At 34.5% G+C, this 144,179-nt stretch overlaps 4 protein-coding genes across 4 annotated transcripts in view; 3 read left to right on the top strand and 1 right to left on the bottom strand.

Annotated features, from left to right (window-relative positions):
• Positions 1–11,873, bottom strand: part of LOC127862023 (uncharacterized) — a 339,308-nt gene extending 327,435 nt beyond the window's left edge. Inside the window, exon 1 of the mRNA XM_052400951.1 lies at positions 11,840–11,873. The gene's annotated coding sequence lies outside the window, so the exon portion shown is untranslated. The remainder of the gene's footprint in view (positions 1–11,839) is intronic.
• The window catches only part of LOC127862058 (PAT complex subunit Asterix-like), a 33,484-nt gene extending 5,070 nt beyond the window's left edge, over positions 1–28,414 (top strand). The window contains exons 2-5 of the mRNA XM_052401008.1: positions 1,875–1,946; positions 14,132–14,231; positions 25,833–25,930; positions 27,159–28,414. Coding sequence (XP_052256968.1) covers positions 1,897–1,946; positions 14,132–14,231; positions 25,833–25,930; positions 27,159–27,228 — 318 coding nt within the window. The 5' untranslated portion in view covers positions 1,875–1,896 and the 3' untranslated portion in view covers positions 27,229–28,414. The remainder of the gene's footprint in view (positions 1–1,874; positions 1,947–14,131; positions 14,232–25,832; positions 25,931–27,158) is intronic.
• A 7,404-nt stretch (positions 28,415–35,818) lies between these two features.
• On the top strand, positions 35,819–57,727 carry LOC127861789 (hemicentin-1-like). The gene is made up of 4 exons (XM_052400469.1): positions 35,819–36,231; positions 51,116–51,388; positions 55,153–55,286; positions 57,512–57,727. Exons 1-4 carry the CDS (start codon positions 36,141–36,143, stop codon positions 57,725–57,727), a joined length of 714 nt encoding a protein of 237 aa, XP_052256429.1. The 5' UTR covers positions 35,819–36,140.
• Positions 57,728–67,773: 10,046 nt separating this feature from the next.
• LOC127862029 (muscle, skeletal receptor tyrosine protein kinase-like) lies at positions 67,774–98,629 on the top strand. Its single transcript, XM_052400961.1, has 5 exons — positions 67,774–67,944; positions 82,483–82,764; positions 87,776–87,942; positions 95,830–96,078; positions 97,099–98,629. The coding sequence occupies exons 1-5, from the start codon at positions 67,862–67,864 to the stop codon at positions 98,277–98,279; spliced, it is 1,962 nt and encodes a 653-aa protein (XP_052256921.1). The 5' UTR covers positions 67,774–67,861; the 3' UTR covers positions 98,280–98,629.
• The last annotated feature ends 45,550 nt before the right edge of the window (positions 98,630–144,179 follow it).

The raw sequence follows: 144,179 nt of genomic DNA, 5'->3' as shown, positions 1-144,179 counted from the left end.
ATCAATAGCAGCGTGCTATACCCTGCTCCTTTTTACATGACTTGATGGTATTTAGTCCCCAATTCTACATGGCTAAGGGAAAATTAATGTGCAGATTTGACAAATAAGTCTGAACTGGGATCCAATAGGCAGACTTTCATATTACTTGTATTTAATTTAAATCATGATCTGAATTGCTCTTTGGCAAATCTTTGTTGGGCACAGTATTCAACTGAATTTTGTTCACATTGTAGTGTTTATATTTTCTATATTTATCAGAAAACATCTTTCTTCAAAAATTTAACATGATTGCTTGGTTAATTTAGAAACAAGATCAATGCATCATAACATAAAATGAAAAAATGTGTAATAGTAAAATGGCAGCAAAAAAACACTAGATTATCTGCCTTAAATCTGAGACGATATGTTGATGTATTGGAATTTCTCATAAATAATGTGTTCCATAGTTGTATAATTGTATAGTCGCATGCATGAGTGGTGTCAATGTCACAATACCAATTAAAGCCTATAATTTACTAAAACAATTTGAAGTTTGATGTGTGTTTTTTTCAAGATCTGTTATATATAATTATATATTCATGTATATATATATTGTTGAAAAGTTAACTGCAATAAGTTTACTGTATTTAAGTGACAAATAGTTTTACTGATTTGGTTGGATGCATATATGCAGATATATCATGGTTTGTGCAGAGGACAGTAGCAAAAACAAGAGCTGTCTCCGTAGGATGACATACGCACCCGATAAACGCTTTAATAGAAGTTATGAGCATTTTTCAAAACCTAAACGCCGACCCTAAGTTCAAGGTCAAAGGGGTCAAAATTTGTGTGTGTATGGGAAGGCCTTGTCCATATACACATGCATACCAAATATGAATGTTACATCTGAAGCGACATAGAAGTTATGAGCATTTTTTCGAAACCTAAATGCAAAGTGTGACGGATAGACAGACGGACAGTGCGATCACTATATGCCCTCCTTTGGGGGCATAAAAATGTGTTTCATATTGTTTTGGTAAATTAGTAATGTAGTTAAAAGAACAGAATCATCAATTATAAAGTTATTGATTATAAAGTGTTGCTGGCATATTTGATGCATTCATCTAGCTATAAGAAGGTCCCTGTTTTATCCCCACTGGCACCGAGTGAGGGTTCTCAAAATCTTTAAACAATATGAATAACTACATATAGGGTCGAGAGCCTTGTTGATATGGGGGCTAAAGTTGCTACACACCTGATATCAAAGCGACCCAGGTTAAAGGCCGAGGCCAAATAAATAAACCAGAGGCCGCATGAGCCTGCTATACTCTGAACAAGTATTGTTTCTTCTCAGAAAACTGGCTTAAGTGTCTTACTAAGCTTTAGACTTTGAGTTTCAGTGCAATCAATCTAAAATAAATTGGTCAAAGTAAATAATAATTTGTAAAAAATAAACATTCTGCACAAATTCAATTATTTACTTTACCTGTGTGCATGAATCATTTCAGTCTTGATGGTTAGTGAACTATGTCAAAAGCACCATAGCTATGAAACACTTTTTTTTTTTAATTGTGCAATGTTCCACAGAAATGATGCTGATGATTATTCTACACGAAGTCACGATGATGAATTCAATTATTAGATATATTTCTAAATTCCATTTCCACCAACAATTCGGTTATTCCACTACCAGTTCACATGCTTCATACACAGTTGAAAATAACACTATTTCACTCAACAACCGTGACACATGTACTCAATTTTTCGTAATTAAAATTGTCTTCTACTGTTATTGTTGTTGTTGTACTTTTGAAAGTAGTTCGAAAGATGGCGACCATTAACCCAGAGATTGATTTATGAAATAAATCGTCTGCTGATCCAGAGTGATCGTGTAAGCCTCAAACGACGAATCTAAAAATGTCAAACGCAGCCACAAACGACGTAAAAAGACCGAACAAAATACACAGGTATTTATTCTACTTTTCTTATGTGCTTTTGAGCAATGCGTATGTGATTTAAAACTTAATATTTCGTATTATGTCAATTCTGAAACTAACTTATCTACATGTGTTCGGATAGAACCCTTCGGATAAAACAAACATGTTTGCCATTTCAGGCCTTTTTCTGCCTATCTCTCGGGTCCGATAGTCGGAACCATTCCCAATGCCAAATTATGAAATATGCATACTTTTTCCCAATTCACAAAAAAAAAAATCCCAATTTATTTTTTTTTTTTAAAGAAGTGTCTTAAGACTTATATTTATTAGACTCTTATATCTCAATGTTATATTTTTAAACAACCTACAAAATTATATATGCTATAGTCTGGTTGAGTCGTGGGTAATTTTCATAAAGTTGTTACATCACAAATATTTTATTAATATATGACCATGAATCATTATGACAATAATAATTAACCTTTCTTCTTTAAGATTTGTTGCTTTTTTCCAAATGTTTATCGTCTTTTATCATCAAAATAATCGACTGTGTTGATGGTGTCAAACTACCATCATGAAAATAAGCTTCCGGTTGATTCGTGGGTTCTGATTGGCTGCCAGAATTTCAAGATTTGCATACTATAAATAGCCTTTAAACTGACCTTGCAGGACAGGTTAATTTCTTGTGAAAAAATGTCAACATACGATGTAGCATGGTAAATACTTCTAAATAAACTATTTTGTGTTCCTTTGAAACGCTATATGAACAATACATAAATGAGGAAATATTTCATACCGACCTATCAAGTTATGATGAATTACACTATTTACTTGTTTTTGACGAATTTTTGATCGAAAAAAAATGGTGACCGTGTCAAAACATTTTTCCGTAACGAACTGCATCATGTGCGAACATTCTATCGCGAGATTTCAGGCGATTTTCTATACCCACGAATCAAACAGAACCCACGACTCAACCAGTAACAACCATAACCATAATTTTTATGATTTTTATCCAAAATGGCTGGAAAACCCCTGCCCAAATAATGCTTTTGTCGATGAAAATTCTTCCCAATTTGGAAGATTTCGCAACTCGAAAAATCCCAATTCATTTGATGTTTGACACTTAACTAGATCTAAATCACCTATTTAAACTCATTTTTCTTCTTTTTCGCACACAACATTTACCATTAACCGTTAGTGTGGTTTTTTTTAAACAGCATTTCTACCTGCTATATCTATCCGTATTATGTATAAACTGTGCACTGTTTTGGCATTGTAAGAAGAACATTCTATTATGTAAAGTTTGAATACAACATTCATTCTAGAATGGACTGATTCAGCTTCATTTGCTTGATTTTTACCTTGCAAATGTCAGTGGTCATAAAAACAACGATTAAAGGGGCCTTTTCACAGATTTTGGCATTTTTTTAACTTATTCATTAAATGCTTTATATCCATAAATGTAAACATTGGATCGTAAAAGCTCCAGTAAAAAATCAAGAATAAAATTTAAAAAAGGAAAAGAACATTGCCCGGACCAGGTTTCGAACCAGTGACCCCTGGAGTCCTGCCAGAGTCCTGAAGTAAAAACGCTTTAGCCTACTGAGCTATTCCGCCGAGTACATACACTTGAGGTATATTATACCTTATATAAGCAATCTTTGTAGTTTCACAAAATTTAACGACTAAAACAGAACTCTCCAAATTATTCAATCGTTTCGCGTTGCAACGCTTTATAATTTTTAGGTTTTAAAATCGTCAAAAGATGCATATAATGGCTATATTAGACCATGGTAAATGTTCAGTATTACTGTTTCCTCACAAATATCATAACTAAAACGAAAATTTGCGAATCTGAAACAACTTTTTTCAATTTTGTCAATTTACCAAAGCGTGAAAAGATCCCTTTAAAGCCAAAAATTAAAGAGTTATCAATTAAAAATAGATGGACTTTACACATGCACCGCATGGGCAAACCCCCTTTGGTCATGCACCGTATGGGCAAACCCCCTTTGCTCATGCACCGTATGGGCAAACCCCCTTTGCTCATAAGCATACGGTGCATGAGCAAAGGGGTTTTGCCCATGCGGTGTATGAGCAAAGGGAGTTTGCCCATACGGTGCTGAAACAGTCCATTCTAGAATAAATGTCTTATTCCAACTTTACATAATAGACTGTTGAAGGTACTTTGATAAAAGTACATACTGCGTCGCATGCTCGAGAAGTGGTTGTCAAAGCCTTCAAAATCAATAAAATCATGGAGCTTTCGGGGGGCTTCGCCCCCCTCTGCCCCCTAGTAGGGATTTACCCTGCACCTACCAGGACCCCCAGCAAATTTTTCAATATCCCGCCCCCCCCCCCAACCAGAATTCCTGGATCCGCCCCTGTAGGATGCAGGTCCAGTCATAGTATTTGCGTTTGATTGCACCTATTTAGTTTGAAGTGAACCACCCCTATATATTTATGTTTTTATGTCCCCCACTATCGTAGTGGGGGACATATTGTTTTTGCCCTGTCTGTTGGTCCGTTGGTCTGTTGGTCTGTCTGTCTGTTTGCGCCAACTTTAACATTTTGCAATATTTTTTACTATATTGAAGATAGCAACTTCATATTTGGCATGCATGTGTATCTCATGAAGCTGCACATTTTGAGTAGTGAAAGGTCAAGGTCATCCTTCAAGGTCAGAGGTCAAATATATGTGGCCAAAATCGCTCATTTTATGAATACTTTTGCAATATTGAAGAAAGCAACTTGATATTTGGCATGCATGTGTATCTCATGGAGCTGCACATTTTGAGTGGTGAAAGGTCAAGGTCAAGGTCATCCTTCAAGGTCAGAGGTCAAATATATGTGGCCCAAATTGCTTATTTTATAAATTCTTTTGCAATATTGAAGATAGCAACTTGATATTTGGCATGCATGTGCATCTCATGGAGCTGCACATTTTGAGTGGTGAAAGGTCAAAGTCAAGGTCATCCTTCAAGGTCAGAGGTCAAATATATGTGGCCCAAATCACTTATTTTATGAATACTTTTGCAATATTGAAGATAGCAACTTGATATTTGGCATGCATGTGTATCTCATGGAGCTGCACATTTTGAGTGGTGAAAGGTCAAGGTCATCCTTCACAAGGTCAAGGTCATCCTACAAGGTCAAACATCATATAGGGGGACATTGTGTTTCACAAACACATCTTGTTTAACAGTAAGATTCACATTTTGCTGATAAAAGGTGTGATAAACTTCCATTTGACACTCAATGCATATCGGGTTGACATTATGAACAGATTGTCGATCGAATTCATCGGTTAAAATCATGAGAAAAGCAGTTGTTTTTCTCGATTCTTTAAATTGCGATTCGAAGTTTAGATCTCACAAACTGACAATAATTGAAGAGAAATGACCGTAAAGCGACACCGACCATAGGCATAGCTTGCTGCATTTTGTAAAACAGCATTTGATTGGTTAATCGTGTCGGCATACGTCCAATCATGTGGCGCAGTTGAAATTAGTCAACACATCTAACAAGAAATATCTTTAAACTAGAAATGGTGCGGCAGAGGCCGACACGTATCCCCACGCCGCATGTTTGACCCAGGGGTGCCCCATGGTTGGTAATGGGTCCATGCATAGTTGAGATTGATCGTATTGTCATAAGAGAAGTTCAGTATCAATTATAAGTGAATCGGTGTAGACATGAAGAAATAATAGTAAAAGGCAATTTTGGGTGGGTGTGGCCTATGTGGGCGGGGCGCCCCAGGGTTGGTAATGGCGCCATGCATAGTTGAGATTAACTGTATTGTCATAAAAGAGGTTCAGTATCAATTTGAAGTGAATCCGTGTAGAAATGAAGATATTATAGTAAAAGGCAATTTTGGGTGGGCGTGGCCTATGTGGGCGGGGCGCCCCAGGGTTGGTAATGGGGCCATGCATAGATGAGATTAACTGTATTGTCATAAGAGAGGTTCAGTATCAATTTGAAGTAAATCGGTGCAGAAATGAAGAAATTATAGTAAAAGGCAATTTTGGGTGGGCGTGGCCTATGTGGGTGTGGCCTATTATGGGAGGGGCGCCCCAGGGTTGGTAATGGGGCCATACATAGTTGAGATTGACCGTATTGTCATAAGAGAAGTTCAGTATCAATTAGAAGTGAATCGGTGTAGAAATGAAGAAATTATAGTAAAAGACAATTTTGGGTGGGTGTGGCCTATTATGGGTCAAGCGCCCCAGGGTTGGTAATGGGGTCTTACATAGTTGAGATTGACTGTATTGTCATAAAAGAGGTTCAGTATCAATTTGAAGTGAATCGGTGTAGAAATGAAGATATTATAGTAAAAGGCAATTTTGGGTGGACGTGGCCTATGTGGGCGGGGCGCCCTAGGGTTGGTAATGGGGCCATGCATAGATGAGATAAACTGTATTGTCATAAGAGAGGTTCAGTATCAATTTGAAGTGAATCGGTGCAGAAATGAAGAAATTATAGCAAAATGCAATTTTGGGTGGGCGTGGCCTATTTGGGTGTGGCCTTTTATGGGCGGGGCGCCCCAGGGTTGGTAATGGGGCCATACATAGTTGAGATTGATATATTGTCATAAGAGAAGTTCAGTATCAATTAGAAGTGAAAAGGTGTAGAAATGAAGAAATTATAGTAACAGACAATTTTGGGTGGTTGTGACCTATTATGGACGGGGCGCCCCAGGGTTGGTAATGGGGCCATACATAGTTGAGATTGACTGTATTGTCATAAGAGATGTTCAGTATCAATTTGAAGTAAATCGGTGTAGAAATGAAGAAATTATAGTAAAAGGCAAATTTGGGTGGGCGTGGCCTATGTGGGCTGGGCGCCCCAGGGTTGGTAATGGCGCCATGCATAGTTGAGATTGACCGTATTGTCATAAAAGAGGTTCAGTATCAATTTGATGTGAATCGGTGTAGAAATGAAGAAATTATAGTAAAAGGCAATTTTGGGTGGGCGTGGCCTATGTGGGCGGGGCGCCCCACGGTTGGTAATGGGGCCATGCATAGTTGAGATTAACTGTATTGTCATAAGAGAGGTTCAGTATCAATTTGAAGTGAATCGGTGTAGAATTGAAGAAATTATAGTAAATGGCAATTTTGGGTGGGAGTGGCCTATGTGGGCGGGACGCCCCAGGGTTAGTAATGGGGCCATGCATAGCTGAGATTGACCGTATTGTCATAAGAGAGGTTCAGTATCAATTTGAAGTGAATCGGTGTAGAAATGAAGAAATTATAGTAAAAGGCCATGTTGGGTGGGCGTGGCCTATGTGGGCGGGATGCCCTAGGGTTGGTAATGGGGCCATGCATAGCTGAGATTGACCGTATTGTCATAAGAGAGGTTCAGTATCAATTTTAAGTGAATCAGTGTAGAAATGAAGAAATTATAGTAAAAGGCAATTTTGGATGGGCGTGGCCTAGGCTATGTGGCCGGGGCGCGTCAGGGTTGGTAATGGGGCCATGCATAGTTGAGATTGACCTTAGTGTCATAAGAGAGGCTCAGTATCAATTTGAAGTAAATCGATGCAGAAATGAAGAAGTTAATGTAAAATAACATAAAAAAATGAGTGAAAATCTCTGACCCGGCCCCGCCCCAACCCCCATAACTTTTGACCCAGGGGTCAGATCAAAATTCCGTCACTGTCACCGTCGCACATATGCTCATAGCTACCATGTATGTAAGTTTCAAGGCTCTAGTGCTAATATTGTAGGAGGAGCAGGTGGCCAGGACAGACAGACAGATGCACATCAATACAATATCCCCACATTTTCTCCGAAAAACGTGGGGATAAAAAGATATACTGCGTTGATAGTTCAATGAATGAGATCAAGGATAGCGAATGTCTTTTTCTGTGCAGTTCTTAGCTGCATCACACGCAGTACTAGTGTTTTATCCAGGCCGTTTTAGCGTGGCGCGGCGCCACGCCGCTTTTTTGAAGCGCCTCGCTGCCCCTTTCAAAGCAAATCAGCGCCACGCTGCCCTTTTCAAAGGCCGCCGCCCTGTTTTCCGGCGCGCGACCTTATTGATAACATCTTAATTGCCTCTTAACCAAGCTTCTAAGCCGACTTTTATCAGCGAAGATTCGCGCGGTTGTGAATACGTCATGCGTGAATAACCATGTGTCAATATCAATCGATAATTTCAGTGGCTTTGTAACACCAATCAGTCCGGATACAATCGTGCACAGTTACATAGGAGACTTGATGAAAACCTCGATGTTATTCACGTGGAAATTGTGCATTTCATGCATAATTCAGTTATATCAAAACATTTATTTTTACGCGTAATTAAATTTAAAAAAAACACCAGTTGTATCTGTAAAATATTGATTTGATTTCAATTTAATGCAAAACAGTTTTAAGTTAATAAAAATTAATTTAAAACAGGGCTTGCACTAAGCGGCGTACGGCCGTATATTACGCCCGATAATTGTTTCCATACGCCGATTACAAAACCTCATGACGTCCATTGTACTTCCTGAAAATTGGCCATACGCTGAAAATAGCAACCCGTGACATATTAAAGCTGTCGATTAAAATAACGCTCCGCCTCCTATCCAATACAATTGGCGCAGTCTAATATTAAAGCTGTCGATTAAAATAACGCTCCGCCTCCTATCCAATACAATTGGCGCAGGCTCACAGTAGATGTGTGTTGATGAATTGTAGCAGACGACAATCTTAACACGTTTGCTGTTCACGGTTAGGCAGACCGCGCTTAATTGGAGCACGTGCTTGTTTATTGTCACGATGTTTTGATTACAATAACGTGTGAATGTCGGCAAAGAAGTTGATACCCCGTCTTGGACCCTGTTTGGCCAAAAGTTGTTAATTGTTGTAACAGTAGTAGGCCTGCACCATTGGTTCAATTAAGAACATTATGACCCGTTTGTAACTTGTCAAAATATGTTAATTGGCAAACACAGATATGCATTTTACAAAAATATTGAACTTGTACCACTTATCATTCGTGTTTAGAATGTCGCAACGTACGCTTTCCGATTTTGGCATTCCACTTTCGACGAAACGTAAATTAGAAATTGATGCAAATTGCTTTGTAAGCAAAACAAGTTTATATTGGAGACCAATTAACGTGTGTTGAATTAATTGACAATGAACAAAAGACAGTACGGCGCCGTTTCTAGTTACACTTTTTTGCGAAATAAATGTTCTCGATACAACACGTGGTCATGAAAACAATGACATTACGCAGAACTTTCTGACTATTCAACAAAGTGTTAGTGTTTGTGAATCTCCATTTAAGATGCATATAAAGGACTTGCAATGTGTGTAACGTTTTAAATATAAATAATGGTTTACGAGGGTAACTCATTTAACAGTATTCTAAGACATCTTTGAAAAGCTATAGTTTGTATAAGATATATATCCTATGGTGTTTAATCTTGTTTTTTGTTACTACATGAAAATATAAAACACATAATAAAATATACATTCTGGATTTTGTTGGTTTAATTATTCAACAATTAATCTCAAAACTATACATACAATGTTTGTGTGTAACAAAGCTTGTTATTAAGTCACTATACAGATATATGTGTGCCCTTTTTATGGATGTCGCGCGCTAAAGTGCCCTTTTTTGAAATTTTGCACCACGCCCTTTTTCCTTCCTGTATAAAACACTAAGTACGGGATGTTACGCGGAGTTTTGGCAGCTTATTTTACATTATTACATATTGCTGGTCATAAACCTATAGAAACAAAACAGAAAACCAGAAGAAGAATGGAAGTGAAATTAAAACATATGAGTCAACCCGCCACACGCGAAGTATCCGTATTTATAGGCGCGTTCTTCGAACAAACCTGTTCTAGTGGTTTGTCGGGCATTGCCATGTGATTCGATTATTAACAGTATCGAGAATCATCGCGCCCATGCTTAATACATTAGTCAATATGGTGGAATAATTATTGTTAAATTAATCAAAAATAATATTTATCATTGTATTGTTGAAAACACATTAAGAATCTTTTATTGACATACCATAATTATATTGCTGAATATCTTCATTTAACATATTTCTGGTTTAAAGAAAATTCCAGGTCACCTAGTTCACGGATAGCTTCTTTTTTATATAACGATTATTTTACTGGCCGCAAACTCCGGTGATGACCTGTATGTAAACTCGATACCTCGCGGGTTGAAATGCAATCCATTAAAGTGAGGCCTCGCTTCCACTGCTCTTTATATACTTTTACATGTTTACATGTTGACAGGAATATGGAAGTAAGTACTAAATATGAGAACATAGCCTTTAAGTATAAATGCTTTTGTGCTGGTAATTCTATGAAAATAAAAGGTGCACGCACAAACTGTATTGATGTCGAGAATTGAGTGTAAAACTGTTCAATCTCTTTTCATTAGAGATAAAATTGTTTCATGCAGTAGAACAGTGTTACAAAGACGCGGATATGTTTCCAATGTTCTGGTGGTATGTCAAACCAGCCAATGGAATAAATGAAGTGTATTCATTCATACCTAGCCGTGGGAAATTTTATTTGAATTTTATTGGAGACTTACAAAGGTGAAAAGCTGGCTAAATACATCCGCGCCGAAAAATGGCTGAATCAAAGAAGAAGAAAATTAATGATTTGGATTTGCACAACAGTTTATTTATTGTTCCCCTTTTGTTCAGATGCTCTCTTATACATACCGCATGATAATTCAGCCGCAGACCCAAAACTACAAAAGCGTCGGGCCTCTTGGAATAATTGTGCATTCTCAACCGATATATGATGTTTCAGTGATAAACGAAATAAAACATGAAAAATATCATGCAGTGTTTATACTTGTTTCGAGAGTTTGTTTTGTTGAACAAAGTGTTTGTTTCAAGTTGTGTTTTTGCATCGATTTTTGCAAGGCACTCCTGGGAGGAGGCGTTTTTTTCATCGTGCACAAATTCAGTTAATTGTTTTGTTCTGAGCTAGATGCATATCGCCCCCTTGGTGCAAAAAGGTACCATGTGACATTTAAATTAGAAGGCATATAGTACCTTTTTGCTCCAATTGGGTGCTATTGTTTCCATTATTCTGATGGAAAACCAACAAGCTTTGTAGTTTTGACTCCTTATTGTTACAGTTGATCCCCTAATGCAAAGTTGTAGGGGACATTTGGACTCCCTATTTTTCATCCAAGGGAAAACCCTGAATTGGAGACAAAAGAGAAAAAAACTTTCAAATGCACATATTTACCACTTCTGGCTTCAAGTAAAACTTTGTTTACACAATAATTAGTTTGAGATTTGGTTTTATTTCTTGAAATTGAAGCTGCGATGAAAACACTTCTTTTAGAGAAAGAGGCTGGGGAGTCTGACCAAGAAGATGACAGCTTTTACTAACATGTACAGTATACTTAAAATGTGAAAATTTTTAAATGTGCTCTTCTTTTGTAGACCTCATATTTACTTTTTATGCTCTGAAAATAGCAATATTTTGTCCCTCAAAACGTCTAGAATTCATTTTTGGTCGCCCAATCGGGGCGATGCCCTGGACCCATAAGGGAGCATAGGCGACTCCCTTGACCCCCGGTCTAATTGGTGACTATTCCAAAATAATCCCTTGTTGAAAATCATAATGACAGCCCTGTGCATAGCATGTTTTATGCTTTACAGAGGCTTAAACATACATACTGCTGCCTTGATATGAAGATATATCAATTAAAATGCCAGTTTTTTTTTATCTGCTTTTGGGGAAAGGGCCTGGCCTTTTTTTAGGGGAAAAACATCGCGCGAAAAGCCAGATTTTTGGGGGAAAAAGGAAAGTCTAAAATAATCAATTAAACATATTTTACTGTTTTTAAAGCAAATTCAAGGCAACAGATAATTTAGTTGTGCAATATTTTTTCTATTTCCTGCAATGGATGAGGTTAACTTATATATTTATTTAACTTACCTATGTCACACTTTTCTTGATTCTACAGTCCCTTTTGTCACACTGGATTGCCTGACTGCGTCCATTTAAAATTATATAACAGGAATAATGCATATATAGATAGACAGTAGACATAGCTCAAAAAACTATAAATAGGGTTCTACGCTTTTTGTGTGGAGAACACTCCTGTTTATACTGATATGCTGTACATGTACTTTTAAAATTAACAAGTTTCAAAGTGTAGATTTTTCACATGTTAGGCCACAACTTTTATATTTCTTGGTTTACAAAACTGCCGACCTTAATTTTTGGAAAATGTGGAAAATGATGAAATCGGAAAATCGTTTTTTTTATATATATTTTATTCCCGACCGCACTGATAAAAAACGAGCGAAACGAGAAAAAAAACGATCCGGTTTGAATACGGTTTAAAAAAATCAAGTAAGTACAATCAACGACTGGTTCACATTAATTGCAGAGATCGGGATATTTTTCAATGTGACAGCTTATGTACCTGTCCTTTTATGGGCACTTCTCAAAACTTATTTCAGGTAAAATTTACAGACAATAGGAAAATCAGCGTTAGTAAAATTTCGACCCCATCAAATTTATTTCCGAGTTTGTGACGCAACTATATTGTTTAACATGTTAATTTTATCAAACATACCTGATATTATGTTAGATAAAGAAGTACTACCTTGCAATTTGATAATTGGTATAAATAATCCAATAAACACTACCATTATTTACGATATATGTGTTTAGGAATTTTGTAAACACGTAATTTGTGTAAGAGTAGCAGGCTTTTTCCGCCCTATGCCACGGGTCCGAAATTCGGCCCCATTCCCAATGCAAATCTGGTTGTTTTTTTCCCAATTGAAAAAAAAAATCCCAATTAAAAAAAAAAAAAAACAATTTTTATTTTATATTTTTTTTTACCCTTAAAATATATAAGTTGACCTGATCCGGTGTAGAAAATAGAAAGTATTGCATAATTAAATTATCTGTTGCCTTGAATTTGTTTTAAAAACTGTAAAATATGTTAATGATTATTTAAGACTTTCCTTATTTTCCTCAAAATCCGCCGCTTCGCGCGATTTTTTTCACCTCAAAAAAGGCCAAGCCTTTTCCCCAAATTCAGATACAAAAACCTGCACTTATCACACATGCTCATAATATTTTGTAAAATTTTAATAAGAAGTTATCCAAATAGTCCTTATTTACCAGTTAACGGCTTCTTTGAAATATAAGAAACACTATTTACATGCGATAATTTTTCCCAAATGAGCCAATTTTGCGATTATTTTCTTTCCCAAAATGGGGGTTTTCACGACGCGAAATTCCCAAAATTCCAATGTGGCGTTTTCCCAAAATGGAGCGGAAAAAGCCCGAGTAGTTTTTCTTATATAAGATTTATGCAACGGGCATCGCATTGTATACTGGTGCGCATCGAATTACGGAAATGAACCTAAGTTTTTGTTTTAATGGGAGAGGAACGCATGTCATGTAATGGTGTGATTAAAATTGCCTGATGTTACAAATAGTGCTTTTAGGACTCATTTTATTTAAAGATATAGATGTGTTTCTTTGCATAATTTGATATGTTGTCTCTGTGTTAAGGTTATAAAAGGTATGTTGTTTTTGTCCTGATGTTATTAGTATTAACTTTTTTTCCAATGTTTTTTTTTTCTTTTTTTTTTCGACCGCCCGATGGATCATTTTCCAAAATAAAATTGTAAACCAATAAATAAAAAAGTCGTGGCCTTATAATACATGTATACGAATATATTTCGTGGTATTTTGATTTCTATAAATTTGCCAAATGTATGCATTCCTATATTTTTTGTTATACAATTTTGATAATAGTCCTTAATTATTAACCACACGTTACAACGGAATTCATGTAAGCTTTGCTCAATTTATTCATATTGTTAAAGTTGTTAGCAATACATCTAGACTAATATATTAATTATTAAACACAGCGAATACATGGTCAGCCTTTTTCACCAATTTGCTTAATCCCACAGCAAACTCTTTCTACACTCAATATCGATCATGTGAAAAAGGGACTGTTTGTCTGAACACCATTATTATCTGACTCTAACATTCTCAAAGTGGTAAGAAAACTTGCGAGTTTGGTATAATGCACTATACACGCCCCCCCCCTCCCGCTGCCCACACAAAAATATGCAGACAAAGTAACAAATTCTGTCTCTGAAGTCAGAAGACCTTCCATACTGGAAAGAGTAACAATAAATGAAATGTTTACATTACCATCTTATAATGTTAGTTTCTACAACCTGTATTTAACAGATATAAGCCCAAAGATTCCAGTGCACCCGGTGATGATCCCACTCCAGACTACATGAACCTTCTAGGGATGATCTTCAGCATGTGCGGGCTCATGATGAAGGTATGAAGCCAGGGGAAGCAGCCATAATACTGCTAGTAAAAGTTGTAAATTGATGTAGACTCCTTTAAAAGAATTTGTAACACAGCAACAAATTTATCTCATTTATATTTTAACATTTAAATTTCCTGTAGTTAGCTCACCTTCTGAGATTATTTTTTTCTTTAATTTTGTATTTTTGTATTTGAACTCCACCTTCACATAATAGTTAAGTTCATTTGAATCTCAAGTGAGGACAATTTGCCATCTTGTTTCACATTTGGTATCAATTAATCTGTAGTTTGTATCATTCATATACATTGTTATTTGAGAACTCAAACAATGTAAACTTATCTGTGATAAGGCACATGGGACAAATTTAAGACTTCTGAAATAGTGGTTTCCCACTATATTACTGAAATAATAACCATTTGGGAATACCAACAATCATCTATATAAAGCTTTTTGTAAAAATTCAATTATCTTGGTTAGTAAATTTATCAATTTTAAATAAATTCAAATACAATCTTTTTAGGAATTGTATTATTATAAAAGACGAAGGATTTGTCAATTTGTCAATTTGTGAAAATTGATAAACTAGCATTTCCAATAGACAAAGTAACAGGTTTAACTTGCTGCCTTGTATCGGTCAACATGAAATCATTCCATTTGTATTGGGTGTACACCCAGCATATATAAAGAAGAAACTGCCAGTCATATGTAAGGTGGTCCGAAGAGTACTGGTTATCTTATGAATCAACTATGCTTCCAGTCTCACCATTAGTCCACCAAATATTTCATTTTAAGTTTCTTCGTTTGAAATATGACTGTGAAATTAGTATAGACATCAAACATTTTGAACTCGTCTATTATTAAAATATTACATGTACAGATTAGCATTTGTAATTTAGCGGAGTATTAGTAGAAAAGACTTCTGTATAGATATATCTAATTCTTTATTTTCAACAGAACTATATGCTGGTAGTAAGGTATTTGTGTATTTGAATGCAATGGACAAATATTCCCTTAATATTAAAGGTGCTTTATTAAAAACCTTGAAGATTTATATATTTTCCGCTCAAGTCTCTGATCTCTAAAATTACAGTGATTTCTAAGTGAACATCAATGCTTTCCTTGCATACCTCGAGAAAAGAATAACATTGCAAGAATCTTTAAGTAAACAGTTAAACTTCCACTAAATCAAAATGATTTTTATTACGAGGTCGCTGTGGCGTAGTGGATATGGTGTCTGCCTAGCGATTGGGACGTTAGGGGTTCGATCCCCACTGTTGGAGCGTTGTTTAGATCTCCCCCATAGACACCAAGGAAAAGGACTCGAGAGCATTTCATATAAGCCTTAGACCTGTTATGCAATGGAGCTTAAATAAATAGGCTTAATTTTTTTTTTTAATCCTTATGATTGTTTATAGCGATTATACCATTGCAAATCTCCATTATATAATATATTGTAATCTTTTACATATTCTACAGTCAAGATTTGCATTTTTTGCAATCCAGATTTTTAAACATTAATTCTGTATACAAATTTCATGTGACGGAATATTATGTCCATGGAGATACAATAATTCAATGTTGATTTTTATTTTAACCCTTTCCCACTCAGAAGCAAAGTGAAAATGGCTATGTGCAAACGGTATAAAACCAGAACAGCCTGCGAGTAACTCACAGTTTGTTCAGGTTTTATGCTGTTTGCTGCTCATCAGAATCTGAGGGTTGAAATTGAAGCCTTTAAAACTTGAATCTATTAAGAAAGGTCTTTAATTAAATTTAACTTTCTAAGAGACTACAAATGCGTAAAAATACGTATCTAAGTGGTAAATGGTTAACAGGTACAGCTACTCAGATACATATAATTATGTCTACTACATGATGTTGTAAATTACTAAAGATAAAGTTGTTATCATCACTGTATTAATTGCTAGTGGTTCATATGGGTAATATTGGGTTCCTATTTCTTCACTTAAATTAACAATAGCGTGGTATTTCTGGTCATCATCTAAAATTAGAACTTGAATTGAAGTTCAATATTGTTTGCAAAATCCATAATTTATAATTGATTTATTTCAAATTTTATATAAATTTATATAATTTGTAAAACAACAGTATTTTACAATGGTAAAATTTTTTGAAAATATTAAAAAAAACTCTTAAAATGGATGAATAAACTAATGCCTACAAGTACAGCTTACTATAGGGTAGGATCAGAAATGCAGCCTTGCCGTTTGTAAATCATGTTACATTAGCATATATAACACTGAACTTGACGTTGTTATGTAAGGTGGTCCGAAGAGAACTGGTTATCTTATGAATCAACTATGCTTCCAGTCTCACCATTAGTCCACCAAAGATTTCCTTTGAAGTTTCTTCGTTTGAAATATGACTGTGAAATTAGTACAGACATAAAGCATTTTGTACTCGTCATGCAATTATTCCAATGTAATATGTGCAGAGTAGCATTTGTAATTTTGTAGAGTAATTAGTAGAAAAGACTTCTGTATATATATCTTTATTTTCCACAAAACTATATACCGGTAGTAAGGTATTTTAATGCAATTGACAAAAAAATCTTTTAGTATAAAAGGTACTTAAATAAAAACCTTAAAGATTTATATATTTTCTGCTGTAGTCTCTGATCTTTAAAAATATCCATACATGCCATAATTTTTAGACCAATTCCGGGACATTGAGTTAAATTGTCCGGGACTTTTGCCGATTTTCCGGGACATGTATAAAATGTAGCGATATTTATAGACATATGCAATTTTGGTACGTTTTTTTTGTTTCAAATCGTTAATTGCAAAAGTTCGAAAGCCTATCCGAAATACACTTGATCTATTAACGTCAAATTAAACATTACTACTTCCGTTACTAGATACAAGCCACGTGTTTTCAGTGTAAGCGTTCTAAACATAGATGGTGACGTCACTGCGTTATTGTTATTAAGACTGGTGTGTCTCATTTATAACATTTATATAATAAAAAATACAACAATACAGTACCGTTAGATCGTCAACTCAAATCAATTCACAATACATACAACCAATCACAAACTTTGTCGGTTAAACGTGCGAACATAAACTGCTTTTAATTTTTTACTCAGCGATGTTGGACTTCAGATGTGTGAACAACTATCCTTTGCCCTTACGCAGCGGGAAATAATGACGTAGTAGATTAAAATCAAATAACAACCACATTAAACAATGCCGCCTTTTCGGTTTGACCGCAAACGTGAGACAATCGATATGATAACAGAACCCCTGTTAATTGATCGATTTTGACACGTAGCGTAGTCTGCCTATTCGGGTAGGCATTGTCATGGAGACGCTGCAGATATACACAGATTCGAGGTGCTGTTAAGCCTAAGATAAGGTACATGTATATATGGATTTTGTAAATTCTGGGACATTTGACAGATTTCCGGGACAGCAGGACAAGTTCTTCATTTCCGGGACTGTCCCGGACAATCCGGGACGTATGGCATGTATGAAAATATCAGAGATATTAGATTCAGAGATATCAGAATTATTGCCCCTTTTATACTTAGAATATGCATATTATTGATAAATCTATGTTAAAGTTTGCGTACTACCCCAAATTATATTTTCTATATCCTTTGACATGTTTCTTTTATATTTTGCATACTTGTTTACCAACATGACCCCAGCTTATAAACAAGAGCATACATTTTGACATACTTATGGCCCCTTTTACACTTATATAATTGAACATTTTGCTTAAAGTGCCATAACTTCTTTATTTTTGATCACATTTTATTATTACTTTCACAAAACAACACTTACCTGAATACCACAATGGATTCCAACCAAACAATACCCCATGCCCCTACCCAGAATCCCTTCCCCCCCCCCCAACCTCCCCCCCCAATTTTTTTTTAAACATCATCTAATCAATTACCACATCCTACATTATACCCCCCCTCTCACCCCCTCCCCCCCCGATACCCCCCCCCCCCCCCCCTCAAATTTTTATTTTTTATTACATCATCTAATAAATGACCTCACCCCACATTATACCCCCCCTCTCCCTCATGTAATAAATTAGCACACCCCACATTATACCCCGCTCTCAACCCCCCCCCCTACCCCCAACAATTTTTTTTTCCTTTTCTGATTTTTTAACATCATCTCATAAAATCACATCCCACATTATAACCCCCTCTCAACCCCCCCCCCCCAAATATTTTTTTAAACATCATCTAATAAATAACCACACCCCACATTATACTCCCCTCTCACCCCCCCCCCCCCCCCCCCCTCATCCCCCGAACCTCCCCCCCCCCCACATTTTTAGCTCATCTATTTTTTGAAAAAAAGTTATGAGCTATTGTCATCACCTTGGCGTCGGCGTCTGCGTTGGCATCCGGTTAAGTTTTGCGTTTAGGTCCACTTTTCTCAGAAAGTATCATTGCTATTGCATTCAAACTTGGTACACTTACTAACTATCATGAGAGGACTGGGCAGGCAAAGTTAGATAACTCTGGCGTTCATTTTGACAGAATTATGTGCCCTTTTTATACTTAGAAAATTGAAAATTTTGGTTAAGTTTTGCGTTTAGGTCCACTTTTCTCAGAAAGTATCAATGCTGTTGCATTCAAACTTGGTACACTTACTTTCTATCATGAGGGGACTGGGCAGGCAAAGTTAGATAACTCTGGCGTGCATTTTGACAAAATTATGTGCCCTTTTTATACTTAGAAAATTGAAAATTTTGGATAAGTTTTAGGTCCATTTTATTCCTTAAGTATCAAAGCTATTTCTTTCATACTTGCAACACTTACTAACTATCATAAGGGGACTGTGCAGGCAAAGTAATGTAACTCTGACTGGCATTTTGACAGAATTATGTGCCCTTTTTATACTTGGAAAATTGAACATTTGTTAAAGATTTGTGTTTAGGTCCACTTTATTCCTACAGTATCAAAGCTATTGCTTTCATACTTGCGACACTTATTAACTATCATAAGGGGACTGTGCAGGCAAAGTTATGTAACTCTGACTGGCATTTGGACGGAATTATGGGCCCTTTATACTTTGAGAATTTGGTTAAGTTTTGTGTTTTGGTCCACTTTACCCCTAAAGTATCAAAGATATTGCTTTCATACTTTGAACACTCGCAAACTATCATAAGGGTACAGTAAAAGGACAAGTTGCATAACTCTGGTTGTCATTTTTACGGAATTATGGCCCTTTTTTTACTTAGTAACTTTGAATATATGGTTAAATTTTGTGTTTCGATCCACTTTACTTCTGAAGTATCAAGGCTATTGCTTTCAAACTTCAAATACTTTCATGCTATCATGAGGTTACTGTACCTGGCAAGTTAAATTTTACCTTGACCTCTGAATGACCTTGACTCTCGAGGTCAAATTATTAAATTTTGCTAAAATTGCCATAACTTCTTTATTTATGATTAGATTTGATTGATACTTTGACAAAACTACTCTTACCTGACATACCACAATAGACTCCACCCAAACCATCCCCCATGCCCTTTCCCCTCCCCCCCCCCCCCCCCCCCCCCCGAATTCTCCCCCCCCCCCCTCGAATCCCCCCGCCTATTTTTTTTTTCATCTCACAAATGACCACCACACCCTCACACTATACCCCCCCCCCACCCCACCCCCCCAATTTTTTTTTTGAACAGTTAAAAAACCCAAATATTTTTTTTATTATTTTATGTTTGAAATACCGTCCAACCATCGCACCCAAGAATCCCCCCCCCCTCCCCCCACCCGAATCCCCCCCCCCCCCTAATTTTTTTTTTTTTTTTTTTTTTTAAGATCATCTCACAAATGACCACCACACCCTCACACTATACCCCCCCACCCCCCTCCCACCCCCAATTTTATTTTTTATTTTTTTTGAAACGGTTAAAAACACAAATATTTATTTTTATTATTTTATATTTGAAATACCGTCCAACCATCGTACCCCCCCCCCCCCTCCCCCGAATTATATATATTTTTTTCGCACTTTTGGAAAATAATGTAATATGTCCACACCCCCACACTATACACCCCTCTTCACTCCACCCCTCCCTCCTTTGTGATTGAAAATGAGAGTCCCTTCACCTTTAAAAAGAAAATAAATGAGCGGTCTGCACCCGCAAGGCGGTGCTCTTGTTTTTTTTATACATCATCTAATAAATTAGCACACCCCACATTATACCCCCCTCTCCTTCATGTAATAAATTAGCACACCCCACATTATACCCCCCTCTCAACCCCCCCTACCACCCCAACAATTTTATTTTTTCCTTGTCTGATTTTTAGCTCGACTATTATATATGAAATATATATAGTGGAGCTATCCTTCTCATCCCGGTGTCGGCGTAAGCGTTAGAGTAAGCGTAAGCGTGCAAATGTTAAAGTTTTGTACTACCCCAATTGTTTTCATTGCCCCTTGACATATTGCTTTCATATTTTGCATACTTGTTTACCAACATGACCCCAACCTATAAACAAGAGCAGACCACTCTATCAAGCATTTTGTCATAATTATGGCCCCTTTTCCACTTAGAATATGCAGCAAATTTTAAAGTTTGCATACTACCCCAAATATTGTCAATGTCCCTTGACATATTGCTTTCATATTTTGCATACTTGTTTACCATCATGACCCCAACCTAAAAACAAGAGCATACAACTGTATCAAGCATTTTGACAGAATAATTGCCCCTTTTATACTTAGAATATGCATATTATTGATAAATCTATGTTAAAGTTTGCGTAATACCCCAAATACTTCCTGTATCCTTTGACATATTGTTTTTATATTTTGCATACTTGTTTACCAACATGACCCCAACCAATAAACAAGAGCAGACCACTGAATCAAGCATTTTGACATATTTATGGCCCCTTTTACACTTAGATACTTGAACATTTTGCTTAAATTGCCATAACGTCTTTATTTATGATCACATTTTATTATTACTGTCACAAAACAACACTTACCTGAATACCACAATGGATTCCACCACAACAATACCCCAAGCCCCTACCCTGAATTCCTTGCCCCCCCCCCCAGCCCCCCCCCCCTGATTTTTTTTTTTTTTAACATCTAATAAAATACCCCACCCACATTATACCCCCCCTCTCACCCCCCCCCCTCCAACCTCCCCCCCCCCCCCCAATTTTTTTTTTGTTAACATCATCTAATAAATTACCCCACCCCACATTATACCCCCCTCTCCTCCTCCCACCCAACCCCCCAATTTTTTATTTTTATTTTGTTTATTGCTGTTTTTTGAAAGATCGTCTAATAAATGACCACACCCCACATTATACCTCGTCTCAACCCCCCCCCCCCCCAATTTTTTTTTTTCCTTTTATTATTTTTGAAAGATCGTCTAATAAATTATTGAATCTGATCAATTTCCCCATGATGGCTTACGTTATACTGTTAAGCACTCGACAGCTCTTGTTTAGCTCTCCTGAGCATAACATGCCAGGCTTTTTCCGCTCCATTTTGGGAAAACGCCACACTGGAATTTTGGGAATTTCGCGTCGTGAAAACCCCCATTTTGGGAAAAAAATTAATCGCAAAATTGGCTCAATTGGGAAAAATTATCGCATGTAAATTATTTAAAACAGTGTTTCTTATATTTCAAAGAAGCCGTTAACTGGTAAATAACGACTATTTTGATAACTTATTATTAAAATTTTACAAAATATTATGAACATGTGTGATTAGTGCAGGTTTTTTAATCTGAATTTGGGGAAAAGGCTTGGCCTTTTTTAGGTGAAAAAAATCGCGGGAAGCGCCGGATTTTGAGGAAAAAAAGTTAAGTCTTAAATAATCATTAACATATTTTACAGTTCTTAAAACAAATTCAAGGCAACAGATAATTTAATTATGCAATACTTTCTATTTTCCACACCAGATCAGGTCAACTTATATATTTAAAGGGTAAAAAAAAAAAAAAAAAAAAAAAAAAAATTTTTTTTTTTTTTTTTTTGAATTGGGAATTTTTTTTTTGAATTGGGAAAAAAACAACCAGATTTGCATTGGGAATGGGGCCGAATTTCGGACCCGTGGCATAGGGCGGAAAAAGCCTGCATGCTCATGGTGAGCTCATGTATTTTACTTTTGTCAATGGTTTATCCTGAGTAGTGCGTCATCAACATTTACTTTGTCAATACTATCAATAGAAGTCACATTTATTGTCCAAACTTCATGTAACTTGTTTAGAACATGTTAATCTTATTTGAATCTAGGTGGAGTTCGAAAATGGTTTTAGTCGGTTTAAAACATAATTGCCACAAATTGGGGCAGTTTTTCTTGTTTTACTAAATTTTTTAATTATGAACAAGCAAGAAATCATGTTGTTAAACAATCATTAGAGAAAATATTCTTAAAAGATTTAATAAAATAATTTTTTAGAATACTATGATAATTGTCCAAATAAGTACTAGGCTGCCATGAAGTAATGCAGTTTTTCATGTATAACATGATGAAAAATAGTAGGCTTTCATTTTATGATTATCAAAATGGTTGACCCACTAAAAGCTTTCTTCTTTGCTTAATGTTCAATGTTGGGCATGGCATTTGTTTCAATAATCCCACTACCCTTATAACATCTGTGTCATAATGGGTTAATAAAAGCTTGGTCAGAAGTCAAATTTATTTCACAAACATTACAAAAAGAAGATCAATAAATGTTCTTTGGTTTCTCAGGTAAGCGCACAGGGGCCTCAAGTCCCATTGTTTTAAATGTTGAAAGTAAAAACTAATATGTTCCAATACTCTCTCAGACCTTATCAAGTCTGTGTCATACAGAGTAAAATACTTTTAGAAGAAGAGGCGAACTTTTCTACCGGTATGTGCCCCGGGTGTGAGCAACTGGGCTGACTAAAACTTCAATGTTTATTCACCAAAATTAAAATGATTTAATTGACTAAGTTTGATAATTCTAGTTAGGCATTTGTTTAAAAAGGTGGCATTTGTATACTTAAATGGTGTACAGATAAGCAATATCATCAGGTTTAACATTTTCAAACCAGCATGCTGATCTCCAACAGCTGTTGTTTATAAGCAGGGTATTTAATATCCATGGTTTGATAGCTGATTTTTTGTTGTTTATCAATTTACTTAAACACCCATGCAGTATGCTTTGAAAACCTGTTTAGGTGAACAATTTATTTTATTTACTTATCATAATTGTTTAAATGTTTAATTGAAATATCTTATGGTTAAGTTACTTAGGACAGACTGATGCATTACAAAAATCAAAGTACTGACAGTACTGGTGTAACAATGCCTTTGAAGAGGACTGATATAAAAGCATCTATTTAAGTTTATCTACATCACCACAATTTTGTATGTGGGTAAAAATTGGGTACGAAAAAAGATTAGGTTAGGGAAAAAAAATTGGATAGGAAAAAAAATTGGGTCGAAAAAAAAATTGGGTACGAGCAAAAATTTGGGTACGAAAAAAAAATGCGTACAAAAAAAATTGGGTATGAAAAATGTAGGGTACGAAAAATAAATTAGGGGTACGGGGAAGTAGTACCCTCGGGGAACTTGATCCATTCAGTGAAACTGGGAGGCGGGTTACATTCTCGATCAAATATAACAAGAAATATCTTTAAAAAGATATATTCGACGTGTATATTCTGTACCACTGATGTTAAAAAAACGTTCCGTTACATTAAAACGTTTGTGGGTTATAACATTACGTTTCAGCATATAAATTCAAAACTGGACATGCTCATTAATTACAAAATGCTCTTTAATTGTACATGTATATCATACCAAACTTTATATTTCGTTGTTTCCTTTCCTAAGTTAATGATGCTATACATGTGTATGTAAGACGTGATTTCACATGCCCATGTGCATGAACATATAATTTTTCTCTTTTGATTTAATATTGTTTTTTTCTCTAATTCAATAAGCTTAGGCATGTTTGTTCGTTAAGTATGGCAATGATTTCATGATGATTCCCGAAAGTAGGTATGAGCACACAGTCGTAAGAGCACTTGAATACGTGAGTTCGCCCATGAACACATGGTAAGATTAACTAAATCTCCGCGATATGACCTATATGTGTTTAATACAGCAAACAATATCCAACAAACGAATGAATTATCAAACAAAGTATGTGCACTGATGTGGCTCTGTAATTTCTGTTTGAAAAGTTTTTTAAATATGCAAAATGAGAAAGCAAGCATAAGAGCGAGTTTCACTGATGTCATACAGCTATTATGCTGTTTATATATCATAGTCGCTACAACGTTTACAAATGGCAGGTTCGAAATAATTCGTTTTCTTTACACTCATGATCGTGTTGAAAGTTAATTATACACGTTTTAATTCGCAATTTATTTACTGAATCATGACAAATGTCAAATACAATACAGAAAATGCATAGTTGTTTCATTGATCTATAAACATATAATGGATTGAATATAACTGATTTAAAATTAACGTTTTCAAACTATTATTAAATCTTTTTCCCAGAATATGCTGTCCTGTTTATAGCTGATCTTCCTATACCTTTATCAATGATAATAAGCGAGGTATGCAGATTAGAAAAATCAAGCTATCTCAATCGACTGGCTCGGTCTTTTACATAGGTCGCCATTGTGAAGAATTTTTATGTCCCCCACTATAGTAGTGGGGGACATATTGTTTTTGCCCTGTCTGTTTGTTGGTCTGTTGGTTGGTTTGCGCCAACTTTAACATTTTGCAATAACTTTTGCTATATTGAAGATAGCAACTTGATATTTGGCATGCATGTGTATCTCATGAAGCTGCACATTTTGAGTGGTGAAAGGTCAAGGTCATCCTTCAAGGTCAGAGGTCAAATATATGTAGCCAAAATCGCTCATTTTATGACTACTTTTTCAATATTGAAGATAGCAACTTGATATTTGGCATGCATGTGTATCTCATGGAGCTGCACATTTTGAGTGGTGAAAGGTCAAGGTCAAGGTCATCCTTAAAGGTCAGAGGTCAAATATATGTGGCCCAAATCGCTTATTTTATGAAAACTTTTGCAATATTGAAGATAGCAACTTGATATTTGGCATGCATGTGTATCTCATGGAGCTGCACATTTTAAGTGGTGAAAGGTCAAGGTCATCCTTCAAGGTCAGAGGTCAAATATATGTGGCCCAAATCGCTTATTTTATGAATACTTTTGCAATATTGAAGATAGCAACTTGATATTTGGCATGGATGTGTATCTCATGGAGCTGCACATTTTTAGTGGTGAAAGGTCAAGGTCAAGGTCATTCTTCAAGGTCAAATATATGGGTCAAAATTGCTCATGGAATGTCACTTCTGCAATATTGAAGCTAGCAATTTTATATTTGAAATGCGTGTGTATCTCAAGGAGCTGCACATTTTGAGTGGTGAAGGGTCAAGGTCAAGGTCATCCTTCAAGGTCAAACGTCATATAGGGGGACATTGTGTTTCACAAACACATCTTGTTTCATGGTATGATAACTTAGACGAGCTGCTTCGCAGCATTGTCAAAAATAAGAATAGGGTTTTACTGTCAAGAATGAATGTGATTTACGAGCAAGTACAAGTACACGATAACATGCATCGTGATGTATTTTTCATTGATTTTCAGCTGAAGTGGTGTGCATGGTGCGCTGTTTACTGTTCATTCATCAGCTTTGCCAATTCCAGGGCATCAGAGGACACCAAACAAACACTAAGTAGCTTTATGTGAGTCTGGGGTTATCTCCCTTTTAGGGATTCACTAGAGTTGTCTCCTTTTTTGGAAAAATTTCAATGTATCATCCTATGTGGCTCATATAGTTATGTTTAATTGTTTCAAGAACTTGACTTTGTTTGTATCTCCATTAAAAGATAAATTTTGCAATTATGGTTAAATTATTTTACGGGGGTGCACAGAAATATTCAATAACAAATTGACCTTTACATGTATACATTTTTATGCCCCCAGTAGGGTGGCATATAGCAGTCAACCTGTCGGCCTGTCTGTCCGTCACAGATGAAGTGTAAAGTTTATTGGGGTCCATTGATTTTTGCGTAGTTATGGGTCTTGTACTAAACAATTTTCTCTTAAAAAAGCTGCTGTGCGGCTTCAAAGCGCAGTAAAGGGCACTGTGTTTCACAAACACAGGTCTTGTTTGTTTTGGAATACACAATAGTTTATTTGAACAATAGCTTCATTGAAAATTAAATTACATATAATTCTTTTGTTATAATAGTATGGATGTGTACCAACATTGTGTGCAACAAAATATGTATTAGTCTTATACTCTTTGATTGAACAAAAAATGTTTGCTTTCCATTTTTAATCCACCTATGCTTCATGTAAGATTAAAAATAGATACATGCAAGTTAACTTTTTTATGATCAAATATTCTTAAGCTGTCTATATTAGCTGTCTATATTAGCTGTCTATATTAGCTGTCTATATTAGCTGTGGGATTCTGAGTGAGTCTCCTGGTGTAGAGGAAATTAAGAGTCACCTTGTGACATAATGTATCAAAGCTTTAACCCTTTGCATGCTGGGATATTTGTCGTCTGCTAGATTGGTGTCTGCTAAATTTCTAAAATAATAATTTGATTCACTTTTTTCAAAGACCTATATCAGAATAGCAAACAGTTTGGATCCTGATCAGACGCCACGTTTTGTGGCGTCTGATCTGGAGCCAAACTGTTTGCAAAGGCCTTTAAAATTCAGCTCCAGCGCTTAAAGGGTTTAAAAGGTTAATCACTGCCAACAGAAATACATTGCTTGGTGAAATTTTCCATTTACCAATGTTGGTATTTTAAGGCTGTTATATAAGCTGTGGGGAAATAATAGCATTACGAATGTACCTCGATACTTATTTTAGTCCATTTTGATTTTTGTTGCAAATATCAGCTGTTATGAAGTGATTTGAGTCCCCTCTTAAACAAATTTGATGTTTTATTTTTTCAGGCTGTCCATATCAGCAGTGGTGATGTCCTATCTACAGAACCCACAACCAATGACCCCTCCATGGCAGTGACGAAACATTTTCCTATCCATCTCTAGTCTATACACCAGTCAGCAAGCAAACGTACAACCATCAATTCATTCCATCGTGGTCACATGACTTAGTTATGTTAAATTTTAAGTGTAAATTCAAAGAAAGAACAATTATTTTCTCTGATGTTTTATTTGCACTTTTCATCTTATATTTCAAGCTTTTATACACATTGTTTACCTTTATTTGAAAAAAAAAATCAGATTTTTAGAAATACTTGCGCACTGCAAAATTTGATCGCCTGGGTGTGTGCTGGCTAATTTCCATCAGTGCATAAACAATTACTTAATTAAAAAAAAATCAAACAGGTTCTCATTCTGCATGACATGCTGTAGAACAATTAATGAAACTAATCTAGTTTCTTTTTAAAAATATGTTTCCAAAACCATGGAAATCCAACATCAAGAAGTTACACACATCTCATATGGGTCAATATTTTAGCATGTGTTTGTAAATATTCTCAGTTATTGGGCCGTGTACCACAGCATTAGTGGGCAACATCATCCTGCTTATAAACATTTATTTTTATTTTTTGGGTGTGATTTACCACTGTCCAGCAATTTATTGTGTAAGAACTAAAATTGACCCTTTAGTTATCAATTTTATCGTGCAATTCTTAATTTAACAAGTATGAATATGTATATGCAAAACTGAAATGATATTTTTCTTTATATGGTGTATTAACATTTTAACACATATTAGTTTTTGGCCTTATGAAATATTTTGATTAAAAGTAATGAAAAGTAATGTGTATTTCTCAACAATTTTTTTCAATATGTTATGATGTTTTAGAAAATCTTGCACATATTATTTTTTGGCCTTATGAAATATTTTGATTTAAAGTAAAGTGTATTTCTCAACAATTTCTTCAATAAGTTATGATGTTTTAGTAAATCTTGTTAAGATTGAAAGTTTACTTTGGTAGGTATTTTTAACCCTGATAGAATAACCCTTTGGTTTTATAGAAGAAACCTAATACACATGTAGATTATTGTAGAATATTATAATGGAAAAGTAGAAAACATGTTATCAAATCACTCTTTGCAATAAAAGACTAAGTTGACACTTTTTATGTTAACACGTTTTATGTATATTAGAAAAACATTTATGTCAATGAAATTATTGTAATTACATGTATTATAATCAAGAAATAAATATTTTGAATTAATGTTTTGTTCTGAAAATGTTGTAATACCGTCTGTTAATATTTGGTATGTATATAAGAGGCTACATGCTTAACCATTTTTTAACTTGTTTAATGACTTGTATCTTCATAGAGACTGAGCTATGCAAACTAATTTCTCTAATAAACTGGTTGTTGAATTTACCCAAAGTTCACTGCTGAATAAACTTAAGGTAGAGGATCCTAAAGAAAGGAATTTTAGCAGCAACCAATTTGGTGGAAGTATGGCCCTTTTGTCATTATTAGCGAGGCTGTTTTTCGGAGAAAACCCGAGCTTTTGTCATAGCCAGCTCGTCATGTCGTCTCGTCCGCCGGCGTCGTGCTAAAACCTTAACATTGGCTCTAAAATCAAAGTGCTTCCACCAACAACTTTGAAACTTAATATGTAGATGCACCTTGATGAGTTCTACATGACACACCCAGTTTTGGGTCACTAGGTCAAAGGTCAAGGTCACTGTGACCTCTAAAAAATCAAAAAAATCTGACAAGCTTTCGCAGCAGAGCGTGGCACCTGTTATGCCGTGCCTTTGTTTTAGCAGACCTTAGCATAATGTGCTTATGGTAAGCATCTTTCGTCCATTGTGCATATCAATGAAACGTTGTGAACACTTTATATGCCACATTTGTAGACCTTCATGAAACTTGGTCGAAACATTTGTCACATCGAAATCTTGGCCCTGTTTGAATCAGGGTCACATGGAGTCAAAAACTGGGTCACTTAGTCAAATTAAAGAAAAAAGTTGTGATCATCTAACAGTCAGGGTGAGAGACAGTATTCCTATATTGGCTTAATGAAACTTTGTGAACACTGTTAGAGTTTCTTTTGTAGACCAATCACCATACAACTTGCTCAAAGTTTGTTTTCATACCAGTAATTGACAGAAGTCAGAAGAAGGAAATCTTGGCCCCCAGGTGTTGGTGCAAATTTTCTTATGGCTATATTGAAAGCGGATACACTAGAAATGGCATTTCCTGCCAAATCATCATGTAACCTGCTCCAAAGATTTATTATCCCTCGCCATAGGCGGAGGGATATTGTTTTGGCGTTGTGTGTCCATCCGGCCGGCCGGCCGGCACTTTTGTGTCCAGAGCCATATCTTGGAAGTGCTTTGGCGGTTTTCATTGAAACAGTATATTAATTGTCAAGCATCTATTTCTACTGTCTTAGCACACTCGTAGCATATACTCGGTTGTAAATGATGTAACTCAGTACCTACATGGCACATTTAAATGTATGGCATCGTTAAAAAACTTAAAATCATTTATTTGCAAGAAATAAGAATAGTACCACAATAAGTGGTTGAACCTTTCATGAAAAAAATTAGATTTTTTGTTTGTCAAAAGTCATGTTAACAAACAACTGAGTGATAAATTGTGTATTTGTAATTGATTTTTTTATTTATTCTGAACATAACCCCAATAGTTACATTGTTTATTACCTATTCAAAATAATAATTGACATGATAGGTCTCAGTAAAAGGTTGTAAAACAATCGTCAATTTTGAATAAATGCAGTAACCTACCCTAGCATCATTTGTAGCGCTTATTTTGCATATGGTGATGTCACTTGCTGTGAAACATATTACCAACACTTACGTCTGTGCTGACTCCACACACATTTGAATTGTCAATGCCCTTTTTCGGCGTAGCTGTATTAAGCCAGCTTTTCGCCTTACCTGACCTTTGTAAGCGCCAATAAAATTCAAATAAAATTTCCCGCGGCTAGGTACGAATGAATACACTTCATTTATTTTATTGGCTGATTTGAGTATACCACCAGAACATTGGAAACATATCCGCGTCTTTGTAACACTGTTTTACTGCATGAAACAATTTTATCTCTAATGAAAAGGCTCAATAGATAGAACAGTTTTACAATCAATTTTCGACATAAATACAGTTTGTGCGTTCACCTTTTATTTTCAGAGAATTACCAGCGCAAAAGCGTTTATACTAAAGCTATATTCTCATATTTAGTACTTACTTGCATTGCATTTCAACCCGCGAGGTTTCGGGTCAATTCGCGGCCAGTGTGTGAAAGTCAGAGTTTATATACAGTTCATCACCGGAGTTCGCAGAAGGGGTTGCGATCTTTTCATTGAAGGAAAAAATTGGAATCTATGCTATTTTTGTCTGATGGAGTAAATAGTTCGTTTAGTCGCTTTGTCGGGCACAGCTGTTGCCTTAGTCGTGTACAGTTGGCGCAAACAAGCCGTCGTTTCAGCAGCAGAATTGTTACCTAACTTTAATGCATTGCATTCCAATCCGCAAGGTATCAAGGTCAGTTTGCGGTCAGTTGCAGAAATCTTTATATAAACGCCGTCTCGTAAACTTTGTGCACTTGAAGTCTGTTTTGATCAGAAAGATACTAAATAAACATATTCGGCGATATTATTGTGGTATGTCAATCATCGATTTTTAATATGTTTTTAACATTTGCATGATAAGGACCAATTTTGATAAAATTAATTAGAAATATTTATCCATTTAGACCAGTTTATTAAGCATTAGCACAATAATTCACTATACTATAATTATGCAATTAAATAAGATTCGAGTATTGCCGGCTGACCTATAAGCACTCGTTTATTTTCATGTTTCTTGTGCTTTTCTATTCTGTAAATATAGATATCTGAGTAATAATATCACATAAAGCAAAATAAGCCACGAAATCTGGCGCAACACCCCGTAATTGATTTGCTTGTGATGTAGCTAAGAACTGCGCAGAAAAAAAGGCATCCGCTACTTTTTATCTCATAGAGATAACTTTTGATCGTTTATAAACATCGACCACAATCAACGCCGTATATCTTTTTTAAAGATATTTCTTGTTACTTGTAGAAAATAATCGTTGTTACATTTTAGTCTCGACAAGCACTTGGATGTTGTATTAATGTAAAAATTACGCTTTTATTTTACATGACTTATATTTTCAGTATAAAGTATGATGCTTTCAATCGTTTGCTAAGGTGTTCCAAAAGAACATGTCATCATTATCTTGATTCGACAGTACATAATATATTGACATTAAAGCAAGAATATTAGATTTTGTCAAATATTCATGAATTTATATAAAATGTGCAAAAAAAACTTCAATATAATTTCAATATAGATAAAAATAAAAATAAAGAAGAACATGTGTCGAAAAATGCGAAATAAGCCAGATATTTAATTCTGAAATCGAAAATGTCTGTACAGTCGAATTCGCCAGCATGTATATCATGCATGCACGATGTGAATCTAAATTTAGTTTAACGGATCATTTTAATTTCCTGCAACGATATCTATTCATACGACACACGAACACTATCTCCGTACCTAATAAAAAGACGAATGCTTCGGTTATTGTAGGAAAATATGTACGAAATATCTTCGTCACAATCTGCTCGGTGCGCTAATCTGTCTTTGCTGTATTTTATGAAATTCGTCTTCAATGTATAATTTTTCTTGCCTGTTTTGTGTGATTGTAACTTATCTTTATCCCCTACCGGTTTCACCGGAGGGTTCTTATGGTTTGCGCTCTGTGTGTCCGTCAGTCCGTCATTCTGTGAGTATGTCACACTTTTCTGGATCCTGCGATAACTTTAAAAGTTCTTCATATTTTTTCATGAAACTTGAAACATGGATAGATGGCAATAAGGACATTATGCACGTCATTTCATTTTGTTCCTATGTGAAAAATTCTGGTTGCTATGGCAACAAATATTTATTTTTTTAATTTCGGACAATGGTGGAGCCGGTAGGGGACATATATATAAATTGCTTGGAAGTAGTCTTGTTTTCAATATATTACAATTTAACACATATAAAAATCGTATAATCTCGTAGTTTTTTTTTCCAGATAATCACTCAAACATGTGTTATTCGATTGACTGAAATCTGAAATCAGAAGCAGTGCATTTTCTATAACATTCCGCTTAACTAGCTAGCCTCCCCTCATGTATTGTGCTCGTTATTGCGGCGCTTTACTTTATTCCAGAAGATACAAAGCACTTGTGTACACTTGTAATAATTATCAAAACAAACAATGTTAACAAGTATTTACGCTCAGTTATCTTCCAATACAAAACATGGACCTGACCAATGCGCACGGGAAACGTCCGAACAACGACAGAAACGTTCCAGACACAGGACTAATGAAGCGCTTGTGGTCATAATCGCTTATTCTGTTTGATAAACATTGCTTCCGTGCATTGTTAATGACCTCTTGTGTTGGTATTAACGGGGTAATTAAGCGGTATCAGTAAATCTAGTTATCATTAGTGAGATAATCCAAGCTGTTAATTTACATCTGGCGTGTAGCATCCTCGCTTTAAACAGGTTATGCTAATGTAAAGATGCAAAGAAACAAACGACCTTCTCTTGTTTTCAACAGTATAAGAAACCTTAAATTACCGTCGACATCACTCCATTTTCTTCGAGTGGACAAATTATTTTCCGCCAAACACATAAAAAGAAAACGATAATGTGTATAAACGTTATATTTAAAATATACGTTTTATTTAATTCTTACTATTATACCACAGCGTGTGTGTGTGTGTGTGTGTAAATATTATATCGCCGTTCTATCGCAGAAATAAAAGCTTCAGATGAACGTTAGTGTTTGCTTCCAAAGCCGTGGTTGCACCGCCCTTACGTCGAGCTTGCGTCGATATTTATTTTCATCAAAAAACGTGCGACGGACGTACGTTGATTGTGCGTCTTTTTCTCGATCGCAAGGTCGCCCCACCCGACGTAACGGAAATTATCGCGAGCGCTTATTAAGAAATGAAGTTATCAACATCGATATATTATTAAGTAGCAAGCGGTAAAATGTAATTATTGAAATTTTAACTTATTAGCCAGCCATCAAACCATATGAAACGTATGTCTTTAACAAGTGTTAAGAACAAACAATGTAAATAAGTATGTGCATGACGTTTGTGTTTTATGGATTAGCATCTCTTGTTGAATTAGGAAACCGAACTAGCCAACTCACCAAACCGATATCCTTGGTTCCAACCTTATTGGGTAACACCAATATTGCATTTCCCTTAGACTAATACCAATTGTGAATCTTGAAGGACTGTGTCTGCGGGTCTGTATTTATTGCCATTTGTTTTCTTTGCTCTGAGTATTTCAAAGTTCAAAATCATGTCTCCGCGCCGCATACCCACGCCCTCCCATCTCCCCTTATCCTCATTCCCTTACACCAGCGTCTCACGTGTCGGTCCTACATTTCACGGATCATGACGCCACAGACTTGATGACTTTGGCAGTCTTCGTCTGCAGGACTAATCGGTCTACCAGACGCTTGATTTCATGGTCCGAGACCGCGACGGTGCAGGTTTCATTCTTAAAAAGCCGCAACATGTTTCCCCGTGTTTCTCGTGTTATAAAGTTGTTAATACATTTTTCGTTTGAGAATTACAAGTCGGATGGTACCTACACAGTTTTTACTTTGAACCATTTCCCGATACATTAGGATTCTATGTTCCGGGTATTGCTATTAAAAGGTTTCTGATTTCACTCAACGGGCGGATCCGTTTCTGATGTTTAAAAAGTGGCGCTCATACTCGGGCTCAACACTAACCTACTAACCCGTCTGATGTGTTCTAAGTACCGGTAGAGGCTTCGGGTCCGGCATTGCTGACGCAGGCTTGTCTGACTCTTGTATATGGCATTATCTATCGTAAACCGAACTAACAAGTCTTAACCCTCGGATCATATCTTCCACTGTCGGCGTTCAGTAACTTTATCTTGTGTTTTTCTCCGTTATATGCCGAGTACATCTACGATTAATTCTTCAGCGGACAATGGTCATATTCAATAAAATGCGCTAGACACCCAACCGAAAAAAAACATAGTTTTCGTCCCTCAAGTCTAAGAGGCTGCATTACACGAACATACATGATACCGCTTTATACGGATGTTTTATTTCCCAGACTTCGACACTGTTATAACCATGTACTAATATAAAATGTTGTTTTTGGCAAAGTGTGTGCGCGTGTGCGCGCATTTAAGAGTTTATTTCCAGGTCCCGCTGCGTCCTCACAACTGTATTTATGGCCAGACTTTTCTCAATGACCTTTAAGGGGAAATTTTATTTTTAAGCCAAAGTTATTAAAAAATGCTCCGGCTATCAGGGTATTTGTCAAATGTATACTTTTGAAAAAAACCGGAGCGCGGTGGCCCATGAGAATCTTACGTGCAATGGAAAGACGGATTCCTGACGAAAACCATTATGATTGCTGTTTGTACCACATCGTGCAAAATTTTGCATCGATTCCAATCCGTTTGTAAGAAGGCAACACCATACCGGTATATTATGACAAATGGTCCAAAGTAGATCGCTCTATAACATCTTATATCTGAAATCAATCGTTTGACTCATGGATGCTGATGACTTCGTGTTCTTCATCGAGAATTTCTCTGATTTGAAATGTTTCTGTCAGAAGAATTTCTGCGAAACGTTTCCTCGAGGAAAACGTGTCGTGAACGATGTATTCTGTCACTCATGCAGATACCAAACATGTTGGTATAAAGGAACTCATGTGGAAATTTCAGGAACATCAAAATGGGAGATGCTTGTTGACGGAGAACACGTGTTTGATAAGTGGAGATAATCTGTTAATGAACCGATCAATTCACCCGATAATCGGAGAAATCAACCTTAGATCAATGTATATAGAGAGCATGATCATTAACAGGGCATAGCCAGTAACCGGACTTGACATTGTCGGTCGGAACCAGATGCCGAACACGCTTAAAGTAGAATAACCACAACAATATATACTGCAGTGATTATATATACCAATATATTTTTTTCAAGCTTGTTTGTTTTTATACTATATATGTCGCGATGACGGGACTTTATATCGAGCGAAACAAACGTTTAAAATTAACAGTGGAACAATTGACCAGTGGATTGGTGATACCAAACTTTGTATGAAACGCTCGGTTGAGAGAAAGAAAAGCCCGTGGTCTGAATATATCTTGCGACGCCCGTGAGTGTGGTATCCGCCCTGTCAATCAGTGACCGTAACTCAATAGCCCCCGAATTTCCGCGTGCGCGGTTCAGACCTTATAACAAATAATCAGCGTTAATTTGTAGTTAATGAGATTCTCTTGAGGGTAACTGCTTGCAGATCAAATACCAAACCACCGGTAGCCGGGAAATATTTATCATTTCGTCGATGTCAGTGTCAGAATTAATCAAATCGGTGGATTCTATTTTCTCCTTATTTGCTGTGTATATTTACACACGTGGTTTTGCCTATTTTTAGCCTGCAGGTGTACAGCGACATCTGATTGGCTATAGGTGACCCACTGTCATCGCGATCTGTTGGGACATGTGCCTTTATTATGCGCAAAAGGACACGAAAGTTGACAGCTTCGCGCAGAGACGAAGTATTTCATGCAGAACGGGTTTACCCTCTACATAGTGAAAAGTTGTAAAAGTTTACAAATCGGAAAATATATTACATTTGGATTTAAATATGTGTTTATGAGTATCATTACTTAGAATAACTTTTCGAATAAATTTTGTTGTTGTGTGTCTTATTTTATTTATTTCTGGTGTGTCACTTGAAAAACAGAAGTGTTGAAAATATGCGTTTGGATTTACCTACACTATCGGACACGGAGTTATGTGTATGATTTGTGTATTGCTGCTTGTCAATTAGTGGGTTCGCTTTTGTGGATTCGTAAAAATGACAATTTCAAGATACAAATGTCAAAGAAAATAGATGTGTCTCATAGAATGACCCATCTGGTTGAAGCGGGGTTTCTACTGGTAGTGTTCCTGTCGACTTTTAATGCAGGTATGCTATTTTTACCGCTCGCATGTGAGTCGAATGACCTGTCACCTACGCGTGTTGTCGCCGCGTTTGATGTGCTTTGATGTGTCGCTGTTGTAATTAAGGCGTTGAAACGTAGCTATTTTAGCATTTAAACCATGACATTGTGTTCCGTAGTGTTACCAAATGAAAATAAAATGGAAAATGGTATAAACAATAGTTGAAATTCAATATTACTTATAATCGCAGGTAACTTTAAAAAAAAGAAATGATGTCTTTTAATGATTGTCACAATAAATGATCACAATAGCTATTAGACACATATAACACCACATTTATATTTGAATAAAGGTCATTTGTATTTAGTCAGAAAATTCATATTTATTGACTTAACAAAATTGTTGTATAAATTACAAAATATTTGTTTTATAACATATACTTTTATTTTATATACAAACATGTGTTTTAGTTTTAAAAAATGTCACTCTTTGGCTGTTAAACAGATGATATACCTCCTTTGGTTTTCTGCTGCATATTAAGCAGTCTCAACTTGAAGGCTTTTCAACATATGTACAGGGCTTTCCTTAGACCTCAAATCTCAAGAGTCAATGACTCTTAGGACCAAATTTTCAAGAGTCAAAATAAAATTTGTATGAGTCATAATTTTAACGCAGGCGAGTCAATGATCTTTTGTACTTTAAGCAAATTACTGAGTTATAATATATTAAAAGCTACAAATTAACAAATATCTAAACATTTATTTCTTATATTCCAGTCAATAAAAGAGATGATGTAAACATACATTGTGACCAACATTGTGAGCATAGTGAAATCAATACGAAAAAAACACTCGCACTTGTAGTGACATAATATATATCAAGGGTGTCAATTGTCCCAAATTCGACATACGGAAAATTAAGCAGAGATTCAGAGACCGTAGGACAAACGGAATAGGGGAGAGAGCCCCTGGAGCCCTTGCTTATTGTTATTCTTTATTTTCTTTCTATGTGCAAATTTTTATGAGTACAATGCGAAATTTTATCAATCAGACCATCCGTAACACCGCATGTGTATTCGTCATTCTATAAAAATGTTATCAAGATCGTTGGAAATAAATTAAAATCGACGAACCATACCGTATCCGAAAACGACTATTCGAAAGCGACTGTCCGAAAACAGGTAGAGATACGTCTTTTGCGAATGAGATAAAATGTGTTTTGTTTGTCTGCAGAAAATGAAAGCCAGTAAGAAGTAACCTAGCAATTACGCAATTAATATATAATTCGGTTGACATATTGTTTTTAGTATGATATTGCAGTGCTTTACTTTGCTAATAGATCATTTATAGTTGGCGGACATTAGCAACGTTCGTAGAATGGTACGGTTTTCGGAAAGTAGCGAAGATGTTTTGACAGTTACTGCTCATGTCAGTGCCAGCCGTTTACCATCAAAATACCTCTCTAAACTCAGGGCTTTTTTTCCTGACTTTGTGAAGCGGCCCTGGCACCCTCACTTTGTGAAAAAATGAGTCGTGAACTTTTCAAAATTGTGAAAAAATGAGTCCTGAACTTTTCAAAATTGTGAAAAATTGAGTCGCGAACTATTCAAACTTGTGAAAAATTGAGTCGCGAACTTCTTAAAATTGTGAAAAACCGAGCCGTGAAATTGTTGAAATTGTGAAAAACGGCCAATTTTGTAAAAATTCACGGCCCTGTTAGGTTTGTGAATTGTCCCTATCAAAATTGTGAAATGTCCTTCCAGGGCCACTCGCAAAGAAGGAAAAAAAGCCCTGAAACTTACTAATCTGATTTACCTTTATCTCAAAATCGACCCTGGACGGCTCAAATCCGGATTTAATTATTTCATGTGCGTCTTTGCCAAAGACGTGCGACAAACACGCCCATTTTCTATGCCGTCTCAAATGGTCAATTATTACACCTATGTTGTAATCAGTTAGCACACGCAGCATCCAAATTTGTCACTTTGCCACACGGTCAGTTATACCACTTCTATGGTTATTTTTAGCAACTCTGGTGCAAAGCGTGTAAATGAACGTTGTAGACAGTACATATACCAGCATAACTTTCGCGCGTCTTTGAACGGGGCAAATATGGAATAAAACAGGGTTGGGTACACTGTAGTCAGCATTGAAAATACATTCTGACATATTGTGGAAGTATTTCTCAAAATATTGTGGATATGGATGTTATAATTATATATTCGATATTATTAAAACTGACGCTGGTGAGTCCATTCTGTTTTAGTGTGTTTAATACATGTCGTTTCTGCAAACAGGTGATAACAAGCGCTCAGATAAATAATGGAACGTTGATACACGCGTCATTGAACCAGCAGTGTTTCAATTGGTCATTATTAGATTTCTCAATGGGCAAATCTCCGCCTACTGGGCGGACTTGTGCTTCAATGATTGGAAACGGTCGATAACGGTTAGCGTCTTCCAAAAGATACTCCGCCGCAAGCCAATTATCGATTACTCTTAACAACTTTTGATCTCTTTGACGCATGTCGGTACATTCCCCCGGGTCACATGTGACGCATGACGTAATTTTCTCAAGAGTCAAACTAGGGTATTCTGCAATTTTCAAGCGTCAAAACCCGGGAGCTCAGGTCAAAGGAAAGCCCTGATATGTAGAACGTCACATTATATATAAGACTGGTAATCGGCCCCACTCCCTATGGAAAAAAGTATATATTTTTCCCAATGGGAGCTAAAAATTCCCAATGGAAGGTTTCCAAAAACTTTTTTTATCTCAATATTGTTCAACGCCCATCCATATAAGTTCAATTGAAGCATTTTTAGCAAAACAACAACAACACTAATTTCCCAATTTTAGTCAAAATGCCGCAAATTTTCCGAATCCAAAGGGACACGGTCCCATTCCCAAAATGGTAAAAATAATCACTGCGGACCGTTAAATTGCCAGTGGAAAGCACTGTTATTGATTGATTTCATTTGCTGTTCATCAGACATATACCACATTCATTGGCTGTCCAGCAGAGATATGTCCATTCATTCGCTGTTCACCAGACATACACCACATTCATTGGCTGTCCAGCAGAGATATGTCCATTCATTTGCTGTTCACCAGACATATACCACATTCATTGGCTGTCCAGCAGAGATATGTCCATTCATTAGCTGTTCACCAGACATATACCACATTCATTGGCTGTCCAGCAGAGATATGTCCATTCATTTGCTGTTCACCTGACATATACCACATTCATTGGCTGTCCAGCAGAGATATGTCCATTCATTTGCTGTTCACCAGACATATACCACATTCATTGGCTGTCCAGCAGAGATATGTCCATTCATTCGCTGTTCACCAGACATATACCACATTCATTGGCTGTCCAGCAGAGATATGTCCATTCATTTGCTGTTCACCAGAAATATACCACATTCATTGGCTGTTCATCAGAGATATACCACATTCTTTTCCTGTTCATCAGAGATATGTCCATTCATTCACTGTTCACCAGACATATACCACATTCATCGGCTGTCCAGCAGAGATATGTCCATTCATCCCTGTTCACCAGACATATACCACATTCATTGGTTGTCCAGCAGAGATATGTCCATTCATTTGCTGTTCACCAGACACATACCACATTCATCGACTGTTCATCAGAGATATGCCACATTCATTTGCTGTTCATCAGATATATGTCCATTCATTTGCTGTTTACCAGACATATACCACATTCATTGGCTGTCCAGCAGAGATATGTCCATTCATTTGCTGTTCACCAGACATATACTATATTCATTGGCTGTTCATCAGAGATATACCACATTAATTTGCTGTTCATCATAGATATGCCCATTCATTTGCTGTTCAACGGATATACACAACTTCCTTTATTGTCAAAAACAGTGTTCTTTATTTAGTGTTATAATAATAGTTGAAGCTATTCAACAGTGGATATATCTCTTTGAGATCAACAACAAACAGGTTGAAGCTACTACAGGAAGTTCAAAAGAAGGCATTCCTTGTTTATTGCCCATGTCTCTAGGATACATTTATCTCAGACTGGTTTACCAGTCCCCAGACTGGGCTGTTTTGCATCTAGATTTCCTCTGCTTTACGTATTGGGTGCTGTTTAAAAAAGAAATTTAACCATTAGGGCCATTCAACAAAACAATACCCAAATCGGCTTTTGATCAGAAAAAATACCCATCTGTGCAGTTTATCGGGGAATTTATATATATGCAGTGATTTTTTTCCTTCTTTATAAAGTACCAATAAACGGCACTTTCACAATTACGAAAAACTACAATTTCCCAATTGCTGTCCAAAAAATTCAAAATTTAAGGTAAAAAAATTGTTGTATTTTTTTGGGGGGGGGGGAAATGCAACATTTAGTTAGTTTCCCTATGCAGCTCTATGGCTTAAACCTAGGTAAATATAATATTGACAGCTTGAAAACACTTAGTTATCAATTTTAAAGTATTTGGGAGCATAAGATCAAATACACCAATTTCCCAATTTGACGAGTTTTCACGACTCGATTTTTCCCAATTTTCAGGTTTTCACGATTATATTTTTCCCAATTGGACCGGTGCGGGTACTTTTCCCAATTGGACAAAAAAAGTCGCTGATATGTTTTTTTGGGATAGATTTCAACATTTTGTTTTATCGCCCATCCAGCCTTATAACTTCAACCGTAGTAAAAATAATACTGAAAACACTTCAATTCTCAATTTGAAGCATTTTTAGCTAAACAGCAACAACACTAATTTCCCAACTTTAGTTAAAACGCTGCAAATTTTCTCAATTCAAATGGACACAGCCCCAATCCTAACTAATATGGTGAAAAAAACACTGTTAACACAAACTGTTTTCTGGCTTTTTTTCTGTTGTGCAGTCAGGGTTTTAAAACTGTTTGTGTTTAGACTATAGAGACTGAATAGTATTTCTATGCTACTGATTTCACTGATCATTACGAGACTTTGTCTCTTGATATGTTTCATTTCAGGGAAAACAGCGATATTGAAGAGGTTAAATAAAGCATTCAGTACATTTGCTATTGTTCATTAGATATGAGTTCTTTTCAAATTATTTAACACAATCTTTCCTATTGATATCATGCAAACACTGAACTGAAACCCTGCCTTTGGCAATCGACTGAAGACTATTTAAAACTTGGCACAATTACAACTATGTGCAGCGTAAAATCACCAAAAGCAGTGTAATATTCAATATAAGGTATTAATTAATAATTATGTCATGACGTAAAATATTTATGATATGTAGTACTGACACAGGGTTAGACCGACAGACCGTCATTGTCTTTTGTTCTTTTACAGTTGCAGTCCTTGTTTTTTTCGAATCTGAAGTGACTAGTTATTACCAGTTGTTAGATGAACAAAATGTTTCAGATTTTTTTTTCAATTAAAAAGTGATTTGTTACTTATATTTTAAAAAATCAGCAGGACAGACACTATTATGACGCAGACTTTATAAACAAACCAGAACATAATAAATAATATAAATACAAATAACCTATAATGTTATCAATAAATTATTCAATCAGTTAATAAAGGGAATGAGTTATGATTCAGTTTTTTAGGCCAACATTCAACAATAAAAATATCTTTGTGTGACATTTCCTAGCTACCAAATGAAATTGTCTCACCTAAAAAAAATGTTTGGTATAAAATTATGTCTTTGTTTTGCACAGATTTTATGTATTTTTTCAGAGCAGTAAGCACAGGCAAATCAAGGACAACTCTTTCTGCCTGAATTGGATTATCTCTAAGCAGAGAATTCATTAAAATGAAAAATACCAAGCGGAAAGTGCTGTCCATGAATTGATAAGCCTGTGCTGACTGCACAGGCTTATCTGTGACAACGCTTTATGCACATGCATTTGAATCACAAATTTTCACAGAAGGATTTCCATTTGATGGAATCCACACGTACGGAATGTATAGTATTTCCCAGTATCTGTGGTGAGGAAAGCTGTTTCTCAGAGGAACAATTAGATCTAACTTCTAAGATCCATTTGTGTTTAGGAGCATGAGATGAAAGATTCCGTCAAAGTTTGTAAAATATATAGCAGATGTTTTCTCTGTCCCATCATAATGTTATCATGTTCTTAAACTTGTCTTGTCTGTTTGGAATATCTTCGAGTGCTTGTTACATGTATCCCCACGCTTTTTGAACAGTATTTTTCGCAATCTAAAGGGCCCAGACCCCAATCCTTAAACAGTAAAAAACAGTGAGATGTAGAGCAAGTCAGTTTAACCCTTTGCATGCTGGGAAATTTGTCTTCTGCTAAAATGTTGTCTGCTGAATTTCTAAAATTAGCATTCTCTTCGATTTTTTTTTCAAAGAATACTATCAGATTAGCAAACATTTTGGATCCTGATGAGACGCCACGTTCTGTGGTGTCTCATCTGGATCCAAACTGTTTGCAAAGACCTTCAAAATTTGGTTCCAGCACTGAAAGAGTTAATTGTTAAATAATTTTAAAGGTGTTAAAATGTCATAATTATGCAGTATCAGGACTTAACTCCATTTATAAAAAATTACAAGGTCTTTTAAATGTGTTTTTTCCAAATTAAGTTTAAAGATTAATTAAATGTTTTGTACAATGTTATTGCCAATGTACACCTAGAAATAATACATTTATTGTTAAATGTATAGAATAATTTGAATTTTATTAGTTTTTTAACTATCCATGTTTAAGATATAAAAATAAGCGCCTTTCATTTTAGTCTGATTAAATTCCAGTGCTAATATTTGATAATCATTACATACTTCTTATGTTAAGTAAAAATGCAAACATTGAAATAGCTGTTAGGAGTTGTAAAATTTCTTAAGGATTTTGCAAGATTATATTCTTCGAATACCACATTACATGTATGTGTTTATCTTTATAAAATGGTGTGAATCACCTATCTTAAATACTTTGCCCCTATTTTTATAAAAAGTACTTTCATAATCATATACTTCAAAGGTATATTGACTATTCAGGTATTTATGTAAATATTTAAATGCATCAGTGGACAGTGATAAGCGATACATGTAATTTATAAATGATAATATAATTTCTATTTACATAGATCTTTATGAAGTTTTGTTTTCATAATGTTTATATTAAAAATTCCTTTCTCTACTCTTTTATGATTTTTTTGTATTTTTTTACTATGAGCATTTTCTATGGTACATATTTTCGTTTTTAAATATGTATTTTTGCCATTAAGACATAATTTTAAAATCCAGGCCTGAAAAACATTTGAGTCTTTGCGATTTGTGTGAGTCAGATAGGGTATCCCAAACAAACAATTTTTTAAGGATGGCCTTATAGAAAACCCAGCAAATTGGTGCCTATTTTGGTTCTTTTCTTTAAAATTTGAATTGACATTTTAAAGGTAATTGTAAATTTGCAGTTATTGTCTGCATGTAAGTAGGTTTTGTTGTGTGAAAGGAAAAGACTGTAACTTTTTCTTCATGAACATACGACCAGTTCGGCTGCAGTCTCAAGATGAATTAATCATACATAGAACTTTAAATAAAGTTAACTGGCTTGACTATTACTGGGGCTAATTACAATCAGTTTTATCATATTGAAATGTAAAACAGTCACTATAAAAGATTGCATTACAGCCATTCTGTTTGCCCAATCGGGAAAAGTACCCGAACCAGCACAATTGGGAAAAAGTTGCGCGAAAAACCCTGCAATTTGGAAAATTCGGATCGTGAAGACTTCACATTGATAAACTGGTTTATTTGATGGTTTTGCTCACAAATACTTTAAAATTGAAAACAAAGTGTTGTCAAATTGTCAATATTACATTTACTTAGGTTCAATCCATAGAGCTGCATTTGGAAACTAATTAAATGTTGCATTTTATTTACAATTTTTTTTTTTTTGATTTTTTTTGGACAGAATTGGGTAATGTGTGAGTTCTTCCTCTATTGGAAAAGTATCATTTGCCAGTATGATATAAAAATGGAAAAAATTGCTGCATTGTTCACTCACAAATAATTGATAATGTTAAACATTACCAAATGCAACATAAACCCTTATTGGATGAAAACAAACATGAATTGACCCAATTATTAGGTGAGACAAAACATAAAACAACAACAACACAAATGCAACATTAAGTAAATAAAACAATTTATGTACCAGATAATTATAAATTCAAACCTAGACCTAGGCTCATCATTTCACATGAAACATTATTTTTGTATTAATGGTAATTTGGCCAAGGGTTCGGGGAGTCCTTAAAACGTAACGTTGCCAGTTCAAGATTTACTTAAGAACAGTTTTAACAATAAATTCCTTCACAAATTGGTTAACAATTGTTACTCTTCCTATCATTTTTTTTTCATTAAATTCGCTCACAAAGTGGTTACAAATTATTACTCTTGAGGGAAGTTTTGTTTCATTAATTCCTTATTTCTCCCCACTTTCTATGTAATAACTAAGAGAATATAAGTAAATTTCAACAACACATTGTTATTAAATGGTATAAAAACATTTCCTGTGAATATTTGTAATGAAGATTTGATTATCCATTTAAAGTTACTAGAGATTTATTATTTTAAGTAAATAAATAATCTTTATCAAATTTTAATTTAATAAATTCCCCCCTGGTTAGCTATTCAGTTCAGGTTGTTCTCATAAAAATAAATGAATAAGTAGAAATCGGTAATATCAGAATTAATTGAGTAAATTGTTGACCTACTTATAATAATGGTATGGTGGAGATAACATAAAGCTAAAAAAACCCATGTCAGCACAAATAGTTCACAGATTTGTACCTTGTCTCGGCAATCGGCATACAAGTATTTGAAAGACTCATTAATAAACATATCAAGATATGGACTCCCTGATGGATTGCCACTTTATAGACAAGCGGTGCTCTTGGAAAACAGGGTTTAATGTATGTGCAAAAAGTGGTGTCAGAAATCAGCCGGTGCGTTCCTCGCAGGCTAATCAGGTACAACACTTTATACATGTATGGAATTTTCATTTAAAGGAATTCACTTCCAAAAATCAAGTATAGGCGGAAAGTGTCCCTGATTAGCCTGTGCAGACCACACATGTATTACCTCGGGAAGACACTTAACCCTTTGCATGCTGGGAAATTTGTAATCTGCTAAAATGTCGTCTGCTGAATTTCTAAAATTAGCCATTTCTTTGATTTTTTTCAAAGAATACTATCAGAATAGCAAACAGTTTGGATCCTGATGAGACGCCACGTTCTGTGGCGTCTCATCTGGATCCAAACTGTTTGCAAAGGCCTTCAAAATCCGGTTCCAGCGCTTAAAGGGTTAAGGCACATGCATTACATGACCTGTTTTCCAAGGGGGAGGATGATATCATTCCAATGATAAATGTGGTCTCAGGATAACCTTGAGTATGTGTTCATGTATTATTGGCAGGTTGAGTTTTAACAAGAAGTCAGAGATAAAATTGTTCAACGTAACAGTCGTTTGACAGGTTTGGAAAAGTCGTAGAACAAACAATTTGTTTATGTCCATTCTTTAATACTGAATGTCCTCCTAATGAATTGCTTTTTTAAAAACTCTGTGTTACAAGTTTGACCGGGAATGATTATGAAAAAAAAACAATGAGTGGAAGGATCACAGAAAAGTTCATGTCCCCAATCCATTTCACTCAATTTGTCCCTTATCATTGATGATGATGTCAGTATGGTATTTTTTAGCCTTTTCATTTTGTTTATTTTCAAAATTAATGCAGAAACCAACAGGAAATAGTGTGATAAATAGAATACCGAAGAAAGTATCAGATACAGAAAACTGAATTTGCAGGGATTGTAGACAAAATATGAACTACTGTCCAAGGCTCAAGGTCCAAGTTGTACACGGTTCATAATTCAGTTAAGCTTGAACATTTTCATGAACTGTTCATGACTGCAGTGGAGTTTAATGTTTAGGCATTGGTTAGTTAATGTAAAATGATGATCTGTGTGAGACTGAAGATAATGATGATAATTACTTGTACATGCTTAATAATTTTTGCTAAGGTCGTTTGTACTCAGTTAAACATGACAGCTTTATTTTCTATCTTACAACATTTGTATACCATATAATCCATGTTGCGATCATGTATGTCACGCACGAAAAATAACCTGTATTTTTTAAGAAAATTGTTTTCATGTGCGGTGTTCCGCATTTATCAGTTGAAAACATCAGCATTTATGACAAATTCATAGGTCGTGTTAGAGCAAACTGATAATTACACCATTTAATGTGAAACAAAAGCTAAAAGAGGGCATTTAAGATAGATGATTCAACAACTTGAATAAGGACGACGTCTTTTGCAAAGAAAAAGAATGCTAGATCAATATGGCCCCCGCATAGCCACTGTTTTTTCATTGAAAAGTATTCATTTCACTTAAATGGTGACTTGTATTGAAAACAGTTACATGTATGAAAATATAGTTAATTGTAGCCTATCCTGATGTGTTTTAGGTACAGTTTAGGGTGAACAAGTGAGAATGTTTGAAATATAAGCTAAATAGAAATATTTTAATGTGCATTATCTGGTGGCAATTACTTGTACATGTATCTGTCTTTAATCATGAAACCTGAACATTTAACTCTTGGGAAACAAAAAATTACAACTCAAACATCTTTCGAGCAACAATTTGTGGTTTGTTTGAAAGTAATAACTGTTTTATATCAAGAAAAAAACAACAAATTTGATTATGAGTGCCAATTACTGCACTTGACAATGCAAAATATTAAAAAAGTCATGAACAGGTAATATCGCAATTCTAGACCAATATATTTAGTGTTTTTATAAAAAGCTTAAGCTTTTAAATTTCATATGAAATCTATTGACCACTGGCCATTTGTACATAAAAACAATCGGATCAACTAATTAGATAACGTTTATTGCTAAAACATTGTCGGGACAAGCAAAGATTGCTGGAGCAATATATACAGTGGTTTATATAAAGTATAAGAAAACTGATTGGGCAGAGCAATCACCTTTTCGCACCTGGTAAATTACTGTCATCAGTTCGACTCAAATGATTCAGATTCTTGGCAAATATACTAAAGTCATTTTGTAATTAACTCTGCTATGAGTTGTGCCATGGGAAAATGGGGCTTAATGCACGTGCATATAATATCGTCCCAGACTAGCATGGTCTAGGGAGACACTTTTCGCCTAGACTGGATTTTAGTTAAAAAGAGACCTTTGTCAAACCAAAACTTCATTTAAAGTGGGAAGTGTCCTTTCTGATTAGCCAGTCTGGGCTGCATCAGCTAATCTGGGAGGTTATACTGTTGAAATGTTGTATGTACCAACAAAATGAAGCTGCATAATCATCAGTTACTGTAAAACCATTAAATTTTGTGTGGTACGAATTTTCGTGGATTTCGTTGGTCGGCTAAACCACGAAGTACCAACCATTTGTTGTAAATTTTTAATCCGAATTCGGTCATTTCCGACATTTTCTTTTCTTTTCGGTTATCCGAGATATTTGTTTTTAGCTCACCTGTCACGAAGTGACATGGTGAGCTTATGTGACCATGTGATGTCTGGCGTCCGTTTGTGCGTGCGTGCGTGTGTGCGTGTGTCCGTCAACAATTTGTTTGTGTAGACAGTAGAGGTCACAGTTTTCATCCAATCTTTATGAAATTTGGTCAGAATGTTTATCTTGATAAAATCTGGGTTGGTATTGTATTTGGGTCATCTGGGGTCAAAAACTAGGTCACTAGGTCAAAAACTAGGTCACATATTAGGTCAAATAATAGAAAAACCTTGTGTAGACAATAGAGGTTGTAGTTTTCATCCAATCTTTATGAAATTTGGTCAGAATGTTTATCTTGATAAAATCTGGGTTGGGATTGTATCTGGGTAATCTGGGGTCAAAAACTAGGTCACAAGGTCAAAAACTAGGTCAAATAATAGAAAAACTTTGTGTATACAATAGAGGTCGTAATTTTCATCCAATCTTTATGAAATTTGGTCAGAATGTTTATCTTGATGAAATCTGGGTTGGGATTATATTTGGGTCATCTGAGGTCAAAAACTAGGTCACTTGGTCAAATAATAGAAAAACCGTCAACAATTTGTTTGCGTAGACAGTAGAGGTCACAGTTTTCATCCAATCTTTATGAAATTTGGTCAGAATGTTTATCTTGATGAAATTTGGGTTGAGATTGTATTTGGGTCATCTGGGGTCAAAAACTAGGTCACTAGGTCAAACACTAGGTCACTAGGTCAAAAACTAGGTCACTAGGTCAAATAATAGACAAACCTTGTTTAGACAATAGAGGTCACAGTTTTCATTCAATCTTTATGAAATTTGGTCAGAATGTTTATCTTGATGAAATCTGGGATGGGATGGTATTTGGGTCATCTGGGGACAAAAATTAGGTCACTAGGTCAAATTATAGAAAAACCTTGTGTAGACAATAGAGGTCAAAGTTTTCATCCAATTCTTTATAAAATTTGATCAGAATGTTTATCTTGATGAAATCTGGGATGGGATGGTATTTGGGTCATCTGGGGTCAAAAATTAGGTCACTCGGTCAAATTATAGAAAAACCTTGTGTAGACAATAGAGGTAAAAGTTTTCATCCAATCTTTATAAAATTTGATCAGAATGTTTATCTTGATGAAATCTGGGTTGGGAATGTATTTAGGTCACCTGGGGTCAAAAACTAGGTCACTAGTTCAAATAATAGAAAAACCTTCTGCAGACAATAGAGGTCACAGTTTTCATCTTATCTTTATGAAATTGGGTCAGAATGTTTATCTTGATGAAATCTGGGTTGGGATTGTATTTGATTAGTCAGGTGAGCGATTCAGGGCCATCATAGCCCTCTTGTTTGTAACAGTTACTTTACTTCAGTAGTTCACATTACACTATATCTTGACTAATTCAAATATTTCCGAATTGAAAATGTTGTTATTTTCCACCCATTTGACGTAAATTCTATATGTTTGAACTAGATATGCTAGTTAATACAATATGTTGTTTTCTTGATAAGTGTTTGGGTAATAATACTTTTTAAATCAAGCATGGTATTTAAACTGTACATCAACGATTTTTCTCTTTTACATGACGTCGTCAAATAAACAGTTTGCAGATTTATCACATATGCCAATTAAAGTTGAAAGAGACAAAACGGTTTTCACACGTGTATTTGTACTCAATTGTTACTACTAGGGGACCGATTACGCCGAGAATTGCAAATATTGTCAAAACAACATTGATGGCAATAAGCGAGTGGGGACCCACAAGTGCGCCGCTTTATCGCTCTTATCGACAATTATCGGCAACACTTACATGCTTCAGTGCACATTAACCTCAAGTCTTGCTGTCAACACAGATAAGCAGATTATGCCTCGTTATCACTCTGGTTGTTTTAATAAGTTTAATTATTATGATTGACGGTCAGTCTTCCCAGAAAATTTGAAATCCACAAAATTACGTAACAGCAAATTAGTTGTTTTTTATTTAAAATCCACGAAATTACGTGTCAATGAATTAGTTGTTTTTTTATTAAACCACAAAATTTCATACCAACGAATTTCTATACGTTTACAGCAGTATTTAAAGGAGCGTAGTAATGTTCACTCAATATTATTATAATTCTGCATTTGACGATTTGAGGTAAAAAAAGATATTTAATTAAAACCCATTTGACCTTATGATTACTTTCTTTAAAATCTATGATTGATCCTCTGACATAAATGCTCTTTGACTAAATAGTTAAAACTCAGTTACTTCAACTACAACTACATACAACTGAGGTGGTCTTGTAGGCAGTCAAGTCCATTTAAAACCAGAACAGTTTATTTGTGACAAATGTTCTGCTTTTGAAACTCATGTCTCAGTTGTAATAACTTCAAAATGCTGGCATACAATCAAACAATTGGACTTGAATGTTTGCCATGTGGAGCAGAAAATTCGGCTTTCACAGATAACAGGCTAGATGATTTTCGTACCATCGCTCATAGTGGTACATCAGTTATATTAGGCCTCTATCAGCCTTATTAAAGCTTTCCCTACTCTACAGGGTAAAGCTGACATAGTACATACCCCTCTTAAGATTTGAAGGCAATTAATGCATAAATGTTTGGGTACATGCTGTTTTTTTCACTGCTATGTTTGATTGGGTTCTCTGTGTGTTCATTTCACAAATTCAAACATTCATACAAAGACATTGTGGTGGTCAGGTGTGGTACCTTAAATATTGGTTGTTCTAATAATTGTCAGATGCTTTCAAAAAAGTGTTTATATATCAGCTGGTGGTTTCAATCGCACTTTCTGAATTATTTTCCCCGGCCAAAGTCAGATATTTAGAATTCTCGGTCAATCCATAACTCTGTTATTCTGTCGGTCTGTCTGTCTGTCTCAAATGTTAGAGGGCTATAGCTCAGAAATAATAAAGGATATCAACATGAAACTAAGTTGGTGTATAAATAGCAATGAGGAGACTTGACATGCAAAAGAAACAAAAAACCCTACACTTTCTTAAATAAAAGTTGTAGCCCTTTATTTTTTGTATGTTGTAAATTTTCAGGGCCATATTTCTCATAATCTCAGGATAATACTGTTTATCAAGGGATAGGCTCTAATCCATAACAAAAATTATTTGACGCCAGATATCAATTCAACAAATTTGCTTATTTCAGTTTACATGCCCTTTTTTGTAGAAAATGTATTTTTGGACACAATTTTCAATTTCATTTAAGTTTTTTTGACATATGACCCACCATATGCAAAATGGATCCTATGCCATCTGCAGCCAGAGTAGCTCCAGCCCAGCCTGCACATACGCGCAGTCAGGTCAGGAGCTACCCATTCTGCTTATGAGACACCTTGCAACCATGCAAGACTTTTTATTTTATGATTCAATATTGCCTGTTCCAGAGTTGATCATTACAAGACCGCCTAGAAACGACACCGTCCTTGAGAACACCAGCTTCCTAATGCACTGTGAAGCAGCTGGACGACCGAACCTGCGAATTAAGTGGTTTCATAACGAAAAAGAGATGGCATCAACTGGGGTAAACTACCGGATCCGCCCCACAGGGGCGCTGAGGTTTCGGGAGGTCAAGGTCTCTGATAGGGGAACTTATCGCTGTAAAGTGGAGGCAGGAAGAGAGAGCTTGTATTCTGATTATGCTGTGCTTGTTGTGCAAGGTACACATATTTTGTCAATAATAATTTATACTCTGACACTCATTGAGGGTCAATTTGTTAATGAAATTGATCTAAACGAATAATTTGAATACACTAACATTGTATCCAAATAAGAAATTATCTTTGAATATGAAGACTAAATCAATCTTGAATTCTAAAAACAAAAATCTTACTGTTGAATACATGTACATGTACTAACTCATTTTTCGTGAATATGCCCCTTTGAAGCCTATTTTCTGTTTTATGCACTGCTGTTTGTGTGATGAATTAATTAATAAGAACAAGGGCTGTTTGTAAAACATGCATGCCCCCCATCAGTTGTAGTGGCAGCCATTGTGTTAATACGTTATTTGGCACTGTGACCTTGACCTTTGACCTAGTGACCTGAAAATCAATAGGGGTCATCTGCGAGTCATGATCAATGTACCTATGAAGTTTCATGATCCTAGGCGTAAGCTTTCTTGAGTTATCATCCGGAAACCATTTTACTGTGTCAAGTCACCTTGACCTTTGACCTGAAAGTCAATAGGGGTCATCTGCGAGTCATGATCAATGTACCTATGAAGTTTCATGATCCTAGGCGTAAGCTTTCTTGAGTTATCATCCGGAAACAATTTTACTATTTCCGGTCACCGTGACCATGACCTTTGACCTAGTGACCTCAAAATCAATAGGGGTCATCTGCGAGTCATGATCGATGTACCTATGAAGTTTCATGATCCTTGGCCTAAGCGTTCTTGAGTTATCATCCGGAAAACATCTGGTGGACGAACGGACGGACATACAGACAGATGGACCGACATGTGCAAAACAATATACCCCTTCTTCTTCAAAAGAGGGCATAATAAGGAATACCTGTTATGAGGTAAAGATTGTTATGCAATATCTAAAACAATGTGCAGCTTTGGGTCATCTGCAATTAATGACTCATGCAGATTTAATTCAAGCAAAACAGCTGGCAAAATGCATTACATTACAATCAGTCTAGCATTCAGGGTTCATGATTTATTTTCCATAGACTTCAATTATTAAATTCAGACTTGTTTTACAGAAGTTGTAATGACAGAAATGTCTTTGAAGCTGTGCATCGTTGCATTTCGCACTCATGATGGATTGAATTCACAAAATTAAGGCCAACTTCTACAATGTCTTGCATGTTTTTGTTAAATGTGAGTAGTTTTCATTTAAAGTACAAATAATCAGCTTGTAAAGTGGGATCTTAAATATGGAATGCCTTGAGGAAAAAATAAAGCTGCCAGATTTTCTAATATATACATTTATGGGAAATTAAAAAGTATTTTTGTTGACATTTTGATGTTTATTTAAAGATCAAAAGTATGTGTAATTTAATATAATTTTTGAATTGCTTAACAATTGACTCAGAAATGCTTGAAGTAAATTAATTACCCCATACTTGCTATCTCTGATTGAAAACATTCATTTTTTATTTATTTTTTAATTTATAGTTCGTCTGAATATTGAGTAATAATATTTGCAGGAAACAAACTAAATCATGTCCTGATCTAAATCTTTTGTTTAAAAAATATAGTACATTCAAAACGTGATACAACAAATTGTCAAGGGAAATATTAGGCATCTTTCATCACATCACAACTTTCATAATGTTTCGCATTTTCAGGTTTTGAAGCATTGTGAAAGACATTTTCTTTAATTTTTACTCAGGGGATGTGAAATATTGTTTTGCTGCTTTTTTTTAATTAAATATTTTTTTAATTAAATAAATACACATTATATGTAGTATTTTTAGCTCAACTATTATAGATGAAATATATATAGTGGAGCTATTCTACTCACCCCGGCTTCGGCATTATCGTTCCCGTTCCCATTAGCGTGCAAATGTTAAAGTTTGCGTACTACCCCAAATATTTCCTATGTCCTTTGAGATATTGCTTATATATTGTGCATACTTCTTCTTTACCAACATGACCCCAATCTACAAACAAGAGCAGACAACTGTATCAAGAATTTTAACAGAATTATTGCCCCTTTTATACTTAGGTAATTGAACATTTTGCTTAAATTGCCATAACTTCTTTATTTATGATCACATTTGATTCATTCTTTGACAAAACAACACTTACCTGACATACCTCAATGCACTCCACCCAAACCATCCCCCATGCCCCACCCCAGAATCCCCCCCCCCCCAAAAAAAAAAAAAAATTTTGTTTCCCTTATTTTTGAAAGATCATCTATTAAATGACCAATGACCACACACCCACATTATACCCCCCCCATCCATGATGGCTTACGTTATACTGTCAAGCACTCTTTACCAACATGACCTCAATCTATAAACAAGAGCAGACAGCTGTATTAAGCATTTTGACAGAATTATTGCCCCTTTTATACTTAGATAATTGAACATTTTGCTTAAATTGCCATAACTTCTTTATTTATGATCACATTTGATTCATTCTTTGACAGAACAACACTTACCTGACATACCACAATGCACTCCACCCAAACCATCCCCCATGCCCCACCCCAGAATCCCCCCCCCCCAAAAAAAATATTTTTTTTTTCTCTTATTTTTGAAAAATCATCTATTAAATGACCAATGACCACACACCCACATTATACCCCCCCCCCCCCCCTCTCCATGATGGCTTACGTTATACTGTCAAGCACTCGAATAGTCGAGCGCGCTGTCCTCTGTGACAGCTCTTGTATATATATCATTTTAGAACAAGATAGACATGTTAAAACAAATATACATATGAAACAGGGCTCTACAACTGCTTTCTTGATTAAAGGCTCGTAAACAGCAAATAATATTGCCATAGTATAAGTTTTTCAATAAAAGGGAAAGGCTTTTTCTTTCCTTTCTGTTGAAAATGAGTGAAAAGTGTCAAATACATGCTGCCTTGTGCAAAGTGTGAAAGCCTTCTAGATAGGGTTGCAAGTCTATATTCTCAAAAATTTTAATGTGTAATGGAAGAGACGAGTAAGAATGCACGTCCCATCCAATTTAACTATATATTTATATTAAAAAATTTGCAAATAAACAAAAATACATATACTGTTTGAAAATGCAATAAGATAAATGATGTGACTTTACGTTTGTATGTGTGAAATCACATAGTTCGATATGTTGCATTTTCATTCAGTTGTGTTAGTGGGTCATTTCATTGTATTGCGATCAGTTTTATTGCTTTTAAACTGTAATGATGGCTGCTTAAGCAGTCTCAACATGTTTTAAACTGTCACTATCTAAGTTTTTTACCATATAAGAGAATGTGGTGAAAATAGAAAAAATATAAAATTATGTGCATATTTTATGATAGGTAACTAAATATTTCCCCCCCCCTCCCCTCATTTGTCAAATGCTGAATGTTGGACTGATGTTCATCATGCCTATGAGTTTTCATTTCATGTTTCCTCAAGTTTTGTTGAAATACAGATGAAAATGAAATAATGTGTACTTCAGTATTTAACCCATTTATGCCTTAAGCGTCATGCGGCGTCTCATCAGGGTCTGCGCTGTTTGCTTTAAGGAATTTCCGTAAGAAATATTCTAAATATAGAAATAAATATACTAGACATCCCTAATTTTGAAATAAATTGATCCAATTTAGAAGGATGGGAGAGTCCACTCGGCGTAGATGGGTTAAAGAACTCAGTGCTTGAACAAGTTTCATGGCAGTTATTCTTTAACACTGTCAATGATCTCTGGTCTAAAATTTATTTACAAGTATACTGATATATGGTTCATTTCAAATATGTTATTATCCCATTTTCAGCCGAGGTGCAGATCATTTATGTATGGCCGCGAACAGGGAAACTTGTCATAGCGTACAACAACAATGTCAGACTGAGTTGCAAAGCTGCGGGAATACCCAGGCCCAAAATTCTGTGGCGGAAAAATGGCATCTCGGTGAGTGATAATTTGGCGGGAAAATGGGAAAGCAATTTTCTTGTCAGAAAGAATTTCTGTGAGTGTTGGTTATGTTTATTGTAAAATAAACAGGGGTGTTATTGTAAATGTTTGCACTGGTTTGTTTTGTGTTTCCCAGAAAATGTCAATATTATTGTTATGAATCTCTCAAAGAAATTGAAATGACATGGCATGTTTGGTTTGATTAATGATTCTCAGGCCTTTACCCAGGATTGTATTAAGGCACAAAATCATAGACCCACAGTTGGGAGTGGGTTTGATTTCTTTACATTCCATGTGTCATATATTCCCCGGCGAAATGTTGTTCATGATTTCATGAACTCTTCAAGCCAATCAAGAACTGTTCATGAACGGTTCTGAAAAAGTTCCTAAGCTTGGTTCATGAACTTTTGGACATGAACTGTTCTTAAGACATGTTCATGAACTGTTTATGAATTATTGTTGAACATTTCAAAGTTCATGAACAGTTCTTCATCTAACCATAAATACTTAGTGATGAACATTTCATGCACAAGTATTTCTAATGACTTTTCTGAGACAGACTTTAAGGATCCATCATGAATAATTCATGAATTCCTTTGTGCTAGATGTTTCATACATATTTTTGAAAGTAATATTGAAATGTCTAGCATACAAATCTTGTAGATTTGTGAAACCTGTGAAGTTAGTATGAATATGCATAGTACTTTCACCACTGTTAGTGTTCTTGACCTGTTCTAGAGAATTTTAAGAACATTTGTAAAAGAACTGTTCAAGAATTGCCTTCAGGAACACTTCAATAACTTTTTAAGGACCTTTCCTGTTCTTGAATTATTCTTAAACTATTCTTGAACACTTTAAGAACTTTTTTGAACAACATGTTTCCTTCTGATGTTCTTAAACAGGTCTACACAATGTTTTTGAACGTATGATGGACTTTTTAAGAATCCAATATGTTCTTAAAAGGATCTGTCATTGTTCTTGGAAGACTTAAAAGACAAGTTTAAGAACGTTTTAAGGACATCTTATTTCAAGAACAGTTTAAGATGATATCAAGAACTCAATGTACATTGCATTGCTGTTTTTACAAAGAAAGAATATTGTGTGCACAGGAAGTTGAAACGGAAGGCACATGGTTTATGTTATATTTGAAAATGTAAGTCTTTAATAAATTACCGGCTGAACTGATCAGCCATTGGTTCCATTTCAAGTTCTTTGGCACTGTAAGTGTAACCATTTCAGGGAAACCATTGATTAGTAAATGATTCTTGAACTGAAAATGAGACTATTCATAATCTTTTCAATACATGAATTATTCATGAACATATAGTGCAAAGTTGTATTATGAAATTTAAAGAGTATTATCAAACCACTTGTATCTCAGTTATTAGTGTTATATTTAAATTATTGTTATATGTTGCTATCAATATGTTAAGTGCTAATACAAGACTTGTTTCTTCTTACCCTGACCTGTTTGTTGAGCTTTAGTAACACTTATGATAACCTTTGCATAAATTGACACATTCTTGTTCATGAATAGTTCATGAACATTTCATGCCACCTCAGTTCATGAACTCTTGAAGAACTATGGTTCATGAACTATTCACTTACAGTACGTGAACAGAAAATGAGCCATTGAAAAATAGAAGGAAAATGTTCATGAACTGTTCGTGAACAGCAAAACCCTGAAGAATTTTTCAAGAATTATGTTGTTCATGAACTGTTCAAGAACACTTCATGCCATTGATGTTCATGAATAGTTCATAAACACTTCATGCCATAATGGTTCAAGAATAGTTCATGAACACTTCATGCCACACGGGTTCAAGAATAGTTCATGAACACTTCATGCCATTAGGTTTCAATAATATTTCATGAACACTTCATGCCATTAGTGTTCATGAACAGTTCATGAACTAAAATTTCAAGAACTTTTCACAGACGTGGCTCATTTTCTGTTCACGAACTATTCATGAACAATTCATGAACTCAGTTCACGAACAGTTCATGAACTGTTTACAAATTATTCATGAACTGCAGAACAACATTTCGCAGGGGCTAGTTCCTACATTATTTTAGAGCTGATACAAACACACAAGGGTAATATATTAGGGCATTTTACGCGAAGGAGTATACTTTGTCAAAACAACCTTCATGGGAGCATGCTTGTCTCTGAAAAATGGTGAACCGCATTTAACTGCATTTTATTAATCCTTTTTTCGCAGATAATTGATCCTGAAAATCACAAAGTGAAAATAGAGGAAAGTTGGGAAAAATACGACATGGTACTGGAATCACACCTGCTTGCCGAGAACCTGACAGAAAGCAGCAATTTCGAATGCGAAGCCGTTAACAATCATATTGGAGGTGATTCTGTCGAAACAAAACACTTCAATGTGATAGTTACACCCAATAATGGTGAGCTCCTGTTTGTATTTTGATTATGATTTAACGGTAATGATACATAATCATGTATATATATTTGAGATCATATTTACTGTTCATGTTTTTGTTTGACAGAATTTACACAATTTGAAAGTGGATAAGTCAGGCTGCGGGCTCGCACAATCAGTAAATTGCTGGACCACAATTCCAAGGGTCAGGGGTTAGATCCCAGGCCAGACCGCATTGCTTGTATGGGATATTCTTATGAAATCCTTTCTAAGGCAATTCTCTGTGAAGTTCTGATTTAAATAAGGCAGTCGTCAGTTTCTGGCATAAGTATATACCATTGGTACTGGTCAACCAGCTGACCCTGGAAGTGTGTTTTTATAACTGACCTCTGTGATATGACTGAAATAATGGAAACAATGAAAAACCCTACAAAAACACACAAAAAAAAACCCAAAGACAAACAATGACTGAGATAATTATGTTCTACTTAATTTTTGACTGACAATTTGTATGACACCAGTATTTGATTGCCCAAACTTATGATGCATATCTTGAAAACAGTTTAAGTTCTGTGAGTGTGATTTGATGCTCTGAACATCATGTGCTGCATGTTACATGATATGCATTGAAGTTAAAATCTGGATCTTGTAAATGTTATCAAACATTGTAGTATGAATTGTGACAGACTGTCTGTGTTTTCAAAGGTCATTCAGGCACATGGCTGCTAGGTGAGTCCCTGCATGTACATCGTAGTCTGCCATTCTCTAGTAATGTTCCTTTTGTTTTAACCCTTAACCTTGCAGATAGACATTTTGACTTATTTTTAGTCCGTTGGAAAATCAAATTGAATTAAAGGCCTTTCTAAATGGATTCAAGTTTAAAGGCTTCAGTTCAAACCCTAAGTTACTGATTTAGCAGCAAACATCATAAAACCTGAACAGCCTGCGAGTAACTCACAGGCTGTTCTGGTTTTATGCTGGGTGCATCCATCAATTTAACAGTCCTCATAAAAATAAGGACAATAAATACTGGTAACTGCATACTATACAGTCTTACCATTTTATGTTTCTAACCTAAAAAGATGACAATATATGTAAGCCTGGTTACAGTAGTACTATTATGAGTATTTTATATTCTGCATACATTATCAGACTTTTAACTTAAACAATCTTGTGACATCTATCAAATAAATCAAAAACACTTAACTGTAATGTAGAAATTGGGAACATGTTACTTTTTTTATCATACATTTTGCGTCCTTTTTCATATAGTGCTATTGTCAATATTTAAATGTATAAGTATAATTATTTTCTAATTAAGTGAACCAATTTAAATTTGCATATTGAGTTATCTAAGTTTTGTGCAGAATGTTATTGATGATTTAGGTTTCTGCATGTTTTTGCGTGTTTAAGAGATATTTATTTATAATCACATAAACGAGAATATATATAAGTTTTCCTTTTAATTACCTAAGTTTTAGGGCATCAGAACTTTTTAATAGATATCTAAATGAATGAATTGGATGGATGATTGATTTTGTATCCCTTTAAATAAAATGTAGCTGAAATACATGCATGAGTGTTGTGGCGTACTAAAACATGATAATGGAGTATGGGTGTTAATTCAATCAGGAACATTTTTTTCTGCATTTTCTGAAAGTTTGATTTCTCATTAGTGCCTCAAAGCAGGTTTGATGACACTTTGTTTATTTCTCAAGAAAGCATACTGAGGCATTTCTGGGTATTTTAGACATATGTTTGGTGTATCACATGTCCTCAGGTTCTCTGTAGAAGCACCTGGTGTACCATCCAAACACCAAAAATCTACCAAATACTACTAATCTATCCTTTGGGTGGCATTTTACAGACATATGGACAACTCTGCTTGCAAGAATATTGCACACAAATGATTGAATGATTTTAGAACATAATGCAGTTTTATGTAAAAAAATTACTTTATATAAAAATAAAGTATTTTAGGAATTATAATTATAATGATGTTTGATTCAAGGAGCATTGACATTTATGTTTTGAATATTTATACAGAGACTTAACTTTTGTTTAATATACATAAATAAAACCATTAGATTTATCTGAACAAGTACATATTCAGACTGCATAGGGTTATCTTTGACAATACCTGATGCACATGCATTAAGTCTGGTTTTCCCAGGAATAGACTCAATTTTATAATAAGAGAACTTGTAGCCTTATTGCAAGTTTGTTTAGTATTTTGTATTGTCTGTTCCCCCCTATATCAAGTTCGTTTATTTATAACAAACAAAACAAACATAATTTGTGTGATCAGAAGTGGTGTAAATCCAACAGCTAGATTGTATTTTAAAAAAACAACACAGGAACAATATTATGCAGCGGATTGTAGAGAAAATTGTAATACTAAATGATTCAGCACCTGTGATGTTGACTGATGAATCGGAAGCTGCATGCGATTCTGTAGTAGAAACAAAACAGCAGTTGTAATTAAAGTATTGTATAATTGTCTAATTAACCTCTGTACAATCATTCCATCATATGCACTTGTAATTCAAAGGTAAACACCCCCAAGTAATTGTTGAACTTTCTATATTGCCACTTCGATAGTATTTACAAAATCTGAATATCTTCTCATGGTAAAGACTGATTCCCATCCCCTCCACAAAAGTCACTCAAATCTTAATAACAAAAAACTATTTCAAGGTACATATATATGTACTTATGTAAGATTACCAAATATACAGGAAAGATTTGATAAGCAGACAGCTGTTTCCAAAAACATGTGTCAATGACTTCAATTTCTCCATATGTTTTATAAAGGTGTGGTAAGTCAGTGAGCTAGCAGATGTGTCAGCATCAGCAAGGAAGAAGAATGGGCTTTGCAAGAATACTGATTTTCTTAAGAGATACCAGAGATCACTGAATAACTGAATAAAATAAAAATCATTGAAATACTACTTTAATACTAAAATAATTTTACTAAATACAAAATTTCACAATTTAGCAATGAAATTCTTTCATATTTTCATTTAATGTAAAATATATCTATCCTAGGAACATTTTTTGTTTCTCAGGAAGAATGCTAAATTCATAGGAAGATTAAATAAAGCACATGGAATCAAACGATTTTGATTGGCTGTTATTTCTGGAAGAGCCCTGATTGGCTATCATATTCGCAGGAACAATTAAATCTTCCTAAGAAGAATTCAAAATTCATAGGAAGGTATAATAGCGCGCGTGAAATGTAATGCGTATTTTGATTGGTTGTTATTTTTAGCAGAACCCTGATTGGCTATAACATATGTAGGAACAATTTAATCTTCCTAAGGAAGAATTTGAAATTCACAGGAAGAATGAAGATGACACGGCTTAAAGGATCATAAGTCACGAATTCTTCCTAAGGAAGATTTATATCTTCTTTAGAAAGATTTATATTTTCTGAAGGGACAATTAAATCTTCATAAGGAAGAATTCGTGACTTAAGATCCTCATAATACGTCATATGGATGAGTTCTGGCGTGATTATGAAGGCATGAACACGTTCATTACACAGAGCTTAGCTTTTAAAAATGTTTAAATTAGAAAAGGTTTTTAAAAGAACATGTTAACAGATTTAAGGCATTAACAAAAAACACCTAATTTTGGAGAGACATTTGACATCCAAAGTTATATGCCCTTTAAAGTACATCCTTAAAATTCTAAGACCCAAACCAAATTAATCACCATTTCTCTTGTAAGCAATCAAGCTCTGATTAATGGGATTAAATTAAATTTATGTTTCTACATGTATTAAGACAATTTGATAAATATTATATACTACTCTTTTGAAAATGTTTCTAAAAGTTTCATGCGGCATGTTTTGTCGTGGTGATAAATAAAACCATCAATGAAAAACATAAAACGATCAATGAAAATCTGTCAATGAAATGAATGATTGTTGAGCAGGAACTTGCTTGTGTTTGGAGTGAGTCATTCGGGGAGATTTTTGTGGTTAAATCTCACCTGCTCTATAAAGCAGCATCAAAACCCTCCATTAAATTTTAATCTTAAAACTGTATTACAAGTGAAGCCCAATGTTGTTTGTAGGTAGGCAGAGGTATTTTTCTGTGCATTTTGAAACGTTGACAGTTAATGAGTTTTCACATGTATATCACAGGGCAGTTCCAGATCATTGTTGACAATAACTAGGGAAAAAGACCTATTCATGTGAATACAATCAAATGTGGATGGTTTAATAATGATTTTTTTTTGTAAATTGTCTAGAACAATATATTTCCGATAGCATTTAACACTACACAGTAAATTTGAATGAGATCACTACACTAGAACTTGTGCGTGCCAACATAATTTCTTGCTCCAATGTCCAAACATTATACAGCCATGTAAGTAATTGTGACCATTTGGTACTCTTTTTTGTTACCTCTATACTATCAAACATTTGGAGTTGGTTACTCATTTTATTGTAACAGACAGATAATTTATTATAATGTGTATATACTTGACATGCATGCTAACTTCATTTACTTTATTAGACACATATGTATTGCAAATTTCTATTCTTTATAGTATAGGTATATATATAAAGCAGAATAGCATTGGGGACCTTTTTTTGTTATGTTCCACCCTGTTTAAGTATGTGGCCCCCGTCTATTTTTATGCCCCACTCTTTGTGGTCCCATTTTAATTTGTCAATGTTCTGGTAAATACAGTTACCGTAAATCCACGAATATAATACGCCCTCGTGCATAATACGCACCCCCGAGTTTGGTCAAAATTTATCGGTAAAAATTGAAAATCCGAGTAAAATACGCACTGAAAAAATCAGTGTCCGAAATTGGCCATTTCCGAAAAAATGTGTCAATATATTTTTGTGCTGTGAAAATAGCAAATCAATTTGGTGTTGTCAACTATCTGTTACCCGGTATATTGATCGGGATGTGTTATAGTGCTGTTGTTATGACAGTTGCATAATAAATATCTCTGTCTATTGTTTATATTACCATTGATTGTTACCGATAACACACGGGCCCCTTGCTGACATCCGGGTCAAGCAGTCATAATTACAAAAGAAAGAAGCAGAGACGCTGTTTTTTGTTTTCACATTTAATTCAATTTGATAATATTCCGGACAATAATAACTATAATAATAATAAAGTGATAAAAAGACAAAATGGTTACTGCCGTTTTTATAGTTGTCTAGATGAATTACTTTTTCTTTTTTTGAGTTACAAACTTAATACTTTAATATAACTTAAAATACAATCAAACCGCTCGTGTTTTTCATGATCTAGTTAATAAAATTACCTGCTGTCATTAAGGCTAGTTTGGGAGTAAAAAACAAATTAATTTATTATCACCTTTCAATTTAATTCGGCAATCGGCAGACAGGTGTAATAGACTCTATTAGCATCATAAAACTAATTATTTAATTACCACTCTTTACTTCAGATATGGTTAATATGCGGTAGAAATATAAATAGTGGTCAGCTAAGAAACATTTATTTACGGGTATTGTCAGTTGTTTTTTTTCATTTGCTAATCTCTTTATACAACTTAGCGTCCAGTCGCTATTTTGTAGGCAGACGACGATATTAACTGTGTATTATAAGTATACAGTGTCTGCGCATGGATGACCCAATATTATCTGATAGCTCCTCCCGTTCTCACGTTTCATTTGACAACGTCATTTCATGTGTAAGCGAGCTCAATGTTGATTGGCCAGCTACCATGCGCACTTCAATAACAATAAGGTCAAGCGATGTCTCATAATCAGGGAACAGACCGGGTTTCGTTTACTGTTCGAATTGCGAACACTTTCATTAAAACAAAGAGACAAATATAGAAAACCAGTCCGATATAAATGGCGGATGTTTTCAATGAAATTTTACTAGATTTTCGCATTTTCACATATAAGATTTTTATTGAGCCAAATTCTCAATATTTTCGCAAATGACTCAAATGGCGAACGACAGCGCGAGCCCTGTTGCACCCCTTTGATGTAATGGTGTAGTTCAAAATGGCTGCCGCGAAGCGAATAACAGCGATTAAGTTGAAAATTTGCACAGAAAAAATTTTGTTCTGCTCTAAACTAGTATATTATACGCACCCCCTACTTGAAAAAAAAATCGGCAGGTAAAAAAGTGCGAATTATATTTGTAGATTTACGGTATTTGTAATGTGTTTTATTATCTATTGACAATTGTATTGAGTAGCAAACAGCTTTATACATCATTACATAAATCATATTTGTAAAACACACCATTTTTCATGGATTTATGCTGGATGATTGAATATTTGTACTTCAGTGGAAACATCATATTAATTAAGACACATACAATTTATAATGTTTACCATCAAATAATTGTTCAATTAGATGCCAGCCCGCATTTTTCAGGTTTACCTACCATTCTGTTACTCTGGGCTAAATCCCTATTTTATATACATGTACCTTAGTTATCACTAAATGGCATCGAACATAGCAAAATCTGTTGATAAATAATCTGACTCAAGGGAGATCACTTTTGTTACCTCACACTTTTGTTTTCCAAGAATTGTCTAGCATGTTCCAGGAAATTTTTGTGCACACTCCTGTTTAATAATTGTATTGTATGCAGTGTTCAGTGGGGGGCCTACAACAATAATCATACATAATAATTGAAATTTCACAATATCATTCTTAGTATCAACCCTATGTCTTAATTGTTCGTCAAATAATTTATATTAGTATTTTTCGTGAAATCAAAAATATTGCAACAAGTATGCATGTGTTCAGGCATTTCAACCAAAGTTGGATTGATATGATTCACATTTTAAAATCTCATGATAAACCATTTATATGAAATTTAAAAACAAAGATAAGTGCATATTTTTGGAATGCACAAGTTAATAGCTGTATTAAATGAGATCTTCCAATTTTTGTTCCATGTGCGTCATTTTTGGTGGTCTACAATGAAATTGAAATTCTTTGATTACCCTTTTTGTACAACTGGTCGCATATTTTAGTGCTTTTTTATCATCATGTTAAGCTACAAATACAAGAAAATGGACCGTCATATTTCATATAATCCTTCCGCAAATATAACAGATCAGGTAACAGACCAGAAATCTTTAAACTTGTTTAAAGTATTTGTAACAACAACGCATATTTGATTTTTAATTCTCTTGACAATGTTTACCTTACTTAGGTGATCTATAAGCATTCACTTTTCAAGAAGCCCTGCTCAAAATAGAATCCCCCATAAACACTGTAAATGCAGCCGCATTATGGTTTCTAATTCCTTATTGTACCACAGAATAGCAAAAATTTAACAAGTGAAACATGGTGTCACATCATCATTGAACCATCAAACTTGAAGGCATTTTGCTTTAAAACTGTCCAAAAAGAAAAACTTTTAATTACTGAAACTTCAGAAATGTTATTGGTATTTTGTAGTTTTTCTGTTTCATTTAACCATTTATTAAGATGCTTTGCATTCCATTGCCTCGTACTTCAAATGTTAAATTGTTAGTTCTTATTTGTCCTACAATAGCCATCCAAATTGATTTAAAGGGAACTAGTCATGTTTTGCCATAATCACGTAATTACTTTGCTTTTGTACAGAGCATTAAAGTGGTTTAATGTAGCTGGAAAATTCAGAATACTTGGCCTAATAATATGTGACAAATTCGATATCATAAAATATGTTTTTCTCATTTGAACTATGCACACTGCACCTACCAGAGTACCCAATTAATGGAATGCGGTACATCTGTGCTATAAACTATCTTGATAAGCATTTAAAATGAAAAAATAATATTTCAAAAGAAGAAAATCTGGGCCATATTATGGTGAGAATATTTGGTATTATCTACTGGGTATTTTGGCTTGAACTTAATGGTTGATCTATGCTTACAAGTTTCTGTATATCAATGTTTTCAGACAATTTTGATGGTGATTTATGCGTTGTTTTGATTAGTTCACTAGATATTATTGACAGTGGTGCATTTTCAATTATGTTTCAATGTATGTGTTGAAGTTGAAATCATAGAATGAGTTTGCAAAATTCCATGTCCCAGGCTTTATATTGAAAGCATTAAAGGCAGGCTGATTACTTTATTGTGCAATTTTGATCATATCTAATGTGCTTACTTCATTCTTGTGCCAAGATAACAGTTATTCTCAATTTTTTATTGTACAAAATAAATAAATGTTCTTAAATAGTGTGTTTTTTAAGTGACACGATTTTAATTTTTGTTCTTATGAAAGATTTAGCTTTTGGTGACATATATTATATTTATATTTCAAATCAATTATTAAGTGAATTATATTATGTTAAAAAGACTACAGGGGACAAAAACTAATTATTTGGTACCATTAACATGCTCATGATTTATAATTATGAGGATGATAACAAAGACTTGATGAAATAGGGACTTTTTTTATAAAATTAAACAACGAAACTACATGTAATAGAATATGCTCAAGAGCCCGGGCCCTCGTTTGGCACTTTTCACCGCCGAATATAGGCAGCTTCCCCCATGAAAAAGTATACTTTTTTCCCCTTTTTTTAGCAAAAAATTCCCCCTTTTTTAAAACTTTTATACCTGTGTTGCCAGCTTGTATCGTGCTACTAACCTTTGATTAAATGTATATTTATGTAAATCACATTAAAATATAGCAATTTTAGTTGTTGAATGGTTGGTGAAAAGATCTTCTATAATTCCCCTTTTTGCCCAAAACGACGTGAAATTCCCCCTCATGAGAGATGTGGGTGGCTTCCCCTGGCGGCAAGAGAGGGCCCTGAGAGCTCTAAAGATTTCTATAACCATGCTGATACTATTAGAAGAAAACTGTTATTAACAGCAAACAAAAGAAGGCTCATTTTGTTAGAAATTAGAACTGGTTAAATTTGAAATTTAAGTTAAAATATTTAATAACCTACTCTTTAATCTAATAAATGTAACATTTCCAGAGGAGTAAATTTTCCTCCTGGAAATTGTAGGTATTTGTATGCTTTTAAATGGCACCTAATCCTTAATGTAGATCTCTTAAGACCTTGTGATAAAAATCAGCTTAAATCTGATAATTGAAGAAACTTTATCAATTAATTACTGTAACATGTAGGCAGGGGTTCTAGGCAGATGGTCTTTCCAAGCCCCAGGGTAGAAGCCAGTGATTATGAAATCAGATGAGCCTCCCTTTGGTTGAAACTTTGTTAAAAAAATAACTGGTCCCTTGTTGATTCTGACTGGTACTCGTTCTTGAGAAATTTAGGCTGGCAGGGATAGCTCTTAGAGGAATGAAGATGTAAACCAGTCTAGCAGTAGTGTGGTTGCAGACCGATTTTGGAACTGTGAGTTAAATTGTCACCAGTCAGTGTGGCATTGCCTGGAATGTAGTACATGAAAGTTCTTGGCGCTATGCTGGGGTTATTGAAATAAATAGTGTGGTCTGTTTATTTATTTTAGCATTCATGTGTGGTTTTAATCAACAAGTTTATTACAGAAAATGATTGTAAGACAGACCATTTGATGAACCTTTAGTTGGTTGAAGTTTATTTCGATAATAATTTTAGTACGAAAACATCTGCAAAAAATTTGAAAATCTCATTAATTACAAAGTAGAAGTGTTGTTTGTGCAGTGTAATTAAATAAACCAAAACTGTGTAAAAGAATTAATGAAGTGTACAAGTTGTTTTACCAGAGTGAGAGACGAAATGTTTGCACTGAGCATGGATAGTAATAAAAGACAGAGATTAATGAGAAAAATAAATAATTTGCAAATTATCCCTAATTTGCTTGGAAATTATTGACAGTAATTTTACTATTGTTTGTGCTTCTGTAGAATTGATGTGGACTTTGATGAAAGGATTGGTGGAATGCCACGACATTTCGTTTTCCTGCGCTGATTAAGTCACAATTTTTAGAAACATCATCCTTCCTGCAGCAGTCAGACATTTGAGGAGCCTTCCTTGGACACTATGTCATGTTGCTTGGTAGAAACAATTACTTAAGAGTGAACTTATAAAAGACTTCTCTTTGCCTTAGGATTGCTCTTACATTGTGTATTTGCATTATTGCTACAAGGAGTATTTGAAAAGACACAGAAGAAGTCTGCACTTTGTCTGTGTTGCAATTGATGACAATGGAAATGCAGCCGAGCTGAATTATTCTAGGAGTATTTAATAGAAAGGTTCATCATTCACTTTAATGATGGAATTAAATGTTCTTGTGCCATTCTTATTTTTCATGTGCTGTGCGGCCAATCGGAAACCTGCAGAAACCAGCCAAAGGTAACTGTGCACATTGCATTCTTGTGTGGTCGTAGAAAATAATAATAATTTTTTGAAAGTGTAATTTTATGTTCCTAAGCTTTTCTTGATTCCATCATTAATGACAAACATGTGTATGATATTGACTTTGTTAATTCGCTTTTACCCAATTATCAGAACATTTGCAATGTGAGTTGAATATTAATTATCAGATTATGCATGGAGTTCGATTATGAGCAGTAATTTATATTCTCATATTTTCCCCATTTTGTGTTTTTTTTAAACGCTTTATCTTTATAAATATGTGAATAAAATAATTGTGAACAATATTTGTAGAACCCATGTTACCACTTTATAGACTATAGGGCCTTATCTATAATCCTTGCCAACATGCAGAAATAGAAGCTAAACTGTGCATTCAATTCAGATGCATGTTGTAGATAGTCATTTATTGTTTCTTAGGAATGCTACTATAGCGGTGCATACTGCATTCTTATTGCAGATTTGCTGATATAACAATGTTATAATTGTCGCACATGATGGGCGGCATTTTGTAAAAGTACAGATGTCTTAGTCGCAGATATTTTTTGTAGCAGCTTTTTTATGTGGCAATCAGTAAACGCGCCACTAAGCAGTCCTCCACAAAGAATAGATTATTTTTTAATCTTTTTAGTTGAATGTTATCAATCAACAGTCTTATTTATATACTAAGATGTTAATGATTTGTAATGATTTTTACTTTAATGTCCATTTGACTGTAGTATTCTATGTCTTTATCTTGAATAATTCTGTATGGGAATTCCAATTTATACTTTTAACAGTGTTTACCTTTGATAATAGGTAACATTTTTTCAGGTAATGTTTCCATATTAGGCATCCTGTAAAGAATTTTAAAAATGTGTGATAGACTCCAAATTAAGAATTGAGAAGCAGTCCTAGTGAAAAGATTCAGGTAGAGTTTGGATAAATAACAGAACAAGGGCATTTTTATCTTTTTTGTAAAGTGTATTACACTTTAAAAAAGATTTAAATGAACTGTAAAGAGACGAAGAAAAGACTTGGTTATAATCTTGCTTTGACGGAGTATAGAGTACTGATTGTTTTGGAGAAAATAGAATTGTAAGCCTTTATCAAAGCGACTGTATTTATTTAGGCGGAAAATAAGTTAACCAGACGTAGATAAAGCATGCTTCTCGGTGCAGTTTGTAATAATCATTTGTATACTTAGTAATGTGTAAACTGAATAATTATGTTGTATATTTGATTTCGATTTATATTTGCCAAAATTTTCTGGGATTTAGGTCATCGGGGCGTGATAAAAATCTTCCCATGATTTGAAAAAGTATGAAGCACGCCCTTTCAGCACTGGGATTTGAAACGTCTTGGACATTAAATACAAACTTTTACACTTAAGTAGGACAACTGAAAATATTTATATATGGGCCCTGCTCTGTGAAAAGGGGGTTTAATGCATGTACATAAAGTGTCATCCCAGATTCAGCCTATGCAATCTGCTCAGGCTAATCAGAGGGACAACATTTTCTGATGAAACTTTATATTTGGTAAGAAGAGACTTTCTAAAAAAAATAATCATGCACAGGCTAATTTGGGACGACGATTTACAAACATGGATTAAACCCAGTTTTTCACAGAGCATGGCCCATATGTAAGTAATGTTTTTTTATGTCCCCCACTATAGTAGTGGGGGACATATTGTTTTTGCCCTGTCTGTTGGTTGGTTGGTTGGTCTGTCTGTCTGTTTGCGCCAACTTTAACATTTTGCAATAACTTTTGCTATATTGAAGATAGCAACTTCATATTTGGCATGCATGTGTATCTCATGAAGCTTCACATTTTGAGTGGTGAAAGGTCAAGGTCAAGGTCATCCTTCAAGGTCAGAGGTCAAATATATGTGGCCAAAATCGCTCATTTTATGAATACTTTTGCAATATTGAAGATAGCAACTTGATATTTGGCATGCATGTGTATCTCATGGAGCTGCACATTTTGAGTGGTGAAAGGTCAAGGTCATCCTTCAAGGTCAGAGGTCAAATATATGTGGCCCAAATCGCTTATTTTATGGATACTTTTGCGATATTGAAGATAGCAACTTGATATTTGGCATGCATGTGTATCTCATGGAGCTGCACATTTTGAGTGGTGAAAGGTCAAGGCCATTCTTCAAGGTCAGAGGTCAAATATATGTGGCCCAAATCGCTTATTTTATGAATACTTTTGCGATATTGAAGATAGCAACTTGATATTTAGCATGCATGTGTATCTCATGGAGCTGCACATTTTTAGTGGTGAAAGGTCAAGGTCATCCTTCAAGGTCAAATATATGGGTCAAAATTGCTCATGTAATGTCACTTCTGCAATATTGAAGCTAGCAATTTTATATTTGAAATGCGTGTGTATCTCAAGGATCTGCACATTTCGAGTGGTGAAGGGTCAAGGTCTAGGTCATCCTACAATGTCAAACATCATATAGGGGGACATTGTGTTTCACAAACAACTCTTGTTTCCTATGTCTTCTCAAATCACTCACATTTTGTTTAACTAACCTATGTTATAAAATTAATGTTTTATGTAACCGATCTGGTTTGCTTCTCTAACAGAATTGTTCAAAAGGTCTTTTGCTCATTGATTTGAGTCACCTCTTGGAAAATGGGGCTTAATGCATGCATGCTCGTAAAGTTAAGTCACAGACAAGCAGGTGCAGTCAGCACAGGCTAATCAGGGACACCCCTCTTTGACTTCTCTTGATTTGTGCTATGAAGACCCTTTTTACTATAAAAAATAGCATGAAAGCCGAAAGTATCTTAACTAAATCAGCCTGTGCATTGTCACAGGCTAATCTAGAATGACTATTTAGGCAAGGCACATAGTCGTGTTTTCCCAGGATGCAGTTCAAATGTTATTTTCTGTTTTCTCCTTTTTATACTATTTCTCTTCAATACCAGTTCTTTCTTCTCAATTGTTCTATTATTGGTTAAAGAGTGCTCCTTCCATACTCCATTTTCATGTCTGCCATATATTTACAACATTGACATTGGCCTCTTCTGCATTTGTTGGTCATAAAAATGCCACAGAGAGCTTAAGAAATATCCTTAAACTAATTGATTACAAGTGTACCCACATAGGGTTGTAATTTGGCTAAGACAAAACTCTCGAAGTTTCCAATAGGGTGTCCAATAGTGGCCAAAGTTGAGCTATTGCCTGGCAATAAATTGCTACCATAGAAGTGATTTCATGACAGGATGGTCAGTTGATCAGATAGTTGGATGTTTTATGAGGCTTCAGAAAACAGGTGCTTGTGATTGGCTGTCACCTTTATCACATGTTGATATATGATCCAGTCCAGTAGGGGGTTGAAATCATGTTGTGATTAATAGCATGGCAAGGAGATCTCAGAGGAGGAGGTGTTGCAACCCTAGTACCTATGAACATGATTGCTGTGAAATAAATCTCTTGAAGATTGAATCCATCTTAATTCAGTAGTCTACAAACATTGGATCTGACAGCTGATGGGATATTTTATGTGTATAATTGCTTGGTTTAAAGAGCTATTTTATCCAGATGGCACTTGTTGATTCTTTTTTTCCATGTTTTTAGTCTGCTTGGGGTCACTAATACCCCCAGTCTGTTCTAATTCACAGACATTCATTGATTTAAATCATAGCAAATAAGTTAGTCATAGAACTTTAGTTTAAATCTGTTTATTTTAGCTTGATTGTATAGAAAGCCAAGGGCTTATTTGAAACGCTCTCGAGTCTGTTTCCTGGGACTAGAACCAGTACTTGGTGTCTATGGGGGAAATCGAAAGAACTCTCCCATAGTGGGGATCGAACCCATAATGTCCCGGTCGCTAGGCGGACACTGTATCCACTACACCACTGCGACCTGTGAACATAGAACTTGATGGAAATAATATAAATGATCATGTTGTTATTGCTCTAGAGTCTCCTTTTCAGATGACTTATTTTCAATTTGCTTTCACAATAATTTACATATATTTTTGTAATGAACAACATTTTTCTGCTCTAGGTGGATATTAATTAAACTTTGCAATACATTTAGAATGTAATACAGTATTATTAATTTACTACATCAACCCAGTTTCATTAGTTGTTAGAAGGCGGTGGTAGCATTGAGCCCCTTTGATGGTAAAAACAGGACCATGTCATAGAGCCAGCCTTCTCATATATTATGGAGAATGGTGACATATTGATGGAGGTTTACGTGGAGCCACCTGTTGATTCTGACTGGTTTATGTTTCTGTACCCATCAACAAGGTGGAATGGTTTCAGACCATTATGTGGGTTGTGTTTGATCAAATGTTTGAGAAAGAGTCTCTATTTTGCAGGCTCTCTGTGAAAAAGTTGTTAAATGCATGTGCATGACAGGCTAATCTGAGGAACAACACAACGCTTTTATGATATTTTTCATTTCAAGAAAGTCCCTTCTTAGCAAAAATCAAGTCAAGGCGGAAAGGGTTGTCCCTGATTAGCCTGTGCACACTGCACAGGCTAATCTGGAATGACACTTTATGCACATGCATAAAGCCTCCTTTTTACAGAGCGCATGCAGGGCATTAAAAAATATAGACTTCTCAAAGTTTGTCAAAGTTTTCTTTAATACAGGTCTTTACGAAGCTCCATTGTTTTCCTCTGAATTCATGTAATGACCTCTAGCCAGTGCTTGATCTATTAACTTGTTTGCAAAGTTGTGGTATATATTTGAATTACCATTGGTCTTTAACAAGAGTAGTAGTTGAATTAAACTTGATAAAATGTTCTAAGTTAGCACACTGGTAAATGAAATATTATCACAAATAGACAAGTGGTTCTTAATGCTGTATACATGGGGTACAATGTTTTCCCCATATAGCTGAGCCGCAAAATTGACAGATATAATTGTCTACCCCCTGCATTTGGTACTCCACTCATGTGAAATTACCTTAATGCTAATGAAGAGACTTGTAAATATTATAACATGGTGGTATATTTAAACATTTTAGTGTGTGTCATGTTAACTGGGTGATTTCTTACATTATTAAACAAATATTATGAAAACATTGTCAAGAGGGCTGTTAAATGAATCGTAATGTTTCAATTTCATAATATTTACTTAAACTAATTTGTGAGCAAAATGTCCCCCATGGGCTGCTTTTCCTGAACTACAGACATGGAAACAAAACAGACCTTCCATTGAAGGCAGGACAAGTGTATACATTTACAGTACATTAAACCAGAGAGGTGTAATTTGATGTTCCATGTACATTTAATGAGCCAACAAACCTGCCTATTGCATCTCAGGGGCAAGTCTGGTTCAATTCACAGTGCTGATAAGCCAATCTGACTGAGCCTTTCCCATGACAGCTTTATAGAATGGCTGGGGTCCTACCATTTGTTCTCTTTCTTGTATATAATTGTCTAGGGTGTTAAAAAAGATTTATCAACATGGCATAAAAAACTAAAACTGAAAAATTAAAATATTGAGGTTAATTAACTTATATATTTGTGGTTTAATTGACTAATAAAATATATGTTATTATGTTATACTGAAACTGTATGGCAGTTTCATTAATGATGGACATTATTTACCGGGTAGTACAAATACTTTTATCTAAACCATATTTGAAATTCAAATAAGATAATTTATAAATTGGAAGGTTTTTTATTCATTCAATAAATAATGACTACTATTAAATGTGGTTATTTAATTTCAGTTCACGGGAAATTTTGCCACCTTGAATAATTAATTACATTTTTCATAATTTGCTTGTTAATAAAACACAAAACTAAGTTTGTGGTTTAAAAAAATATTTCCACTGAATAAAGGAGATAAAAGCATGCATCATTCCCATGACCATGGCATAACCAAATCTGTCAATGTATCAGGGAATGTCTTTTCAGTCCTTTTTCAATGTAGATTGTTTGATCCGTCAACGTTAACGTCTTTTACTTTTACTTATTCTTTATGGACATAAAACCAGCTTTTGACAGCATTCATGTACCTTCCTCGATAAGGAGATGTCTCCGCAGTTTTGATCATTTACCCATATCAGAAATAAACCCTTATTATGGGAATGTTTATACGTTTAATATCATCAAAGATTTGTATGGATTTACGACTCAGTCAGGAATGCAACATACTGAAGGTTATTCATTAGATTGAAAAGAATGCTTTTCAATTAAACAAAAAAAAATTAAGAAATTTGTTGTCTGCAAATGTCGCTTAGAGGTTCAAAAACTTTGTTAAAAATACCAACTGCATGTTGGAGGTTTGTTTACTGACAAGCTTTTAATAGATTATTTTAACCTTGGAGTACTTGCCAATGTGTAAGGACTCTTAAATTCAGTTTGCAAGGAAGTGAGAATATTGCTTTGAAATGAAAGTGACATATTTATGCACCGTTCAAATTTAAAGGGCCTTACATATGACACATTTTACGGTATAACTTTTATTGTAAACTCAATGAATGTGTATTTTAAGTATCTTACCGGATTATACTGTGCGGTCCACACAGGCTTATAAGGAATGAAACTTTTGCTTTTATAGAATTTTGTGTGGGAAGGAAGTGTCTTATAAACAAAATTCCCGTCATGGCAAAAAGTCTCTTCTCAGATTAGCATGTGCGGACTCCATTATGCTTATCTGGGACAATACTTTAGTGAAATACATTTAGCCGGGTTTTCTCAGATCAATGTGGGACAATACTTTATGCACATACATTGAGCCGGGTTTTCCCGGAACAATTTGGGACAAACTTTACGCACATACATTTAGGCGTGTTTTCCCGGATCAATCTGGGACAATACTTTACACACTTACATTTAGCCTGGTTTTCCCAGATCAATCTGGGACAATACTTTACACACTTACATTTAGCCTGGTTTTCCCGGATCAATCTGGGACAATACTTTACACACTTACATTTAGCCTGGTTTTCCCGGATCAATCTGGGACAATACTTTACACACTTACATTTAGCCTGGTTTTCCCGGATCAATCTGGGACAATACTTTACACACTTACATTTAGCCTGGTTTTCCTGGATCAATCTGGGACAATACTTTACACACTTACATTTAGCCTGGTTTTCCCGGATCAATCTGGGACAATACTTTACACACGTACATTTAGCCTGGTTTTCCGAGATCAATCTGGGACAATACTTTATGCACATACATTTAGCAGGCAAATTTACAGTTTAACACAGTCTCATTTGCACTGGTGTAGTACCAGTACCTTGAAGACCTGAGGTAATTGAATCAGTGTCAGATTGCAGTCCTATCTTTAGTATCTGAATTATGTCTTATGCTGGGTGTGAACAATAACCAGAACACAGCATTCTTCCTAAAGCATCATAATTGGTTGTTGGCAAGTAGAAATGTAAGAGATTAATTAAAACATCATAATGTAATTGCACGATGATTTTATAATATAATGTAGTTCAGTAATTTAACTGGTCATTTGAAAATTGGTTACATAGATTTTTAACCAGGTTTTCCGAAGGAAAAAACTGGTTATTAGATTGGCGAATGCGGGCGGGCTGGCTGGCTGGCGGGCTGGCAGGCTGGCTGGCGGGCTGGCGGGCTGGCGGAATAAGCTTGTCCGGGCCATAACTATGTCGTTCATTGTCAGATTTTAAAATCATTTGGCACATTTGTTCACCATCATTGGACGGTGTGTCGCGCGAAATAATTACGTCGATATCTCCAAGGTCAAGGTCACACTTTGAGTTCAAAGGTCAAAAATGGCCATAAATGAGCTTGTCCGAGCCATAACTATGTCGTTCATCGTCAGATTTTAAAATCATTTGGCACATTTGTTCACCATCATTGGACGGTGTGTCGCGCGAAATAATTACGTCGATATCTCCAAGGTCAAGGTCACACTTTGAGTTCAAAGGTCAAAAATGGCCATAAATGAGCTTGTCCTGGCCATAACTATGTCATTCATTGTGAGATTTTAAAATCATTTGGCACATTTGTTCACCATCATGGGACGGTGTGTCCCACGAAAGAATCACGTCAATATCTCCAATGTCAAGGTCGCCACGACTAAAAATAGATTTAAAAAAAAAAAAAAACTTACAAAGGGGGTTAATTTTTTTTGGTCATTTCAAAAGTTCAGTTTGAGTTTTCTCCCTTTATCAGATTTTTTTTTCACAATGAAAACCTGGTTTTGTGACAATTTTGTCCCTTGTTTTGTCTGTCATTGATGAGTGCCCTTTAATTGATTTATTCTGTTAACTTTATACATTTAGTCAAACCATGTATTTGTTGTTAAAAATCTAACTATTAAGATGACTTCAGACCCATTAAAAGTGAAATGTAACATAAAAGACCCAGATAGAATTTACATAATTTTTCTATGGATCCTTAAATGTGTATTGTCCTATTGTTATCTTGTTGGTGTGGGCTGTTGGAACCTCTTGCTTTTCCCACATTTTCCCATGCATTGTGCTGGCAGCAACCTCATTGAGTCAGACCATAACAAAGGGGCATGCAGTTGGAACCCATTTAAATGTTATCTCCCTGATTGGCAACAAATCATGGAAATTTTCTGATGTAAAGGAAGAAATCTCACTTTGCTTGTCTTCAGGACACCCCCAGCTTTCTCCCTTGATTGAAATGAAAAGAAATTGATTTCTGAAATCCATTGTTGGTTTCCCTAGCAGAAATTCCATTAACTTTAGTTAGTCTGGCAGGTTATGTAATTTGTCATTGCTTGAAGAAGAGCACACATCAACCAGTGAGGTATCTGCAGGAAATTGGTATTTAGATATGCCCTGTGGAGTTTTCTTGATATCTGTGTTATCCTTGGCAGTTCCTTATGACTGGTTGGTATTCTGGCAGATGTTTAAAATTTCAATTCTTTTGGATACATTTTAGCTCCACTTTACACTGTTTTAGCTCTACAATTCACATAGTATGCCAAGCTACTGTGAAACCATTATTAATCGTCAGGCATTAATTTTCATAAATTTCGTCAGTCGACCGATCAGCGATTTTAAGATCCTAACGAACAATCATGCTCTACGTTTGAACAAAAACAAACACTAAGTTGAACAATATTTTAAAACTTTACCGCAGACATGAGGCATTAAATTTCAACATAATCCATGCACACATTCACTGCTGTTTCGTAATCAAGATTAATCCGGTTTTGACACAACGGGATGTAGATTACACAAGGTACTTAACTGACACGTTACACTTCTTTAAAACGCGTGTGCAGTACAGCTGTATCGAATGCGTTGACTTCGTTTATGTAGAATGGTAATGAATTAGCGCTAATTGTTTATAACTTTATTACCCATTAGGTGCATTGTGTTTTTCAGGGGTGTTGCATATTAGCCATCACGCAGCGAATTTCGATGAAAGACAATAAACCAAATGAAAAGATGAAGATGTGTGATCAACATGCGTATTTATCACAAATTAATAAAGAATATTTTAATTGCTGTTTGTTGTTTGATTGTTTGCGTTTAACCACACTTATTACTATTTTATATGTATCAATTTATTTATTTTTAAATTATTGACATTATTGATGTATATACCGGTAGTTTACTTTTTAAGAACAAACAGACACATAGAGTTTATATTTTTAATGTTGATATCAGAATAAAAAAGCATTTTATTCAATTATAATAATAGAATAAGACTAATTGGCAATTGGCTTCGTTGTTACAAACACTCGTTAACGGTTATTCGATCCCACTTGTCCGCTAATCATAACAATGAACGTGTGAATGGCATACATTAAGTGGGTCCATTACTGTCCCTTGATAACAAAAGACTAGTTAATTGGCATGTGACAAACAGGCCCCACCTCCTGCAGTGATTCTCAAGTGTGTTCCCGCATATGTATTACACACAAATCGGATATTGACTGACGCATTTTTTTAAAATTCAAAATCAGAAATCGGCGAATTTAAGTGCTGACGAAATCGTCATTTTTATAAAAATGACGAAATTTTGTGCTGTCGAAAATAAATGGTTTCACAGTATACTAACTCACCCAAATGTAGGCATCTGCATCTGAGTAAAACACTTGTTAAAAAAAATACTCTTGTTAACCCATTTATGCCTAGTGGACTCTCCCAGCCTTCTAAATTGCATCAATTTATTTCCAAAATTAGGGGTATGGGTCTATGCTGTTTGCCAAGGCCTTTTTTTTAAAATAGACACCAGGCATAAATTGCTACATCTCCATAACACTTTGACTACTACAGGCATTCAATTTAAACTTCACAAGTGTTGAGGTCACTGAACCAACGTTCTATAACTCTGACCTGCAATTAAGTATAATTAAGGCCCTTGTACTTTCAATATCTCTATATCTATTACAAATATTGAAATAACATTTTACTTGAGTGCAGGATCAATGAAAATTCACTTAACAAGACCTTTAATTGAGACCAACTTTTTAACAGGATAATTTTTAAACTCTCTTTGTCATTCACTTTTGAAGGAATTTTTACCAAACTTTCCAGATATAGGGTCCATTTTTCAAGACTGGCTTATATTTATGTCCATGACCTAAATGTTATATGATTTGTTTTATTGATTTAACTAAACACAGCTCTCAAAAATATATTTAAGCCACCTTTATTGCGCAAATGACAGTTACAAAACCTCTTACCTCTCCACCTCTAACTCATCAGATCAGGTCATCAATACACAATATTTTTTTATATCAACCACAATAAAAAATTTCATCATTAGGCAGAGGTCCAAATAGCTGATTCATTTCTTGTAACACAATGTCTTGTTTATGACATCAGTTTGCCTTGTGAAGTATACATTCTAGTTCAAGTTTATATTGGGGTTAGCAAAAAGGTATACACATGTCAGTCAAAAGCTTTATCCCCAACCAAACTGAGCTTGACATATTTCAAAATATTATATTGATTCAAATGAAACATATGTTTTGGCATGTATCAAATGGATGTTAAAGATTTGATGGACTTGTCTTTGTGATTTAAGTAAAATAGGGTAAGTGATGCACAGTGAGTTATCATTTAAAATGTTTTACACAAGTCGTAATAATTGTAGCAATTTATTTTTCCAATGATAAGTTTGCAAACAAGATGTTCTGGACACACTAATTTTGTTTATCCTTTGGGAATGAGTCATTTGTAAGCTAAACTTTTTGTGTGAAATTTAAGATACTTGAGAAAAGTTCATGAACAAATTCATAATACTAGAGTATTTTAGATAGGACACAGTCATGCTCTGTGAAAAGGTGGTTTAATGCATGTGCGTAAAGCGTCATCCCAGATTACCGGTAGCATGTGCAGTTACACAGGCTAATCAGGCACAACAAATTCTGCCCAAACTGGATTTTTAGCATAGGTGCTTGCACCTATGCTTAAGGTATATACCACATTTTGAAAATCCACATCGGTCGGTTAACCTTTCTGAAGCCTTACCTGATCAAAAATCAGACGAAATATCTATTTAATTTAGCATATGGTAATTCTTACAATTTTTTGGGGGGAAACGTTTTTCTAACGTTTTCTTCGAAGAATATTACTGACACCGTTTTTAGTGAATTTTTCTAAGACCGTTTTATGTCAAAAAATCTTCTTATAACCTAGAACAAATTTCGTTCGTAAAACAATTCTGTTCTTGTTGATAGTGACCTCACACCTAATTTAGATCTATATGGGATCCCAATTTCTATTTCCTTCGTTTACTGTTCTGTGAGAGGTCAAATGTTTACATAACTGAATTAATAAGGCCCTGGTTAAAGTATATGGAACATTTCATCGGTTAATTATAAATAGAAATTAAAACATATTCTCAGCAGGAAGTGGGGCATAAAGCACTTTTATTCTTTGAAAATGTGTAAAAAATGGCGGAGTACGATGAATGTTTTCTGATTTATGACATGGATTCTGACGTGCCTTTCTATGGATTTGATGAAGTAGAGTTTAAAAGTAAGAGATGTGTTAATTGAAGTTAAAATGTTTTACTTTGAGCCAGAAATTTACGTTACGAGTAGAGTTAACGGTTTAAATGTGGCATCGGATTTAATGGATTCGCGTGAATTCTGGACGAGTGCTGTGTCTGTAAAATATTAAATGGAAAGCTGTAAATGTATCAAGTCGGAAAAGAAAACGGATGGTTGCATAATGGTATGCGTGAAATAATGTAATTCTACGTATTTATTTTCATAGTTATGTCATTTTGTAACCATTCACATTCGTCACTATTTGGAATTCCCGTTTCTAAAAATAGAGCATTTTGTTAACAAGGGGGGCGACTCGTGATGTCAGCAATCGTTAAGGCTACAATATACTAAATAATCGAGTCATGAAGGGCTGTACTTTCTAAACAAATCATCATATTTTCCTCGAAGGCATGTTGTACACTTTGTTCTGGTTTTATCGTTTGGAGATATTGATAGGGGAAGCATAGGTGTTCACTACTTAATCCCTGAAATAGGATAAAGTTGGAGATTAAAGTAAAAAATGGCACTGCAAAAGGTTACAATCCACTAGAAAACGGCCGAAAAAGGCGCAAAAACAGTCGATTTTGATTTGAGTCGAATTTGTTTTTGGTTTGAACATGACAAATCTTTTTTATTGCTTAAATCGATTCAGCTAAGAATGCCCGTCAAGAAAAGGTATGGTTATGGGGGTCTCTTTGTGCAAAATGTTGTATTTATTTTCGCTCAAAGTTGTCGCTTTTACATCGAAACATATAAGGAAACTATTTAGTATATTTTGACCTAAACATTTACTTCAGCAGCATCTTCCCTGTATCTTGCAACTATGCTTTCAGCGCCATCGGCGCTCTCGTTTCTAAGAGGAGACTTCCTTGAAACAGAAAATATCATAAAAGCAAAAGTGTCCCGGCCCATAAGAAACTAACATCATGACCTCTGCTCCACAGTATATAGGCCGGATTCTCGTCAGGAGCTTCCCAGTGTCCGCAAATGAGACCACGAATCTAGTGTAGTTCCTGACCAGATTGTGTGAATGCATACTGCAAAAAATCCATTTCTGCGTGACATTGCTCACTTGTATACAATCTTTCCATTTCTTAGAATGGTTCTAGTTTGGTGTTAACGTTAAGTGCAGAAGCGAAATATCGGCAGTTTTTTTAAAGACTATCATATTAAGAATAATTATGCACTGGGAAAGTACAGTCATAAAAAACCATTGTTCTCTGTGTGCAGGCTTGGCTGTAAGAGAGTCATGACATAATTATTATTGGCATATATGGTCTGTGGCTGTCCAGACTGTGATAGAATCAGACTGTCACCTGCACTTTCTTGTCAAATTGATAGCATCTAGGGTTAGAAAAAATGTGAACCAGTTTAGCAATCTTATCTTTTGGCTCAAACGATATTTTCTTTGAGTTTCTTCAGTAATTAGCACCATTTGTAGAGGCGAGTTAGATGTGAGTTATAGGATTAGACTGTAATCTTTTTCTGGGATCATGAAAAAATATCATTTAACTGTTGGACCAGTGCTGCTTAGATGGACTGATAAATGTTTGGAGGGGCTGTTATCAATGGTGGATTCTGAATTAAGGAAGGAATGGCTGTGCCATTTTTTCTGCTGCTGCGGAATGTTTTACACAGAATGAAAATATTTGTTCTCCTATTTCTCTCAAAGATTGACACGTAACCTAGAGATTTCATGGAAGTTGACAGTCATGTTTCAATTTCTGTTTGAGGAGATTACAACCTTCAATCTCCTAGGAAATTGCACTCGGAAATGTTCTGTGAGGATCCGTTTGAGACTGGCTTGTTTATAATTCTTTTTGTGACTCCTTGAAAGTTGGAATTCATTAGTATCATTACATTGGCATAATAACCATGTTCAAGTTGCATCAAGTGCAGTAATTGTGGATGCCATTTTCACACATGCAAAACCAAATAATTGGTTAATGTTCATTTGCTTATCAGTTTAATTCCACTTGGAAATGTTATGTCTGTTGAATTACAGTGTGGTCAGGAGCTATGTCTGTTAATGAGACCACAAAACTTTGCATGAATGTATAGCAGACAGAGTAGCTCCTGGCCAGACTGCTAGAATACAATTAAATACAGTTGACATTTTTATGCTCCCCCAAAATAAATTTTGGGGGGAGCATATAGTCGCCGCTTCATCCGTGTGTCCGTCCGTCCATGCTTAATTTTTGTCCGGGCTATTTCTCAGCAACTAATGACCGGAATTCAATGAAAACTTTATTGGAAGCTTCACTACCAAGAGGAGATGTGCATATTATCAGCCGGTTCTGGTCGGATGATTTTTCACAGAGTTATGGCCCTTTTAAATTTTCTATAAAAAAATCTTGTCCCCCCAACTACTGTGCCCTCAAGACGTTTCCTATTATCTGAATATATAGTGCAATATTGTGACAAAAAACCCTTTGGGAAGCATCACCAGTCTCCGACGGTTTCTTGCTTTTATGCTGGAACCCAAAAAAACCTATTAGATCTGTGCATTAAATTTTAAATATATATACATCCATAAAGTTATATTAAACACAAAAATAATTCTATTTATGTTGTAACTTTTTCCAGTTACCGCGCGCAAGGTGTCTGCATGCCATACAACGGTACTGTTTGCGCAGATCCCCTGGGCAGTGGTCAGGTATTCATCACAAAATTTGACGACCAGGAAAGAAAAGTGTCCGATCTCCTAGAACTTATAATCTCCGTGGACACGTCAAAAATGCTTCAAGAACGCTGCAATGGTCATGCAGCAAATCTGATCTGTAACAATGTGTTCCCACCTTGTAACATGTCGGAGATTGAACTGGGGACTCACCAGGAAAGCCGTGTTAAACCAGTGGAGGTTTGCAGGTGAGTTGGTACTCTAGTTTGTTTGATCCTTCTTAATGATAAGTAGCCTGATATTTCAATCAAGTGTGCTTGAAAACAGTTTAATTGTGATAAATTATGAACTCCAAGTATTTTCCATGGTCAATAATATTTGAGGTGCTAAAAATAATACTGTTACAAAATAAAGTAGTTTAAAATATGCTTAAGAGGTGAGATGAGACTTTGATTCTTGGATTCATATGATCTTAACTTGTGCTTAAAAATGTTAAATAGCTTTGATCTTGTCCAATAGCTTTTGCGCTTTAACCCATTTATGACTAGCGTCTAGAAAAAAGGCTTTGGCAAAACTTAGAGCGTAGACCCAGATGAGACGCTGCATGATGTGGCGTCTCTTCAGGTTCTGCGCTGTTTGCTTAAAGGAATTTCTGTAAAAAATAATCTAAATATAGAAATAATATACTAGACATCCCTAATTTTGAGCGTAGACCCAGATGAGACGCCGCATGATGCGGTGTCTCTTCAGGATCTGCGCTGTTTGCTTAAAGGAATATTTCTGTAAGAAATAATCAAAATATAGAAATAAATATACTAGACATCCCTAATTTTGGAAATAAATTGATCCAATTTAGAAGGATGGGAGAGTCCACTAGGCATAAATGGTTTAAAGAGAGCCACTGTCTAGCATGTGGGGAAAGCATGGACTAGTCTGGAATGACTTTTTATGCTCATGCATCAAGCCCCGTTTGCCCTCAACAGGGCTGAACTATTTCCCAATCGATAACTATGTGTGATAATTGTCAAAAATGAACAAAACTAATTACCAGAAAGGTGTGAGCATTTTCAAAAATATAACATGTTCATCCTGTAGTGTTTGGGTCATCTGAAGTTAAGTAAAAAAGAAAATAGGGCTAATAAGGTTAATAATTAATTAAGGTTTAATTTTGGGTCTTTTGTGACCAAGTCAATTTCACAACTAAGAACAACTGTTTATAATTTTGTTTGTCATTATTGTTAAATTTGATACTTTCAATGTGTCATTGTCAAACACTTGATACCGATTTAATGCTCATTAGGTATGTAATCAATACCAACGTAATGTACTAAAACAATTAACAAGTTTGTATATCAGACACAAATTCAATAAGCAGCCTTTGTGTCTTTAGGTGGACCTGTCATAATGTATGGTGCCCTAGTATTTGTTTTATTTATATTTACGGCTAAGCTACATTAATTTTAATAATTAGACAGACTATTGTCGAGTACAGTACAGTCTTCCATGTCCCACAATCTACTACAAAAGTAGTAGTGTTTTGCTTGACAGATTTTCTGTTGCAGCTCAGAGAACAATTCAAATGTGAAGATTAGCCTGGTTCTTAAACTGCTGTATTTACAAGATTTGGTGCGTTAGGTCATATAAACATGAGAAAATGGGTCACTTAATCCTTTCAGCGCTGGAACCGAATTTTAAAAGCCTTTGCAGTTTGGATCCAGATGAGACACCACAGAATGTGGCGTCTCATCAGGATCCAAACTGCTTGCTATACTGAAAGCATTCTTTGCAAAAATCGAAGAAAATGCTAATTTAAGAAATTCAGCAGACAACATTTTAGCAGACGACAAATTTCCCAGCATTCAAAGGGTTAAAAATGGGTCTTGTGCAATATGTGGCCAGACAGCAAAAGGATGCCTGTTTCTCTGATAGGGATTATGGTAACACTCATCTGAAAACTAATTAAGTACATGGGAGAGCCATTAAGTAAGATGTTTTTAATTATTACAAACTTGACCTGTGGAATGACCCTAGCTACTGGTTCCACTGATCCTAAAGACACTGACCCACTCACGTTCCACCCTGTTTATGTCTATTAGAGCATAGCTGATAAAACATCAAAACAGCCATATTTCATTGAACCATATCAGTTTGCTAGCAGTTGATAGTAAGCAGATGCAACTCTTGAATTATGGTGTTGTGTAACCTTGTATTACTGTAAGGTTGCTCTTTTAATGCTTGTAAAGGAGTCGTTTGATGCCTGTTGGAAGAAGTGTGAGATTTGGCAGTAGCACCAGATGTTATTTTATTATTTAGTGTGTCCTGGGGACTTCTTTGTTTCAAGTTCTTTTTCAAATGTCAAAACACATAGCTAGGATGTGCTGTTTATTGCAGATTAATTGATACACGGCATCAAATGTGAGGCATTTTGAAATTAGGCAAAATAGTGACATAGTTTTTCATTAAAAAAAAATAAACAAAAAAATAATCTCTGTATATTATGAATTGGTATCCAGTTGTTCCTGATATCTGTGCCAATCCAGGCAGAGCACAAAATAAAATACCACATGGTCCCTTTAAAGGGAACTAATTGTTTCATTCATAAATTCCCTTTAACATAAGAGCATTCTCTGCAATGAAAGCCAAATGCTTATCAGGCACATATCAGCATTCTTTGGATATGCTGTGGCCGTGACATGCAGACATGATACCACTGTGATAGGAGACTAGAGACAATAACCTTGTATGTGGTGCCAATCATAGCTGAGTATGCAGTTTATAGAGACAGTTAATGATGCCCTTTCTTTGAATTGCATTAGCTAATAATTGTAAACTGAAGATAGAAACTTGAAGATGGCTGTGACTGTTATATATGACTATTATTAGCTGGAGATGAATATGAGCTGATTGCATGTTATAGTATCTCTTCATCAGAGTGATGTTTTCTTAACCCTTTGCATGCTGGGAAATTTGTCGTCTGCTAAAATGTCTTCTGCTGAATTTTTAAAATTAACATTTTCTTCGATTTTTTTTCAAAGAACACTATCAGAATAGCAAACAGTTTGGATCCTGATGAGACGCCACGTTCTGTGGCGTCTCATCTGGATCCAAACTGTTTGCAAAGGCCTTCAAAATGCGGTTCCCGCACTGAAAGGGTTAAATTCTATTCTTGTTCTATTTTTGCTATCTGGATTTGAATGAAAAGAGCAGGCACAAACAGTTCCTTGATCATAAGTGCTTCTGTTTTATTTTCCGGTCATATAATATGTTTTGACTAGAATATTTAAATTATAAAAATATAACGAAAGAGATCGTCTGTTTTTTCGTCAGTTATAATAAGTTGTTATACATTTAATAGGCTAATTTTGAGGAATTATTTTGTAATGTTGTTTTTGTGGGCCATGTCTCTTTAAACTAAGAAGGGGCAGGAATGCAGACATGCCTTCCACTGGAAACAGGGCTGTTTGCTTGAGACTTGGCAGATTGACACATCATTTACTATGTTATCTTACCCATGTTTATTGAGTTTGTCTATCCAACTTGGATTTCTGGAATAGTTTCGCCACATTAAATTTGCTTTTCTGTGATATAGATGGCAAACACATTTCAACATTTAGTTTACATTTAAATATTTGTGTTTTTTATCGTCTTTTTCTGTCAGTAAGAAATTGCGACGTGCATAATCTGTTTCTCCAAAGAATGTGATTATGTGTCTATTTCAGTTTCAGACTTTCGTACATTTTACTGAAAGCAATATAAGAATCAGTTGTTTAGATTAGATTTAAATACCTTTGATGATCCCCCTATCTTAACCCTTTCAGTGCTGCAACCAAATTTTGAAGGCCTTTGCAAACAGTTTGGATCCAGATGAGACGCCACAGAACGTGGCGTCTCATCAGGATCCAAACTGTTTGCTATTCTGATAGTATTCTTTGAAAAAGAATCGAAGAAAATGCTAATTTTAGAAATTCAGCAGAAGACATTTTAGCAGACGACACATTTCCCAGCATGCAAAGGGTTAAGCATTGTTTTCCCAGAGAATGGCTCATATAAGCAACATAAAGGCAGACAAACCCCATTCATGTTGCACAGTAACAAAAAATTCATTGCCAAAGTTTTTGCTAACTGTCTAGACAAGTTCAAAGAGTCCAGCATGATATAAAAGATACAAAGAAGATTCAAAGAACAGGAATTTAGTTAAAATCAATATTTTACATAACAACTGCATCAGTCTAGATTGCAGTATTTTATTTGTTAACAAATGTTGTTCTGTCTGTCAAGGGATGTTTGGGCTCTTAGTCCAAAATGTTGCGTAGTTCGACTAACAAGACAAACACACCTTGGAGAACTTATCATTGAAATTTATTATGTTGATTAACATGATATTCTAGCAATACAAACAATATGGACAGGACCCATATACAGGAGGCCCAATAAATGTTAGACAGTGTTTGTTTCATTCAAAATCGGGTCCGGTAAGCAGCCCCATTCCCAATGCAAAAAAACTACATTTTTCTCAAATGGAAGATTAAAAAAAATTCAACCTTAGTAAATATAAAACTTAAAACGTCTGTATTCTCAATTTTGAAGCATTTTTTAGCAAAGCAACAACAATACTAATTTCCCAATTTTTGTCAAAACACCACAAATTTTCCCAATCCAAATCCATTCCTGAAATGGTGAAAAAACAACAACTAAATTTTATAATACTGTTGCACTTCTGCTGGAACATCTATTAACAATGTCAACTCTACATGAAGCAAAACATGAGCTGCACATGTTATTCAATTATGCAATCATATCAGCTGGTCATGAGATACTTATTAGTGAATTCGGAACTGACCCATTATTGTCCCCTACTGGTTTCACCGAAGGGGACTTAAGGTTTGCGCTCTGTGCGTCCGTCTGTCTGTCACACTTTTCTGGATCCTGCGATTACTTTAAAAGTTCTTCATATTTTTTCTTGAAACTTGAAACATGGATAGATGGCAATATGGACATTATGCATGTCATTTCATTTTGTTCCTACGTCAAAAAATTAATATATCTTTAAAATTGTTGCGTCCAATCAAAAATCTGGGGTAGGATTTTTGCTTGAATGTTAAGGTCCTTGAGAAGATGTTTGGTAGACATGAGTAAGTTACACTGACTTAAGGTCATGGTCACTGTTAAAAGTCAAATATAAAATATTTCATGTCTCCCTATTGTTTATTTACCAATCAAAATCATTTGATGGATTCATAAATTAAGTTCATCTTTCAGAGAGAGCTGTAAGGCGGTGCAGGACCTTCTGTGCTATGTGCAGTGGTCGAACATCCAGTACACCAGCAAGCAGGCGCAGCTCCCAGAGTGTGACTCGCTGCCCTCCAAGTGGGACAGTGACTGCACGGAGGCCAAGATGTTTGACAGGGACGAGTCACATGTCACTTGTGAGTACACATTTAGACTAAGTAGTGATGTTGACTGGTTTCAGTAATTATCTAATCTGTGAGTAGTGATTAAACTGGTTAAAGTAATTTTTAACCAGGTTTTTCGAAGGGAAAAACAGGTTATTAGATTGGCGAATGTCGGCGGGCGGGCGGGCGGAACAAGCTTGTCCAGGCCATAACTTTGTCGTTCATTGAGATTTTAAAATCATGTGGCACATTTGTTCACCATCATTAGACGGTGTGTCACGCGAAGGAATTATGTTGGTATCTCCAAGGTCAAGGTCACACTTATGGTTCAAAGGTAAAAAATGGCCATAAATGAGCTTGTCCGGGCCATAACTATGTCATTCATCGTGAAATTTTAAAATCATTTGGCACATTTGTTCACCATCATTGGAGGGTGTGTTGCACAAAAGAATTACGTCAATATCTCTGGTCAAGGTCGCCATGACTAAAAATAGATTTATTTTGAAACAAAGGGGGTTAATTATAAAAAATCAGTTCAGTTTGAGTTGTCTCCCTTTATCAGATTTTTTTTTCAAATTGAAAACCTGGTTTTGTGACAATTTTGTCCCTTGTTATATCTTTGAATACTGATTTAGACTGGTTTCAGTAATGAGTTAACCTGCGAGTAGAGATTTATACTGGAGCAAATTAATATTTAACCAGTGAATAGTACTTTACTCTTCTCCATGTAATGATCTAATCTGTGCATTTAAGTAATGATTTAATCTGTGAGAAGAATGGAAAGGAGATAAAAGATCACTCTGAATATTTAATTGCAAACCCATGTTACAGTTTAATATACACTATGCGACCTGTGATTGTTGCCTAATTCGCGGAGTCAAGGCGGACAGTTTGCTTTTTGAGTGGAAAATCACCGTGATTTCACATGATTCGTCACTCCGCCGTCACGCGAGAGCAAGATAATCTTCGCCTTGATTCCCCTCAGTTTTGCGGTGATTCGCCGCGATTCGCCGTGATCGCAGTGGATATAGGTGACATGGATGATTCGGCAATTAATGCATATAAACTGAATTGTATCGATAACTGTATACATAACGCTTTTCTTATGTTCACAATTATCAAATAATCCAACATAATTACAACATCACTTACGAAAAAATAATCTTAATTATTTATGTCGGTAAATATGTTTGAGAATTTCATTAACACAACCATATGACTACGCCATTTTTCAGAAGTGTAAAGAGTACAGTGCATAATGTGGGACGAGCGTATTTTAATTCAGATTGAATGCAATACGATCTTACAAAAAACGTTTTATTGTTTCATACGCCTTCATGTAAAAAAATGTTTTCCTCCTGGAAATTGTGCTGTTAATGCATAATATTATCAAAACATTTTTTCGACACGTAAAGCGTTGCAACAAATTGATAATCAATTCAAAACAAATATACCATAAGTATAAATGTTCCGTTAAATTCCCAAATGACAATAATAATTTATAATCCGAAACACACTTCCGATGTTTAAATGTTAACACGACGTTTACAAATGCTTCCAATATAGTCATCATGTATACTTTCCGATAAAAGAGCGTGAAAATTATGCGGCAATTTACAAGGTCAAGGTATACGAGCGTGCAAGTATTGTTTTTTTTATACTGTGTAGCGCAAAGCATTGAATTCTGTTGATTTCGGTTAAATGTTTCTTTGGTATTTTTAAAACAATTATATCGCCAATAATTTGATATTTCTTTTAAAGTCATTTAAAATCAAACATGCCGTATCCGTATCGTTACTGATAGAAGTAAAACATAATACCTTGTAAAGTTTTTTGTTGTGAGAGACCATCTGAGTAAACGCTGAAAAATATATGCAAACTGTTATTTTTTGTCAATGCCCTTTGATCCATTCTCGCACTAAATTGGCAGCGCCATCCTGTTGTTTCTGTGATTGTCACATTTTTTCACAGTTTGAACACGTACAAAGAGTGCCAATCAGACACTAGAACAAACACTATCACCCGCTGGACAGTACACAATAAATAATCAAATGTTGAGTTTTTTTTTTTGTTTTGAGCGTGAAAACCCAGAGAAATGCATGTACATTATACATCATCATCAAATTTATTGAACTCTGCGAACGCTAAGTGCTACGTTGATATTCTCATTTGTTTTCAGCAAAAGAAACACAATGCTTAATGGCTTTAATATATAGGCAATGATGTAATAACAACATATTATATATCACGATGTCATAATAACATATACTTAAAAATAGAACAGTAATGTATTTCCGGCTTATCAAGCATTGTGAATGTATGTACAACGCTCGGAAAGTAACGCGAGTAACACGAGTTATTCGCATTGGAGCCTGAAACAGAAAATAAATAAGTATAGCATAATTTAGTCCAAATAATTAGACGTAATCTATCGATGACATTTAACCTTTAAATGAAAGTGTTACTTAAACAATTTTCCGTGTCTTAATGCGCGAATATTTTGCTAAACACTGTTAACAAAAGGGGTACACATTATAATTCTTAATGAAATGCAAAAATAAGTCTTAACATAAGTAATAACGTCAATAAACATACACAGTAAGATCAAAGTTTAAATGGAAAACTTATATCATATTTCTCGTAAATTACCAAATTATTAGTTTCGTCTAAATCAAATACCATGTATAGAGAAACAAGGTATTTATAACCGACCAATGACGAAACACTATGCAACTTTCAATTTACACAGTGCTACATGTATATGGCAACAATATGGAATTTGAACAGTGGTAGTGTATTCGGGCCTGGAATATAATTGCTTGTAAGTTTTAATAAACATTCTGCTAATGCAATTACTTAAATAATGTTTACATGTTATGTTCAATAATTATTGCATGATCATTCTGCGCTGTTATATTAATTTGGAGCCGTTAAAGCTTTCTACATTACTTCATCAAGCTCATGTTGGAACGGGAGTATTTTAGCTAATACGCCCATTATATACAACAACAACAAAAGCTTTATTATTGCAATGTATAATGTAAGTGTATACATATATGTTACGTGTACATGTTAGTGTAACCCTCAACGTAACTCGCTTAAAAAGGTGAGCCTAGGCGGTTCGCGGTGATTTGCGGTGATTCGCGCTGATTGCGTAACAGCGAGATACATCGCGCGACGGTCAGCGTGGAGTCGCCGAGACATCACTTAAATTTTCTTGTCGCTCTGAATCACCGCCATTTGTCATGTTGCATCGATTGCGGTGATGCGAGAATCGCGGCAAAAATCACGGGTCGCATAGTGTATATATATATATATATATATATATATATATATATATATATATATATATATATATATATATATATATATATATATATATTAAGCTGGTATAGGTTGCCTAAATAGTAAGGAATTAAATGAGAACTGATAATTTAATTAGTTTAATTTATAAGTATAACATACTTATTCAAATAAAATCTTATGATTGTTCCAAACGTAAGTTCCAAACTTAACAACGTTACATGTTTTTCCCCTTAAAATATAATGTGCAAACATTTAGTTGCTTTATTGCAATTAACTCGAATTTATATGACACAAAATTATTATGTCACAATTAAATATATTGCAAACATAAGTGGTATTTTAAGGGTTATTTTATTTTCCCCAAAACATTTACAGCTGTATTTTTTCTGGAAACATGCAGTGGAAGTGTTGAGTAGTAAAACTGTCTATCAACTTCATGCTCTCACATGAACAGGCCTTGTGATGTTGGTGCTTGCTGTTTTTTTTAATGACAATAAATTAGTGCTGTTTTTTATGAGTTTTTGCTTTGGTGGCTGCTCTTGAAGCAATATCATTTCCTGTTGATGGGTTGAAACAAATTTTGATTCTTTTTGCGCAAATGTTTGTTTTAAACTACATAGAACAAAACTCATGTTCTTAATGCAGTCATGTTTTTGCCTTGTAATATTTCAGTCATGGAGGTTAAAGTGTAAAATAAATAGAATATAAATAAATTTATGCCCAGTTAATTTGAGCTTATAAGTCCTGTAATGCTGTTACCAAAGGGGACTATGATTTCAGCTCTAGCCTGCTCATATGTCCCGTAATTGGACTGTCCTCCTTCAGCTGCTATATTACAAAGGCCAGGAAGAACTTGCATTTCAAGCAAGGGAACTGATGAAATTGTGCATTCTAACTATGGAAATCAGATGGAGGCTGTGCTTTTTGTTAGATCACCTGTCATGAAGTGACATGGTGAGCTTATGTGACCGTGTGATGCCCGGCGTCCGTATGTGCATGTGTGTGTGTGTGCGTGCGTGTGTCCCTCAACAATTTGTTTGTGTAGACAGTAGAGGTCACAGTTTTCATCCAATCTTTATGAAATTTGGTCAGAATGTTTATATTGATGAAATCTGGGTTGGGATTGTATTTGGGTCATCTGGGGTCAAAAACTAGGTCACTAGTTCAAAAACTCGGTCAAATAATAGAAAAACCTTGTGTAGACAATAGAGGTCGCAGTTTTCATCCAATCTTTATGAAATTTTGGTAAGAATGTTTATTTTGATGAAATCTGGGTTGGGATTGTATTTGGGTCATCTGGGGTCAAAAACTAGGTCAAATAATAGAAAAACCTTGTGTAGACAGTAGAGGTCACAGTTTTCATCCAATCTTTATGAAATTTGGTCAGAATGTTTATCTTGATGAAATCTGGGTTGGGATTGTATTTGGGTCATCTGGGGTCAAAAACTAGGTCACTAGGTCAAAAACTAGGTCAAATAATAGAAAAACCTTGTGTAGACAGTAGAGGTCACAGTTTTCATCCAATCTTTATGAAATTTGATCAGAATGTTTATCTTGATGAAATCTGGGTTGAGATTGTATTTGGGTCATATGGGGTCAAAAACTAGGTCACTAGGTCAAAAACTAGGTCAAATGATAGAACAACCTTGTGTAGACAATAGAGGTCGCAGTTTTCATCCAATCTTTATGAAATTTGGTCAGAATGTTTATCTTGATGAAATCTGGGTTGGGATTGTATTTGGGTCATCTGAGGTAAAAAACTAGGTCACTAGGTAAAATAATACAAAAACCGTCAACAGTTTGTTTGTGTAGACGGTAGAGGTCACAGTTTTCATCCAATCTTTTTGAAGTTTGGTCAGAATTTTTATCTTGATGAAATCTGGGTTGGGATTGTATTTGGTTAGTCAGGTGAGCGATTCAGGGCCATCATGGCCCTCTTGTTAAATTTGTGACCATTTTGGGACTTGCCAAAGTTCATTTATTGTTATTCAATTATATTGTCAAAAAGCCATCTGCCTCTATGGACAGATCAAGAACAAATATGGACGTTAAATTAAATTACAGGGTTGTGCAATTTAAGAAAGCTTGCTTGGGTTTTTGTTTAACTAATACAGTTTCCCTCTCAGAGGCATTCTTCAGTATTTTGCTGTCCTTTACAAAATTTAAGCTATTAATGTCATTTTCGGGAAGAAACCTTTTAGAAACATAGCCTTTTACTAGGTGTTTTAAAAATGAACAGAGGTTCAAACCTTGAGGACAGTGATCTATAGAGTATAACATAGTAAGTACGCTCAATATATTCTTTGTGAACAATTGTGTCACTGTGACACCTGTAGATCTTGGAACTTAAGTGTGTTCAGCCCTTGAAAATAATTTCAAATTGCATTCACAAGATTATATAATTACCTTGCACAAGTGGCTGGAAGGATAAAAAGAAGTGGGTGTACATTTCAAGTGCTGGAAGCAATGAGAACTAGGTGTACATAGTGCATCTGTATCAAAATCTGTGTGCACCTGTCAGATATCTCAACTGCTTCAACATCTAGATCTATCAGTAAGATACTTTTTATGCAATAAACATTTTACCTCAGAATTAAGGTTTGCTGTTCGTTTTAGAAGCACAGAACTCCACTGCTTTAGTATTCAAAGAACTTCAAGATCTGTTGTAAATCTCATAAAGATGCATATCAAGCAATTCCTGGTGTAATGTCAGGGCCCCATTGCCTCAGAAAAGGTCTGTTTGTTTGTTAGGGTAATTATTACATCATGACCAATTTCCACCTGCCTTTGATGGAGGCCTTGTCTGTGAGAAGAACTCTTTGAATTCATTTGTGGTCATGAACTTTGGTTTAATCCTAAGATACCTATTTTGAAGCATTTGTATTCCATTAGAAAGTTAAATTTAATTAAAGACCTTTCTTACCAGATTCAAGTTTAAATGGCTTACATTCCAACACTGAGATGCTGATGAGCAGCAAACATCATAAAACCTGAACAGACTACGTGTTACTCGCAGGCTGTTCTGGTTTTATGCTCTTTTCAAATAGCCATTTTCACTTTGCTTCTGAGTGGGAAAGGGTTAAATGCAAGGCTTTTATAGGTTACATGTATATATGAGCCTCGTTGCGGGAAAACTGGGCTTAATGCATGTGCAGAAAGGGTCATCCCAGATTAGCCTTTGCAGTCTGCGTAGGCTAATCAGGGACAACACTTTCTTCATAGACTGGATTTTTGTTTAGAAGAGATTTCCTTTATACAAAAATTCTACGGAAGCAGAAAGTGTGGTCCTGATTCTGCACAGGCTAATCAGGACCCGTATTCACCAAACAATTCCTAGACTTAAGTCTAAAAATAATGAAAATTCTTTAAATAAGAATATTTAATAATTTCTTTAATCTTGAGTCAAACTTGGCATTAAAAACTTCTATCTACATCATTAACCTTGTAGAACATTTTGTTAATGGCATAATCACCAGTGGTAGTCAGTATATATTCATACGCTGGACACATTTTTCTTGGTTCTAAGTCTATTCTTTGTTCTTAAGTCTAAGAATGGGTTGGTGAATACAGGCCCTGGGACAACACATAATGCACATGCATTAATCCAATGTTTCCCTGAGCAAGACTCATAAGATAGCCTACCACTATTCTTCAATGAGCCAGTGAGTTATTGCAAGACTCATAAGATAGCCTACCACTATTCTTCAATGAGCCAGTGAGTTATTGCAAGACTCATAAGATAGCCTACCACTATTCTTCAATGAGCCAGTGAGTTATTTGCAAGTTATTGACAGCAATCATGAGTTGGTTAAGTTCACAGAAATGTGGTTACTGCCCAACATTTCTTTGATGTAGCAGACTTATTTATCTTTGTTACCCTTGTTCACTTATTCAATCAACTTAAAGTTTAACAGTTGTTTTCTTTATAGGTGTGTAAATTCACATAATCCATAATGTAAGTGGAATAGTAAATATTTGTCAACATAGTGAGTAAACATATTTTCACAAGTTGGACAATATCATTCATGTAAAAAATCACTGTAAACACTTGAAAATGAAAAAAAAGTCCAAAAGACAATGACATTATTATGCAAGGCACTTAGTGTATCCTGTGCATAAAATGCAAAATAATGTTTAAAATATGCAGACATCAAATAACTTTTTGCTTAAATGTTAAACCACTTTGTAGATAAGTACCATTTACATGACACTACATTATGTTTGAAACCACGCATTAACTTTTTTTTTACAATGCACCCGTAAGATAGTAATTTTATTTACTCAAGAATGTATCAATGTTTCATGCATATTCTTAAAGGGTTAACCATTGTGAATTGCAACACTATATTGATTTATGAAAAAATGTACCATATTTATTGGTAACATAAGCATTATGGTCTGAAAATTAAATGTTAATTGACTCAATAATCAAACCATGCACAGTAATGAAACTAAAATAATGACCCATCATGTGTCACCTCAATATTTGGCAGTTATATATGGGACAATCCACCCAATACTATGCTAGCCAATGTCATTTAGTTAAACATTATGCCTAACATAACCTTTTTCAAAGTCTAAGCAGTCCGTAAATATCAATTTTTCTCATTCCAGCTAATTGCTACAGTGGACGGGGTCGCTGGTACAACGGCACAGTGAATAAGACCCGGTCAGGCAAGTCGTGCCAGTCGTGGTCTGTGGGCTTTCCTCAGAAGCACACGCGTCCTCCCAGCGTTTATCGGGAACTTGAGAACTCCAGTAACTACTGTCGTAACCCTGGAGCGGAGGAAGTGTCCCCTTGGTGCTACGTGGACTCACAGACGCCTGGGGATCGATGGGAGCTCTGTGATATACCTTCTTGTGGTATGTGATATGTTATAGAATTTGACCTGTGAGATATACCTGCCTGTTTTATTTGAAAGAACTAGGGGTTTTGATATGCCTTACTTACTTGATAATCAGACAGAAAAATTTACCTTAGAATTCGATAATTATGTTGGGTACTTGATTTAAAAGAGCGTCCTAAAATAATATTTCTAAAATTGTACAGATACTCAGAGAGAGAAAAATATCTCTTAGACTGTTTCTGTCTATTTTAATTGAGATTATGATTTATTTACGTATTGCACTGGAATAGTTGGAATACATAACTTTAAGGTTAATCTATTTGTGTCTTAAAAGAAAAAATGTTTCTATTAGGACATTTTTGTAAACTCATTCAAAATATTGCAAAATGTATCCAAAAGTCGCGACCGCGTATTATAGTCAATGCGTCTTATAATCAAAGAAGTAAGGTACCTTCTTTTGTTAAGTGAAATAATTAGTGCTGTAGTTATGTATGTCTCTTAAAGCTAGGTCTGCTTAAATATCATTTTTAGATCAGCTGTTTTCGGAGAAAATCCGAGGTATTGTCATAGCCATGAGCTCGTCGTGTCATCCGCCACCCTTGTTGTGCTTAAACCTTGAAATCTTTGCTCTAAAATCAAAGTGCTTCCACCTACAACTTTGAAACTTCATATGTAGATGCACCTTGATGAGTTCTACATGTCACACCCATTTTTGTGTCACTTGGTCAAAGGTCAAGGTCACTGTGACCTAAAAAAATAATAATTCTTACAAGCTTTCATTTATTCAAAACTGCACTCACAGCTGAGCGTTGGCCCCCGTTACGCGGTTCTCTTCTTTAATATTTGACTCTTGTCTTTTTAATTAAGTTTTTTTAGATGTTCTAGATGTAATTAAATCAAATCTCAGTATTTTTAGATGTCTTTCTTCATGCATGTATTAAAGTCCAGAAGATGTTGCCCCCCCCCCCCCCCCCCCCCCTCCGGCCCCTATGAAAGAAATTGTTCTTTCCTAACTTCCTCTTTTTGCAACTTGCAGATGCAGAAGAATTAAAAACTCAGAAGAAAGCAGTCGAAGAGCCATTTTCCTGGAAGACCATTCTCATCATTACAATTGTGGGGTCCGTAGGCGTGTTCATTGCAGTGCTTGTCAGCATCCTTGTCTACCACATATTTGTGAGCAGAAGTAGGAACGGCCAGTACAAGAACACTCCCCAGGATGACCTTGAAATCGACATCCAGAAATTGCCTGCGAACATGTCCTACCACGTGGTTGAGGAGCCCATACGACTGAATCCAAAACTTCAGGCATTTGAGTATCCAAGAAATGACATCATTTACATCAAGGACATAGGTCAAGGAGCCTTTGGACGTGTGTTTACAGCAAAAGCGCCAAATTTGGGTAAGAATGAAAATGCGCTTGTGGCGGTGAAAATGCTAAAAGAGGATGCATCAGGTGATTTGCAGGCTGATTTTGAACGAGAGGCATCGCTAATGGCAGAGTTTGACCACCCAAATATTGTGAAGTTTTTAGGGGTTTGTGCAATAGGAAAACCAATGTGTTTATTATTTGAGTTTATGACAAAGGGTGATTTGAACGGCTATTTGAGACTGTGTAGTCCAGAAATGTATATAAACTTTCGAAAAAAGAATCTTCAGTTCATTGATGGTGACATAGTGACGTTAGATTTAGCCGATCAGCTTGACATTTCTCGACAAATAGCCTCGGGGATGGTGTATTTATCAGAGAAAAATTATGTTCACAGAGATCTGGCAACAAGAAATTGTCTTATAACAGATAACTTAGTGGTAAAAATCTCAGACTTTGGCCTTGCCCGAAGTGTACATAAGCTGGAATATTACAAAGGCAGCGACAACGATGCTATTCCTATTCGATGGATGCCTTTGGAATCCATCCTTTATAACAAATTTTCTGTGGAATCTGATGTATGGTCGTATGGTGTTATTCTCTGGGAAATATTTTCATACGCTCTTCAACCGTATTACGGAATGACTCACGAAGAAGTTGTGGAATACCTCAAGGACGGGAAAAACTTGGTGTGCCCGGAAAATACGCCGCAACAAGTGTATGATTTAATGCTGAAATGCTGGAGTAGAAAACCATTCAGACGTCCTAAATTCCCAATGTTGTTCAATGCAATAAATGCTCTCTACAATGAATTGACAAAAAAGCGAACAAAAGAGGTGACAGTCGTGTGAAAAATGTGCTCAGTTGTGTTGATGTTTTTAGACATGTTATCACTGCTTGTGACTTAGTCAGAGGACCTTACATGTTTGTCTAAACTAGCATTACATGTTTTATCCTTATTTGTTGATCTGTTTGAATCTTTTGAAATTATTTTTCCATGAACGCAAGACATTTAAAGCTGTTTTTTTATGTCCCCCATCACTATAGTGGGGGACATATTGTTTTCGCCTTGTCTGTTGGTTTGTTGGTTGGTTTGTTTGGGCAAACTTTAACATTTGCCATAACTTTTGCAATATTGAAGAGAGCAACTTCATATTTGGCATGCATGTGTATCTCATGGAGCTGCACATTTTGAGTGGTCAAGGTCATCCTTCAAGGTCAAAGGTCAAATATATGGGTCAAAATCGCTCATTTAATGTAAACTTTTGCAATGTTGAAGATAGCAACTTGATATTTGGCATTCATGTGTATCTCATGGAGCTGCACATTTTGAGTGGTGAAAGGTCAAGGTCAAAGGTCAAATATATTGTTTTTTCATGCATGAGAGTTATATTGGTAAAAAATTTTATGTCAAAGCTTGCAGGTTTTAACAAAGCATATTCCCAAATAATAAACTGCTGTTAAGGTTACGTTAATGTATTTTGTAGTTCATTTTTTAACAACACCCAACTGATTAAAGTTTATGAAATAATTCTAGGTTCAAATACAAACCTATAGAATAACTTGCTGCTGTGTACCAACATTTTTATCTGTTTTTAAATTATTGTTAAAGACTACAAATGAGATTATGAGAATTTTTTGTTTGTTTGGCTCTGTTCTTTACCCTATATGTATAGTATCTATTTATTTTAGTATTTAATTATGTTTTAAGTGTTTATTTGATGCATGTGTTGTTTGTATCCAGATCATCTGTAAGAAAGTTCAAGTTACATGTAACATTGTTTTATAGATTTACAACCATACATTGTATTTACTATTTGTCTCAATTACTGGGGAACAATAATATTTAATAAACTTATGCATAAGGTTATGAATGTTATGTGAACACATGGCTGAATAATATTTATAATAGATGTGTATATACATTTGGAAAATCAACACTTTTATTTTGACATTAAATATTAAGGAGGCACTCCTGATCAGACACATGAAAAGCCAACAAAGAACAGAAAACATTTTTTTTTAATTTTGGGGGTATGTAGTTTTTAAACTTCATACAAATACTATTGAGGAAGTTCATATTTTGAATATTTTAAAAGCCATACAATTGTATTATCCTTCATAACTTACCGGTAGTCAATTTTTTCTCTTTTTTGAATTACTGAAACATTGTTGGTTGGTGCATTAATGGCCTTTTATGTATGAAGAAGTTACCTGAAAATGACATTTTCCAGATAAATTGTATAAATGTTTGATGTATTGATATTGATTTGAACAATTTAGTATTATACAGATGACAGTAGCATAATACAGTTGGATTTATATCATTACAATTTAAACACCCCTGCCTCATGAAAACAGGGCTGTTACATATTATTTAGTGCTAATATTTTATGTGACTACCTTTTTGCTATTCTTTCAAAGTGGCAGCCATAGATACATAAACCAGAACCCTGCAAAGCAATATTTCTTTGAATTGCACTCCTGTGATAGCCCTGTTACCCTGTTGTTTTAGTTCAAATGTACCCTGTTGGACTTTTCATGGAACAGGAAATCAGAATGGCGTACTAGCTTATAAAATGCTGTTCCTGCTGATACTAGAGCAGGTTTAGAACTGTTAATGATATTTTACTAATTGAATTTATCCCATTCATGCCTAGCGTATAGAGCCTTGTTAAACAGCGTAGACCTAGATGAGACGCTGCATGATGCGGCGTCTCATCAAGGTCTGTGCTGTTTGCTTAAAGGAATTTCTGTAAGAAATATTCTAAATATAGAAATAAGTATACTAGACATCCCTAATTTTGGAAATAAATTGATCCAATTTAGAAGGATGGGAGAGTCAAATAGGCATAAATGGGTTAATTTTGACTTCATACAAGCCTATTGAGACTTTATCATAACTGTGAGTGATGGATAAGAAGTTCAAGACAGAGATTTTGTTCAAGCCATAGTTGTTTAACCCTTTTGCATGCTGGGAATTTTGTCGTCTGCTAAAATGTCGTCTGCTGAATTTCTAAAATAAGCATTTTCTTCGATTTTTTTTCAAAGAATACTATCAGAATTGTAAACAGTTTGGATCCTGATGAGACGCCACGTTCTGTGGCGTCTCATTTGGATCCAAACTGTTTGCAAAGGCCTTCAAAATTTGGTTCCAGCACTGGTAAAAATCTCAGACTTTGGCAGCACTGGTAAAAATCTCAGACAAGAGTTACAGTGTTTTAGTTTTATACATTTGACATACCAGGCTTTTAAATACGTTCTCATAAAATTTAAAATATCTATTTTATTTATAATTTTATTTATAATCTTGTTTTCCTGAGACCTGTGGCACATTTAAAAATGATAACGATTATGACACACTTGGTCCCCTACCAATTTTTTCAATCAGGACATAATTTTAAATAGATCTATGGGTGATTTAGTGAAATGTCAAGTTTAGGTTTATACATGATTTTGTAGTACAAAATTGCCTAGATTTACGCATTTATTTTACTTAATTTGTAATTTACAGATATTAACGGAAGCTTCAAAGAAATATGTTAACATTTTGCCCGAATTTGTAATTTACAGATACATGTATTAACGGAAGCTTCAAAGAAATCTGTTATCATTTTGCCCATCTTTATCATTAAGTAAGTGCTAATGAAAGATAAATAAAATATATTACCTAGTACTAAGAGATTGCAAGTATGTAAGATGATATGATCTGTTGGGACAACTGTCTACTAGTAAAGATAGTATCAGCCATACCTTACCAAAGATTATTTTTTCTGAAATTTTTCAATGACAAAATTGTTGCAGCCTGCATTCCTTAAAAATTAAGTTATTTATGTGATAGTTTCTGCCATTGAATTGTTCTAACTCATTTGCTAACAGTAACCTAAATTAGTCTATTAAAGCTCTTGAGAATTTTTGCTGATAAGCCATGATAATCTAGAGTAGCTGATAAGCTCATGCTGGTTTTTGATTACTTTTATCAGTATACAGTTCTTGAAAAAACATTGTTTGCTTCATGTTACCCTATGGTTCCATTGAATCAGTGGATACAAAATGATAACTGTATAAATAAACAGTAATGGAATACCTTCTGTGAGAAAAAACTAAAAAGATTGTAGATATGGGTACATAAGGTTCTGTAAATGTTTAATGGAGAGTTATAAATGATTGAAATAACTTTGATACGCATGTATTGGTGTCAGTATATTTTTCGAAAGGACATTATACAATTTTATAGACAAGACATTTTTATTATCAATTTATGAATTTACCAATTGCTTCTGGATTTGCAACCAATTCTATTTTTGTGCATTTCTGACAGTTTCAACTATAAGACATGAGTGTTTTCATTCGACAATAAAGTGATTACTTTTCAAATGAACAAACAAATTTTCAAGCCAATCTTCATTTAATAACAAATATTGTACAGTCAAAAGAAAGAACTTTTCTTTAAAATTACTTGTTTACAAAACAAATTGTCATAGATTCAAAAAAGAATGTGAAGTTATGTTTAAGGAAGTTAAATATGAATCCTGTTTCAAATAATGCTTCAAATATTGTTTCATAATAATCATTGTGTCAAAAGCGTTAAAATAATGAAGTTTTTTTTAACCCTTTGAATTGGGAATATGGACAAAAAGTTGATTACTAACATAGCAATAATATTTGTCTGATTGATAATGCAGCCTGCATGGAACAGTAGTAGCAAACTAGAGTCTTCAGACCTGACCACAGTGCCACAACATGCTCATGGTGAGCCTTTGTGAACACCTTTTGGCCATTGTCTGTCATCAGCATATACCTTGTGAACACAACCTTTATTTCTTTATCTTCATGATTTTTTGTCAGAATATTTGTTCTTATCATATCTGGACCGAGTTTGAAAATGGTGCAGTTCTGTTGACATCGAACTGCTTTGGGTTAGTTGGAATTTTTCCTCATATGGCTATATGGAGACATAATGTCAGAACAGTTATGTTCTTTTGGGTCTCAGGTTAGCACCTTAGGGTCTTTGGTACTCATGTCTTGCTATTATTATTTTTAATAAATATTTCGAATATTATAGTTCTGTAAGAAAGCATTTTATGACATTTTTTATAATACAAATTATCAGAACATAAAAACATATGAACATACGATTTAAAATAGTGGATGTTTCCTGAAATGCAGTACCTATATATTGTTTATTCTGTCCACGGACTTAAGATTCAATATGCGCTCCGTGTTCTGTCTATGAAAATAAAAAAGTGTTAAGTTGGTAAGGTAAAATTTCTGCAATAATCATCATTAATAAAGTAGTTTTTTAAAAAAAGGATTGAAATCCTCAAATGCCCTTTATTCAGAGTATCTTTATTAAACATGAATCAATTAAATCATATAAGAAACCCATGTAGCTCTATTCTGATGTCAAGATACAATTAATTGTGTTGCCAGTTCTCTAATTTCCTAAGAAGTTGATACTTTAATATAAAGATAAGGAAATCTACATGGTGTTCACAGATGTTATGATGAGATAACATGGAAAAAATTGTATGATAAGACAAGTGTTCATTTTTGTACTTCATGGTCCTGATTCATTTAAATGAATGTTTCACCACACCTGCCACATTGTTTACTTGAGAAGACATTAAGCATAATGATACAAAAAATGTATGTATATTCTATTTCTCCATTACATAATTACTTTAAAAAGGGAGGAAACATTAAATCATAGCACCACATTCAGTAAATTTGATTATAATTGTTAATGCAAGTATCACTTCTCTTTAAGCCTGTTTTATTTCTTTGTAATTTCTGATAATTAGATAAAACATGATAAAGTTTTTTCAAATATTTTCAATATGTGTGATCAACCACTTGGCTTAAATTAGATTTTCTTTCATTTACACTTAAACTTCACAATTTGTATTTTCTAGGTTCTTTTACAGTTCAGAATTTTCCAAGTGCTAACTGCTCTTTTTTTCTCGTTTTTCTTGTTGAATTGGCTAGCACAAATCGTCTCTATGAAAATTATTCCATTTGATTCAACTCTGCACATAAGCCATGTCTTAAGTCTGTTATGCATTTCAAAAGAAGCAACCTTTTTCAGCAACATAATATTTAAGGACTTCCAATAATTGACACAGTTAATCATGCATTTTAGTTTCTCAAGATGAACATATGAATGGCTACACTTAAACTTTTGCCTGGAAATCAGACAGGTATTGCTTGAAATACATGTGACCGCATACATTCTGATAGCTGCAACCTATCTTGTGCTATTGCATTTCCTACTTATATGTTACCAACAAAGTTTGTTTTTTTCAATTCATTTATCAATTTTTTATCGTATGTGTAATAAAAAAGGTTATAATTATGTGATGTTGTCAAAGATTAGCAAACGTACCGGTATATGAAATGTTCCACATTATTTAATGACCATGATGACAGTTATGATGTCTGGAAACGATACAACTTTGATTGAGAGACAAATATACAGGTTTTATCTTAAAGTAAATTTCAAGCTTCTGAAAATAGAGCATTTCAAGCTTCTGAAAATAGAGCAATTTATTGAAACATTGTATGCATACAAATTAAGCCTGAAATGTGGTAATATAATTTTTTTAGATTAATGATGTAGATATCTAAAACACAGTTCTTAACTTGTAATATCTTAAAATAATCTTAGACTTGAAGCTTACTTTGCAACATGGTCAATGATGCAGAAAGTGTTTAGACTTGAAGCTTACTTTGCAACATGGTCAATGATGCAGAAAGTGTTTAGACTTGAAGCTTACTTTGCAACATGGTCAATGATGCAGAAAGTGTTTAGACTTAAAGCTTACTTTGCAACATGGTCAATGATGCAGAAAGTGTTTAGACTTAAAGCTTACTTTGCAACATGGTCAATGATGCAGAAAGTGTTTAGACTTAAAGCTTACTTTGCAACATGGTCAATGATGCAGAAAGTGTTTAGCTTCTGATTTTTTAAAGTATCTTTGGATTTATTTATTTATTATGTATACATGTGTGTATATATACATTATGTTTTGGACTATTGAAAACGTAGCAAGTTCCAGAATGTGCAAAGATTACAATTTGTACAAGATATGGCTGTGATTAACAAAGCATCGTTAGTTTTTATGTTTTTCTTACTCTTTGATACGAAAGTTTCCTAAATTGTAATATTTCCCTTCAACTTAACGATTATTTTCAAATATCTAAACTTCAATTGACTTAAATATGTTTTGAAATATTTAAAGAAACAATTTTATAAAATATTTGGTTCATGGGAGAAAAGTATGTTTTTTTCCTCAAAGTGATTATTGAACGTGGTATAATGCTTTGTAAATACTGCGTTTGGAACATGTGCTAGATTCTAGATGTGGACTTTTATGATTATGAGAATATGATTGTTCTGGATTATATGTCTCACGCACGGATGAAACGAATGCTATTATTACTATTATTATTTATTTGCATGCATGATTTCAATAAGCTTTGTACAGTCTGGGGTCCAGAATAAACTATGAAAGAAGATTGGTGTTATTTTATATCATGCACGTTTTCCTTCCTGTTTTATCCACTCTTTTCAGTTTTGTCAGCTACATTACTTCGTTAAAAATTAGTACATACTGTGTTATGGACTAATATAAAATGTGTAAACTGTTTTGTCATACACATAATAATTACCGCGGTTGGAATGGAAACATACATTTGTTAAGAAATTTAACAGGCACTAGCAATTGTAATCCAATGCAAATGTGGATATCCGGTTACACAGTATCTAAAAAAAAAGAAATCGGATAATATGATGAACAATCCTTGAGTTCCAACCCCACTTCTAATCTGGATTATATTATCATTTGTTACGTTACGAATACCATCATATTAACACCATATGCGACCTCTACCATATCCCACCCACATGTTCACAAAGGGAAACTGAACCTGTGTATCATTATTCACTGTGACAAGCGTTTCTTCACAATGATCGGAATCTTTGACCTTTTATTGGACATGAATACCTTGAACTAACCTCTGATACAGACCAATGCAGTTCCAGACTTGTGGAGCCGCTGTGCATGTTTCCATAGCCCAGCGTCTAAGCTCATTAGCACGGTGGCGCTGACATTATCTCCATATTTAATTGATTGTTTTCACTCTTGGTATTGATTAGATTCACACTTTCATGAAGGCCACATCCCGAGATTTTTCTTCCCCATATCAAACCACGTTTAATTGAAGTCTTTTGTGCTCAGGACATTCTATGGAGCAATATCTGCATTCGTTATAAATATCGTCATAAATCTTGCATTGAAATTTCTTGATCAGCAGTATTGAAATACAACGTTAAATATTTGATTTCTAGAGACTGGAGACGATGTTAAATGTTAATTCTTTCCAAGACACTGTTTCATTGATCATTAATTGTGATAGTCACGGTGTTATTGCTACGGTCTGGTGGCGCTCTGGTGGTTTTAACATTCACTTTCATCATCAAGTAATTTCGCTTTTACGCTGCATATCAGTTCTTGTGCAGTACACTATCTGAAATATTACATGATTGCGCATATTTGTCCAGAAAACATCTGTATATTCTTGCATGTTTTCTGCAATTCTAATTGAGTTTTTTGTTTCTTCATGTAAGTACAAATCAGCAATATGGTGTTACCATTACAAGATTTTTTTTAATCCAATATCTTGAACAAGAATTGTGTAAGCCGCATTTATCGGTATGTCATTCAAGGCAGTCTTGTCCGATAAGAATGAGTTGAAATGTTCAAGAAGTGGAAACGATCACAGGCTTTTTGAGAATTATCCATGTGCAAAACAGTTTAATTCTGGAGTATATAAACTTGGAACGTCACATTGGATGTGTGACAGTTTCAACTATACATCAAACAGATTTCATCATTTAATAGCATCAAGTACATAATGTCCAGATTGGATTGCAATGGAAGTCGGAAAAAGACACATAATTGTGGACATTAAGAAGTTTGTCGTCCATGTACATTTTACGAGAACAATACTTTAAAGGGAAAGGGAAATTGCTCCCACATCGGTTTAAACCTGGTTCTCTGCAGCGAACACCTTAACCACGTGATCATTCAGACTTGCACATTTAACATATTTGCTGAATGATGGGGTTATTTCTGAAAATGTCGAGAAGCCACGACGGTCCAGTATGTGTCAAGGCTTAAGGGATTGACTTTACTTAATCCAAGATACATTGAATATAACCGTAGGTGGACACAACATGGATAGAAAAGTAATTTGAATCTATCAAAAGATTACGCAGCTACTGTAACAAACACCTGTAATGCATATTTTATCGCGAAAGTTTAGGCTACTGTTTTTCAGCTTTGAATTTTGTGGATTGATGCATCAGCAGTTTGGACTTTTAATTGGAAATTAAAGTTAAGAAAGGTTTTACGTGTTTATTTGTATCGGTCTGTAAACAACGATTTTGTGTTTTAACATAAATGATTAAAACCACGAGTTTGACATATATACAAAGATATTCTTGTCCAAGAAAAACACCCAAAACAATAATGGTACTAGTTTAATTCCAATCTTGCCTTACGTGATAGTTATACATTTTATTTTTAAGTACAAATATTACAACAAAAGGGAACAATTCTGTTTCCCGGGAACGTTTCTGACTTGAAGAAAATGCAACATTTTCCAACTTATAACAAGCTGAAGCCATTCTATTATCCATGCTTTTCTTGACAAAATGCATGTGCATGAAGAAAGTAAATCATAGTGAATGCTTTTCGTAAAAGAATGTCTTAGTAAACGCACGGATAAATGTTAAATATCATATATTAACTAACAGAAAAGACAACTTGCATTGTATCTTTTATATATCCTAGAGGATTCATGAAAAAATGTGAGCTCGCAGTTGCATGTTGTTATTCATATCTGCGCATAAACGCAGACAAAACGCTGTGTGTATCAATACTTAATGCTAAATATCCAATGTATTCTTGATCAATCAATTTCAGGAAGCTATTTTTCTAATCAATCAACGTGGTATTTAGTGCATTATCTGGGGAACTTGGGATACGTCTGGACAATGTCACACAAAAAAGATTAATTACATTGTAAACCACATTGTCTGCTGAAACGCATGAACTAAATTGATCAGGGACTTTAATCCCAAGTCTCACTATTGCCGGTAGAGACCCGGTCAATCCCGGTTTGCTAACGCCGGTCGACCGGCGAGAACCGGGATGATGCGTATAAATTTTTAACGCGGTCACACTTTTTCCCATAGCCGCCCCGGTTGAAGCCGGTCAACAACCCGACAGAGTCCCGGTCAACCCTAGATTAGCTACGGTTTATACCGGTGAAGCCCCGGCAGAGCCACGGTTGTTGCCGGTAATGCCCAGGTGGAGCCCGGGTGAAAGTCGGCAGCGTCCCGGCAGAGCCCCGGTATACCGTAACTTCACAGGCACTCACCGGGGCTACACTGGCATCAGATCCCGATTGAGCTACGGAAACGCCCCGGTTTAACGCCGGTCGTCGCCGGTAATGCCCAGGCGGAGCCCAGATGAATGCAGGTGGCGTCTTTGCAGAGCGCCGGTTTATCGATGTACCGCAGCTATACCGGGACTCTGCCGGCATTACCGGGGCTCCACCGGTGGCGACCCGGTTCATCCCGGTAGAACCCCGGTTCAATCCGGTAGATCCCGGATCACGCACCGGGGCTTCACCGGTATCATACTGAGAGTGGGCCTTAAATTAATAATTAAATGTTTGTCAGACAGTCTGACCATCTGACAAGATTATTGGTCAGAGTGGTTGCTTTATCGGTGCAGTTTAGATTGAATGTTCATTATGCAGCGCAGCAAATGTTTTATAAGAATAAAAGAAGCAATACACTGCGAAATTGAGAAATAGACTAAGATATGCCTTTCATTTCAATCAGGGTTACTGATGGAACTGTTTAGTTCTATTAGTGAAAATAATAGAGTCTATTTATTTAACATTGTGCATATATGACAGTTTAACTATAGGACATCAGTGTATTCATCCAGCAATAAAGTGATTAATTTTAAAATGACCAAACACATTTTCAATTACAAATATTGTATGGTCAAAATAAAGAACCTTTTTTAAAAATGACAAGTTTACAAAACAAATTGTCATTCACTTAATAACAAATATTGTACACTCAAAAGAAAGAACTTTTCTTAAAAATGACTTGTTTACAAAACAAATTGTCATAGATTGAAAAAATAATGTGAAGTTATGTATAAGGAAGTGATATATGAATCCTGTTTTAAATAATGCTTCAAAAATTGTGTCATAATATTTTTTTTTCAAAAGCGTTCGAATAATGAAGTTTTTTTTTAACCCTTTGAATTGCGAATATGGGCAAAACAAGAAATGTGTTTGTCAGAAACACAATTCCACCTATTGCGCCGATTTGAAATAAAATGTCAATATATCGTTTGACAGGTTTAGAAATTATCTTCCTTTTAAAGATAATTACTTCCCTTGGATTGTATTTTTTGACTTTTGACCTTGAAGGATAACCTTGACCTTGACCGTTTTATCATTCAAAATGTGCAGCTTCATGAGATACACATGCATGCCAAATATCAAGTTGCTATCTTCAATATTGCAAAAGTTATGGCCAATGTTCAAGTTTTCGGACGGACGGACGGACAGACTGACGGACAGTTAAACTTTTATATGCCACCCTACCGGGGCATACAAATTATTACTAAGGTAGCATTTATATTTGGCTGTTTAAAGATGCAGCCTGCATGGAGCACACTAGATTTTGTTTCCAGAGGTCCAGCATTCAAATCCTTGGAAAAGCAATATTTTTTATTCATGTTTAGCTCACCTGAGCACAGTGCCACAACATGCTCATGTTTACCTTTTGTGAACACCTTTTGGCCATTGTCTGTCATCAGCATTTACCTTTTGAACACAACCTTTATTTCTCAATCTTAATGAATTTTTGTCAGAATATTTGTTTGTATCATATCTGGGCCGAGTTTGAAAATGGTGCAGTTCTGTTGACATCGAACTGCTTTGGGTTAGTTACACAAATAATCAGAACATTTAAAATATGAACATACGATTTAAAATAGTGGATGTTTCCTGAAATGCAGTACCTATATATTGTTTATTCTGTCAATGAAAATAAAATATTGTTAAGTTAGTAAGTTAACATTTCTGCAATAATCATCGATAATGTAGCAGCTTTTGAAGAGGATTGAAATCCTCAGAAGGCCTTCAGAGTATTCTTATTAAACATGAATCAAATGATATAAGAAACTCATGTAGCTCTACTCTGATGTTAAGATAAACTGTGTTTCTGTAGTTTCCAAAAAAGATGATCTTTTATTATAAAGATTAGGAAAACTGCATGGTGTTCACAGATGTTATGCTGAGATAACATGGAAAAAATCATATGACAAGTTTTTTTTTAACTTCATGGTCCTGCTTAAATTAAAGGAATGTCTCACCACACCTGTCACTTTGTTTACGTGAGAAGACATGAGATATAATGATACAATAATTGCATGTATATTCTTATTCTCCATAACATATTTAGAAAGTAAAAAACATTAAATCATAGTATATCATAGAACCTCATTCAATAACTTAGATTTTAATTGTTTATGCAAGCATCACCACTCTTTTAGTCTGTTTTACTTCTTTGTAATTTCTTTTATAAAACGATAAAACATAAAAAGTATGTTCAAATATCTCCAATATGTGTGATCAACCGCTTGGCTTTAATAAGATTTTCTTTCATTTACAGTTAAAACTCCACAATATGTATTTTCTTAGTTCTTTAACAGTTAAGAATTTTCCAAGTGCGAACTGTTATTTCATTCTCGTTATTCTTGTTGAATTGGTTAGTACAACTTGTCTCTATAAAAATGATTTCATTTGATTTCTCACAGCACAAACTATGTCTTTAGTCTGTTATGGATTTGAAAAGAAGCAACCTTTGTCCGCAACATAATATTACAGGACTTTTAATAATTGACAAAGTTATTAATGCATGAAAATATGATGGCTACACTTAAACTGTTGCCTGGAAATCAGACAGGCATTGCTTGAAATACATGTGACTGCAATACATTATTATACCTGCAACCTTTAGTTCTGTGTTATTGCATTTTCTATACATTCGATGTAACTAAAAACTTTTTTTTCAATTTATTTATCTATTTCTGAAAGTAAGTGTAATAAAAAAGGGTTATAATTATGCGATGTTGTCAAAGATTGGCAAACCTATATGAAATGTTCCACATTATTTAATGACCATGATGACAGTTATGATGTCTGGAAACGATACAAGATTGATTGAGAGACAAATATACAGGTTTTATCTTAAAGTAAATTTCAAGCTTCTGAAAATAGAGCAATTTATTGAAACATTGTAAACAATTGTAAACATGAATACAAATTATGCCTGAAATGTGGTAATATTATTTTAAGTTTTTTTAAATTAGTGATGAAGATATCTAAAACACAGTTCTAAACTTGTAATATCTTTCAATACGCTTAGACTTGAAGCTTACTTTGCAACATGGTCGATGATGCAGAAAGTGTTTAGCTTCTGGTTTTTTAAAGTATCTTTGGATTTATTTATTATGTATACATGTGTGTATATATACATTATGTTTTGGACTATTGAAAACGTAGCAAGTTCCAGAATGTGCAAAGATTACAATTTGTACAAGATATGGCTGTGTGTAACAAAGCATCTTTAGATTTTATGTATTTCTTACTCTTTGATACGAAAATTTCCTAAATTGTAATATTTCCCTTCAACTTAACGATTGTTGTCAAATATCTTAACTTCAATTTATTATGTTTTGAACTATTTAAAGAAACAATTTTATAAAAATAATATTTGGTTCATGGGAGAAAAGTATGGATTTTTCCTTAAAGTGATTATTGAGCGTGGTATAATGCTTTGTAAATACTGTGTTTGGAACATGTGCTAGATTCTAGATGTGGACTTTTATGATTATGAGAACATGGTTGTTCTGGAGTATATGTCTCACGCACGGATGAAACGAATGCTATTATTACTATTATTATTTATTTGCATGCATGATTTCAGTAAGCTTTGTACAGTCTCGGGTCCAGAATAAACTATAAAAGAAGACTGGTGTTATTTTATATCATGCACGTTTTCCTTCCTTTTTTATCCACTCTTTCCAGTTCTTTCAGCTACAATACTTCAATAAAAATTAGTACATGCGGTGTTATGGACTAATATAAAATGTGTAAACTGTTTTGTCATACACATAATAATTACCGCGGTTGGAATGGAAACATACATTTGTAAAGAAATTAAACAGGCACTAGCAACTGTAATTCAATGCAAATGTGGCTATCCGGTAACACAGTATCTGGAAAAAAGGAATCGGATAATATGATGAACAATCCTTAAGTTCCATCCTCACTTCTAATCTGGATTATGTTATAATTTGTTACGTTACGAATACCTATTAACACCATACGCGACCTCTACAATATCCCACCCACATCTTCACAAAGGAAAACTGAACATTAGTATCATTATTCACTGTGACAAGCGTTTCTTCACAATGATTTGAATCTTTGACCTTTCACTGGCCATGAATACATTGATCTAACCTCCGATACAGACCAATGCAGTTCCTGACTTGCGGAGCCGCTGTGCATGTTACCATTGCCCAGCGTTCAAGCTCATTAGCACGGTGGCGCTGACATTATCTCCATATTTAATTGATTGTTTTCACTCTTGGTGTTGACTAGATTCACGCTTTCATGAAGGCCACATCCCACGATTGTTTTTCCCCATATCAAATCACGTTTAATTGAAGTCTTTTGTGCTCAGGACATTCTATGGGGCATTATCTGCATCCGTTATAAATATCGTCATAAATCTTGCAACTGAAATTTCTTTACCAACCGTATTTAAATACAACTTTAAATATTTGATTTCTATAGACAGGAGACGATGTTAACCATGTAAACGTTAACTCTTTCCAAGACACTGTTTCATTGATCGTTAATTGTGATAGTCACGGTGTTATTGCTACGTTCTGGTGGTTGTATCATCCACTTTCATCATGAAGCAATTTCGCTTTGTCGTTCCATATCAGTGCTTGTGCAGTTCAATAATTACCTGAAATATTACATAATTGCGCATATTTGTCCGGAAAACATCTGTATCTTCTTGCGTGTTTTCTGCAATTCTAATTAAGCTATTTGTTTCTTCATGTAAGTACGAATCTGTAATATAATGTTACTTGTACCAGATTCTTTTAATCCAATATCTCTAACAAGAATTGTCTACGCCGCATTTCTCGGTATGTCATTCAAGGCATTCTTGTCCGGAAAGAATGAGTTAAAATGTTCAAGAAACGGGAACGATCACAGGATTTTTGAGAATTATCCATGTGCAAAACAGTTTGGTCTGGAACGTCACATTGAATGTGTGGCAGTTTTAACTATACATCAAACAGATTTCATCTTTTAATAGCATCAAGTAAAGTTCATCGTGTCGAGATTGGATGTTGTGCAATGGAAGTCGGAAACAGACACATACTTGTGTACATTAAGAAGTTTGTCGTCGATGTACATTATACGACAACAATATAATAACGAGAACAAATACTTTACAGGGAAAGGGAAATTGCTCCCACATCGGTTTAAACCTGGTTCTCTGTAGCAAACACCTAAACCACGTGATCGTTTAGACTTGCATAATTAATATTTTTGCTGATTGATGGGGTTATTTCTGAAAAAGTCGAGAAGCCACGACTGTCCAGTATGTTTCAAGGCTTAAATGATTGACTTTAATTAGTCCAAGAAACATTAAATATAACCGTAGGTGGACACAACATGGATAAGACAATTTGAATCTATCAACAGATTACTCAGCTACTTTAAAAACACCTGTAAAGCATATTTTATCGCCAAAGTCTAGGCCACAGTTTTTCAGCTTTGAATTTTGTGGATTGATGCACCAGTAATTTGGACTTATGAACGGAAATTAAAGTTAAGATAGGCTTTACGTGTTTATTTGTATTGGTCTGTAAACAACGATTTTGTGTTTTGATATAGAGGAATAAAACCACGAGGTTGACATATATACACAGATATTCTTGTTAAAAAAAACACCAAAAGCAATTATGTTACTTATTTAACTCTAACCTGCCTGACGTGATAGTTATACAATTTATTTTTTAGATACAAATATTACAACAAAATAAATCACTGTCTGTTTGCCGAGAACGTTTCTTACTTGAAGACAATACGACATTTTCTAACTTATAACAAGCGGACGTCATTAAATGTTACATGCTTTTCTTGGAAAAATGCATGGGCATGAAGAAAGTAAATCATAGCGAATGCGCTTTTCGTAAAAGAATGTCTTAGTAAACGCAAGGATAATGGTAAATATCATATATTACTAACAGAAAAGACAACTTGCATTGTATCTTTTATAGGTCCAAGAGGATTCATTAAAAATGTAAACTCACAGTCGCATGTTGTTATTTATATATTCGAAAAAACGCAGACCAAACGTTGATGTGTATCAATACTTAATGCTAAATGCCCAATGTGTTCTAATCAATCAACGTTGTATTTAGTGCATTTTCTGGGAGAACTTGTGATACGTCTGGACAATGTCACACAGACACAGATTAATTACATTGCTAACCACATTGTCCGCTGAAACGCATAAACACAATTAATCATTCTATACATAGATGGTGACGTCACTACGTTATTGTCATCTCTATACTAAGACGCACTATATTCCCCTAGTTTGGGGAATTATGCTTCCGCCAAAGTAGTTCTGCGTAGGAATGAAAATGTTAATAATGAAAGAAAACCCGTTTTATTGTGTGTTTAAAACGGAATGTTGTTTAAAGAAATGTTATTTAATTATGTTTAAATTTGATTTTGAATCTCTATGAAGACTGATAGCGAATATCAGAGGCACGATTACCTAACCTACTTTCGATTTCACTTTTCACTCGTAAAAAAAGTGCTACCCACAATTCCTTTCGCGTTAGTACACAGGCCAGTAAGACCGGTGTACACAAGACCGGTGTGTACACAATGCAAAATTAATCAGGGACTTCAACAATAAATGGTTGTCAGACAGTTTGGCCAGCTGACTAGATAGTTCGTCAGAGTGGTTGCTGTATCGTTGCAGTTCAGATGGAATGTTCATTATGCAGCGCAGTTAATGTAGTAATACACTGCGAAAATGAGAAATATACTAAGATGTAAATATTATAAAATTCCTTAACGTTTATCTATGAGATATCAATTCCCTCCTACAATATTTTTACAGGGATAAAAATAAGATATGTACTATAATATTCATTATGAGACATATATTATATGTATATTAAATAGTCACACATATTATTATATTATACGCATACATATTTATATTTAAACACGCCTGAATTTTTAAATTTAATCGATGTTAATATTTACTTTAATTTGAGTCAAATAAGGGGGCAGTTGGTTCTTAGGAGGCTCAATAATCCCTTTTTGATAACATGTTGTGTTTATAACAACATGAATATAATTATACTGAACAAATAAATAAATTATATTATACAAATACCATTTGCAGGTAAGGTGAATATTAATTATGGCACCGCGGTGAGAGAAGTCTGCCGAGGCCGAAAGTTAAAATGGGCATTGTTATTCGAGTTGGTAATAATCATCCCGAAAGACGCCAATGATATGTATTTTTATACTACTGATCACACATTGATTTGTTTTTATACAATAAAATTTTTGGAGAATCAGTGCTTCAATTTTGGACAAATTCGCGGATTAATTAAAACATATAGCATGTTCGGAATATATATTACGTTCAAACGGCATGTCATGTTAAGATTATGTAGGGATGGGTATTCTTTTTTTAACATTGTACATCCTTGTAAGGTATACTACAATTAAACATGAACCATACATGTATTAACGCAGGGAATGTCAACTCTAACTTTATCTTCTAAACTTAAATATAAATTGTATTGAAACAAAGATACTGTTTTACTAGAACAAATTCATTTAAATCAACCAGATAAAAATACATACACATATATGTGTATGCACATATATATACACACACTATTATACAGTTCACAACTATTGATGATCAAAATTAAGGAATAATATATTTTAAAACTGGTTACATTAGTGATGGTTTAATTCATAATCTGTCGAAAGTAAATGTCTCATAATTATCGGCAATCACTCATGAAAATAAGTTTTATTAGCCATTATCTGAGATAATAGTGTTCTAATTGAGTTAGTAAAATCTTATGTGATAATTTGGAAGTTGCACTCTTTCAAGCTGTCTCCAAAATTTTTGACATTTTTTATGTCGAATGCCTAAATCATTCAATACAATAACGGTAATTAGACGAATAATCTATTAGTATGCTACACCCGATGAGAAAGGCTTTGCCTTTTCGGTAAAACCTTGCATTTTTTTTAAATCAGGGTTACTGATTGAACTGTTTTGTTCTTTTAGTGAAAATCAGCTTGCTGGATGCGCTGTATTGTTAAATTTGTCACATGTTTAGACACGTCATTTTATATTCAGTTTAACCGAAAAACCTTTAGTACCGGTAGTAAGAATGTAAACGTTAAACATGACGTACATGTACTCTTTATAAACGAATTAAATTTGAGATTGCTTTCGCTGATAACATATCATTTTCTTAATAATAATTATAATGACATTTATTTAAATAATGTTTTTTATGTTTGCTTTTTTTGTTTTTATTTTTGCTTGCTTAACGCAAACATATTAGTTAACAGTAAAAAGATCTTAACAAATTTCATTTTCACTTGTCATTAATTTTATTTTTGGTTGTGCCGCTTATATAACCTTCGCGTCGTGTCGTTTACAATTATATTGTGTTTCTTTGTTCATTCTGTTTTACCTTTTTTAAGTTAAAATTAACTTAATCTAAAATGTTTTAAAATAATTGTTAAATTTGTGCAATACTATATCACAGTTCAAACAAATCATCAAACATACATTTATATGCAGAACATGCACACAACAGCAGTGTTCATTAGTTATTAAAATGATTTCGCAGCTTTTGTCATACTATATAATATCATATACTATAAACTTATGATCTCTTCATCCCAAACGCGTATATCCTGATAATGTTTGTATATGCTATTCTGATCCGCATGGTATTATTGTACATAAATTCCCGCAACAAGCAATTAAAACAAATTATGGGCGATACAAGTTTTATATATGCGCGACAGCGATCTAAAGAATATAAAAAACTAGAACATTCCATTTAGTCGTAATTGTAATATTGCCACTATCAAACATATGAAGATAATTTAACTGAATTCATCGCGTTCAACCGCTAAAACAAATAGTAAATTACATGATTCTGAAATTATGATTCTGAAATTATGAAACATAAGTGGCTGGAATAAAATTAGAAGCGGATGTGCACAGAGACTCTTTGTCAGAATCTTAGACACACTTCCATTTATTGCAACAGCTTGATTATCAAGATTGCCCAACCCAATTTTGTATTATTATGCTATTGATATTGATAAAACAATGGACTCATAACCGCACATGTTATACACCACCCACCTGTACATCTATTTAAAAATAGAACTCCTGTTCTTCGAACACTGTTGTAAATCCAATAAAATGCTTATCAAGCCATTCGTGAAGGAATGTACGTGTCCTGCCAAAGAGATAGGTACATAATTATGTATGATGTGTTTATTATTAGTTCATGCCCGATTTCCACCTGTCCCTTGTGAAGACTTAGTATTTGAGGATATCTATCTATATTGCTGTATGGTCCTTGCATTAGGGGTCTCAATTCAAAACCAGCGAAAATGACATAATTCCGCTCTAGGACAGTTATTTTTTTGAAAATATTCGCCTGAAATGGTGATTGTCAGTGAAATGCGGTTACTACCGGAAATATCTTTGATATGGACCATGTATTCATCTCTGTAAAACATGTAAGCATTTTCAATATACTTGGAGTTTGTGTCATTTACACAATCCGTAATTAAGATGAAAAAAACAACAACACACAATCAAAATAATGAGTAAACTAATGATCACGACTCAAACAAGCGATGTGATGTAGAACATCCCTTTAAATATTTTATTCCATTCATTTAATTGCTCGTTTTACATAAAATGCCAGAAAATATGTGAAATGTGCAGGAGACTTGAGTTTATTTAATTTGTAGGTAAGTACGATTGATTGAAAAATAAATCATGTCTAGAACAATATTTGTTAGTATACAAAATATTATGCACATTCTTTAATAATTTCAACAATACACCATTTACTACTTAGAATTATGAATTTTAAAGTTTCATTGTTTCAAGAACAAACAAACCCTCTTTATTGGAAACTCAGTAAGTTGTTCAAAATTGTCCAAATGAAATGACCTAAACTTAATGGTGTCAAAGTGGCCAACATTGTTGAGAAATAAATAACCAGCAAACCTATGTCCGATCTATTTGTGAAACTTATATATGCCAAGGTTATAAAGCTAATTTACTGGATAATGCAATCGTGTACTATTATTAACCAGAGATTTTGACCAACCTACATCTACATCTACGGTATACTCCCGAACAATAAATCACGATTATAATTGGGAGGCGCGTTGTCAGGAAAACCAGTGTTAGTCAGTTAAAAAGTGCATATAAAAGAGAAAGTATTTAAGATATATACAGCAAAGTAAGAATATTTAGAAGTGCAGGGTTAGGTTAAAAAAAACAACAAAAAAACAACAACAGGGGTTATAACTTAGAATTGAACCTCCCCGAGTCTCGCTTTGAAGGAATCGAGATCGGGCCTTGATTTGACCAGACATGGGAGACCGTTCCAATACCTTATAGTACGGGGAAAGAAGGAATTCATGTGATACTGGGTGCGTAATTGGGGGATTAGGAAGTTTATGTTTCTTGTAGGGATAAGGTGGCAGTGGTCCACGTTGACTAGCTGGTGGTGAGTTTTGTTAAGCATTATGAGGGAGTCGGTCATGCGGCGGTGGGCAAGGGTGTTCCATTGAAGGGTCTGTAACATATGGTTGACACTACTGGTGTATGCATAATCATTTATGACATACCGGGCTGCTGCTCGTTTGACCCCTTCTAATTTATCAGCAAGGGTTTTTTGCCAGGGATGTCACACAACTGAACAATATTCAAGTTGTGAGCGTACGTATATGGTATAGGCAGCTTCTTTAACCTTAATGTTCTTGGTCCTAACGTTTCTCTTTATGAAATGGGGGGAGTTTTTGGCCTTAAGGGATATATAATTAATATGTTTTGACCAGTTTAAATCCTTAATTAAGGTTACCCCAAGATATTTGGCATTAACGGTTGATTTTAATTCAGTATTATGGAGGGTGTAGGGGAATATGATGGGGTTTCTTTTTCTAGTAATGCGTAAGACCTCACACTTATCAGGATTAAATTCCATTGCCCAATCTCTTTCCCATTGTTCTAGTTGGTAGAGGTCATTTTAAAGTTGTTTTGAATCGGACTGGGACTTGATTGTCAGGTAGACTACAGTGTCGTCAGCAAATAACCTAGCCTTACTTTTTATGCTGTCAGGGAGGTCGTTGATATATGTCAGGAAGAGGCAGGGACCTATGACGGAACCTTAAGGAACTCCAGAAATAACTGGGAGTTCATCCGAGATATGACCCCCAACCTCTCTGTGTGCGGTTACTGTGGAAGGATCTAATCCAGGACGTGACCTCTAAGTTCACCCCAAGCTTGTATAATTTGTGGATAAGCTTGTGGTGATCGACCTTATCGAACGCTTTGGAGAAATCCATTACAATTACATAAGTTTGTTGACCATTTTCCAGAGAATCAATTAGTTCTTGGGAGAAGCTTATCAGCTTTGTCTCGCAGCTATGTTTTGACCTAAATCCATGTTGAAAAGGGGAAAGGAGCTTGTGCTTATCAAAGTGGGACATTAAGTTTGAGACAATTATGTGTTCCATCAGTTTAGAGACAATACATGTAAGTGATATGGGTATGTAATTGCTGGGTTTTGACCTTGATTCATTCATAAAGTGATATTATGGGCATTTTTCACTGTTGAATTGAGCTGAAAAGAATTAACAGGTCAAAAGAGTAAGTTAAAATATGGTTACTGACCATTTATCTGCAACTGATCTTGTTACCAGTTGTTTATAAAAATATATGTTATATTCGATATTTTACATGACTGGTGAGTCCTCTAAGCCGAAATGATCCGTAAAACAAAATTGTGTCTTTGTGTCGTATGAACGAATCTGCACTAAAACTAAATTTAGGTTCACATCGTACATGCATGATCAGTTGTGAAACGAATGTACGGTTGATATTCAAATACATTATGTTTCTCTTTCCGGGATATTGTTTTAGTACGTATGTTGATGCTGCATTAACAAGTATAAGTGTATATGAAGTGAAAACACAAAAACTAAACGACGGTTGCGACAGACACCTATAAACTGTTAGATGCCCATAATATCACTTTAAACACGGGAGCTATGGTTGCTTTCGTCCAGTCTGATGGAACGATACCTGAGCTAAGGGATTATTGAAATATCTTGCAAATAATGGGTGAAATCTGTTTGTGAAGTTCTTAAAGGATCCGTGGGGAAATCTGGTCTGGGCCGGATGCTTTACTGGGGCAGAGACCACTCAGGAGTTTATCTACACCATCTTCTGTGATACTTATCAAATGCATTTGAAACTTCACCTTGTTTATTAGGGTGCTGCTGGCCTGCTTCAGGCTGAGGGCCGAGGCCGAGAGAAAACTGATTCAAACTGCCTATTTAGGATGTGTGCCTTGTCAGTAGGTTTTGTGTGGGTGATACCTTTCGACTTGAGAGGTGACACTCCAAAGTTTTCGGACTTATTTTGTTTGACATAGCTATTAATTTTTTTTACTAAGTAATCTCAATATTTAACCGTTATCTAATTGGCGATCCATCGACCCATTCGATTCTGACCAATGACATCAGTTCAAACCGCACAGTGTACATTACCCAGTTCAACTCTATGCATTCAATGCATATCAAATGTTTTAATTCCCCAATTGTAACATTGGAGACGAATGCTGGAATAATTAAACAATCAACGATACCTCGCCAGTCAAGCCGTGCCAGTCGGTTGTTATGGCCTTAAGTATATGAATAAGTTTCACGAAAATGACATTTTACCAGCTGTCATTGTTCGCTGTATTGATTCGGAGTTAACAGCTAATAGTTTACAGATGCCAAACTTTCATGTATCATATTCTATTAATAAGCTAGGTTCTAACCTTGTAAACACGTCTTTGAATAGTAATTCACAGCAAAGCATTTTGACATGCCTTTTTGCATTTATATTAAAATAACAGTTGTAATGGAAAATGTACGGTAGTCATTATGCACCGCCAGTTGTAATTTCCCTATTTTAAGATTATACAAGATTTAAAGATCCAGTTTTCTTTGTTGGACAATTTATTAAATGGGAAATCAAAATGGTGTACTAGCCTATATACTAGTGTAGGCAGGTCAATGGTAGTTAACAAATTTGATTAAACGTGAGCTTCATACAGGTGAATGGGAACTATTATGCCAATGGTTTATAATAAAATTAAATACTAAGATAATTTTATTTAGAGCCGTTGTTCTCAAAGCGTTTTACTTTGATTTTACATACCGGGTTTTCACATACGTAAGCGTTAAATTAAAAAATGTATGTTTTTATACCGGTACATGCAACCAGAGACAAATGTAAATACATGTTCAATGTATGATAAACTTTGAACTCTACCCATTTTTTCATGTCTACCATTTCATATTTTGAAAAACTGTATATTGACACGTAACTATGAGGAATAAGAATTGGTATATACTGGTGTATTAACACACTTTAAAATGCCTAGATGGACTAATATGTTAACCTTATTTGTGATTTCAAGAACATTACTTTCACACCTAAGAAAGATGGAAAAAAATGCCCATCTTTATCATAACTTCAGTGCTAATGATAGGTAAGGAAATGTCAATTAGATACCTGTCTGCAGGTAAATATAGTATCAGCCCTAAGTTTTTAGGGTTGCATTTTTCAATAACATAGTTCAAATGATGATGTTTTCCGGCCTTATATTTTTATAAATCATGTATAATAGTGCTTTTAATTGTTTTTATTAATACGGATATTCCAACGTGGCTGATTAGCGCATGCTGGTTTACTTTAATCGGTATTTAGTTCTTTGAAAAACTTTGCGGCATGTTATCTTAAGGTTATCTCAAGAGTGGATAACAAATATAACGGGTAAATGAACGGTAATGCCATAGGTTATAAGAAAACACAATTGATACTTTTTTTATTCTAGGCATTTTAGGCTTAGAAATATGTTTTTGAGAGTGCTAGTGCTACATGTGTTATATAACTTTGATACCAGTTATTGTTTCAGTGTATTTTTCGACGGGACACATTCGAATTGTATAGACTAGACATTTCCCTAATTTTTCTCATTGGACTTCTACTAATTATGTACGCTTTTACCATCATCAATATTTTCGAATCAATCTCGTTGTTCACTTAATCATACATATTATATAGAAGACAGAAAAATCATTTCTTAAAAATGATTTGTTAACAGTATGGCACAATAAGGACAAATTATCATATAATCAAAAAAGAATGTAAACATTTAGTTTAAAGAAATGATATTACAATAATTATATAAAAAATACTTAAAATGTTGGTTTAATACTGGACAACCACCCTTTTTAAAACGTTCAAATAATTACCCTTTTCATTGATAATATGGAAACGTTTATTGCCATCATATGTTTTATAAGCAGAGTTAAAATACAGCATTCATGGTGCAAAAGAAGCAAACGTGATTTTGTTTCCAGGTCATGTGCTTATATCCTTTTGAGCACTGAGCTACACCATGCTCGATCATGGTGAGCTTTTGTGAACAACTTTTCTCCATCAAACATCGTCAGCTTTTACCTTGTGATAACTGCATTTAAAAAACATTCTTCACGAAACTTGGTTAGATATTTTGTCTTAGTAATATCTGGACCGAGTTTGGCAATGATTCCGTTCTGTTGAAAGAGCTGCTTTGGATGGGGTTTTCCTTGCATGGCTTAAGTGAAACAATACCATCTCAGACACGCTTAGTTCTGTTGTGTCCCAGGTGAGCATCATAAGGACTGTTGAACTTATTTCTTGCTAATATTATAACTATACACTATACTGAATATTATAGTTTTGTTACATAAATACTCAAAATTAACGATTATTTGGTAAACTTTTTCGTACGATAAAGTTAACACATCAAAATCAGGGTTCCGTATAGCAATAGCCAACTTTCAACGCTAGATATGATCTAGTAGCATAGATTAAACCAGATACAAAACGCTCGTTTTTTATTTTTTGTGTTACACCATATTCCAAGTGAAATTCCGCGACGTTTTCCGAACATTTACGACGTATTTTACGAAATATTAGTTGATTTTAAGTATTCATGTGATTTGCATGACATGGCTTTTATATGCAAAACATGTGCTGATCAAAACGTTTGAACACATTTATAAAAATATAATGTGTTTGTAATGCAGTTGTTATGTAATCTTTATTCTGTCAATGAAAACATAATATTGTTAATTAAGTACAATACAATTTATACAAGAATGTCATTGTACATGAACAAAGATTGGAATGCTAAAATGGCCCTTAGAATTTATTTATTTAACATGAATCACATTGCACTAAAAACCCTTGTAGTTCTATTCTGATGGCAGGAAACATGGTTTTTTCAGTTCTCCAGTTCTCAAAAAAGTTCGTACTTTTCATGAAGATAAGGAAACTACATGGTATTTACAGATGTTATGCTGAGATAGCATGGAAAAATTCATATGATAAGACAAGTGTTTATTTTTTAACTTCATGGTCCTAATTTATTTAAAGGAATGTTTCATTCCACCTGCCACTTTGTTTACGTGAGAAGATATCAATCACAATGTTAAATAATTGTCTTAAGTTTCTAATTCTCGACTACATATTTCCTTTAACTTGGAAAACACATTATAATCATAGTGTTGTAACATTTATCCAATTCGATAACGTGTAAATGCAAAATTCACAACACTTTAAACATGTTTTTATTTCTTTGCATTTTATTTAATATTAAGATAAAATATGAGAAAGTATTGTTTAGTATCTATCGAATGTTGGTGATGAATCAGATGGCGTTGAAAGGTCTTTCTACCATTTGTATTTAAAAGTATTTTTTTATTTTCTTCTTGTTATTCGTTTTAAATTGAAAAGCAAAATTGTCTTTGTAAAAATGAGTTTATTTGATTCTTCACTGCAAAGCTGTTGTATTTAAGCTGTCCTTGCTTCCAAAAGAAGAAACGTTTGTCAGCAACATAATTATAAAGTATTTAAAATAATTGGCAAAGCACTGCATGTTTTTTGTTTCCAACATATGACGGCTTCACATGAACTGTTGCTTGAAGAAAAGACAGGTATTGCTTCGAATACATGTAATTGCATCAAATAATGGTATATGCAACAAAAAGTTCTTATGTTATTGAATTTCCTAAAATTCTATTACCCACAAATTTGAATTTAACATTTCATGTAAACTGTTTTAGCACAGTTATGAATGTTTGATATTAAATGTAATAAATAAAGGTATAAATATGTGATGATTTCAAAGATTGGCAAACATATATCAACGGATATACAATCTTAATAACCATGGTAACTGAGATGATGTCTAGAAACGATTCAATATTGGAAAGCAAACTGACTTGTTGAAGGTTAAAAATTATATCACAAGTCGTAAAAGTCAACCTTCTCTAAATATAGTAATGTATTAAATCATTGCATAGATGAATAAAAAAATTGTTTTAAATGCGTTAAGGTTATTAATAAGTTAAAAACACATTTTATCTGAGATGCTTATGTTAATTAAAAAAATAACAAAATTGAATCAACGTTAAATCCCTTTTCTTTTATACTTGAACAGTAAGGAAGGCCTAAGTGCAGAAAGCTTTAGAATGTTTTTATCATTACCTTGTATGTATTTATTATGTATGCATGTGTGTATATAAACATTATGTCTTGGAATGTTTAAACTGTAGCAAGTTTCAGAATTAATTATATGGCTGTAACAAAGCGTCTTAACAAAGCCTCAGAAAATTGATTCATATTTTGCTAAATAACTCTCAAGTGTCATATTAAGTAAGATACATGTAGACGAATGTGCAAACATACACAGATATGTTTTGTTTTAAAAATAAATAGAAGAAATAAAATAGATACTTGAATATACATTGTGTTATGCTTTGTGAATGCTTTTGATCATGAACATGTGCTAGATTCTAGATGTGAACTCTTACGAGAACATATTAATTGATCTGGATTATATGTCTGGATGAAATGAACGCTATTAACTCTTAATATTTATATATTTATTATTTATTTGCGTGCATGATTTCAATGAGGTTTGTACCGTCTGGGGTCCAGAATATTCTATGAAAAAAGATTGGTGTTATTTTATATCATGCACATTTGCCTTCCTTCTGTATCCAATGTTGCCAGTTCTGTCACCCAGAACGTTTTACTCACAATAAACGCATGGGGTTGTAATGACCAATATTTCATATGTAAATGTGCTGACATACACATGTATTCATTGCAGAGTTTAAGATACAAATACACACACGTTAGTAAAAAATATACGGCACATTTAATTCTAATCCAATGAATATGTGGATATTTAGTAACCTAATAACTAGAACGATAGATCAGATATTAAGACGTACACTTCTTGACATCATAGCTCACTTTTAATCTGGATTATATTAATTTTATAAATGACGACTTTACCGCTACCCATAAAAAGCATGAGCAACATCAAGCGTACCCCAGCCACATCTTAACAAAGGGAAACTGAACCCGTATATCATTATTCATTGTGACAGCAATGTCTTCCTAATGCTCTGAAAGGTTCCAGTGTTTGACTTTTCACCGAACATTATCGCACCATTGGCCCAGACCAATGGAATTCCTGACTTATGGAGCCGCAATGCATGTTACCATAGCCCAGCGTTCAAGCTCATTAACACGATGGCATTTATCACCATATTGTATCGATTGTTTTCACGTCGATTCGTGATTGGAAGAACACCTCCATCCAGGCTTCATCCCACTATTTGTCTTTCCCGTATCAAACCATGAAGGCTTCTGTTTCATGACATTTTAAAGACAATTATTCCCGATTGTCATTTATCTTGTCGCTTAAATGTCTTAATCAAAAGTATTTAAACGTGACTGTTAGTGTTTTATTTCTAGAGACTGGAGGTTGTGTAAAACGTTCAGTCTTTCCAGTACACAATTTATTTATAATTAATTGGATATGAAAGTAACGTTAAGCAGGATACATTCTCCTGCTGTTAATTTCATCACTATATCTTACAAATGATGGTTGTAGATATTATATGTTGTTTAACCAGGTTTTCCGGCGGGCGGGCGGGCCGTTAGGGCGGAACAAGCTTGTCCGGGCCATAACTTTATCGTTCATTGTGAGATTTTAAAATCATTTGGCACATTTGTTCACCATCATTGGACGGTGTGTCGCACGAAAGAATTACGTCGATATCTCCAAGGTCAAGGCCAGACTTTGAGTTCAAAGGTCAAAATGGCCATAAATGAGCTTGTCCGGGCTATAACTATGTAATTGATTGTGAGATTTTAAAATCATTTGGCACATTTGTTCACCATCATTGGACGGTGTGTCGCACGAAAGAATTACGTCAATATCTCCAAGGTCAAAGTCGCCACGACTAAAAATAGATTTATTTTGGAACAAAGGGGGTTAATTATAAACAATCAGTTCAGTTTGAGTTGTCTGCCTTTATCAGACTTTTTTTTCCAATTGAAAACCTGGTTTTGTGACAATGTTGTCCCTTGTTTCTACATTGTATAATGGACTGACCTTTTGTCATCTCAGGATGCCTTAGGTATTTTATACAACTATTTTAAGCATATCGTTCCCAGAAATTTCTTGGATGAGTTTTAATTCTATAGTACGAGTATCAGATCTTATGTTTCGCATGATATCAAACAACACATACTTTGTTATAAGAAACATGCTGCTTCATCTAATGTGACGTCATTTAACTTCGGCGGCGTCTTTTCGCTCAAATTTGTGCAATTAGACCGTGCACATTTAATGTTGACAATAAATGGGTGAAAATTTGTTTAAAGCCTTAGATTCGAAAATATGGTTGCTTTTCATGTAAAACAGTGCATTGCATGCTATAAAACTAATCATATAGCCATATATGTGATACTAAGTTTGTTATTCAAGCACAGGTACTTGATACAAAGATTGTGGTCCTTATATATGATTAAAAAAAAGGTATCTAGCGATGATTTCACAGGTGTATTGAATAACAGTTTCACAAATTTGATCCCAAAATCGAAGTGTGTAATTCTCGATGTCCAAATGTCAGTTATGACGGAAGGCGATTTTTGGTAGATTTTTCACAATTAAACAAGAGCTTTGCTATTAACTCCACGAACGTTTTTCATTAAAATACGTACGTCTTGAAGAGATTTAATGTGAAGCTAGTCGGGACGGGAGCTCTTATATCTTTTTTGTAATGTCACATCTAAAACCTCGCCATTCTTTGATGTTCCAACAGATAAATTTGTGTTTCATATCGATATCTGGTGTACAAGCAGTATCCGAATATTGGGAAAGCGTTTACGGCAGTCTCCGAATTTTGTGATTAATGTATTTTGAACTTGATGCTAGGGCTTATATCATAGTTCGATTGGTAAAAATGACATTTTCATGGTTTATTTAATCGTCTTTACGTCTGATCGGAAAGACGTTCAAAGACCCCAGCATACAGTAAGACTCTGAAACAAGTGGGTCGTGTTGTATTTCTGTGTCAATTTATATTTAATATCCCTACTGGATACGAAACTGAGTAATAGAAGTTTAATCAATTCAACCGTTTTATGCGAATATTCGAATATTCGATTGAATTGATTTGCGAATATTTGTATAACGATATAGGTATTCGATGACATCCCTAGTAAACACCGAACACAATCCTGAATCTATTAACCACAATGTTTATAACGAACAATGTAATCTTTACAATTATTTTATTAGGTATAATAATAGCAATAACTCATCTCTGTGGTATGCATTTGTTAAAAACAATTAGAACAAATAGGACACGGAAGTTTATGCATTTATTTAATTAACACTTAACGAGTATCACTTCTTTCAAACTTGCCAGATCTATAAAGATCCACGAACCATTCGATCAAACTGGCAAAATTCAATGAAATGTTAAAACATCATCTCTTGTAAAAAGGTAAAGTCATACACAATTTTGTCAGATTGCTTGAGTTGATTGATTTAAATTGTAGTTAATGTTTATTTACATGTTTGAATTTGTATTGTACTGATGCACTTTGCAAATACTGTGTGTACTTATATGCCAATGATCATAGGCGTTTTGCCGATATTTCAATAAAAAATCTTGAAACGTTTTATTTGTATCACTTGAAATCAATTGTGTGTGATTTTATTAATAACATAATTATGTTATAATATCGCACATTCGCTGCCATACCCGTTAAGGCGTCATTGTCGACGTAGTAGCTGTTCATGTCGGCGTCGTCGGTGGCATTGATTATGTGGATGAAATAAAAATTGAAACGTGACGTGTGAATAGCAGTGTTGATCCCAATATGTTTATAATGTCGGACGCACACAAAGTAGGGTCCAATTGAGCACACAAAGCCTCAGAAGATTGATTACTTTGTAAACCAAATTGTCTGCAGAAACGCATGAACATACATTCATCAGGGACTCTAACGATAAATGGCTGTAAGACAGTTTGTCCAGCTCACTAGATAAATGGTCATAATGATTGGTGTATTGTTGCAGTTAAGATGGCACGTCCATTATGATGCGTTGAACATGTTTTATTAGAACAAATAAGTAATACCCTGCAACAATGGCAAATATACTTATGTTTGTATTATACAATGCCGTTAAATGATATATTTTAGATGCCAATTATCCCCCAAAATCATGTATACAGGGATGAAAACTTAGATATGTTCTATACTATAAATGGGACATGTAATATTATTTTTTAATTTGATTTTAACATATATTCTTCTGTTATGCACATACATTTTTATAATAAAACACGCCTGGATATTTTAATTTAATTGCTTTTAATGTATTTAAATTTGAGTCAAATATGGGGAGAGGGGGTTCTGGGTGGAATGAGATCTTTATAATCACTTCTCAAAAACCATTTGTGTTTATAACAACATGAATATACTTATACTGAGAAAATAAATCGATTGTTGTAAATCCAATAAAATGCTTATCAAGCCATTTTTGAAGGAATGTACGTGTCCTGCCAAAGAGATAGGTACATATGTATGATATGTTTATTATAAGATCATGCGCGATTTCCACCTGCCTCTTGTTGAGACGCAGTCTTTGAGGATATCCATCTATATTGCTGTATGGTCCTGACATTTTGAGTCTTAATGCATAACAATATTAAACACTACAACATGACATAATTCATCTCGAAGACATTATTTGATTGAAATTTTTTGCCTTCCATTGTTATCCCCCACCATAGGCGGAGGAATATTGTTTTGGCGTTGTCCGTCCATCTTTCCGTCCGTCTGTCCATAGCCATATCCTGGAAGTGCTTGGGCCGATTTCATTGAAAATTGGTATGAGTAAAAATACTGGATGTTAAGAGGATGATGCACGCCAAATGGCATTGTACATCGTCTGTTAATAACGGAGCTATGGCCCTTTGCACCTTGAAAAATTGCTTTTTTGTGTGTCAAATATAACACTTTTGTGTCCAGAAGCATATTCGCGGGGATATCAATTAAACGAATTTGCTTGTTGAACAGTAAATGTCAGTGAAATGTAGTTACTGTCGGAAATTTCTTTGATATGACAAATGTATTTATTTTTGTTACACATGTAAGCGTATTCAATATACTTGAAGTTTGATTCATTCACACAATCTGTAATGACAATGATAAAAAGTCAACATAATGTGTCGTCTTATTTTTCACAACTCAGATAATCGACTTTATGTAGAACATTGCTTCAAAAACTGTGTGAGCGGACTGCACATCTTTATCTGGGATGACACTTTACGCACATGCATTCGAACCTTTTTCCACCGAGCACGGCCCAAATGTAAGTTTCAAGAACCTGATGCACGTTCTTTAGCCATGTCAACAAAACACCGATTAACCAAATTCGATTACTTTTTAACTAAGGGATTTTAAATGTGTTTTATGCATATTTTGTAAAGTTTTTACAATTGTAAATTTCAAAGCTTCATTGTTTCAAGAACAAACAAATTTTCTTTATTGTAAACTTGGTATGTTGCACTTCCAATATTCTCCAAAGGAAAATACTTAAACTTGATAATGGAGTGAAAATTGCCAGCGTGGTCAAGAAATCAATACATTTCGTTCAATTTTATTCCATTGATAGCCTTGTTATCCGATCTTTGAATAGTAATTTAAAAGGGATAGCCATCGTACATGAGTCTTTTTGAATTACAATTGAAATAACACTGGTAATGGACACTAGAGTCATATTGCACTGCCAGTTGTATTTTACATTTTCATAGATAAGTGTTGAATATACAGCTTTCGTTTTAATATTCTCTATATATAGATATAGAATAATCAATAATATTTAACCCATTTTACTTAATTAGAATTACATACACACCGAAAGAGACTATTATTTGATGCTTTATAGGTAAGTTCAGTATTAAGATAATTGTCATTAAAGAAATTTTTCTTTAAGAAAATTACTTTGATTTTACATACCGGGTTTTAAATACGTGTTCGTTAAACTTCAAAATGTGTATTAGTTGTAATTTTATTTTAATTATATATAACGATAAATGTAACCTGAGACAAATGTACCAAGTTTGCAAAGTATGACAATTTTGGTCAGTTACCAATTATTTCTTTCAGAAAGGTTAAGATAGTATCAGCAATACTTTGCTGAAGAATATATCTTACATTTCTTAATGACTAAATTTTATAGGCTTGCATTCCTGAATTATATACTTATGTACAGGATTATGTGTCCGGCCTTACATTTTTACGAATCAAGTCTGCCTTTGCAGCATGTTTGTTGATAAATTAGGATAACTCAGAGTTGCTGATAAGCGCATGCTGGTTTATTGTCGGTATATAGTTCTTTGAAAAAAACAACATGGGTATGCTCCATGTTATCTTATGGTTCGATTGCAACGGTGGATAGCAAATATAGCGGTTAATAACGGTAAAAACACGCGAATGACATATAAGAGATCACAATTGATAAAAATCGTACTTGTAGGCATATAAGTTTTATGGAGAGTTATAAATGATTGATATAACTTTGAAACCAATTATTTGTTTCAAAGTATTTCACTGCGGGGAATCATGTGATCACAAAAGTACATCGTACGCACAAAATGGCGGAAAAAAGCTCTCGCTTAATGACGAAAATCAAGGTATTCTCATATTTAATAATATCAAAATAAATGATAACTATGCGCAAAGTACCCGCTTAGTCGCCTTATGTACTCTGGTAATTGTCGTTTTTCTTAGATTTCTGTAGTTTTCTCAAACATTCAGGAACAATAAACAATTAAAATTGTACATCGACTGAACATACTTTATTTTGACGTGTTTGCTTTTCAAGACATCAAACAACGAAATAAATACAACTTTTTTTGCTTGATAAAATGCTTAGAATATTTCGTACAGGGTTTTGCACGTTGTTTAAGCTTTTTTAGATCTGTAGCGAGGAATTTGGAAAATAGTACATCGTCTGAACGTTTTTTGTTTGAGTACATCGTCTGAACGGTTTTGAGTACATCATCTGAACTGCTTCTGTTTTTACTTTAAATGCGATGTTTATCATAATAAAAATGTAATAACATTTGTGATCAGCCAATAACTTTATTTATGACGCAAGTATTCTTTTAATTTAACTACAAAAATTAATAGACAAAGAAATCCTTCATGTCCATCTGTAAATGTGTGTTTATTCAATGTGTTAAAAATGTATTTGCTGTTATATTGTCAACTGTATGCTATTATATCTTTAAATTTCAGAACTGATATCAGATTGTACTACACAAGGTCCAAGAAGACTTTACCATATATGCCAACAGCAAATCGAATCGGGTAATGTTCACTCTACATATCGATGGGCAAATAAATTAAGCCATCAATATGAAGTAGACAAATTACACTGGATTGCTTTTGATTGTTTCATATTGAGAAATTAACAACAGTGAACGGAATGAAACAGGCTTCGGTAAGGGCAATTTTATAACTGCGCTACCATGACCACGAATATTTGTGCTAAGGTACAGCTGGCTTGGTTTGGACACGTCACCAGGCACGAATCTCTGTGCAAGACTGTTCTCCGGGGCACGTTAGAGGGAGGTCGACGTCGAGGCCGTCAGAAAAAAAGCTGGATGGATAATGTAAGAGTGGACATCCCTTTCCATGGATGAATTACTCTAAACAGCAAACAACAGACTTGACTGGAGAAGGATTTTTGTATTGCTGTCCCTCATTTCCCCTCAACAGCCGAACCGGTCAAGGGATTGATGAGAAAATTATCACCGTGATATGACTTTAATAAATATTGAGAATGACTGTGATAAAAATTTTATTTAAACTAACAGTCATATTATATTTGAATTTGTGAACATGCCAATTTATGTACTGTAAATGGGCATAATCTTTACCTCTCTTACTATGGTATAACCAATAAAAGTACTGGCAATTTAGTATAGTGCAAATAAAAATTACATTTGTTTCATAAAACATATAACGTTAAGTTTCTTTGTTTTAGCTCACCTAAGCACAAGGTGCTCATGTTATGCTTTTAGGATCACCATTTGTCCTTAATGTGTCGTAATATTTTTCCTTGTAAACACTCTAAAGGTAACATTTATTGCTTGATTGTCATGAAACTTGGTTAGAAAAGTTGTCCCAATGACATCTTTGTCGTGTTTGAAATTGGGTCACATCAGGTCAAAACCTAGGTCACTTGATCAAAATAAAGAAAAAGATTGTTAACACTAGAATTCACATTTATAGTTCAATCTTCTTGAAACTTGGTCAAAACGTATGCCTTAATGATATATCAGCTTTCTTTGAAAATGGTTCAGGTTCGTTGAAAAAGATGGCCGCCAGGGGGGCATATCTGCTCACATGGCTATAGTAAAACCTTTTTAACACTCTAGAAGTCACATTTATACTTCAATCTTCATGATACTTCGTCCGAACAATTGTTGTTATGATACCTCGGCTGAATTCGAAAATTGTTTCGGTCCGTTGAAAAACATGACCACTAGGGAGCGGGGCAGTTTACCGTGTGTAGCTGTAGCAAAACCTTGTTAACACTATCGTTTACAAAAAAAATCTTGCTGCACTGATGTATATTGGAACTTGTATCTGACATTGTAGAAAATACCCTAAGCACTAGTTGCAATGCACCACATGCTGAAGTGTACAAATGCATAATTTCAACATTGCGCTAGGCTATCAACAGCAGTATATTCTGATAGGAAGACATTCATGTACCGGGTATAATAGATATACAATACATAACAGATATAAAAGTCCTCAAAATGCTTTAATCCAGTTAATTCCTCTCGAAGCATCATACATTTTGTAAAGTGTATTTGCTGTTTTTTGCTAATGTCTTATATCTCCCCCCCCATCAAATTGGGCACATGTCCGGTAGAAGTTATTTGATCAGTTATTTAGCTATTAGAGTCAATAAAATATTTTACTTCCTGCGTGTGGCCACTTCTGACCTCAGTCAAGGTTAAATAACACATACATGTATTCGAGGGTCTCTATATGATGTTTCATATAAAATATAACACTAGGTCATAATGACTTCTTTATTAACATTAAATGTTATTTCATGACATAACATAAACATAATTTGTATAATGGCATAACATAGCACAAAGCATTCTTAAAGCATTCGGAAAGTCTATAACAATTCATAAAACTGGTATTAAAAGGAGGTGGTAGAATCTGAGAAGAGTCAATATATGAGATGTAGATATACAACGATTTCATATCTTAGATACATTAGTACAACCTATTTTATGAATATGTGTCATTTGGAACGTCATTTGGACGAAAATTCGCTTGGCTGATCACAGATGTTATTACAATTTTATTATGATAAACATCACATTAAAAGTAAAAACAGAAGCAGTTCAGATGATGTACTCAAAACCGTTCAGACGATGTACGCAAACAAAAACGTTCAGACGATGTACTATTTTCTAAATTCCTCGCCACAGATCTTAAAAAGCTTAAACAACGTGCAAAACCTGGTACGAAATATTCTAAGCATGTTATCAAGCAAAAAAGGTTGTATCTATTTCGTTGTTTGTCGTCTTGAAAAGCAAACACGTCAAAATAAAGTATGTTCAGACGATGTACAATTTTCATTGTTTACTGTTCCTTAATGTTTGAGAAAACTACAGAAATCTAAGAAAAACGACAATTACCAGAGTACATAAGGCGACTTAGCGGGTACTTTGCGCATAGTTATCATTTATTTTGATATTTATAAAATATGAGAATACCTTGATTTTCGTCATTAAGCGAGAGAATTTCCGCCATTTTGTGCATACGATGTACTTTTGTGATCACGTGATTCCCCGCAGTGGTATTTGTCGACTGAAAAGCATCACGTTGTTTAGACAAGATATATTTTTAAATCTGATTCCTACTTACTAAGTACGCGTCAACCATCAATTTACCAACGCTCGATGAACAACCGTCCCTATTTATGTACAAAAAGTTCTAATGTTATTGCATTTTTTTATATATTAATGTGTTACCAAACAAGCTATAATTTCATTTCTAGACATATAATTTACTAGATTCATCAATTTCTTATAATAACTTTAATAAAAATAGACATTAATTATGTGATGTTGTCATATGTTGGCAACAGTTATTAATGGTTCCAAAATCTTTAATGACCATGATAACGGTCTTAATGTATAGCACCCATACACAATTTGGACGCAAATTTACTTGTTTTATCTATAGGTTACATAAAATAAGTAGTAAATTTCAACCTTTTGAAAATAGAGAAATTGATGGAATCATTGTATACGTAGACACAAATTAGATTTAAAATGTATCTTAGTATCTTCAGAGGAGTTAACCATATCCAAACAAAATCTTCACAAAGGGAAACTGAACCGTTGTATCCTTATTGACTGTAACAGCAATGTCGTAACAACGATCGGACGGATGCAACTGTTTGACCTTTAACTGGGAAGATATACCTTGATCTAAGCGTTGGTCCTGACCATTGGAATTCCTGACTTGTGGACCTGCAATGCATTTTATCATAGCCCAGCATACACGCTTATAAGCACGGTGGCGTTGACATTTATTGATTGTTGTAACTCTTTTTCTTGATTGGAAACACTTTCATCAGGGCTACAACTCACCCCATATCAAACTATGTAAAACTGTAGTCTTCAGTGCTAAAGATGTTTTATTACTCATAACCTCATATCGTAATTTATCTGGCAGCTGAAACTTCTTTCTTAAAAAATATTTAATCACAACTTTATTTCTAGAGACTGGAGGTTGTGTTCTACTTTTTAACAGACACGACTTCATAGATTCTTCGTTGTCTGTGAAAGTTATGGTAGTAATGCTACGTTCTGGATCTCTTAATTGATTAGAAGGGAAGCATTACAAATTAAACTTGTGTTTTTTCTATATAACAAACTCAACTTGGGTATCTCATACAAGAGATGTATAATATATTTGTATTTCCATCAAATGTCCAGACTCGTCTAATCGGGATGAATTTGAAAGATACAGTGCGAATGTCAGATCTTATTAATCATATGTTATCAAATAAAAAAACTCAGAAACATGCATGTCAATTTAATGTGACGTCATTTCACGCTGGCGACGTCATCTCGCGTAAACATGGTTATATTACACGAGAAAATTGTATAAAATGCCATGAAACGAATACAACTAAAAATCAAATATATGATTACAAATAAAGTTAAAATTTCAAATATAACATTGCTTGTTAAATTTTGTGATGAAATAACAATTGAAAGAGAATTGATTTCTGACTTTGCAGCGACCATGAACATGTAGGGAACAAGAAAATGAAACCAGAAATGACACAAATAATATATAGTACCATGCATTTTTGTATCATCCAATTTCATTATTAAGACCTTTTTACAATGGTTGAAAAAAATTGCCTTTTCAAATGTATGTCGTCCTTAGCCGTTTCTGACTTGAAGGCCATAACACAGTCGTCATTGTCCGAGCTGGAATAATTGTACTTGCATGCTTTGCATGCGAAGAAAGTTAATTAACGTCACCCACTTTGCTTGTTTACAGTCATTCCTTTTCCCCAACCATTTCTTAGAGAGCGAATATGTAAATATTTGATAACAATTTTACGAAATAGATGAGACTGATTTCATTTTATCTGGGGAAGGTTCCGTAAAAAAGACTAGACTTAATTATGCAATATGTATGCTTTTCTTCGCAAAGGCATATCATATATATATGATATATATACGCTAGATATCCAGCTTCTTCTTGATTTAACACGTTCAATGAATTATTATTCTAATCAATCAACGGGTACATATAGATATAAATTATCACTGGGAACCTGGGGCTGTTCTGTACTTTTCTTTTACAGAAAACAATGTCACGATTCACCCAAACATACACCGAAGATTAATTACTTTGTAAGCCATATTTTCTGCAGAAACGCATGAAAACATATTCATCAGGGACCCTTGCAATAAATGGATGTCAGGCAGTCTAACGTGTTGACCAGATGATTGGTAAGGGTAATGCTAGTATTTCGATGCAGTTTTATTTGAATAGGGCATTATGAAGCACTGAAAATGTTTTTTTAACATATGAGTAATATGCTGCCACAATCTGACGTATAATATTAAGATTGATCTTAGGATTAAATTCCTAAATGTTAAAGGTGTCATTTCAAGTTTTAGTAAATTGACACAATTAAAAAATGTTTCTGAATCGTATTTGTTCGTTGTAGTTATGATATTTATGAGGAAACAGTAATTCTGAACATTAACGATGCTCTTAAATATCCATTATAGGCAAATTTTTGCGATATAAAAATCTGAAAATTATACAGCGTCGCAACGCGAAACGATTGATTAATTTGGAGAGTTCTTTTGTTGTCGGTATATTTTGTAACACTAAGAGGATTGCTTACATAAAGTATAACATACATCGCACAATGTATGAGCACGGATGGCCGAGTGGTCTAAAAGGTAGACTTTTACTCCAGGGGTCAGTGGTTCGAGCCCAGTTGAGGGTTACGTTTTCTTTCTTTCTTTTTTTTTACTGGAGCTCTTTAGATCCTATGTTAAGATTTATCAATATAAGGTATTTAATTACAAACTTAAGTACATGCCAACATGTGTTAAAAGGTCTCTTTAATTTCTATAAGTTGTATTTACCATCCTATAATTATTTTAACACGTATTAAAGACGATGGTACACTTGTTATAGTACTTACATTTAATATTACACAGTCATAAATATTCTTATATTATATGCAATACAAGTTATATAAACAAATACCTAAATCTTGTAATGTAACCGCTTTCAATCCATTTAAATTGGAATTGAATATGGGAAGGATTGCTTAGGTGGTATGAACAGTTTACATTCACTTATTGTCAACCTGGTATGTTCATAACAAAATGAATTCAATTATAAAGAGAAAACAACTATACACACAATTTATCAATTAGAAATTAACATACAGATTAATTAATTTTGCAATATCATTTTTCTATCTTACGTTTAAGATTATATTATACAAATACCATTGTCAGTTTAGGGATGTAGTAAGTATTGCATTGCGGATATTGATGTCTATTGTGGTCCAAGATCGAGTTGGACATTACTATTCGATTGGGTAATGTTTACTATATCCCGAAATATGCGTATGATATTTATTTCAGTATTCTGAACACACATGATGTATTTTAACTTAAAAAAACGACCATGCAGATTTTATAAGAAAATCAAGCGTTCATCTATGTGTATTTGTTTAATACATTTTAATAAAAGCCTTCAGATGATTATCTTCAAAATAATCTTCGGAAAATCCGTGCTAGCATGTTTAGACCAATAAGGGAAAGTATTAAGAAATAGAGCCATATCGGGATGTATAATGTTCCAAAATCACAACATATTAATATTATACATGGATGGGTATTTTAGCATTCAGCGAAGAAAAGTCACGTCAGGTATGGCAACGTTGATATAAAACACTAAAAAGCAGCGAATGTGAACTCGTTTTTTAGCGTCTATACTAAAGATAAACTGTATGAAAAAAGAGATTCAGCTCAAAACGTGCGTGGTCGAGTTATCAAAACTAAATAATAACATTAAAAAATTGCAACTTTTTTCGTAAAAATGTTGAGGTCACAAATGTCTCGGAAAATAACTCAGTAAATGAGTTACATTAGCCGTATAATGTGATATTAGTGTTCTTATTGATAAATGCTATGTAATTTGCCAGTAGTAATATGTCGAGCTGCCTCTTTATACACTAAAGAACCGCTTTCTAATTATACAACAATTTTTTTTTATTTTATCTGTAGTGCTTAAATCATTTCTATACAATCACTCTAATCTGAATACTATTTATGCTACTCTCGATGTCAAAAAAATTCGGGGAGAACCTGCATTTCAAATCAGCGTTACTGATTAAACTGTTCAGTTTTGTCAGTGAAATGCAGATTGCAGGCTGCGCTTTCTGGTTAATTTGCCACACTGTTTGGACTCGTCGTGTATTTATTCAGTGTAATTCAATTACATAGCCTAAATAACTCTTGCTTCTATGATGGATCGATATCTAACATGGATAGAAACCTCTAAAACGCTGTATAGGGATTCGCAGCACTTGTTTTGTTCTAAAAAAACTATTACTCCCAAACGCCTTTCAGTATGTTTTCATTTCTATTCATAATATGATGGTGTTTTTCTACTGCAATTTCCCTCAACAAGAAACAGATAATGTTAATTGGCGATAAGATGTTTAACAGCTGCGCAATCCGACGACAACGATCTGGTGAATATTAAATAACTTATACATTTAATTTGCGTGTATTTTGCGAGTGTGTCATTAACATATGAAGATAAAATATCTAAAGATGATGCAACTAAAGAGTTTTCAGCCAATGGAACAAATAAAAAATCCATCCGCATGATTATGAAATTACGAAACATAAGTGACTGGAAGAAATAAGAAGCTGATGCGCAAAGCGACTATATCACATTCTAAGAGCACCTGTTATTTATTCCAACTGACTAAAAATCAAAAACTGGACGTCTCACTCCAAATCGTATAAACTCTGCATCTGCAAATTTAAGCAGAACTCCTCTTCGTGAAACGTTGTATCAAATTCAATAGCATGCTTATCATACCAGTTTTTCTGTCGGACCCGACTGAGTCTAGGTTCGACACTATCAATCTTTATTCGGGAAACACTGCAAAGAAAATTCACACGTAACGTTTTTACTTTTATTTCATCTACACAAACTATTCCGCCGAAGACGTCGATGTGAACAAACACTATGTCGACAATGACGTCTACAACGGTTATGGTAACGATGATATATGCGACAATGATTAATACTTAATGTGACAATTGTGACAGTTATATGCTATTAACAATACCAACGATAAATACAATAAACAGACGTCAATCTTTCATGCAGAATATTAATATACATGTGCGTAATAATAACATCTGATATTATAATTCCGATGTATTTAGATCCTTAGATTGTTATGAGGTTGTCGTGTGTTTATTAAACTGTTATTTGAAATAACACATTATTGCAATGCAAACTAAATTCAATCAAACATTACTGCGTGGTTTTCTTGGCCCTTATAACGGAACTAATTAATCAGAACTAAATGTATAAAAAAAGCCTTATTACAGCAAATAACCTGCCATATTTCTGCACTAGGCAGTGAGTTGTTTGCAACTTTTCCTGCGATTCTGGGTTGTTGAATTAAAGTGAAAGGCGGTAACTACTCGTAGATTTCTGGCAAAATTATCTCAATTTGTAACACGTGTAAGCGTTTTTAATCGACTTGAAATGTAAAGTTTGCTTTCTTTATAGGTTTCTTTAGATTCACTATACATTCACACACACTCTTTTAAATTGAATAAAAAAGACAACATTTATCATAATGAGTAAATTTGTGTTTACATTTTCGGGAATAACATTGATGTATACCTGTAATAGCACTTTGAAAAATTGAAATTGAAATAAAATCCAATAAACACTGTCATTATTATGCAAAGTCTTAAGTGCATCTTATAAGTGAAACTAGGGTTTGTAACGTACCAGCCTGCTGTTCCATCATGTAGTACGCGATTGGTCATAGCGCACTACTGACTAAATTTTATAAAATATAACCGGGTTCCAATATACATTATGAAATAACTTTCGGTTGTGTACCAATTATTTCATTACCTCAATGAAACATGTTGGGTTCCATGTTATCTAATCACTCCATCGGAACAGAAGAAAGAAATGATAACAATTAAACAAATGGTCAAAAAGTTATAAGAGATAAAACTTATAAAAATACTATAATTTTAGTTTAAGTATGTTTATGGAGAATGACTATACTTGAAACTAAGTAGATACACTTGTTTAAGTGTCATTGAATTTATCAAATATTCATCATTACGGTTTATTTATTAAGTCTTCACTTTCTAATGACTCGACCCATGTTAAGCCAATATTCGTGTTCAATCGACTAGAGTAAACAATTGTTGACTGAGAGAAAAAAGTATTTTTTTGCAAATTATTCAGAGGTGTAGTAAACACGCTTACTACTGTCGATGGGAAAATACTATCCATGAAAACATTATATTAAGATCTTAGTACGATAACATTTCCATTTGCGTTTCATATAAGATATAAATTACATCGTATAGGAAGTCCCCCTGCAGCTCCATTACGATGGCTAGATAGATTGTGTTACCAGTTCCCTAAGAAGTCGATACTGTTATTTAAAGATAAGGTAAAATGCATGGCATCTACATCCGTGTTGCTGAAGAATCATCGGGCTTTATCAGGAATCTCGGAGATGTATTAAACACTCCACATCAAATCTAATAATTGCAGCAGAAATTACAGTTAAGAGTGTCCTCTGTTATTTTGTACTTTTTGAACCTTGAAATGTTGATCAAAAGTGTGTCGCAATAATAAATAACCCTTTCCCTCTCAGAAGCAAAGTGAAAATTGCTATGTGCAAACAGCATAAAACCAAAATTACCTGCGAGTATCTCGCAGTCTGTTAAGGTTTTATGCCGTTTGCTGCTCATCAGTACCTAAGGGTTGGAAATGAGGCCTTAAAATCTTGAATGTAGTAATAAAGGTCTTAAATTAAATATTACTTTCTAACGGACTACACATGCGTGAAAATACTTATCTAAGTGGTAAAGGGTTACACGTCTGTGTAAACTTTTGTTTCATCACTTCATTGTTGGAGTATGAATCTATTTTGGCTTAACACACAATTATCTTTTGTTAGTTACTTAATATTAAGATTTCTTCACCAATAATTATGATATATATTATATGAGAATTTTATTTTACAAAACATGCAAACGTGTTTGTTTGAACATGCATTGTTGCCTGATGACCTGTCGTGCTTAAATAAATGTTTTGAACAAACCATTCGTGCATAATGGTTATGCATTTTCTCTTAATTCCTGCCGGCAACAATAACAGTCGATAACATTTCAAGTGAAGAATTTTATGAGATTTATCGTCTTATGATATTAACTGTAATAAAATAAGATATCACATGGGAGCGGTTGTCAAAGATTGGCAAACTTGTATCAGAGGTACCACTATCTTAAATGGCATGATAACGGAGATAAACGTCCAGACATAATTCATAACTTGACAGCAAATGGTACTGGTTAACCGTTTAATCAAAAGTGTATACTACTATGATCCAATATTTATCATTCTAAAAAGGGGGCAAATCACAAAATCATTGGCTACAAGAAAAACATTAAAGTTTTATAATGTCTTCGGTTAAATAATTTAATGGCACTAAATGCTCGATTTTCACAGAAATGACACTTTATCTTACCATTCATATTGACAAGCATTTATTCAGAAGAGGAGCCAATTTTGTACCTTTCGCTGAGCATCAATACCTTAATCTGATCTTTGACCCAGACCATAGGGATTCCTGACAATTGCAATAGTTGCCCCGCGTCTGGGCTCATTAACGCAGTGGCGTTGACATTGTCTCTAGATTTGATTGATATTCTTTCCACGTATTCGTGATAAAAATCATACTCGCAGGCGGGCCACATTCTTACATTCTTTCATATTGTTTTTTTTTTCTTGTTTTATCCCAGATGGGCTGATCGCTTGACGATCAAGGTGGCGACTTTTATTTCGTATTAAAATTCGCCATATATCTCTACTTTACTCGCTATGAATTTTCTTTGCTGGAGCTTCAACTTTGTTCCCAGCGTAGAAATTTCGTTTCGAGCTAGGACGAGATGATACGGGAAATCACTGTACAAACTTAAAATTGAATAAAATGCAAAATACAATACACTAGTTATACATGGCCCTTTTGGCGTCTTTTCTATAAAATGCAAGATAGTGTTCCAAATCTTAGATGACTTCAGATTAATTTAATATTTCACTGATGTAAAGATAAGTACAATTAATTGTGCACATTATTATGTCTAAAGCAAACATTTTTTAGTTTTCAATTTTCTTTGCAAATTAGTTAATATGTTCAATACAACCTTATGACCGACTAAATGTGATCATTTACTAACAGAATGTTATACCAAAATGTTTCAATGCTATTCTTGTAGGCTTTAGTATCTACGGAAACGTATATGGTACACCCCAATAATGTGGTCATGCCGGAATAATTTATACCGACTTACTGTGAAATAACATGGTATGTCGACATGGTTTTGTAGCTTTTCCCACCTTAATTTTGCTCGTCATAACGACATTAAGTTGAAGTCTGGACGTAAATGTTTCCGGCTTTTCCCGAAAATATATTTGGTCGACATGATCTAAGTCGACAAATCTACATAATTTTTGACGTCATGCTCTTGTGAAAATGACTGCCATCATAGTTTTAGTCGACACGATGAGTTAATTTTTAAGCCATGACACCTTTTTCATATCATGTCGTCATAGAATTTTGACATCATCACATTATTGCAACATTGGTTCATGACTTCCGGCGTCGAACAGAGGTTTAGTTTCTGGTATATTCTTTTGAAACACGCAAGGCCTCAGACAGTCCATTTTTACACCAGGAATGCTTGGTATAAAGGTAAAAATAACATTTGCGAACAATAAATATTAATGTGTTCGTTGGATTTTATTGGCATTTAGAGAGCTTAAATCTCGATTGATTCGTTTAGATATTTCTCTTTAACTAATACATGCAAAACGTGTGTTTAACGACTCACAACTTTTTTATATTGCAGATTTGTGTCTTAGTGGCATTGAGGTTTTTCATTTCGGCTTCCTTGCGAATTTAAAACAATTGATCGTATTCAAGAGAGATACTTTGTAAAGAAACCACATTTTGGATGTAAAGATGACTTCATACCCGTCCTAGAACATGTGTGTGAAATGCAGCGGGAGCAACTGCCAATTCCTGAATTGATTGAACGTGCGACTTCTTTGTTCTTGGCCTTGACTGAAATATTGGATGGTTACTAATTACATATGCAAAAATATATGCTTAAAAAAGTGCTTATATTTTGCAAATTTAATCGTTAAGTTAGTTTAGTTCAAGTAAGTTTCGTTTCGAGTTAAATTTACAATGTGTCGATAAGCAACACAAAATTGATATTCTTGTTATTGGAAGTGATCATGAAGTAGTTAAACGTTGTTTTTTTTCTTTGCTAAAATATATTCACTCATATTGTTGTACACAATTACAGACATTGCAAACTTGGCAAAAACAGATTTATCGTGTTCATCATTTCATTGTTAGATTGCAAAAGAATAAATGAAACGTCACTAATTGTTTGAAAACATGGCGGTCATTTAGTTATGAAATCCTCGTAAATTGTGGAATGTTCCTTTCAAAATATGGTTCTTTCAAAAGATTTATTAACATTTCATTTCAAATTTCAATATATTAAACGAAACGACTGTTGTAAATCTTATATTTAATATTAACACGGGCACAAATATATTATATGTTTATTTTGTATTTTCTTACTTGATTAGCTGTTCCTGAAACTCTAGTGTATATAGTACATGTTTGAAATAAATGTTCATACTGCAATTCGATCTTTATTTTTTTGAATGGTCAAATACTTCGTTTTTGAGGACATGGAAAATTATTCGAATGTGACACAAAATTGGGCTATCTGTAGATCAATTTTAGGGCTAGTTAATGTGATCGGTCTTTCTTCGTCGTCCGTCAAAATGTTCACTAAAGCGAAATCACCTACTCAGCTGTGTCAATAATACCAAAACATGAACAGTCTTTAAAGCTAGTAAG

Source organism: Dreissena polymorpha, chromosome 16, assembly GCF_020536995.1.
Source record: "Dreissena polymorpha isolate Duluth1 chromosome 16, UMN_Dpol_1.0, whole genome shotgun sequence".
NCBI lineage: Eukaryota > Metazoa > Mollusca > Bivalvia > Myida > Dreissenidae > Dreissena > Dreissena polymorpha.
This window is presented reverse-complemented; position numbering and strand designations above follow the sequence as displayed.

Bases quoted from the DNA above. Each gene is read 5' to 3' on its own strand.
- LOC127861789 (XM_052400469.1), top strand. From the start codon at position 36,141: ATGTCAAAGAAAATAGATGTGTCTCATAGAATGACCCATCTGGTTGAA. The intron at 51,389-55,152 runs GTACACATATTT...TCCCATTTTCAG, and splicing joins TGCTGTGCTTGTTGTGCAAG to CCGAGGTGCAGATCATTTAT. The intron at 55,287-57,511 runs GTGAGTGATAAT...CTTTTTTCGCAG, and splicing joins GGCGGAAAAATGGCATCTCG to ATAATTGATCCTGAAAATCA.
- LOC127862029 (XM_052400961.1), top strand. From the start codon at position 67,862: ATGATGGAATTAAATGTTCTTGTGCCATTCTTATTTTTCATGTGCTGT. The intron at 87,943-95,829 runs GTGAGTACACAT...TTCTCATTCCAG, and splicing joins GGACGAGTCACATGTCACTT to CTAATTGCTACAGTGGACGG. The intron at 96,079-97,098 runs GTATGTGATATG...TGCAACTTGCAG, and splicing joins CTGTGATATACCTTCTTGTG to ATGCAGAAGAATTAAAAACT.